The sequence below is a fragment of the Strix aluco genome, chromosome 5, assembly GCF_031877795.1.
Source record: "Strix aluco isolate bStrAlu1 chromosome 5, bStrAlu1.hap1, whole genome shotgun sequence".
In the NCBI taxonomy this organism is placed as follows: Eukaryota; Metazoa; Chordata; class Aves; order Strigiformes; family Strigidae; genus Strix; species Strix aluco.
The window spans coordinates 39454936-39581042 of record NC_133935.1 but is presented as its reverse complement, the minus strand read 5'-3'; the positions used below and the strand labels follow the sequence as shown (position 1 = coordinate 39581042).

The following is a 126107-nucleotide window of genomic DNA, read 5'->3' as shown; positions in this document are numbered from 1 at the left end:
AATCTGTCCGTGGGCTGGGACACAGCAGCTTGCGGCTGGCAGGGGCTGAGCCACCGCCGAATGGGCGCGGTGCGGTGGGTGCTGGAGCAGGCGAGGCGCCGCAGCCGGAGGTGGGAAGCTCCACCTGTGGGTTGTTAGTATTATTTAAAAAAAAAAAAAAAAAAAGCCCGAACCCTAAACCGCAGTTTTTCCTACCAACCTGTGAGGGAACCCCGCAGTGCAGGGCCGGTTCTCTGCCCGGCGGCAGCGCGGCGCGCTGGGCTGCGCCGTGGGTGTCCCGCCTGGGGAGCCCCCGGCGCCTGAGGCGCTGCCCCCGGCCTGGTTACAGGTGGAGCACGGTTTCGCTTGCCTGTGCTCGAAGGCCTTTTCTTTCAGCTTAGCCCAAAGCAAAATGGAAGAAGCAAGATCTTCACAGTTGGTGGGAGATGTGGCCCATGTTACCTCGATTTTGCTACTTATAAATTGATGTGGGATAGCTCTGTTCAACACCTCAGACTGATTTGGTATTAAGCCACCTTAGGCAGTTTGGCCTCTTTGTCTTTTTTCTGGTTGTTTCTTACCCTGTTAATACTTTCGATTTCCGAGTCAGGGCTCGTGTTTGTATCATACAGAGTTGTCTTTAAACAGGCCTTTAATGCTCTAAAAAAGTACAACCACTTTTTAAAAAAAAAACCAAAACCCACAGAACTGTTGGTGTTAGTAGTGCTGTGAATGTTTATGCAGCTTCATGGTAAACTAGATAGGGCAACCAATCTCACTGGAAAAAGTACTGCTCCAATAGCTAGGCTAGTAGAAAGAGGGTTGACATCAACTAGCAAAAGGAAAGGTTGTGATAGCAAAACTGTCATTCGATATGCAAGTGTTCATGAAGAAGTAACTTATACTGCAATTACCCTTTTTTTTTTTTTTTTTTTTTAAATCCAGTCTGCATTTTACAGAGTTTCATCTGACATTAAACTCTTAGATCTACAGAATCAGGTCAATAATTAGGCCAACATGTAAGATTTGTCAGTTATAGGACAGTTCCAAATCAATTGTGTTTAACCATGAAATGCACATTTAAGACAATAATTTTAAAAGTGCTGAAAAAAGCAGGATTATCACAAGTGCATAAGAAGGTTTCCATCAAAATCTGCTAGCCACTCCTTACACTGATTCTGCAGGCTGGTAAATTGCCTTTACAGCTTCAGAACATAAAAGAAGTTTTTTTAAAAAATAAGTGTTGGGACAGGACACATTGACTTTAACTTGGACCTAACTAAAGCTACGATTTTATGTCACTGTTGTTGGTTTGGGTTTTTTTTCTGCACAGCTCACTCACCCATACCTTTGTGTTACCTCCCATGATTTAGTTATCACAAAGTAAAACGTAGCCTTAAAAAAAGTTTGTAATGATAAGACTTAAATGTCCCACATTCTACCACGTTGCAGGAACAGTGAGTTTAAATTCACTTGCCCTCTTCACCACTATTGAAGTCTTCCAGCTGTTTCTCAACTGTTTTTCCAACTATCACCTTTCTCCTAGGGTTTATCAGCTGTGAATGACACCTCTCAGCAGGGAGACAGCCAAGCTACATTTAGATCCTATCCCTCCTGGAAGCAGGTTTAGTATCAAACTTTGTGTGATCTTAAGTTATTCCATGTTCTCCTTTCCTTTTCTTTTCTCTTGAATGAGAGAAACTACCCCCTGTGCTGCTATAATTGTGTATTATGGTATCTCAGTATTTCTGGTACCTTATGTTCTCAGGTTCAGATGTGTTCTGGAAGCTCCTTAAAATCCAGTGGACAGAAGCACATGTTATTTTATTTGCAAGCTGAGCTAAATGACAGTTCCCAGTCGTACTGAATCTTTTTCCTTTTGCCTTCTTCACGGCTGCTACACTTTCAGCAGCTCAGTATCCTTTACTCATTTTGGGGTGCTAGCAATAAACTGGAATCTGTATGTGCTCACAAAATTCCTGAATTATAAAGTGCCAGGTGATGGGCATAAAGCAAAGGAACAACTGTAATTACTGAGAGAAAGAGGGCGGCATCTCTTTCTACAAATTGCTGGAAGAGTTTCTCAAATTGTAGGGCTTACAAAGTTAATCTGTTCCTTGCCGTTTCTCCTTACCTGAGAGTGTTTTGAAGACTCCCAAATGCTTGTAGGAAGTGAAGTATTCCCTTGCCACAGACATATAATTAACTATAATGACTGTAGTTATAAAGCTGGCAGGCAATAGTTTTTATGCTGATTATTTTTTCTTATTAGCATGCATAGATTTTATTTTTAGAATGATTTTAAGATTACTGTAACTCCTAATAGTTTAATACAATTATGAGTTGGCATTGTCTTTTTAAGGTTGTGAATAACTGTTCTGCAATATACAAACAAACTCTACTGTATTAAGTTGTTGTGCACTGTGATGACAATGATAAATGGTGCATCAGAAAATATCTTCCAAGCATCATGCCTTGGTAGGCTGCTTTTTCAGCAGCTGTGAAGTTTTTTTCTCAGGGAGTGAGATAAGGTAGTATATGTCCAAACAGAAATCATATATACAGGGGAACACTTTAAGATTGTAACTCAAGGTTTGTGCAGGCTGCATGGTCACTGTAGGAAAGGACCCAGTAAAAGTACATGTAGAATTCAAGGACACATAGACAAACATGGTACTCTTTGTGCATGTATGTGGCAACACACACATCAATTCCACTGATCACATATGGTTTCATAATAATTGAGGTAACACAATGCATGTGCGCAAGGGGTAAGTGTAATATACTAGCCCACCTAAAATTCTGTCATATCTAAAATGAGGATTTTTATCTTAATGTTAATCCCACTTTAAAATAAAACTGAGAACCCCAACTTTAATTACTTGGGATCATACTGAGAGCAGCTGTGTTAGCAGCAGAGCTTCCCAGACCTCCCGAGAGGCCTTTGCTCTTGGGCTGTTGGCAGATGGGGGACACAAGCAGGTGGTGGTGCGCCGTGGGCACTAGAGGGGAGTGTGAGATATGCTTTGCCAGCATGGTGTTGGTTATTCATCCACCTACACGCAGGAGAAGAATGTAATCTCAGGGCACAAAGATTTAATTATAGGCTGTCTTGGAGTTGTAGAACCATTATACCTTATGCCCCCGGCATCTTTCCAACCTCTGATCCTACCTTTTTTTCTGCTACATCAAGATGATTATGAAAATAAGTATTAAGATTGTAAAGTAACTTGTGGAGTACTGTTGGATATTTTTGCTTTTGTTGAAATTTTCATATCAAAATCCCATTAAATTCTGTTTGCCAATAGCAGCAAGAAAATGGAAAAGAAAAGGATATCACATAGGTACATATAGATTTGAAATGCAAGGATATTTGGAATACATATGACATTAATTTTAGTCTAAGAAACATCGCAGGGTCCTGAGGGAATTGGCAGGTGTAGTTGCTAAGCTGTTCTTCATCATATTTAAAAAGTCATGGCAGTCAGGTGAAGTCCCCAGTGACTGGAGAAAAGGGAACATCACACCCAGACCCTGGGAACTATTGACCAGTCAGTCTCACTTCTGTGACCAGTAAGATCATGGAGCAGATCCTCCAGGAAGTTATGTCGAAGCATATGGATGGAAGATGAGGAGGTAATTAGAGACAGCCAACATGGCTTTACCAAGGGCAAATCATGCCTGACTAATCTAGTGGCCTCTATGATGGAGTGACTGCATCAGTGGTCAAGGGAAGAGTAACTGATGTCATCTACCAGAATTTCTATAAGGCATTTAATACGGTCCCCCATAACATTCTTGCCTCTAAATTGGAGTGATATGGATTTGATGGATGGACTATTGGATGGATAAGGAATTGGCTGTATGGCTGCATCCAAAGAGTTACAGTCAATGACTCAGTGTCCAAAGGGAAGCCAGTAATGAGTGATGTCCCTCAAGGCTCTGTTTTGGGACCAGTACTTTTTAATATCTTCATTAATGACATAGTGGGATTGAATAGACCTTCAGCAAGTTTGCTGATGACACCAAGCTGTGTGGTGCGGTTGACATGCTGGAGGGAAGGGATGCCATCCAGAGGGACCTGGACAGGCTCGAGGAGTGGGCCTATGCAAACCTCTTGAAGTTCAGCAGGGCCAAGTGCAAGGTCCTGCACGTGGGTCAAGGCAGTCCCCAGTACCGATATAGACTGGGGCTGAATGAACGGAGAGCCACCCTGTGGAGGACTAGGGAATACTTGTAGATTAAAAGTTGGACATGAGGCAGCAGTGTGTTCTCGCAGCCCAGAAAGCCAACCGTATCCTGGGCTCCATCAAAAGTAATGTGGCCAGCCGGTTGATGGAGGTGATTCTCCCCCTGTACTCCGCTCTCATGAGACCCCACCAGGAGTACTGCATTCAGCTGTGGGGTCCCCAGCATAAGAAAGAGATGGACCTGTTAGAGCTGGTCCAGAGAAGGGCCACGAAGATGATCAGAGGGCTGTTGTAGCTGATAGATATTTGAGATTTTCCCTTGTTCAGCGTATAGATTGTATTTGTACCGAAGGATAAATAAGAGAATTTAAAGTGCCTGAAGGGAAACGTGTAAAGGGAAAGTGTATGATTTAAAACCAGCACTTTAAACCAAATAACCATCTGTATTAGAAGCTGAGAGTGACAATTACTCTGCCAAAGAATTTGTTTTAAAGTCATTAGAATTTGTATAAGAGTGAGTGTGTTATCCAAGGGGTTTTTCTGTTGGTTCCTTTTAGTTAGATGCTTTTGTATAGAAGATACATATCTTTCTAATGACTACAGGTATTAAATTCCTTAATGTTTCTGCCTAAGTACCCAAACAGCACAGTAAATTACTGACATAGTAATGTGCAGTTGAAGCACATGCTGAGCTGCGTGTAAACCTCTCTTAGTGTTATGTCAGATTGTAATCAGTGTCAGATTGTAACTCATACTCCCTATAACGTACGTGCATTATTTGAATCTGAGAATGTTTGCAGCCACTGATTGATTATCTTCTGGTAATGGGACTGGTTTGACTATGGAATTTTCTGGGATTTTATGGAATTTTCTGGATACCCACATGCAATTCCAAATTTGAAGAACATCTTTCTCTTTCTTTTTTTTTTTTTTTTTTTGTAATGTTTTAATGGATGATCAATACCAGTAATGTTTGTTGTGTCGCCAGTAACATGGGTATGTTGGTAAATATATTTTTATTTCAGTGTGCTTGTATCTAGCCTTTCTAAAACTAAGCAGTTCTTTTCTAAATAGATATGTGGTATGATGTCTCTTTGCCATTGTATACAATACCTGAGAAACTGTCACCTTGCAAAATTCAATGTGTTGGAATCGTGCTACTTCAACAAATTGTTTGGTAGTGTGTGTTTAAAATCAAGAACTATTCATGTGTCTCACCAGCTTCATGAGTGTTAGAATAAGTTTGGAAGAATTTAGTACAATGTAGCAAAGTTAGAACAAATATATTAATGCTTCAGCAGGTGTCCTGTAGAATGGTGTTTATACAATATCTTCCATTTCGTACTGCTTAACAACAGCATCATCTAGTGTAATGTGGATATTAACTGCAAGACTGAATTGATGAAATTGATGAACAGTGAACTGTTGTATGGAGATACTGAGCTTCATGAAGTATCAGGTTAGGTATGTATCACAAGGCAACACTTCACCTAAAGAATCTGACAAGGAGAATGAGCTAGGGAATGGAATAAACAGGACAAAGAGAAACTAAAATAAACAATTAGAAAAATGACCTCTTGATATCGGAGCTTACTTAATTTTAGAAAAAAACGTAGCTTTTATTGAAGTCTAAACTGTGAAACTAAATTCTGGCTTAGCTGACAAATTTGTGAATAAAAGGTGGCAGTAGATCTGTTTGCTGGGTGTTAACAAGGAATTTGCTATTTGCACATAGAAGAATTCATATTAGTAGGTATTTTATAAGTTCAAGTGGTTTGTTTTAAACCAAACTACATTAAAACTGTATGGGTGAGGTTTTCAACCATTAAACTGGATCTACAGAAAATATAAGGCATGGTAAAGCTTTAACATATCATGCTTGACTCAGCTTTTCAAAAGGAAAATTACTACTTGCATTAGGTTTAAACAGAAAATGCACAGAAGCACCTGTTTTTACCACCTCCAATTACACTGATTAGTATATTTCAGGAACCCAGAAAACTGTTAGAAACACTCAGAAAAATACACAGATTTTCCTTTGTACATAGATAGACAAACATGATATGAGACAGAAACGTGAACTGAAGACTGTTTAATAATCCCGAGTATATCAATGAGGTTGGGTAGTTGATACACCATTGAAGACCAAAGACAAGAATGTTTTTTTTTCTGTACTTGAGGGAACAAAACAGAAAGGGATGCATAGATGTTACTATGAGGCTTTGGGGAACTAGTGGGATTGAATGAAAAATTGCAAGATGTGCATATCATACCAAAAATAATCAGATACATTTATGTGGTGCTTTTTATTCAGATTGTGAAGTATTTTTCTAGTTCTATTAGTTGTTCTACAGGTAGGATGTTGCTTGCATTCACATTTCTGTAGAAGCATACACAGTGGCAAAGGCTATTAGAAGACTGCTGTTGAAAATATGCACTCCAAATAAGCTAATTTTATGAAGGATTATAGCAAAATCAGAAACAGAATTAAAATCTGACTCCTAATTCTGATTTCAGGGCTCCAAGGAATTACTAGTGTGCCTCCAGGGAATACTTACCCTCCTAAAATTATGTAGAAATAAAATTCAGAGTTATCAGAGTTGTTTTTTAAGGAATGCCACTTGCTAAAATTACCTGTAAATGAGCATAACACAGTCCCACTTGGATAATGACATTTTCTGTTCAATAATCCTGATATTATCCCAGATTGGGCCAAGGTTTTGTGTCAAGCTTTGTTCAGACCCCATTTCTTATTGTACTTTATGTTAAGTTTAAGAAAGAAGTAGTCACTTCTGTCATCTTAGCTGGTTAAATTCACACCAGTAGTATTGTATTTGAGTATGTCTGTAGCTTTTGTTTTCCACTAGCTATTTGTCGGGGATTTTTTTGGTGGTATCAGAGTCATATGGAAGAACAAGGGAATGGCTGTTTCTGTGCTTCTTGCATTGCCTTGGATATGGTGGTTTATAGCAAGAGGTATATAGGTATTTAGGCAGTACCTGGATTCACAGTGTGGTTTAGGTCTGAGACAGAACTCAAGGTTTTTTTTAAATACCTCTTGCTTATGTTGATAAATTCTATGTTGATAAATTCTAAATTTGGTTTAAGTGTCTTCTAGCTCAGGCTGAAGCTTAATGGGCAGCCCAGTATCAGCAAGGTTTGTCAAGGATTGTGCATTGACAGTATGTCTAAATATGCTAGTTTAAGACTAGCTCATTTCAGGTGCTTCTAAAATCAAGTTGCTGTGTTAATTTTGAATTATCTTGCATCCCTGTACCATATTTATACTTAGTTGTAGTACCAAAGCAGACATAAATTAATCTAGTGGTTAGCTGTGTCAAAAGGGGCATCATCACTCCTTCTTTTCATGTTGGCATTAGAGGACATCTGACCTAGGAGTAAAGTGGTTTAGAAAGCTAGACTAACATGAATAGTAGTGTGGTGGTTGCTTATTTATTGTTGCTTTAGTGTTCTGCCAGTTTAGTGCATTGAATTGATTCTTCTCAGGATCAGATCAATGGTAGCTGGCACACATCAAGTGGTTGGAGCTCGCTGCTGAGTGCGGGTCTGCTCCTTCTGGTAGTATTTAGTCAATACATTGTCTTAGAAAAGTTGTCAAACTATACCTGTAGACAATTAATTTTCCTAGTTTCAGTGGCATACAGCTGCTACCTCATGCTCAACCAGTAACAACAACCATCATGATTCATATGCTAATTTACTTTTTCTGCTGCTGATGGGGGGAGGAAATAGAAATTACCTTACTTTCTGTCTTTCATAAGCTTGCTTGTCTGCACTTACTAAAGGACGACTAGGGGAAAACACACATAAATGTATGAAATATGAATGAATGGTGAAGGTACCGCAGAAAAACTTAAGCAAGTGCTTGAAATCAATGACTAGAACTGCCAGGTACAAAGTATGAGGAATGATAACAAATGTTATTACAGAAACAAGTGAGGAAAAACCAATATGCCACTGTGGTTGGAAAACAAGGAACCTAATGGTGGCTGAAGACCTGCAGCTGCAAGTGGAGGAAGGGAGTATGTAGCTGTTAAAAAATCACAAGTGGAGGTGAGTGGGCCAGTTGATCTTCTGGGTCCTCCACTATGACTTCCAGTTGAACAAGTCTGTCTATAGTGGCAAAGGAGAGGGAATGTGGTATCCAGAGAGATGGAGAAGGAAGCAGAGGAGCGCACTCTGTGGAGCACGGACGGTCTTCAACTGCACAGCCTGGTGCACATACCATGTTTTATCTGTGGCATTAGTTTCTTCTGCTAAGTGCTTGCTGAAGGCCAGGGTCTGACCCATCAGAGACTTCGGGTGCTGAGCACAGAGCTGTGCTATATGCATTTGTTTAGCAAAGTCATAATGCTAGTCTCCCAGCTCCACACCACTCACGTGTCCTCTAAAAAGGATCCTTGACTCTATATCTCATGACTGGTCCAGACATGACTTGGGCACTGAATTAGAAATGTCATTGCTCTCTCCTCTGCTGCCCCTTTGTGGCATGTATCTAAGGCCTGAACCATCAGTTTATTTTACCAGGGATTAACTAGATTTTTGTTAGTACACTAAAAAGAATTAGGAGAACTTGATTCCACTCTTCCCTTAGTTTAGTTTCCAGAGGGACATGAGTAAGGCAAGGTGTTTCTGACTAGCAGTGGCAGATACTTCAGATTCAGGGTTGTTACGGAGAAGAGTGGGTCACATGAGAGAGAAAACCTTACAGATTACATTTTTGCCACTTCATAGGCAACCCTAAATGCTGATTGATCTGCATTCATCATTGCTATACCAGAGCAGGGTAGGGACTTCTTTGTCTGGAGATGGAAAGCCTGCATCTGTAGGTGGGGGTTTTTTGGGTTGTTTTTTTTTCTGTTGCAGCACTGGCTGCTTGGGCAGGAAGAGCTTTCCAGCATGACAGTTGTCAAACCCACAACATGACAGAGTACCACAGATGCTTCCTGCTGATGCCATTTAGATTTTCTCTTCAATATTCCACACAGAAAGATAAAGGCATTACTAGTAGTTTCAGACTCTTAGAAGTTTTATTACTAAATACACTGTTCTGTTTGCGTGCCTGCATCACTTATAAAAGCTGCTACCATAAATGAGACAGCTAGATACTGGTCTGATTCAAAGAGTAAGTGCTGTAGTTACATTTTGTCAAATGCTGCTTATGAAATGATAAAAATCTAACCAATGGGCCCAATTCCACTGATGAGGCATGCAAGTATAGCGGGTCATTTCGGGGGTAGAAAGTCCAAACTGCAACTTCCCCACTCCACACCTTTTTTAAATTTCCCTTTCTTTTCCTGCAGGAAGGCTGTATACACACCTAGCTGGATGTGTGTCAGCTTGCTTTAAGACTTCTTGCAGGGGGCCTGATGTTATGAAATTTTATGCTGATCTCAGCATAATGACTGGTTTTGTTACAGAGAGGGATGACACAGTTCCCATAGGATTCTCGTAGAAAAACTGGCTGCCCATGGCCTGGATGAGTGAACGGTCTGCTGGATCAATCACTGGCTGGATGGACGGTCCCAGAGAGGGGTGGTCAATAGAGATAAATCCAGCTGGTGGCCGGTCACAAGTGGTGTTCCTCAGGGCTCGGTGTTGCGACCATTTCTGTTCAACATCTTTATTGATGATCTTGATAAGGTCATAGAGTGTATTATCAGTAAATTTGCAGAAGACACCAAGTTAAGCAGGAATGTCGATCTGCATGAGGGTAGGGAGGCTCTACAGAGAGACTTGGATAGATTGGATCGATGGGACAATGTCAACAGGATGAGTTTCAACAAGGCCAAGTGCCAGGTCCTGCACTTGGGCCACAACAACCCCATGCATGGCTACAGGCTTGGGGAGGTGTGGCTGGAGAGCTGTCTGGAAGAGAAGGATCTGGGGGTTCTAATTGACAAGCAGCTGAACATGAGCCAGCAGTGTGCCCAGATGGCCAAGAAAGCCAACGGCATCCTGGCTTGTATTAGAAATAGTGTGACCAGCAGAAGTAGGGAGGTGATAGTCCCCCTGTACTCTGCACTGGTGAGGCCACACCTGGAGTATTGTGTCCAGTTTAGGGCACCTCAATACGAGAGAGATATCGAGGTGCTGGAGCGAGTGCAGAGGAGGGCAATGAAGCTGGTGAAGGGCCTGGAGAACAAATCCTATGAGGAGTGATTGAAGGAGCTGGGACTGTTTAGTTTGAGGAAGAGAAGGCTGAGGGGAGACCTCATCACTCTCCACAACTACCTGAAAGGACATTGTAGAGAGGTTGGTGCTGGTCTTTTGTCACAGGTAATTAGCAATAGAACAAGGGGGAATGGCTTTAAACTGCAACAGGGGAGGTTCAGACTGGACATTAGGAAAAAATTTTTCACAGAAAGAGTGGTCAGAGAGTGGAATAGGCTGCCCAGGGAGGTGGTGGAGTCACCATCCCTGGATGTGTTTAAGGGTCATTTAGATGAGATGCTGGGGGATATGGTGTAGGGGAGAACTTTGTAGAGTAGGGCTGATGGTTGGACTCAATGATCCCAAGGGTCTTTTCCAATCTGAATGATTCTGTGATTCTATGAATGGCTGAACAACCCTTGTACAGTGGAGAGAAGCAGACTGTGGCATCTGCTTAATATCACAAAATGGAGCAGAGAATAATGCTTCTAGTTTTCTTGTAAAAACAAGTTTGCGAGAACCCTGCTCAGGTTCCCCATAGCATTCTGTTATATCACAACACATTACATGTTTTTATCATTTTGCACACTAATCGCAAGGCTGTTGCATATGGACACACTACACCCAGAATCTCCATCACAGTCCAGTTGGGATTCTGCAGGGTGTTTTACAGTGGCAGCATACAGCTACTATAGAGACTGGTCCCAGCTGTGGGGAGGGTCAATAGGGCCTCATAGCAGACAAGATGTGCAGCACATGGGCATCGCTGTAATCCCTGAGCACTACAGAAAAGGAAACAGAAGTCAAAGCACCTTCCCTTTCAAAGTTAGAAGGGATATCTGGGCACTGCAGCTTTTGCAGATGGAGGAATTGCACGGGAAGCATGCTCTGATGGCTTCTGACCGTTCAGAACTAACCCAGGTCGTTTTCCTTCAGCATGCTGTGAGGCTGCCACCTAACAAGCATCTCCACCCACACAATGTCTCCCGTGGAGACAAAATATTAAATTCATGCTAAAATGATCACAAGGCAGCCTGTTAGAGATGATCGCACAGAATTTACTCTGTGCACCGCTTGCATTTTTTTGCACTAATTCTTACTTAGAAATTCTTTGCTGGCTACTTTCACTCTAGGTTAAGAGAATTTATCCTTAACTTGCAGATAGACATATTTTACTGTGACACACCACTTAATTATGTTAGCCACATTTAAATTCGGTATTTTAAATAAAAAGCACTAGATTAAATTTCTTACATCAGTTTATTTTGAACATTTGGTATTCTAGTCTTGTTACACTCCCTCCAACCTATCATCACTTATGTGAAATCGTAAAATGATCCATAGTGGTTGTCAAATTTTGGTATTCAGATTCACAGCACAGATCATAGTAGGTTCTTCTCCAAACTAAAACAAGAAGTAAAGATGACTGAAATGCTCAAGTAAAAGTATGAACTGATGGACATGGTTTGTAACACTCCTAACATTAGTGCCTCAAGCTGGAGGAGCCTCCTTTTAGATACACACTTTTCAACTTTTTGCTCCTCTCTCTCCTGTTATCCTGCTTTGCTTCCCTTGCCTCCTCACTGCTCATGCTTTTCTTTCTACTCTTCCCTTTCAACTCCCATTTAATTTCCTTCATCCACAGTATTTTCCCTGTTGCTTCCTCCACCTCTAATTACTGGGGCACTAGGAGCCACAGAGGGGAGCACCTTTCTGCTTGAGTTTCACTGTCCAGAGAGCAGCCCATGCAGCTGATAGTATCCAACAAGAATCAGCTTGCAGCAGCAGTTTACCCAGAAGTGGTTCCGGTGTGGTTCACCACGCTGTCACAGAAGCTGTTGAAATGGCACAACTGAGGGGACACTACAGGAAGAGAGGAGTGAAGCAGAGGAGGTAACCTGAGCCAGCATCATGGACTACAATCCTGCTGTGTGAAAGGCTCGGCTCCAACCCCATCGCAGCCCCCTGCAATCGGGCAGAGCAGTTTGCTCGGAACAGGTACAATCTTCAGCAAAAGTTGCTGAACAGACAAGGCTGACTGTATAGATATTTAACAGGCCACAACTTGTCCATGCTTTCCAGTGAGATAGCAAAAGAGATCCTTAGCACCAGGAGAGACTCCTTGACGAGTGTCAAAGCTGGTTCAAAAGACTGGAGATTGTAGAGTAGCAGCAGCAGCAAGCCTTAACAGCAAAATATCACTTCCCCCTCAAATTCCATTATTTGAAATGGCTAAGCCCTTTTATTTCATAACATTACTCTTCCCCCTCTAAAGCAAACTTCTTGAGCTGTATAATTTTATTAGAGTGGTTAGTGGTTAAATGTATTTCTCCATGGAGTTTCCTTAAAGACCTGATTTCTAGGTTACAGTACAACCATCAAGCCTTGTGAAGTGCTAAGGCTTGGACAACAGGCCCAAGCCAGAGTTGACCTATAGATGAATCCTGTATATTTTATAGCTGATAACCATTGTGCTAATAGGTATTGTACTAGGTTATAACAAACCACCTAGTCTGATGTAAAAGGTGGAAGTGTTGAAGCCTGAGCAACAGGCCCTGAACCAAAACTGTTAATTCAGTATGTAATCCCTAATGAAATATGCATGCAGGATGTAGCTATGATGAATGTATCTTTCCCTTCCTTTGTATATGAATAGAGTAACAGAGTCATGGAGGCAGGTGCCTGTCCTCGAGGCCTGATGTGAGACCTTGCGCATAATCCGATCAGATAAGCAGAGAAATTCCCTTAGTTTCTTCCTTGAGCCCTGGCCAGGCTCTGGGGGGAACCTAATGTGAAATTTAAACCAGATATTTCCGCTCAAAACAAAGGTGCCAGCTATTCTGGCCTGCCGATTTTTAGCATATAAGGCTGGACCGGCTCACAGCGACTTTGGAAGCCTCACCTACGGGTGGACGCACCGCGTAGGATTTCCCACTTGCCGGGACAGGCTCTCCAAATCCTCGCTGTAACCGGGGCTCCCCAGCGACTGCGGATCTGGCTGATGGTAACGTATGCAAGTGGTGATGTATCTTTCTTAACCACTATTCTCTCTCTCTCTCAAGTAGTAATGATTTGATGCATTACCCTGTATTTTCCTATTTGTTTAAGTGCACTGTTCTGTCTTTTCTTACTGTATGTTTTCTGTATTATTCTGTTATATTATTTAGTTATTTCTAGTAGAATACGCCTGCTCTTTTCACTCTGGTGTCTGAGTTTAATTGATATCCCTGATCAGCAAAACACCTTGCAAGACTGAAACAAGGCAAAAAAGCCACAGGAGCAGTTGTCTTGTATTTGGCAATATCCCAAATGCAGTCAGTTTGGAAATAACTATCTATGGCTTAACTGTTGAACTTGGATTGATTCTAAGTGCAACATTTCAGGCTGGGTTTATGATAGCATGCGGGAATAGGTTTCAGCATTTCAGTCTTTTTGTCAATGATTGTCAGAGATCAAGCATGACTTTGGAAAACAAACACTGAGGGGTCTATTGGTTGTGCTGATTGCTTTCAGGGACAGTAATGAAGAAAGCTGATGTAAAGTAGTATTCTCAAGTGGTATTTTATCAGCTTACACTCCTCATCCAGTGATCAAAAAACCTGTAGCACTTCTTCATTCAAACATATAAAATGCTGATCATGTTCACTGGTATCAAGCTGACACATGATCATTTAGTTGATATTCAGACTTGGACAGTTTGTGGCCCTTCTGAAAAAGAATCAGTTAAATTTAAAGCTGTAACAATTGTATTCAAGTATTGACATGCCTGCAGAAGGGCTGGGGATCCCTGCTATCCCAGGCTCTTTAAAAATGGCAGTTCAGAATACTTTAACCTCTTGCTGGAGGATTTAGTTCATCTTTTATTGAAACATTAATACCTTCGAAATGAAACATGCTGCAGTATACTACAGAAGAAAATTCAAATGATTTCTGCACCTTTAAGATAGAGAGCCAGAATGCAGCATATTAAGATTTAGTGGTATAAGCACTCCCCCCCATCTTCTAAACCTACTTATTTTAAATGTTTTAGTTTCAAAAGCAATGTGTTTTTTATTAAAAAAAAAAAAAAGAGGCTATGACAACTGTTTTTCAGAAACCCAGCTATTTTTTCAGTAGTTACAACGTCAAATTTCTATTTGAATCATCTCCCATTACTTTAACATTTGGTCAGCCAGCCAGCTAGTTTTACTATACAGTGTACATGTGGAATATTTGACAGAAGCTTTTTCCTATTACATCTTTTTTAAGAACAGAATGGCAGTTTTGTAATGTCAGGCTTTCTATATTAGCATTTAAAGTTTTATATACAATTATCTGAGAACCAGTAAAAAGAGATTAAAAATCTGATATAACACTAAGTTCTCCAAGAGTTACAGAAATATTCTGTTACACTAGGCAAAAGGGGGAGCATTTGTATGTAACAGCAGAACTGATGTTGTATTTAATTTCACTGATACTTTGCCCAGTTAGATAAAAGCCTGTAACACCACCACTCTATGAACTAAGGAGAAAAGTCAGCTTCTCAATTCCATTTAAATTATAGACTGAAAAAATATTTTTCAGTGCTTTTTATTCTTGATCAGTTAGAGCAAAATAGAGATTTTGTTAACTTTATATGCCTTCAAGAGAATTTTCTTTTTCAGAAACTGATCTTAAACACATAAAACCAGGAAAAAAACTCCACAGTAGCTTTGAGAAAAAGGAGCAAGTTCTTGCAAGAGTCCTGAGTAAAGAGCAGGGCAGTGAAACCACACAAATCTGCAAATAAGTCAGCTTTTCATTTTTCTTCTAAATAGCCACAATTTTTATTCTTTATACACCTGAAAGATTTGTAAGACCCAAATAACAGAATGATAAATCCTCTTATTCCTTGAGGAGTGGCTGCTTTCTACAGGTCTGAAGCAAAGTTTTCTGCAGATCATGTTAAAATCTGTGGGCTTTCCTAAGAATTACACACTGTTACTCTGAAGTGGCTAAGCATGTCTGGCTTGCAGTATAAAACACAAATATTAGAAGGCATAAGCAAAGTTTAACAGATACCCATTGAAGACAGTTTAAAAATAGGATCACAGGATAATTCAGGTTGGAAGGGGACTCAGGAAGTCATCTAATGCAAACTCTTGCTCAAAGCAGAGCTTCATGAAGTTTCGTTCAGATTAGTTCATGAAGCATCATTCCTTTAGTGCCTGCAAAGACAAAAAGGCTGTGAATTTTCCTCACTAAAGTTATTTTCTGCTGAATAGTCTCCCATCTCCACAAAAGAATAACTGAATAAGCTGTTATTTTGAACATTTGAATACTGATTTATCCCAGTATCCCTCTTCACAGCTTAGAATATCTTCCCAGACAGCTGTTTGCAGAACTGCATTGCACTGTGATGGGATAAGCTCAGGAAGAAGCGGAAGGGGCAGGGATTAGAAGCGACACAAAATCTGTGCAGTTCAGCACTGAGCAGTAACAACTAAACTCTGTGTTATTTCTCCTGCAGGTTTCTCTCCTAACAGGAGATGAGGAAAGCTCAAATCTGGTTTAAGATTCACTGACCTTTACTAAGATTCACTGGGAGTTAAAAAAAAAAAGTCAACGTATCAAGTCTCCTACAAAGAGCTTTTCATTCATGACCAGTAACTTAATTGCTGACCATCTCTGAAATTTAAAATTATCACCACTGAAGACTTCAAGATTAGATGCTAGTTTAAGCTCAGCTCACTAGTGAACAACTCTAAGAACTGTAAAAACACTTAAAGTAATGTTATTTGCACCAAGCTTCATGTTACTTACATTAGCCACAGGACAAACTTTTAATTCTTTTTATTCCATTTTCAATTTGTAAATTGATATGAGAAAGCTGCTAGAAGAAAGAAGAGAAAAATGCATGCTTTTGTTTACTAAAAGATTCTTCTGCAGAGGAAGGGGAACTACAAGTTTTCTTTAATGCACACATGCTATCCCCTTGCTTCTGAACCTAATGGCCCCATCTTTCCAAAAAAGATCAAAGCCACTGGCGGTATTTTAGACAACCTGGGTCCCTCTCTTATAAGAATTCTTCTGGGATACCTAAGAGGCCAGCAAGCATAGGATATCATCTTGCATGCAGTAACTTAAAGCCTGAAAGTTGTAGCATTTTAGATAAAAAACAAGCAACGTGGAGTTGCTTATGCTTAATCATATAATTTTGGGAGTACTTTTTAAATGGTGGCATCTTTCAGTGCTGTCATTTAAAGCAACTCATAGGAAAGCTCTTTTGACAAGATGTATGGAAAGAACTAGCTTTGAAAAAAAACGTATTTTTAAAGTTAAGAGTAACAGCTTTTTTTCCCCCATGAGGAAAACAACACTATGAGTTTCATCTCAGTTTTGAGGCCCGACAGATCTATCACCAAAATTGCTTAGTTGGTTACTTAGCACATCAGGATTCCAGAAGGCCAATCACGTCTTTACAAAACATAGCTAAAGTTGATGCCATTTTAAGACATTAATTTTATACTTTCCTAGTCAGTCATCATTCAAAAAGGTTTACTGTAGCAGAAGTGATCCAAGCACTGCTATCACAGTAAGCATTAAAGCAGGCAAATATCAGCAAGACCATTGATCAGGTCAGTTTAAGAAAAGAGAAAGACAAACGTCATTTCCTTTCATGCTTTGGCTCAGATTTCATCACTCCAGTGATTGACTTCTTTGTTAAATTCAATCTATGTGCACAAATAATATCCATGAGGCTAGTGGGAAACCCTATAGAATTACAGCTCCTGCTCAAGAATTTCAGTATCACAGAATGGCCAAGCTTAGCAGGGACCTCTGTAGATCATCTAGTCCAATGCCCTGGTCAAAGCAGGGTCAGCTACAGCAGGTTGCTCAGGGCTGGGTCTAGTTGGGTTTTGAGTGTCTCCAAGGATGGAGACTTCATAACCTCTCTGGGCAACCTGGTCCAGCATTTCATAGAATCACAGAATCATTCATGTTGGAAAAGACCCTTGGGATCATCGAGTCCAACCATCAGCCCTACTCTACAAAGTTCTCCCCTACACCATATCCCCCAGCATCTCATCTAAACGACCCTTAAACACATCCAGGGATGGTGACTCCACCACCTCCCTGGGCAGCCTATTCCACTCTCTGACCACTCTTTCTGTGAAAAATTTTTTCCTAATGTCCAGTCTGAACCTCCCCTGTTGCAGTTTAAAGCCATTCCCTCTTGTTCTGTCACTAATCACCTGTGAGAAGAGACCAGCACCAACCTCTCTACAGTGTCCTTTCAGGTAGTTGTGGAGAGTGATAAGGTCTCCCCTTAGCCTTCTCTTCCTCAAACTAAACAGTCCCAGCTCCTTCAATCGCTCCTCATAGGATTTGTTCTCCAGGCCCTTCACCAGCTTCATTGCCCTCCTCTGCACTCGCTCCAGCACCTCGATATCTCTCTCGTATTGAGGTGCCCTAAACTGGACACAATACTCCAGGTGTGGCCTCACCAGTGCAGAGTACAGGGGGACTATCACCTCCCTACTTCTGCTGGTCACACTATTTCTAATACCAGCCAGGATGCCGTTGGCTTTCTTGGCCACCTGGGCACACTGCTGGCTCATGTTCAGCTGCTTGTCAATTAGAACCCCCAGATCCTTCTCTTCCAGACAGCTCTCCAGCCACACCTCCCCAAGCCTGTAGCCATGCATGGGGTTGTTGTGGCCCAAGTGCAGGACCTGGCACTTGGCCTTGTTGAAACTCATCCCGTTAACATTGTCCCATCGATCCAATCTATCCAAGTCTCTCTGTAGAGCCTCCCTACCCTCATGCAGATCGACATTCCTGCTTAACTTGGTGTCTTCTGCAAATTTACTGATAATACACTCTATGTCCTTATCAAGATCATCAATAAAGATGTTGAACAGATCTCACACCAGCACAGTAGAAAAAGTGTTCTCTTGTGTTCAGGCAGAATTTCACATGCTGTAACTTGTGCCTGTTGCCTCTTGTCCTGTCAAGTGAGCACCACTGAGAAGAGTCTGGCTCCCTCCTTTGATTGCACCCATCACACATGCACAATTGTGGCAAATTAGATGCCTATACAGCTGAAGAACTTAATGCTTGGTTTTGGGATTGGTTGGTGGGGAGGAAGAAAGGCTGTTAAGCGTTTGCTACCTGTGGCCAAGGGACCTGTGCAGCACAGCACAATCTCTGCCTGCTCATGTTAATTGCATTGTGGATCAATCACTCCTCCACGTACAGGGATCTGCAGGTCAGGATCACTATGCTTGTTCAAGTAAGTAGATGTTTTATTATATAGCTACTTTACTTTGCCTTCCCACATATTTTCCCTATTAAGTTTGTCATAGGCCTTTTATGCATATTTTCAAAGCCCTGCCCTGAGGACTTTTTACTAGAAGTGGGTCTTCAGGATATGCCTGACAGAAGTCTACTGTAAAGCGTAATGCTTTTGAAGTTTCCTGCCCAAGGTTTAAATTTAAGTGTTATCCTAATTCTCAGCACCTGTACATCTGCAAGCATGACCAAAGTCCTGCTAGGTGTAGAGCTGGAACCCTGTCTATATACCAAGGTGCTTTCATATAAGCAGGCACAGAGGTACAAAGAAACATCAAGGGCTCAGCTAGGTAAGGGGTTTTTATGAACTACCAGGGAGAAACATTTGGTCTTTATTCTCTACTGCTCCTTCTTATGTTAATTCAATGTTCATTTTTAGTCTAAAACCTAATTCTTCAGGCCTTCACACCAATTAAAAAGGTAGAAGGAGCATGTTAAGGACCCTTCACTGGAAACACCAACAGACACATTGCACAGCAGTTTTCCAGTGTGTTTACTGATAGTGGGTGAGATCCTGAAGTAAGAGGCAGAATGAAGATCATAAGACAGGGTAGAAGGATGATAAAGTAGACAAATCCACAACTGCACCTCTTACTCCATCTATCCTTCACCGATTCCCTACAATAATTCTTGTCAGACTGGAAAGGAGAAGAGGAGAAAGGGAAAAGCTACCAAGTTTTAGGTCATGTCCATACTACTGCTAAATTTATTAGAACAGAGCCTAGTTGATTTGCTAAAAGGAAAAAGCTACAACTGACTCATCTTTTTGGAAATTAAAATATGACAGAAAGTACTTTTTATTTATTTAAAACCACAAGTTTAATAAGAGTGCTTTTTAGATGATGGTCCTCAATGAATTAGACTGTTACACTGATCAGAATATTAATGACCAATACATGGCAAGTGAGTAAAGACATACCCTTCCTATCTTTAACAGTAGCATTGTCAGAAAGCAAATCCTATTGCTTCTTACCAAAATATCAATTCCAAGGGCTCCTTATTTCATGTAATCTATGTCTGACCCATGTATCCTTTGACAGGTCCTATGACAAGGATCTGAATGGTCTAAGTTGATAGTTTTGCAGGCTCTCTCCTAAAATCCATAGCATAAACCCCTCTGCAGTGGCTGCCAGCACACTATTCAAAATAAGCTCTGTATTTTCCCCCAAACATCAGTCAAATAGTGGCTTACCTTCAGGAGATCTTGAGACTAGCTTAGATCATAACTGAAGATGCTTTTGTACCTACAGCCATCGGAGCAACCAACTTGTGGAAGAGGGGAAATGTCAAGTTAAATCCTGTATTTGTAAAACTGAAATTGTCAAAGATAATAAATGTATCTTCCAAGGTTTATTTGTAGACTGGTTTTGATTTTTTTATTGTAGTACCATAAATCAGAGGTTTTGGGAGGCTATTAACACAAAGTTTAGAAGCATTTGAGCTGTATGGTCTGATTCTCTACAGGAAACTCTGAAAGCTTTTACATAGGAAAAGCTGGTATTCACTTTGTGCTCTAGCAATTGTCATAGAGCAGTGCCAAGATTGTGCCTTTGCTAAGGAGAAAGCCATAGGAAGTTTTAGGAAGTTTTCTGTATGATCATACTTACGGTCTTCCAGCATGCTTCATCTTCATGCCCTGTTAAGAGAGGCAGCCTAGGAAAGCAGATGAAGATGTTCAGAATACTGTTAGATACTGCTAGCTTTGCAATGAGTCAAAGGGATACAGAATGCATACTTGCATTTCAGTAACTGCTGCTTCATTGTTGGATCAACACTTATCACTACACCATAATTTGAGATGCCATGTGATGTTCTGGTATTCAAGAATGTACACTTCCATCAACCAAAAGCTGTTAATTCCCACAAATCCCCTTGCCAGTCATTTTTCCAGGCTTGAATTCCCACCATCTTCCAGAAGAAGCAAACCAAGGAACTCTTTTCAGCCTTACCAATTTTTAGAAAACTAGATGTCAGGTGCACATTAACAGTAATAAAGTGTTACAGAGGAATTCACTAAATCTTGAAGATCAGAAATGGCTGAAGCTACTGCCCATCTTCTGCAATGCTGGCATCCTTATCTATCTTTTAAAAGAATACACCCAGAACACTAACAAGATGTGAAGTAGTCCAAGTTGTATGTGAACACAGAACAAAGTCCTCTGCCTGCTCCATACAAGGCAGGAGAAAGCTGCTTGCTTCCTTGCGGCTGTTCATGTTTTGGACATAAACTATGTCAATCTCTTCTCCTTTTATATATAATCTCCTGTTAATGCTGCTGAGTTACTATGAAAGCATAAGAGTCACGTCCAATTTGTTTCCCCTATTGAGGGATATTCCCTTGCTTTGTCAGATTTGCAGTGTAAGCACCAACTCTAGCTTAATGCTTTGCAACTAGAATAGTGCTGCCACTATCTAGCGATCTACCTGTTTCATGCTGTCTTCTTTCAGGTCTTTAAGCCCGTTCCATAGTTTTCTAAGCAAATCCTCATCCTAGACCTCACTTTGAATGAAAAGGACAAGTGGTACCTGTAGGAGGCTTTTGGTTTAGACACTGTGTAAGCCATATCTCCTTGTTGGATGCTGCTGTCTCTTGAAGAAGGTGGTTAGATAGTTCTGTACACAGTCCAGGGAAGAAAATAAACAGGAACAGCTTTAAGGCTCTTGGTTCTGGCCCAGAATTTCTCATGACATGGCCCTGAATAAGCAGGCCAGTTCAGCCTGGAGATAAGTTGGAGCTAGACCCTCCATGCTGGCCAGGCTCATCCAAACAAAGTTAAGGTATTTCAGTGAGGACTTGAAATCTGTAAGATCAGAAGATATGCACTGCTTGGAGAGAAGATGGAGGTAGAAAAAAAGCAGGAGCTCTTTAGAACCAAGTATTTGCATCAGAAAAGCAGTACAGACATTAAGACATTCTAATTTATGCAAGGCTTAATATGATCTGAATTCTTCTAGGGCTCCACAGAGGCTGGCACTATCGGCAGTAGAAACTGAACTTACCAGGCCTTTGGAATCACTTCCCAATACAGTCAGTCATACAGAAGTTATACTTCCATGAATGTTACATTTGCTTGCTTACTTTGTAACACATAGGAAAACTTCCTGTTATTCTAAGAAAGTCTCTGGGAGTGTTAGTTCATATATTTTGGCTGCTTACACTTGCTACAGACCCCTGCATTTACACATCAGTTTGGCATTAAGGCATCTGTTTCCATTATTCGCTGCAGACTACTCCATTGATGCAGCATTTTCCTCTTCCTGTTAAGATCACTACAGAAAAAGAATGAGTGCTCTTATATGACAATTTTCATTCCTCCCTCACAGCCAAGATTAGTTGTCCTAACATTTGTCTTATACACAAGTACAGTAGACATCCTACCCGGGATACTGAATTTTAAGCCACTTCAAACAGTAGTCAGTCTAGAACTGCATTTATGTTAAAGGTTACTATTGCTTGCTTGATCATACCACCATGTACACCATGGCCTCTTGAAAGGGAATAAGCTTAAAATTGTAGGAAGAGCGATTTTATAGAATTGGCATGCATTTCAGGTTTAAATCAGTACTGCACTAACATTCAAGAATTTCAGTCCTCATACAGACTGAGATGAACAGCACTTTTATTTATTTCGGTTACAAGACAGACAAGTAAACCTTACAACCAGAAAGGCAATGAAGGCCTCATGAGCTTAGTGATAACCATTTCATAATCTAGGCAACATGTTATGACTTCTTGAGATCACAAAGAAAGCATACCCCCTTCTTAAACAACTTTTGCTTATTTCTGTAAGGAAATTTCCTGTAAGAACAGCACATGGATGTTAACAGAATCAAGAGGGACCACCGATGTACAAAGCCTACATTCACCCTCCCACCCCCCTCAAAAGGCTTAAGTGTAGACTTTATTCCAAAAAAGGTAACACGCAATCATGATCACAGCTAGGAGAGAGGGAAAAAGTAAAGTCTGGTTTCAAATGAAGCCAAATTATCATGCATTAATGAAATTAAATGAAGATACTTTCTCACATGGCCATGTACTTTATGGGTAAAAAAACTTCTCCTCATTTTAAGCCAATGCTTATCTGACTTTTGTGGTAGGGAGAAAAAAGCTTACATAAAAACTAATCCCTCTAGGTAAGAGCTATGAGGTAAGGGAAGTGCTAGAAACATGGGAGAAATTACTATACAAAGTGTCAAGTGCAAACCCCCCTTGCCTAGAATTCAGTGTATTTACTTAAGTACAATAGAAGAGACTGAATTCAGGAGTGGTTGACAGTGGGATACAGTGCTACAGATTGAACACTAGCCACTAAAGGACAAACCCAAGCGTGTATGTATCCCACCACACGGGAAAGATACACTTGAGTTTCCAAACGGCTCATTTCTGCAGTTTGCTCTAGTATTATCTCCTCCCTCACTACTAACTTAACTCCTGCACTCCTTTGAAAGTACCCCTCTAAAAATCTCCAAAATTCTGGATTATTTGGCAAAAAAATTAACTTGCTATTTCAAAGAACACAGAGCTGGAAAAAGAAAGGAAAAAAAGGAGTTTACAACTCATCTCCTCAGTTGATTTTCTAAGCGTGAGGAAGAACAAGATCAAGTACTGTTCCATTGTCCTTCACTGTTTAAACAATACAGTTGAGGCAGACCGTAACTTCTTCAGTCAATCGTTAGCAGGTCAGTTTTGATGCATAAGATGTTAATCAACTGAAAAATGTATTTTCACCCATGCTATATGTCAGTTCTCAGTTTCCCCTCACTTAAGTGGTCAGGGATACATTTATTATGCAGTACTCACAGTAAGTCTTGGAATTTCAGGCAGACCTGTTCATTCCCAAGAAGTATCCTTTTGGCTCAGGGAAGACTTTTGAGTACCTGAGCTTACATTCATTCTGGAGGCAGCCACCGTGATTCCATTTACCCAAAGTACTATTTTTAGTGGGGCTGTTACCATCTTGAAACTGTAGTTTAAAGTTAAGCAGTAATACAAAAGAGTACTTTTCAGTGTTTCCAGTGAAGGAGCTGAGAAAAAAAAAATCTGTAAGAAACCATTGCTGCAATTTTATTTTAACAAAAGGGCAGATTTATTCATGTTTACAAACAAGTTTCAAAAACAAAAAGGAGAACATGTATGCTACCCACTAACAACCTTTCAAAATGCCAACAGCCCTCATGCTGCATGAAGGATTCTATAGATTAGAAAAAAATCACAGTTCCACTCACAGTTCACCAAGACAGCACTAAACTAACATGTTTAGACAAAAACAAAGGACTAAGATTCTGATGTATTTTGATTTAATCCATTTTGCCCGAGATAACAGAAATATTTCAAGCAAGTTCCATCACATATTGATGTCCTGCATTAAACAATCCTACTAAGTTCTGAACAAAAGTTATTCAGTAAGTTTCTCAAAATTTTTAAAAATTAAACAGTTGTTTCAAAACCATTAAGTAGTAAATGTATTTAAGAAACTAATTAGGACAGAGGCCATAACTTCATTAGAACACCACTGCTCATGTTTTTACAAAGCATTAGTGTTATCTATTTGGCTATTAGTATTAGCAATTTATCTACAATATTTAACAAGGTAAATTGCAGGCAAAATTTAGTACAGTTTCAATAGAAACACCCTTTTCCTGAAAATACAGCAGTATTTGAAGGACTAGTTTTTTTGTTGGTTTTTTTTTTTTCTTTGCATCATTTATAAGGAAGCTTCCCATCTATGAACAGGAACAAAAAAAGTATCTACAAACCTTGTAAACAGATCTGTATCATTTATAAACATAAATAATCCAAATTATTAACAGCCAACAGCAGAAATTAAAGTATCAATTCAATGATCCAGGGCTTCCTTGCCCTTCCCAGCCTTCCCCTCAGAAAAGGATCATGATAAACTAAAGCTCTGCTAACACACTGTTCAGGACCATTCTTAAGTACAACAGATGATCCACAGGTCACTTATGCTGAGTTACTGTTTATCTGTCAGAGTTCATTATTACTCCCACCCCCAGAAAAGCACCCTCCAGTCTGGCAGAAAGCTTTTTTTAAAAAAATAAATCTACATTCGTACAAGTGTGTCTTCTGTTGAAGTCCAAGACAAGAATATCATCTTGTCTATCATAATGCGTGAAGAGACCCAGTTTCAATTTCTTTACAATGCAGCTAGTGTGTTAACATTCAGCTTACAATCAGAGTGATGTTTCCAAACTATGTAGCGGGCTCCCTGGGGATGAAGAGGTAGCAGACTTGTTCATGTCTGTTGTAAGGTGAATTCCACTGTCAACCGCATTGTTATTTTTATTGGGAGAGGGTGGGGGAGTAGAGTTGCGTTTTGTTGGAGCATCATCTTCAGCATCAGTATCGTCAATAAGGGGAATATGAGGCTCGGAGTCTTCTATTCTAAACTCAGGATGCGTCATAAAATTGTGAATTGAACTTCGTGTCTCAGGTTTCTCTAGCCCCTCATACAAGGAGCTACGAAATGCATTCACCACTCGGATCTGTAAACAAAGAAAAAAAATGTTGTTAAAATGCTGCGGATTTACTGATAATGGCATGGTTCTTATGAGTTTGAATCCACAAACAGCTAGACATGAGTGAATCGAATTTGTATGTGATGCAGTGGAACTTGCAATAAACTGTAAAAAATGAAGAGCATTTCAGTAGAGCACTGCCAGTCTACACAGTAAGGAATAAAAATTGTAAGAGTACTGCAAAAAGCTGAAGGGCCTAAAAATTCAGATATGGCACTAGAATTGTTCAATTATTTGACATGGGCTAAGCATTTTTCAGAAGTGAGGCCAACAGTTATTTACTTGTTCACAAATTAAATAAATCTCAATGAGGGTTTTATTGAATACGGGGCGGGGGGGGTGGCAGAGGGTGAAGGAGGGGAGAGGCTGAAAATAAGTTAGAGGATAAAAGGGTTACTAATTCTCATGCTAGGAATTAGGATGTCAACTGACTATGAGAAAGCCAAGCAAGTGTAAGCCAATGTCACAATGACCGGACATTTACGAAGAGTCATGCAAAAAAGGATACCACTGTAACAGCTGTAAATATTCGAGTATATACCCATTTACCAGACTAGAGAAAGTTCCTTACTGAATAGTGCTTTGAAAACTTAAGATCAGAACTAGAAAGTTCAATACTGTATTGTACATCTAAGTAGCCACAACAGGTTGTAACTTTGAAGAGACTATTCAAGTAGCACAAAGTATGAGAAAAGCAGGTGATCAGCCTTTGCTTGAGTCTTCAATTTACATTGAATTCATGGACAAAATTCCCAGGATGAGTAATATTTCATTGTTTAACTAACATTTTTCAAATCAGAAAGCTAAGTTTACACAATTAATAAACAAACATTTCAGAGTGAAACTAGACAGAATAAAGTACAGCTTCTTTTTGCAAACTGTGCATGTCTAGGTTGACTTGAATTCAAGCTTTTCAAACTGTAATTTGAATGATCAAATCACCTGTGCGCACCCCCTTTCTCCTCCCACACCCACATTTTCCTGACCAACTACAGGAATTCAGGATTTGTTCTCAAACTGATAAAACAAATAAGGTTAGGCAGAAGTCAGTGATGCCTTCGTCCAACACTTTCGTCAAGATGCAGCTTCCCCTTTCTGTTAGCTTCCTATTCAGTTCTCAACATCTCTACTCTAGTCTCCAGCAAAGCGCAGCTTCAGTCCCAAAGCTCCTCTGTTGTACAGTAAGCAGCAGAGCAACTCTACAGTAAGCACGAACCTACTGTTACAGATAACAAGTCCAATTTAAAGATATTTATTTAGCACATCCAAGATTACTTGTTTCAAGCTGAGAAATACCTCACGACTATAGTGCTTCCATGGAGTTCCTTGATAGTAAAAATGAAGTGACTTTCAGGTGAAGGAACGAAGCTGGAAGGTCAAGCAGATCAAGAGCACAGACTTCAAAACAGCTAAAATACACCAAACCACCTCACTGTAAAGACAGAGAAGGGCTCCCCAAAAGCAATGCATTATGAAATTTGTTACCACAGAATCAATGCAAATGACAAAGTCTTACGTCCTGACTGTTCTTTGACCTCTAGAAACAGCACTGTTCTCCCACCCCTACCCCCTCAAAGCGCTTGCACAAATAATTTTACTCAAAAGCTATCATGTCCCTATTTTTATCCTTACAGGTACCTGGCTGAGCCCCATTAACCATGGCGGGGGGCACACACACAAGAGGGAGGACATAACTACCAATAAAGGGAGGACAGGGAACAGCATAAATGTACTTGAGAAGTAAAAGATTACAACAGCAACTAGAACTTTACTGTTCATCACATGATAAAAAATGAGCATGCTGTTAGGGAGCTGGCATGTTGCATGAGCTTTAAACAAGTCCAGCAGTCTGCATAAACTGTCTCGGCACTTATCAAGAAAATCAGCAGTGACAATGCCAAGCTAAAAGTTTGCTATGCCTTTATCTGGCATGTTGCATCCCACAGTGCCACTGATATATGTGGTAAAATTAAATATGACTGCCTCATGGGACTGGTTTTCCATTGCTTACAGATAGTAAGTTTGAACAAGAAGTAATGGAAAACAACTTTTGACTTAACAGGACAGCTGTAATTATCATAGGAATATAAGCATACCCACAATAAAGGCTTGATTCCCATGCAGAATGCATACTAAACAAGTGGTGTAGACACTCCTATGAACCCAGGACACTTAGAGTCCTGGCAGAAAACAGACTATCAGCATTTTAAGTTATACTTAAAAAGGGAAAATCTAGTGTTTTGAAGGCTTATTTTCAACTACTCAAGATAATTAGATGAGAAGTAACTAAATAAAATGCATAATTGAAGAACAAAGACTATTTGTGTAATTTATACTGTCATCATATTAGTACCAGAATAACAATGAATGGAGTAAGCCCTCCAAATCCTCCTAGCCAGATGGCTGCTTAAGAGTTGCAAACTCACTTCATAGGAACAGCTGAACTATTTTCCAAACAGCTCCAAAAGAGAGACACAGTGAAATAACACATCTGCTTGCCATTAAATCATATTAGTTATCAAAAGTTGTTCTCCTGAAGGGTGTAGAAGAAGACTGTACTACTTAGGGAGGATCAAAAACTAGTTCTCTGCTACTGTAGCTCTGTATCTGCATTGGTCATTTGATGCAATGAGATGCTGTAATGCCCATTAGATTCTGCTCAAATGGCAGCATGGCATGAAGTTGCTCTCTAGAGAATTCTGAATGTCTAATTAATACTCTTGAGTGTAGTTAGGGATACAGGTTACCAATTAGCATTTTAACTAGGAGATGCAATCCTGTGTATCGTTACTGTTAAGTCTACTTTTCATTTCATGTTCTTGAGGCATGCGAATTTGTGAGCTGAGCTGCTCAATACTAATGCAAGGTAGGGAAATATCTGTCTCACCAATGGAGAACAAGTACAGAGGTAAATACTTGTGCAAGCTCACACAGGAATTCTGCCCAAGCCAAAAAAAAAAAAAAAAAATCAGAAGAGAACATTTCATTTAAGACAGCTCCTGAAATTAAGGGTCTTCATCCATCTGGTAATCTGAAAGTTTAAAAAGCAAGGGGGAAAAAGAAGCCCTCTCAGAGTTATTAAAAAAAAAAAAACCCAATTATTTAACCAGGCTCTAGGAAGTTAGAGAAGTTAAACATATATTATATAATTAAGATGGAAAACTCTTTCAACAATAGGTATTGGCTATCAGTATTCAAGTACAACTGTTATGCATCTTCAGGCTCCAGAGTTTAAGCCTACATACACGAGCAATTAAATCTCTAGCCTCTACAGAGAGGAAGGCTGAAACTGAAATGCCACTTAGAGCACAATATAGAGGGCAGAATTAAGGTGAGACAAACTTTACTTTCACTGATGGCTTATGAACTGCTGCCAGAAGAACCTAGAGAGGAAAAAAACCCCTTCAGTTTTGAATGAGTTTCACCATTCAATGCTTAAACCTTCTTTTCCTTTTTATGTTAGCTAATTAAAAGTTTCTTCTGACTTGTACACGTTTAGAAGCCTTGTTTCACCACTTGAATCCTGATGTTGAGAAAGTTGTGTTATTCAGTAAAAATTGTCCCACAAAAGCAGAGATTCAGAAGTTCTTTACAGGCTACAAAGAAAATGCATTTAGTGCTTCATGTTCTAACTACATTGATATTTTTAACACACCATTTGCTTTCCCATCAGCTTGTTTACCTTCAGTATCATTTGGGCTGCAGTGCAAGGCATCTATTTTTGTTGACCTGGGTCCATGATTATACAGTTAATTCACTTATTCAAGGTAAGTCACCCTAAGAGGCATATACTCGAAAATTTACAACAGTTTTCCCGTTTTATCTTAAACATCCCTCTGTACACAAATGGATGAAGGCACAGGATGTGCAGGCTCACAGCTTTCACATTAAAGTCTTTTGTTGAAACTGTTCCACCTGTTCTCAGCCCTCTAAGAAAAAAAAGTCTTGAGGACTCCACTTTGTGGAAGAGCTCTATAAAAGCCTGAACGATGATTTTAAGTACTAAGGAGAAAATGAGAAACGTTAGGTACGTGAATTAGGAAATGTTAATTTCATGCACTTTAGGAACACACACTCACACCCCACAGTAGTAGAAGCAGTAGTAGAGGAAAACACTACATGTGTAGGGGTAGAAATATTTGTTACATCATGGTGCTGGCTGGCGATGGAGGGTTGCCGCCTTAGAGCCCCCTGAATGGTACTTCCACTCTGGAAAGCATTCACTACATCCATCTGCAAGGAATCAGAGATTGTGACAGCTTGCTCAGCAAGAGAGAGAGAGAACAAGAGAAAGGACCATCCCATCTATAACACACAAAAAGTAAAGAAAAAAGGCACTTTTTTTAATAGAGTAGATACACAGGCAAGAGTTGTATTGAAGAAAATGGAGGACCCTGAGGGATTACACATCCATCCATACCCCCTTTTGACAGTCTCAGTCACACCAGTTAGAACTGCCGCCTTAAAGGACTGGAGATGGAGAGATTTCCCTCATAACACCCACTGCATCCTACCTTTTTCAAGACCATACCTGAGTTTGTATCCTGTTTAGGCCCCTAAACCACAAGATCTGACCACGACGTAATTCTCTCTCAGCGTGATCGATCTCCTCTACATCTTCTGCTAGTTCTTCTTCAGGAATCTCTTCCTTTTGTGTTCCATGACCAGCTTCTTTAAGGAATTTCAGACGGCTGGTTGGAATTGTTGAAATCAACTAACAGTGAATGAAAAATATGAAATCAGTATTACTCTTTTTAAAAAAAAAAAAAAACACAAATGCAATACCAGACTTCAGGCTTAACATAATATCCTGCATACAACTAGCAAAGTTGAAAAAACAAATTATGTAAATGGGATAAGTACATCAATGTAGAGTGATCACTCCAGCTGAATAGCTGCAAAGCTGTGAATATCCTTATCACCTCAACTGAGGTGTGAAATTAAACTTAGACTACAAACCTAGAAAACAAGACATCCTTGCTAGGGACAAAATAATTCCACTTTAACATTACTTGACTATGCCAGGAACGAGCAGTGCTGCAGCTACAAGAGCCATTAATTCTGTAGATTGTGCTTGTATCTAGAGCTTTCAGCCCTCCACCAGTTTGATGAGTGTAATGTGTTACCTCAAGTGAGAACTACATCATTTAAAGTAGCCATAGCTAATTCAGAAATACAGAATAGACATGCATTTTTTTGTGACCTGGAAGGTATCAATCCATTTGCAAGGTGAGTGTTATTTCCAAAACCCTCAATCCCAAACTGTTATTTTGCTACTTGGTATACACTAGTTCACCTAACAAACTAAACAAAAGAGCTACACATGGCTGTTGCAGCTTTCCTTTTCATCTCCACCTTCAGGGCTACTCTGGTGAACTATGTAGTTAAGGGGAGTCATCTTTTGGTATGTCCCACCTAGCAGATCCAGAGCAGTTCCAAGACTGCTTTCCTTGCTCATGACAAACCTAGAAGACCATTTCAGCAGCTGCAGAGGAAAAAGACTGCTCCAAAAGCAAGATAAACAACCTTCATGCTGAAATTGCTACTGTGAATGCTCCCAGATCACACTTCAATTTCTACTATTCTCAGTAAGTCAAAACCTCTTTGACTTTAATGAGATGCTAGAGCAGCATGAACTGCAGCAGGGAAGGTTTGCCCTTGCAAGACACTTTGGGTCAAAGGTATTTCAAGCCATCTCAATTCTCTTCTAGGCTACTTTTAAACCTCAGAGTGTCTCTATTTGATTTTCTTAAATAATTAATTTTGAGAAGCTTATTAAAAAGCTTACAGTCACTTTTAGAATATGCGTTTATGTATGTCTTTACAACTAAAATTCACCCTACCAATTTTATACTGAAACCTGAAGTGTCCTTTACAAAATGAAAGGAAAGAAACTGTAATGGAAAACTCTTCATGTGGTATGAAAAGTTTAGACAACTATGTCATTAAATAATGGAAAACTCCATAGGCTCTAAAGTTTCATGTAAATAAGCTTGCTGCTTACAAGCACTGTTGTGCATGCAATAATAATGAAACCTAAGGGGGGGCGGGGGGGTAAAAATCAAAATGCAATAGCTTAGTAGGTAGGAGAACTTTCCAATTATTTCATAATTATGCAAATAACTATTAAAGAGAAAGCTGTTTTGAGTTTTGCTGCATTTCTTGCTACACCAGGAAGCTTTTAAACCAAGAAAATACTAGCAAGTTTAACAATTCTGATTTTTCAAGGAAACTGTTCAACACTAAGTTCAGTATCTTTCAACATTAACATGTTCATTGCATCTGTATTCTCACAGAACTTCTAGTACTTACCTGGCTAAAGATATGATTTCATATTTACAAGGTAACTACAGCTGCTTCTAGTTAAAAGTTACTAAACATAAAATAGCCATAGTATCTAGTTATGAAATGTAACTAGTTGACCAAGTCAGAGTAAGGAATATCCAACTAAGGACTTCCTAGCTATTGAACTAGTCAATTTTAATCAGTATTTACTGTTAATATCCATATATTCATATAGTTCACTTGAAAGATCTGAATGCTAAAGATAGCGTATTTCTATCTTCCATGTAAAGTATTCTAATGAAAGTAGATATTTGGCATTTTGAAAAAGCTAGTTTACCTGGCCCCAGAGTAGTGTTCCCATGCCCAGGAAAATGGACCACAGCCACTGTTCAATTGAGAGTTCTGAGCAACTGAAAGGCTTCCCACCAAACTGCACAATAATTATCTGTGAAGAGCAACATCATTAAACAACATGTATCAGTGGCCTGTTACTAGAAAATTCCCTAAAGCTTCAAGATCACTACAGACAACTCTGTATTGGAACATAGGATTTCCTGTCTTAGTAAACATACACTTCCACTGTCTCAGCAGTTTGAGCAAGTTTCCAAAGCTAAGCCATCTTCTTACACTTGTTAATATTTCAAGAACTACCCATTTATTCTTTAAACGTCACACTCACAAAAACCTGTTGACTACATTTTGCTTGCAGTTCTTCCCCTTCATTTCATAATTGCAACATGTATGCAATGCTATAACTTTAGTGATTATTCATCATATGAACACCCATCTCAGAACCAAGTTGATTGATAACCTTCTATTAATACAAGCTGTAGATCCACAATACATGAAACCTTTCAGAAATAGTTCAACAGAATATTACTATGTATCCCATCAGTGTTAAATGTCAGACTTCAAATCATCACAGTGTGATATCTATGTGGTATGTCTTAGGGGGAGGGTGCAGAGCTCAAAAGCTAAATTAAATGAGCTCCTACTGACTTACCTATTACAATAAGCTGTACAGGCCCTAATGAGCAAGGTATCCCTCTGCATAGGAATTATATGCATGAAAGTCTGCCCTGGAGAATCAACAATTCAAGTAGCAGGGCAGGTGTGAAAAGGAGACAGTATTGACCATTAAGTAGGACACCTGACAGCTGAAAACCCTAAGAGTATCTTCTTTTATCAACACAGAATAAAACACTGAGATGACAACTCGGGAGTTACTTATCTGGGAAAACATTCAGTCTGCCAAGTTTATAAAGGGAACACAGTTGCAGTCAGGAGTAATTTCTACATATTTGTCTTTGTTGCACAACAGTCAGCCTGCTGCATATGCAACCCAGAAAAATTAAGAGTAGCTTCTGAAGAAGTGTCATCTAAAAAAACCTAAACCTGGGAAAATAAGTGAACTAACTTTATGTGAAGCAGAGGTGCATACATTTGCATTGCCTGAACCGCTATGAATTTGGTTGACTTCAATGGAATCCCAAGTCTAAGGAGAAGCTTAAGGCACAGGTTATATCTTAAGTCTGAAATAAGTCAAAATGAGAAAGACTTCTGAGAAAAAGTAGTATACTGATTTATTGGATATTTCTTCTGATGAATTAAAAGGCCATTTAGAAGGTGAAACTATTTCTTATAAACTATTTGCTTTAGATTCAATTTTGACTTGGTGTTTCTCAACACCAGTGTGTAACCTAATCAGTTTCAGATAATTTCATTTCATTTGTTAGGAAATACTGAGTTAACTAATTAGCTTTTACAGATCTGCCTACATGCACCAACAGAACGTCCCTAGACATCAATGTTCTTCACATAAAATAGCAGCATCTATATACAGATAACAGATTTCTGCATCAGGAAGATAAAAACTTATACTTAAGTTTCTAAAGCTTGTTCATGTCCTAATCTCATTAAGAAGATATCAGAAGTTTTAACTTTATTGTTTAAGTAGGTTCTTGTTCAGATGCACAGGCAGATACTAAGAGGAAGAGTTCTAGGGGGGGGGGGGGGGGGGGGGGTGTGCAGAGAAACATACAACTTCATATTTTGTCAAGAGACTAGAACACTAAGATCAAATTGAAGAACTACAAAATTCGAAAGGTAAATACAAGTACTTCTATATTCCAATTTTACCAATTTCAAAGAGGTCTTACCTGAAAACCCTGTCAAGCAGAGCTTCCAAGTGATTTATAGCGTGTTTGATACTGAAGGTTTTTCACATTCCAGAAGTGAAATGCCTGGCACTAGTTGATTGGTATTTCCAATGTAAGCAAGTACATCAGTGTATTAAGTGCACTTTCCCCTCACCCTCCAAGAATTTATTTACTTACCTGCACAACAAATGTCCCCAGAACAATAGAACAGAAGATAGCGTTGTTAAAGATTCCTTCAAAAACATTTCTTTCACCATGAATTTTTCGGGCATTAATTTCATTAAAAAGCTGCATCATCACAAACGTATTAAATACAATAGTATAATGCTCTGAGGGAGGAGCATGAAGAGGTGCATTTCTTCCACTATCGATATCAAAAATTCTCTCACCTGTGTACAAAAGGCATTTATCAGCAGCTTAATTGGCATCTTTACACACACACACTAAAGAACCACCCCACTAATTTTAAGATCACATCTCTGTACAACTTCTAGAATAACTCTGTAAAGCCTAAGTATTCTTACCAGCAAAGAGGAGTGTGAAGACCACTACAAGTTGGTAGAATGCATGACCCAAAATGTTCTTCATCATTGTACGAGAAATCAAAGGTTTGTTTCTACCATAAGGCTTTCGCAACAGAAGAGCTTCAGTGGGTGGTTCTGTTGCCAGGGCAAGAGAAGCTAATGTGTCCATTATGAGATTTACCCACAGCATCTGCACAGCTTTAAGCGGAGAATCCTATAAAGATAGATATATAAACCCTCCAATATAAGTGAACAAATTGTGGCTATTAAAGGCATATATTATACAACATGGGCGTGTTCTGAAGAGCATTATGTTCTTTGGACTAGTATTTAACTGGAAGTTTGAACTGAAGAGTTAATCACTCATGACATTTTTCAACCTTTATTAGCTGAAACAATCCACCACCAGTACGTACTTGTGTTATGCATGCTCCTGTAAAAGCAACAATTACTGCTACTACATTGACAGTAAGCTGGAACTGAAGAAATTTGGAGATGCTGTCATACACGTTTCGTCCCCACATAACTGCTTTAACAATACTTGTGAAGTTGTCATCTGTAAGGATAATATCAGAAGCTTCTTTAGCTACATCTGTTCCAGCAATACCCTGGAAGAAAAGAAAAACACTATAACAAGATGCAGTGTCTTATGTAATTAAAGCTATTATTATATCCTTGGTGCATTCGCTTTGATGCACCATGTCTGAAGGACTATTTTATTGTAAGCACCTAACGTTCTTCTGAATCAAGTTCTGCTTGCAAGTTCTACTCAAGCATGGGGAAAAGTAAACAAACAAACAAGGTAATGGTGCCTTTATTTTAAAGACCTTAATAAAAATCCTCAAGTTGATGATAAAGACACTAAGTTCTCCCAAAGAAATGTTACTGAACCCTGTACAAGTTAAAGGCCACCAGATGGTGCAGTACTACAGTTTAGACTATGTCCTAATGAGTTTGCTATATTGATTCCAGCAGTAGGGCAATGCATGCCTTCATAACACATTAGAATAATACACATTACCAAAACCCTTTTGCAGAAGAGCACTGGCATTAAACAGTAGAATATGCAGTGTCATTGTATATAAATAACATTCTTAAGTGTTAAGCACCTGTAGTCTCCTACAGTATCCAAACAGTTAAGCTGAGTTCTATGTTAACACCTGCTTCAAGGATATTTATTTTCCTTTTGGCATTTCAAAAAACACTAACTCAACAGCAAATTTAATGATCCTTATTCTCCATACCTTATTTTGTCAGGGAACTGAGTCACCTGCACAGCTATGCGTACACCTTATATAGTAGATGGTATATTTTAAGTGCTATTTAGATCAGCAGTTACAGAAATTCGTTTCTTGCACAGATGAACATAGAGAGCAACTGCAGGAAACATTTAAGTTCTGGAAGATGAAAATAAATCTGCCCCTGACAGTGCCAACTACAGCAGCTATACAACAATAGCAGAAAACAGATACTCGTTAAAATCAGACTGTTACAGTCTGGATAACATTCCATGTGTAGCTGTCAAATTTCTAAGTTATGCTTTTGAAAAATGTTCCTTAAGAATGACACGAAAGCTCTCCCTCTTCCCATTTTTTCCTTCAAGATTAGCATCTGAGCCAATGCATCTGCATGTAGTGTAGGAGTGTGGTCCTTTTTTTTTTTCTTCAAATGCTTCATAATGAGTTTTTAAAGACTAAAGTGACCTACTAGCACCAAACTGTACCTTTTCAACTTAAGACCAAGGAGGAATCTTGAGGCAAGAGGAAGCTTGAGGAATCTAGCTTACAGTGTTTCAAAAGAGACAGAAGAAAGCCGAAGCCTACATACTTAAGGCACAAGCGTTTCTAGTATTAGCACTTAACACCAAGACTTGGTTTGGCTACCATTTGAAAGGGTAGTTGAGAATGTAAATTGAAAAAGCCAAGTAATCTAAGGAACCATCTAGACAAATGCAGATCCTAGATTGTCATAAAACACTGTTACTTCAGTTGTACTAGAGAGGTCTCTTAGTATAGCCTCCAAAGCCATTTTAAACATCAACTGGCAGTCTCTCTCATTATAGTCTCCCTGTTCCTATGCATCATTTCATGGAAAACAGATTCCATGTCATGTATAAACTTTACGCAATCAACATAGTTTGCTATTTATCACCTAAAGTCATTTTGCCTTATGTTGAAGAGATCTCACTTCAGAGCTCTTCAGTATCAGTAATTCTGTTCCTACATTTTGCAACAAGCCTTTGTGTAAAAAGGTTTTGATTTGCAAGTGACTAGGGACCTGCATTTAAATTTTATTCAATAGCAAATGCCACAAGGACATTTTCCATCAAATAAAAGCATGGTTAAGTTGGAAGATTGAGGAAGGAGGAAAAAGTAATTGGTATTAAGTGTAAGAGATGTTGACTCCATTAGCTTAGTTGTATATTAGGCTCATGAAACAAGCAAGGTTGTTTAATCTTCTTTTAAATAATTTTATAAGTTATTTTATCAGAATAGGTCTCAAAATACTGAAGATTAAAAAAATAATAAAAAAAGTCATACCATAGCAAATCCAACATCTGCCTTCTTCAGAGCTGGACCATCATTGGTACCATCACCAGTTACTGCTACAACTTGCCTCTGCTCAAAGATAGTGCTGTCAATTATACCTAAAATAGAATGACATCTCAGTGTTACAGTTCAAAATTGACAACACAGCAGATTTAACCTGAAAGAAACCCAGTTTTTGTCTTCCTCAGAGTCAACAGATAGTTCTAGTTAGCTCCATTTCTCAAGCAGAAAACAAAACAAAAAAATCAGCTGGCAAATGAAGACACCATCATAGGCATTTCCTACTGCTCAGTCCTAGATTTTTTCAGAAGCAGAAAAAAAAAAATCTAGCTTTACTTCGAAGGTCAGATAGTTTTTACTTACCTTTTACTAGAGTGTGTTTGTCAGTGGGAGAAGATCTTGCAAGAACACGAAGCTTTGGCCAAATTTTATCTATTCGCTCTTGCTCTATCTGCAAAAAGAGCATTGGTTGTATTTTACAGTTAGACTTACAATATCTTCTGATCTACTTTACATAGTCAGTATGCTTACCTCTCCTTTTTCATTGCGTATTCTCCTGTTAAAGTCTTTGCCCTCCAAACACAGGAAGTCTTCACCAGGATTCAGAATACCACATTTTAATGCAATAGCACGAGCAGTGTTAATGTTATCACCAGTGACCATGCGTACAGTTATGCCTGCACGTTGACACTTTTTTATTGCATCAGGTACCTGTAAGCAAAAAAACCCCACAGGCTCAGAGACTGTACATTAGCTGAATAAATCCAGACATGTGAGTGAAATGAATGTTTTTGGCTCAATCCAAGATAACTCTTATTTTATAAATCAAGACTGTTGTTATCGAACACTTAAAAAAAAAAGTTAAGTGGATTGCCACAATTCTTTTCCTGAAAAACACACAAATGGCAATTCTGGCAAAGGGCTTTTTTGCTATGTCATGTCCCCTCCCACCCACCTTAATTTTTCAGATACTGCAGTATTCAGAAATACCACAGAAACCCTCATGACATACTAGACTGTAGTATTCAAAGGTACTGAGTACTAGCTCTTCATTTATGATTATGCAAAATAAATTACAGCTCCACTACTTCACCCATGACTTTCAACGTGAAGTGATGATAGTGCAGATGAGACTGGAGTTCCACTTACACTGGCATAAAAGTTTTCACTATTGAAAAATACTGCCCTCCTTAGACCTCAACCACAAAGCCACACTTACCTCAGTTCTCAGGTGACAAACCCTCCTCTCCATCATTCCCCATGAGAAGCTGGCAACAAGCACAACGGCTAATATTATCCTAAACAATACTCCTAATATTCCAAGTGGTAAAAAAATGACAAGTTGTTCTATCTACTGAGACTCTGCACAGGAAGCACCTTAAGTCATTAATTTGTATAGAGCTTCAGTAACACAGTATAAATGACATTAAGAAGTTTTAATCTGCTTTTATAGCTCCATTAACTTTCCCCCCAAGAAATTACATTTCTGTTTATCAACTACACTTAAGTCATACAATAGCAATTCAGTTTCTTGTACTCTTTGCATCACAAACAACATGAATCAAGCTCTGTAGTAACCGAATCACTGCAGTTTAGTCAGTGACCCTACCTCAGGTCTCACAGGATCTTCAATCCCAACAACAGCAATGCATGTCAGACCAGTAACAATATCATTTTCATTGTCCCATTCCGGCTCAGGTTCCCCTGCTGGGAAGTCTCTGAATGCCAGGCAGATGGTTCTGAGCCCTTCAGAAGCCATTGGCTCAATTACAGTTTTCACGATATCATCGCGGTCCCTAGGTCTAAATACCTTTGGTTCTCCATTAGCACTCAGTATTTTGAAGCACCTGAAAAGGAAGGTTTAAAGAGTTATCAAATCCTAACCAGAAATTCAGCCCATTCAGTGGCTTATGAGTCACCTCCAGTAAGTTTCCACAAGCTTTGTTTTCACTAGACACGCACACACAAAGCAAGCCAGTAGCAGCACCTCTTAAGGAAATCTTCTCCATATGAACTTAATCTCTTCCCAACTGCAAAACACACTAGCTGTAGAAAGTAACAGCCAGTCATCCTATGATGAAAATAAAGCCCAATGAATTCAAGACACAAACATTAGTTATCTCCCAGATGTATCCATTTCTCCATTGTATGTACACAGACTGGTGTCTGCACTGGTTGAATCAGTCAATCCAGTTTTAAGTTCAACAGAATAATCCTACCTTGTTAACAGTTATACAAGTCTCAGAAGTATGCTTCCAGAACATGCATGTGGTGTCGTTAACAGCTGTAAGCACTAAACTTACAGCACTAAAAGCAAACTCCGGTACTGCTAAAGATTAGTAAAGTTTGTGTCCCCCCAGTCTAAGTGCAGAGAATTCAGAGAGCATTTGGCATAGAGTTCTTAATATGAAGTATTAAAAACAAATATTTAAATCTGATTTAAATGTTTGTATAAGAGACTAGATTCAACACTATGTACACCCTAGCATTTCAACACATGCTCTTTTAGTTACGTTTCTTCATGCCAAAGATGCCTCTGCTTTCAAAGACAGCGTACATACTTTACCAATACTGATACCATGAATAACACTACCGAATTTTTTGAAGAAGGAATTTAGTCTTGTTCCTCTGCATCTTTAGAAAAATTTTGCCATAAAGCAATGCCATAAGCATTTGTTTCACAAATCAGTATTAATGTGGCACTGAAAAAAATATAAGAATTTATGACTTTAAAATATCGAGTTCAGACCTGGCAGATCTGCTAAAATGACTACTGTTACATTTAAGTGTTTAGTCCAAGGGTTTAGGGAATTCCTAGGTACAATACACAGAAAACAGTTTCCACTTCAGCCAGCAACTGAAAATGAAGCAGTCCCTTAAAGCTTCATAATATTCATCAAAAATGAAATTTAAGGTTTATCTGAATTGCCTGATTTTGGTTATCTGTTCAAATGTCAGCAACCACTAAGGATACCTTGCGTTACCTGCAGTCACAGGTTTGTGATAAATTCACAGCATTCCAAGATGACTAAATGGAAGCCAATAAGCTTTACATAAAAGATTTCATTGAAACCCACTTCAGATATTTCACCTGATGGTAAATAAAGAAGAATAAAACTACTCTGCTTGAAAGAGTTTACTGCATTTCTTCCACACCTACTAGTGACTCTTTTGTATCTTATAAATATTCCTGTTTAAGCTTTCAGTGCTCAAGAATAGTCATACATGTTATAATAAAGAATGAGCAGCACAACTGACAAATCAGGTTACAAGCTCCGAGATTAATTTCTGGCACTGCATAGGTAGTGGGTAAAGAAAATGGCTTATGATGCTAAGTTCTTCCTAGTCAGTGCATACTCTGAAGTAGTTTTGGAATTACAACTATAACCAACAGTATCCAAATCAGTCTAGCTTTTCTTCTTTGCCAAATGGACTTATTGTTTATTTTCTCGTCTCAGTTATCAAGCCAGGTGGACCACACGAGCCTGGGCAGAATGAGTTCTAGCAACTTCTACAGTTCGATTGCTCAATAAGGTGTAAAATACTTCTGAAGGTAGATGTAGTGCAAATATAGGCATACTGATGAGACTTGTCTTAAAATCTAGCTATGAAAAAATTCACATTTAAGTTCTATATCAAAAGGAACATGAGTCCTTTAAAGATTGACCTTTTGTTGTCAGCACGAAGTTGAGCAGAAGGAAGATTTCATCTTTTTTCTTTAGTGCACTAGTACTTTCCTAGATAATGATGGGGGAGGGGGCTAGGAGCAAGCAAAAAGGTAAATCGAACTGATGAATATAATCTGTGTGCTACTCAGACTAGAAATCGTCTGATGTTAGAACCAAAACCAGACTGGCTACAACTGCTGTTCCTGGAGAACATGATGCATACATGCTTGACTCCTCTCCTCACCCCACCTAGTTAGGAGTTACCACAGCCGCCTTCACACCTAACAGTTTGTCCCAGTGGTGACTAATCTCTTGCTAATAGTCTAATCTCATTCTAATAAATCCTCTATAGATGTGCAGATGGATAAGGAAGCAATTTGCTTTGTCACATTAAAAACCCTCCACTGGCCAAGTTCAACCTCATGTTAAAATGATCAACCTGGACACCAACTTGCACAGTCTTTTGAAGCTAAATGTAACCACTTTTCAAAGGCACAAGTCCTTCCTGGAATTTAGGCATATCAGCTGTTGGGACTTTACTGGAAGATGGGTGAGCATTTTGCCCAACCACACTTAAACATAAAATTGTTTAACTAGAGAATAGATCAATTCATAGATGCTTTCCTGTATCAGAGCAGAGTTCGCAAGTTAAAATTAAATCACAGCCAGCTCTTTTGGAGGGGACGGGGCTGCGGTGTAAGAATTAAAGTAACTGAAATGCTAATTGCTCATCTTACTGTAGAAAGTCAAGTAGTTGAGGGAGACAAGCTGGGAAGCTGGCTGCAATCACAAGGGTACAGGACTGCTCCACTTGTCTGTGAATAGGACGACAGAAATATTTCACAGACTATGGTACAATGTTGCTTAGCACTTCAGTCTCCTTGCCTATCACAACATTTAGCCAAATTTAAGTGCTGAATTACAATAGTAGTTGTTCTTACTTTTTAAGAACTATCTCAGAGGCACCTTTACTGAATATCCGGAAACTGCCATCAGAGTTTTTTAACACAGTACTCATAGATTTTCTAACAGAATTGAAGGTGTACACTTTGTACAAATCCTCTTCTGGTATCTCATTTCTTACGTCCTGATAATCACGTTTTAAATCCAAGAGCAATCCCAGCAAGGCACATTCAGTTTTATTTCCAACATGACGTGGTAGGCCACCTTCTTTTTCAGGAGGCTGCAAGAAGAAAAAGAACCTTTGCTAATTAGGAGGTTAACTTACAAACCACTGAAGTACAACATCTAGAAAACAAGGAAGCTAAGGCCAAGCTTAGCTCTAGATGGGGGAGTTTCACTTTTGCAATGATTACTTAATAAATTCCTGTGAGTCATGAGTCGAAGTCATACTGCTGGCTTCTGTAAGTAACACCTTCTGTACCTGTTTAGCATCCTTCAGTCCCTTTCTCAGACTCAAAAATCACCCATTAAGTTTGTATCGAATCCTAACATGATCTTTCTAAAAGGCATTTTCCATTGCTTGAAATATCCACCTGATCTGAGTGTAGTCCCTGAATAATTATTTTGCATTTTAAAAGTACAGGTAAGTTTAAACTGATTTTAGCAAGCTAAATGGCATTATTTCTGCTAAATTAAAGTATTTTCTCCTGTAATAACTCTTCCTCAATGACTTAAGACTACGATCACATCACCTCTTAGCCTTCTGCTGAAGAAACTAAGTCTTTAAGCTTCTTAAGTCTCACTACAAGTTCCAGGCCATGGCCTATTTAACTGGAAAGAGTTCAGAAACAAGTTTCCAGCCCATTAATACCAGAACAAGTTTCCTATCTCAGCCATGTGGAATATGCACATACTAGTGCTATAAGTAAAGGAGTATCTCTCAAGGTATTTCTGAGCTTATACAGTTGTAACATTGCAGTGTAGTTTGTAGCAAAAAAGGCAGAAGCCCTTACTCAGCATGACATGCCTCAAGCAGCTAGAGCTAAACTATATTAATCATAACTCAGTGATCCATTTTCATCATTCAGCGTGGCAAGATCTTGGATTTGGCTGTACTGAATACTCACACTTTCAAAATGTTCACTTTAATATGCGGTTTAAGATGTCCAGTTCTAGGCTCCCCAGTACAAGAGACATGGACATCCAGGAGCAAGTTCAGCCATGGGCCACAAAGATGATAAAGGGACTGGAACACCTGACATACAAGGAGAGGCTGAGAGAGCTGGGACTGTTCAGCCTAGAGAAAAGAAGGCTCTGGGGGAGAAACTTATCAGTATGTATTAAATGCCTGACTGGGGCAGGTGGGTGGAGCAACAGTAAAGGACTGCCAAGCCAGACTTCTTAGTGGTGCCTAGTGAGAAGACAACAGGCAATGGGTACAAACTGAAATCCCATTTGAACATAAGGGAAATGCCTTTTTACTCTAAGGGTGGTCAAATACTTGACCTGGTTGCCCCGAGGTTGCAGAGTTTCCATCCTTTGAGATTCCTAAAACCTGACTGGACATAGCCCTGCACAATGTGCTCTGGCTGACCCTGTTTTGAGCAGGGATGTTGGACCAGAGGATCTCATGAGGTCCCTTTCAGCCCTCTGTTTCCGTAAAACAGACTAACTTTTGACTGCATTGGATGCAATTTGATTAAAATTGTAACAGTAAGGGACCTGGTCAGTTTACATGCAGCTACTTTTTTCCTTTTTATAAAAGGATCTTCAGAAAATAGACTGTGAAACTCCTCATAAGTCATTACTAGTATTTCAGTCTTGTTTCAGAGAAATCAGTGCTGGTGATCTTGATATGCTACCTCAAGTACTGCTATTGAGGAAATTCTTTCAGAGGTACCATTTTTATTGGCTGAAAAGTAGCTTTTGGACTGCGGTTTTACTGCTGTTCCTGTACAACATAGCATTCATAGTGGAGGCTTCTACTAAATCCTGAAGTGCTAATTTATTTATTTTTTAACGCTAAACCCCGAATATTGTTTACTGCCTTAAAGAATATAAGTTATGCAACATGTTGGAATAACTACAGCAAGGAAGCTATGTTTGGAGTTGCATAAAACGATGCACACAAAAGTGCCAAATATTCCAGTATTTAAAATGTGTAAAAGCCCATTATTCTTTTTATTTTGAAAGCCTCAAATGAGGCATGAGCAAAGATGTTAAAATTCTGAAGCCTACAAACTCATACAACAGTGTTTGGAATAAAAAAAAAGTCAAAATCCTCATGTGTACTTGTGTTTTCTCATTACATTCTAGCTAATGTTATGCTACTCTTACGTGTTTACTTGAAGTAGCACTCAAATCGAGCCAAGATCTCTTCAAGTAAGGTAAACAGTCCCGCTTATAAAAACAAATTTAGACACAACTGTGAACTTAAGGGAAGTTATCTTCCTGAGATTGTATCTTTGAATTATCAGCTCAAACCTAAATTATCAGTTCTAACTGAAATAAGCTGGTTTTGAAATTTAGTCTCAAATGAATGGTTGAGCAGTCTACAGCAGGTACAAAATACCTTATGCTGCATTTTTCCACAAACTTACACTTAACTGCCCCCCATGTGGCCACCAGACTACTTGCATCTTTTGAGGATGTTGTTTAGTTACCTTGATTAGAATGAAGAAATCCACTTACCAGTATTTTGGAAGTATAAGCACAATTAACAGAAATTCCTGTCACAAGGTAAGCCATAGTTTTCTCTGGAATAGCTTCTGGTTCTGGAATTTTTTTATAATGTTTTTCATTGATGTAGGCTTGGACCACTGTCATTCTGTTCATGGTCAATGTTCCTGTTTTATCTGAGCAAATAGCTGTGGCATTGCCCATTGTTTCACATGCATCCAGATGTCTCACCAAGTTATTATCTTTCATCATTTTCTAAGGAAATAAAAGCAGTCAACAGCTATCCATGACCATTAATTCACATTTCAGAAATTCTCATTTAGGGTGTCCAGTCTCACACAGCAGTATCAGATGACACTTCAGATGACACTAAGTTATCTGTCATCTTACAGAGGAAGAATTTGTAGCTGCCACATTCTATAGGGATTCCTTTAAGTCTATTACATCACAGTAAACTTCATTTTGAACAAGGTTCATAAATACAGTCTTGATCTCCTGTATCTGCATGTCACACTGACTACTGATACTATTCAGACTGTTAACAAGCAAATAGTTTATGATGCTACTTAGAAATAGAGGAGAGGTACAGACTGAGCTTTACCAGATACAACATTTTAAAAGTATTTTTGCTTACAAGAAAGATCAAGCTATGTTACAGACTTATCCGAACATCAGAAGATATATATTTCAAAGGTTCTAGAGCCAGACTTAAACATTAAATACTAACTGGGAACCTAATGTTTCAGCTAAGATAGTGAGGACTACACAAGTTTCATAGGTCAAATATTGCTTTAAATTCTTTACTTAACAGCTTTGGATAGTATTTTAACCTCAAAGAGGCCGAGTAACTTGAAATGATAGAATACTAAGGCCACTACTAGTTAGTGCTGTAAATTAGTAAGTTTTAGAACACAGCCTAAACAGCCATTGTCTTTACAGTTAGATTTTCAGATCAATAGCCAGTCTCAGCATGCTGAAGCAATAAGAAAATTAAGAGAACAAAGAGCATGAGTTAAAAAACATGCAGTATAATTAAGAGAAAACTATGTTCTACAATATTCAAGTCCTCAAGGAAAATCAATCTGGAAACTTTTGCAGTAGTTGCTTAACGCAGTTAGGTAGAAGTTCGGGTTTATAGAAGAATTTGTTATTTACAAACTCCAACACATCTATTTATTATAAGCAAATGCTACAATGTTATGAACTAAACCAACTCATCTTTAGTTGGTGACAACTGGTTGTCACTACTCACTGTTCATGTTAGCATGTACTCAGAAATTAAGAAAAATACTGCTGTAGATTTCTTATGCAGTTCAGGGAAACAAGAAAAGCTTCTTCCCAGTCTGTTATGTACATGTAATGCAGCATATCTCAGCTGAGATTTTACAGCTGATGAATACACCCACCCACCTTTAAAATCTGTTCCCCATCTATCTACTTACCTTAACAGAGTAAGCCAGAGATATAGTCACTGCAAGTGGAAGACCTTCTGGTACTGCCACCACCAAAACTGTAACTCCAATAATGAAGAACTTCACAAAATACTGAATATAAATTGGTGTACATTCAGCAAGCCAAGGTCTCTTCTGAACCCAGAAGGTATCAATTACAAAATATAACACAAGGATAATGACTGTGATTGCAGACATCAACAAACCTTGTTAAAAAGAGAATAAACAGTTTTCAGAAATTATCTCCAATATTTGGCAAAAAAGACTGTGGATAAGTGCAAATACTTCTGCCTTTATAGAAGTTAGTTTATAACTATGATATTGAACAGGCAAGTCAAGAAACATTGAGGTAGTTTTCAAAGGTGTTCCAACTTTCGATGCAAGTATTTCCTCATGCATTTCACCTAAAAACTTCTAAAAATATTTTTCCTTCCCATTTAATTGAAAATTATAGATCTGATTATGAACAGGAGACCAATATGTAAAAGTCATTTAACTAAGCAGAATAAGAACTGAAATAATTCAGCAGGCCTTCAATGATTGTGCTGCTGACTGACTCAGTACAGAAAGCTGCTGACAGTCTGCACCCTGCTTCCTGCTGAAGGTGGGACTAAATATGGCAGCTAAGCAGAGTGTTCAATGAACTGGGAGTAACTGGGAAGACGAATCAGAACTGCTGTTAGCAAGTTGAGTGGCACACTTAAAGACACCACATGAAAACCGTGAAGGAAAATGCACCTGACTGGAAAAAAGGAACAGAAGTCACTGGAGTGTCAGCTCTTTTTAGAAACCTGCTTCAGTGTGTGCACCATCCCAAAAGAGCGGGGCAGACAAGTACATGCATGCAGTAGATGAGCATTAAGGGTGTGTGGGGAATTACAATGGATCAAAAGGTCCATAAAGGAAAAGAAGAGCTCTTACTTATGAAAGATGTGAAAAAAAATAGTTTGACAAGAAGAATATTTTACACTAAACATACTGTGGAACCTTTATTCAACATTTGTTAGTACAAGTTTCTCTGAAAAATGAACACTGCCATACATAACTATGGAGTGATAAAGCTAAAAGTTTAATTGCTTTGTCCTCATACCATAACTGCTTGTCCTCACACCACAGATGCTGACATCAGCCCTTTTTGAGCTGTGGGCTGGGCTATAAGGCTTCTAGAAGTTCCTCTAGTTTAAAATCTTTCAACAGTTCTACACGGACCAAAACAAATCCTGAAATATTTAAATTAAACCTCAACATACTATATAATATAGCCTAAAATCTACACTGAACTTCATTGTTGCTTTAGTCTACTTCTCAGAAGCAACAGTTTATCAAATGTTTTGACAAGACAGCTGAATATTAGCTGACAGAAGAGTAACAGAAGCTAAAGGATAGTAGAAAGTCAATAAAAATGTTACATATCAGCAAGGCACATGCCAAGTGGAAATTCTTAAGCCTCTGAAAGTACCAGAGATAACCTGGTCGACCCTACCATGTTTTCCAGACTTCACTCAATTTATAGTTCTCTAGGTACATCACTAAATGCTATATCTTATCTGAAATTATCTTTCATAACAGTTGTCCAAAGTTACGAAGTTGGAATTTTCGCTCTCAGAAGCTGACACTAAAGCCTGAATCTATTTAAATCAAGGAAAAAGAAAAGTCATCCACATGACACAGTCTGAGAAGCCATCAGCATACTCAGGCACAATGGCATACTTGCAAACATTGGAATTTTGCACTTAAAATAATCAAACCAGTCAAGGCTAGCTACTTAAGATAACCCCTCACAAACTGTGCATGTTTCAACTTTATTAAAACATGTGACATCAATGTAAGGAGGGTACCAATACATCATACCTGCTTTGCCAATCTGAACCGCAAGCTTTGTAAGTTTGCCTTGAAGAACAGACTTTTCTTTCTTTGGCAAATTTGCTCTCTTCTTGTCTTTTTCATCTCCATCCCCACCATCCTCACTCTTCAGTGGTTGCATTTCCATGGCTGCACCATCCTGAGCTTTAGCTAGAAGTTAAAAATCAAATAAAGTTTAGCCATTGGGGAGTCCCCAGAAATCAGTGATACTTAAAAAGCTTAACAACACCAGGCTCCATTAAACACCTGTGTAGTACCTTCTATCCAGAGATGCTGTGCTACACATGAATGCTTAAACAAGTGCACTGAGCGTAGGTGCCCAGGTGCTGGCAGCAGGGGAGCCGCAGCCTGTGAATAAGATCATGGTGAGGCAGGCTGTGCCCCTGCAGCCCATGGAGGACCACAGTGGAGCAGAGATCCACCTGCAGCCCGTGGAAGACCCCATGCCACAGCAGGCAGATGGGCAGCCTGTAAAGGGCCCATGCTGAAGCAGGCTCCTGGCAGCAGCTGGGGCCCATGGGAGACCCACGCTTGTGCATCCTGTTCCTAAAGGACTGTACCCTGTGGGAAGGGCCCACACTGGAAAAGTTCATGAAGGACTGTATCCCTAGGGAGAGACCCCACAATGCAGCAGGAGAAGAACATGAGAATGACAAAGCAGAGACAGGCATTATGAACTGACCAAAAAAACTATTCCCCATACCCCTGCGCTCCTCAGGGGCGGGAGGTAGAAGTCAGGAGTGAAGTTGAGCCTGGAAGAAAGGGCGGGGGGGGAAGATGTTTTCAGTTGTTTTAGTTTCTCACCATCCTACTCTATTTTTAATTGGCAATAAATTAATCTTCCCCAAGCTGAGTCTGTTTTGCCTGTGAAGATAATTAGTAAGTGATCTCCCATATTTTTCTCAACCCACAAGCTTTTCATCCTATTTTCTGCCCTGTCTCCCTGCTGAGGAGTGGGGAGTGAGAGAGCAGCTGGGTGGGCATCTGACAGCCAGTCAAGGTTAACTCACCTCACCAAGAGAGCTTGAAAATGATTGGTAAAGTTTACTTTTGTAGTATCTAGCTATGTTGAGACTACCAAGTTCATTTAAGCATTTGGTTGGGGCAGATTCACTTATGCCATCTTTAGCATAAGCACTTTGGATCTAAGTATTCAATATGTATTTTCATAGGAAAGTATGTATTCATTACATATGCTCTCAGAAAATAGGGATTTGCAAAAAAGGTTTGGAGAACCTGCATTTACCTTTGTTACGGTTTTCAACAGCTCCGTCTTGTTTTTTACCTGTCGAAGAGGGGAACACATTGTGTTTTAAATTGGCTGTGCAGACTTCATTTCAGTGTTTATGTTTATATATAATGCATACCTTAACATATGCTGAAACAAGCAACTGCATTTTTAAAAAAAGTGTAGAACAAACTGGAGACAGAGAGCTGACATAACTGAAGCTTTACAAGCATGTCAACTCTCAAACAGCTCACATCAGTTTTTTGAACTTCACTTTTCACATATAAGACTGCTGCAGTGTTATGCTACCATAGTTAAGTTTGCACAAATTACAGATACAGACATTTACTACACTTGTGAGAAAGCTTTTAAAAGGCTTGCCTAAACATTTTTCTAGGAAAGAAATTTGTGACATTAAAGTGATTCTGAATTTCTGAAAGGACTGAAACATTACAGGTAACTAGAAGACCAACACATCATGTGTAGCTTATTGGGAGTGGGGGGGCCACACTACCTCTTTTTGTTTGGGTTTTCAGGTACAAACTTTTCTATTAAGTAGAAAAAGCAAGAGTTTTAGTTACTATTTGTAATAACCTGAAATGAAAGCACAAAAGCGAGGACCTTAAAACAAACCCCAGAATTTAGCAGTATCACTTGTAATTAATTAAGTCTTCAGCCTTAATTTATGTAGGCTGAAACGTATGAGAATACTCAGGTACAAGAAAATCAAATTATCAAGCAGTGTGTCTGGCATGACATTTAATACCTTCACTACATTATTACTGTAGACATAGTCTGATTTCTATACATAAGATTTCCCCCTGTGCATCCTCAGAACAGCTGAGGAGAAAAAAAAAAAAGCACGTTCACCTTCTCCAGAAGATGCCACTTCAGACTTCTTAAGAAATCATCACTGTCTTAGTTTCGCATTTGTTCTTTCCTAGTTTCTCTTTCCCTCTTACAAGAGCAAATTCCTACACTTGAGTTACTTCTAGCTCCTTGTACATACATTTGCTTTCACTCTGAACCAAGCCATACACATCCAACTAAAAATAGCCACTTTAATCTCCTTAACATTCACAGAGAAGCTAATTTAGTTTAACCTGAGTTTTACCAAGGAGAATCTTATCAGGCACCTAACTCAAGGGAAAGAGGAAATTGTCTATCTTGGGAGACAAAAAAACCCAAAAAAACCCACAAAAAAACCCCCCACAAGCGTTCAGGCCCTAGGACACACCAAAACACTACCTTTCAAAAAGACTTCTGCTTTTACAATAGGAAGCACTGGCAGAATATTAATAAAAACTATAATCGTCTCCATATCTCCTGTAGCTGCTATTGCTTCCTCCTCCTTCCACTGTAAGGGAAAGAGCAAAGGATGGAAACTGTTTCACACTAATCCCTGGAAATGTTGCAGGTCCACTTTTACTCTTCACTACCATGCTTGAGCTTGAAAGTAATTTTGAACTTTCAGTTCTTGCAACAATTCTTGAAACTTACTTCTGAAAAAACTTACTATAAATTTCAAGAAGGGTCAGAATTGTAAAGTATTTGAGGATGAGGACAAGACAAAAAGCACAATTCAATCCTAACTCCTGCACAGAGCACACATTTCAACAATTGCCTCTAGTTTGAAGGTCACTGAGATTCTAAGCACATTTCTGTATGGCTTTCCATTACTATTTCATATTCCTCTGATGAAAAAGTATATTTTTCTGTCAAGAATCTTCACTCAGTCCCACCCTGTGGACCTCACAACTGTTTCTAGAAAAATTTTTGCTGTGGTGAAGCTCAGGACTGAACAAGTCTTGTGAAAGCTAATATCAAAACATTACTGGTCAACATTTCTAAGCTTTGACTCTCAGGATAAAGGCTATGGCTTAGATAAGTGACCTTATAAAGCCAGCTACTGAGCAAGTCCTTCAGAATAAGGAAGACAGCCCATTTCACACTTCACAGAAGGGCTTCAAAATGCTCTGGTTTACAAGCCCCTCATCCCTCTAAAAATAAAGTTTACAGAAAAGTGCCACTAGGGATTTGCCTTGTGTATATCTCTGAGCATTCAAAGTTTCAGCTCCGGAAGAAAAGGAGTGGCAGAAGCAGCTGTCTGCTCATCTTTATCTAAATCAGTCTTATATATGCTTAAGATATCCACAAACTCAGCAGTATCAATCATACAAGCTTTTCTTCTTCAAGTGTCATAGAAGAACTCCCTATACAGGACATTTTCTAGCTGTCAAAAGCAGAGCTTGATACTTACTACGTTGAGTTATTGGTAATAACCTGTTTGTCATAAACAAATATTTGCTATTAGACATGAATGTACTTTGAAGTTACACGGGATAGCAGTTTAACAGTTTATACATGGTATGGCTGGTTAGGAATTGTAAACCTTCTAACCTCTTAATTGATCAATGACATCTGAAGTTTAATTAAAAATCCATGTGACAAGAATTATTAGTAGTGGCATACTCTCAGATAACTGGACCTGAGGGTTTTACCCTGTGAAACTTAGTGAAAGTATGAGGTTTTAAAAAAGATTTCTGGCTTCGGATGACTAGAACATGTTTTTATCCAGTAACATTCAGGAGTTCACCCCTCCCTCCCCAAGGATTTAAGATTATTATGCCTACTTTTCTTGTCCTTCTTCTCTTTTTCCTTCTCCTTCTCCTCTTCATCTCCTCCAGCCCCAAGTAAGGTAAAGATAATTCCAGTTTGAGAGTTCACACCTACAGCAGTAACTACCATTCTTCCAGAGCCTTCCATCACATGTGTACCTGAAAGATTGAATCAGGTTTTCCACTGAGACTTGAGCAGTTATATGGCACAGCACAAAGGAAATGAGTTCTCAAACTTCACATTGATGAAACCCTAAGATACCACTGTGGTCCTCTAGAGCTTTAATTGCCGAAACTGTCTGGAAAATAAACCCATAAGCAACTACACAAAATGTTTGTCAGTTTTAAGAGTCTGCTCACTCTGAGAAAGTTTTGTACTAGTTGCAATGTTTTTGGATAATTGTAGAAGTCAGACTAGATGACGTCTACTCTGCCAGATTTTAACCTCAAAATAACCAGTTTATCCCCAGAAACAAACTACTTTCTTCAGGAATTGTCAAATGTTACACACCTGACAGCAGCATAGGATCTCTGTCCAGAGATTTCTTAACATGATCAGATTCTCCAGTCAGTGAGCTTTCATCAATTTTGAGGTCATTTCCTTGAATGAGTACACCATCAGCCGGTAAAAGATCACCTACAAGAGATCACTGGGTATGTTGACTGCAGTTCCTTTTTTAAAAATAAAAGAAAGTTCAACTTTAAAAATAGGTTTACCATATTTCACTTGTGCAATATCTCCAACAATTATGTCAGCTACTGGTATTTGGATGACTTGGCCACCTCTGATGACTGTGAATTTCTGTTCTTGTTCAATACGGCTCTGCAATCCCCGAAACTGTTTCTCTTTACTCCAGTCATTGAAAGCTGTTACTAATACCACACAAACTACAGATAGGAGGATTGCTGCTCCTTCAATCCAACCTGCTTCAGATTCCTCCTCCTCTTCACCAATATTTACTGATCCACATACTGTAGAAAACAGGTTTTAGATTTAAGAAATTCACGCAGATAGTTATTTCAACAACAAAAAGGTTTTGCCAAACAGAAAAAGCTAATAGCTGCTAAACATTTTCCATGCTAGCCTTCTCTGCAATTTTACATTTATTTTCAGTAAGGGTAACACACAAAGAAGCTAATGAACCTGAAAGTTAGAGCAGCTCAAGGAAGTTAAACCACCTAGAATTTACATCCCTGCTTATCTGAACATAAGAGAAGTTGATATATCAAGTTACCTGTCCCTATTATCTTGTTAAATGATGGCATAAGAATGCCAGACTAGACAATTAGTTAACCACCTTTTACTTTCTCAACATTTCCCACTTTACCTTTATCTTAACAAGACAGACATCATTGCAAAAATTCAGATCAATGGAGGTCAGACCCCTTCATCTTCCCTTTAGAAGTATAAATATAGCTTCATTTCTTAAATTAGAAAGTTACCAGTGCCATATTGCAAATCAAGGAAAATTTAGTGCATGACTGCAAATTATAAATTGCTTAAATATTGAGGAAAAGCTAGAAAAACACTCGCACAGAAACATGACTGATCTTGGACAAGTCCTTGTTCCTGCTGCTTGCATTTTACCTTTGGCATTTTTGTGGTCAGAATGATAGTAGATCATAACCAGGGGAATCTCATGTTGCCCTTTTTAAGGCAAGCTAGAGTTTTAGTAGTGTTCTTTCAAAAAGGAGTAAGTTGCTTTTCCACTGACTTACTCTCATCAGATTTACAGTATACACATGTTGGACCAGGAAAGTCAGTAGTATAATACAGGTTCATACCTACTTTTAAAAAAGTTTACTTACGTGATTCATTTCCTCCTGGAGGCTGGTAAAAAGAAAGGCCCAAGGATACTACAGCTGCAATTTCTAATATAATTAGTGTAACGTCCTGTAGTGCTTCCCATACTAACTGAAGAAATGTTTTTGGCTTTTTAGGAGGTATAAAGTTCTTCCCAAAAACTGCTTCTCTCCTTTCTATATCAGCTGGATTTCCACTTAAACCTATTTAATAATAAGACAAAGTTAGTGACACTTATTTGTATTTTCACCCTCACATTAGAAGTGATAGAGGTTTCCCATTCATGGAGTCAAGTCCCACACCATATTTCAGTAACAATACTGAAAAGCCATATCTCAAATATAATTACATAAGTATTATCCTTAAATCAAGAGTCACTATAGAAAACCAGCTATATTTTATAATTCACACTTTGCCAATATAAAGTAAGCTGATGGTCTACCTACTTGCACTTAATATGACATAGCAACAGAGTAATAGTAGCAGACATACCTTTGTACCAAGTAAACAAGTTTGCAAGACAAGATCATTAGTAGAGTTACTACTATCGAGACTGTGTAGCACCATGCAGCTTTAGCAAGACCACAGCCTGTGAAGCCAGCTCTGGTTCCCACTGTAGGGATTCTGTATTCAGAGATAACATCCTAGGATCCTACAATTAATGTAACATTTATAATGAAATATTTAATATAATTAATATAAAATATCATAAATATCATATTTGTGTATTATTTATGATATAAAATACTATTAAAAGCTGGTGCATCATGTGGTGAGGGGCAGCCACTGAATGATGCTGCTTCCACATGGACAGCAATTGTTTGCTCTTCCAAAGCTTCATTTTCTATTTCCTCCCACAGAGAGCCCATATTTAACACTCTGCAGCTTTGTACCCATCTTTTTATATGGCATATTTCTTTCAGAGTCCTCTTCTCTGTCTCAACTCTTGTACCATCTTTAAGGGACACTAGCAAGCAAGAGTGAGGGGCCTTCACTAAAAGGCACTGCCTGCTTCGAGTTAGCCCAAGTCCTTAAAAATCAAGGAATACCAAGTATATTCAGTGCAAGGTCACACGCTCAAGGTATTCCGTAAGTACACCTCCTGTTTACTCCTTCAACAGCTTCCAGGTGCCTAACCTGCCATTCAGAATTTGAGACACAGGCTCATTTTTCAAAGCAAAATGGCCAAACACCCAGCCATGTTCAGAGCAAAGGTCTGGATAATTCAGCCATATTGTCCCCCAAGGTTATGATCAGCACCTGCTTAAAGAAAACAATTTTCCCAGTAGCAGATTTTTTCAGTAGTTAACCCAATTGTTAAAGACCCAATTGATAAAGACGTTGCAAACACGCTAGGTAATTGATAAGAACTGCGACTGGCTTTCATAATAAGTGGGATATTTAACACCTCTAACAGACGAAATTTCCTAGAACCATCACATGATATTTCAAGACACTTTGCAACGACTACTTAACTGCAAAGCTCAGTTTTAAATGCTAATAACTGCTATGTAATCACTTAACTGAAAAGCATAATATTATGTGCAGATCTTTTCAAAAGTGAAATAAATTAAACATACTCTTAGTGTATATAATAAATTAGATGTATTTCAGCACTCTTAGATTCACCCTGAATTCATGGCTTTGGAGGTTTAATACAAAGAAGCAATTTTATTAGCTAGCCATAACACTGCGCTTCTTGAAGTTCAAGCTTTGAGATGCCTACTTTCACTCTCAGAGAGCACTGCAAGACCATTTTGAAAATCAAGTTATATGAGAGGATCTCAGGAAACTCAGGACAGCTTGGCCATTCCAAAAGGCTGGACCATATTGCTATTTTGCAACAGATACCATTTCTCTCTTCCTTTTAGCATGGCAGTTTGGAAGATTATTTACTTTCCTCCTCCCTTCACAGGGTACCAGGATGCAGAACATCAGAAGTATACAGCAAAGGTCTTCAAAGAACAAAAAGTGTTTTCCAACAAGGCTGTATAAAGTCAAGCTACTATCAGAATCACTTAGTGAAGATTAGTAAATATGTCTAGCAAAGACAAAAAGCATTTATATTTTTAGTATTCACCATAATACACCATGCACCACTACTGAACTTGCTACATTCACCACACAGCTGGTAATTTCATAGTTCACAATCTACAGTCCTGAGGTTGAAACTACTGCCATTGTTTTGTTCATTATGTATCTTAACTAGGGTAATTTACGTTATTTGGGGCTAAGTTTGAAAATATTAGCCAAGGGACTAGTTAAAGCTTCATATACAAATTTTATTAGAAATCTAGAAGTTACTAGACAATCAAAATTATGTAGACCTGTGAAAATATCAATGGTGGTCCATCTGTCCAGAATATAGGAAAGACTTTTGCTGCTACAGATATGCCAAACATTAATTTATTCACATTTGTATACATTTGTACACATGTAAAGGACATAATAAACATTAAATGCTAAGAGTAAAGGCTGCCAGTGTCTTTTTTTAGTAATACTGGTAAAGGAGAGTTCCCATTTCTCACTTCAAATCAGGTAGGTCTGATCCACCTTTTGCCTGAAAACAGACATTGCCTTACATTGTCAACAACTTCAAAGCAAGAAGTAATACAAGCTGAACTCATCCACAGCGTAGGATTTCGGAACTACCCGTACTTCTGCTGTGAAGCCACTAGTAATTACGTAAGTCAGCATTTCATATCATAAAGAAACCTTCCGAATAGGAAGAAGTGTCATAGAGCCTTGCAGGTGTATACATGAGATTTTAGAGAGTTAGAACTAGTGTAACACACAGCAGTTTTCTGCTTAGATCTTGCCTAACTTTTCTCCATTAGAAATGTCTCTATTTCTATACTTACAACTTGAATTTGACAAAAGAGACTTAGTTCTACTTTTACAAGAGCTTTCCAGCGCTACATCTAAGAAATTTATAGCAGCATACCTGACAGAGAAGCTGTTTCTCTAAAGGTTCATGTAATGATTTTGAGACAAAATGACACCTTTGTAGAGGACACAGCTCAGAAAAGGTTAAGTAAGATGAGTTAAGAGCAAATTATCACGTTTGACTGTTGAGGCCTTGCTGTGTTTAGGAGCTACTCCCACACTTCAAAAAAAGATGGTGCTCTTTTACCAGGTTAGTGATCATATTTAACTGATTGCAGGACAGTACATCAAAATGTCAAATCCTTTTGAAAAGGAAAGGTCTTGATCACACAGTCCTCAGTACAGCAGAATCAATCTGCAGGAAAAGGCATCTAACCCTTTCTAGTTTACGCTGACACTCATCATTCCCATGTGTTAACCTGCTTGTTATGTTATGGAACATAAAGTGAATCCTGCAGTATACCAGGTATTTGATGCTTAGTGCATCCTGGTCATCTACAATTGTATGCACACCTAGCTTGCAGTAATAATGGGCCTTAAACATTGCAGATTACTGTAAAACACGATTCAACTCTCAGTTCCGTTCCTGATTGTAGAAAACTAAAACCCTTTTCACTGAGAAAGGAAATTGCCTTTCAACACTACTCAACAGGTCAGCAAGGTAATGAGAGGCTGCTGCTCCAACCTAAGAGGTGTTACTGCTTGTACACAGCAGTGCTTCACACACATGCACTAAACTTTACAACTCCATTGATGCCAAGGAACTTTAGAAGTTTGCACTCCTCATGTTTTACAAATTCCTTCTTCAGCCTAAAACTGCTCTACTCCCATTCACTGGCCAGTCAGGCATGAGAGCTACTGGCTACTTTCAGTTTGGTAAGAGGAACTCAGTTCATGTACTGAAATAACTTCATGAGTCTGGCTTCAAAGCAGATCAAGCCAAAACATGCTAAATGCAGTTGTGCCCAGAAATACCTTATGGCATTAGTAGGCTGTTCTTGATCCAAGGAGACAAACCTTTCCATAGCATTTCTGAAGAACAGAAAGCAATAGCTAGCCAGGATTAAGATAGCAGGTACTTTACTGCCACCAACACAACACATTAGTTAAAAGCTGCAACACCACAATTTGCCAAAACAAAGATTTTGGTAGTTCTCAATCACTACCAACAGCAGGACTTCACATTAAGTTTGAGTTAAGACAAAAATATGTAAAAACATTTGTACATGATACTACAGTTTAGGTATTTTAAGAGATATGACTTGCCTCTTTCTTTCACAAATTAAAGCATAGCTTTCATTTACATTGGAAGGGAGTAGTAAGAGCAGGCCGGATCTTAAGGAAAACTTCTGGAAAGCTCTCAGGAAAAAGACTTGATACATTTATTTACTTCTTCACATTTGTACAGCCTAATTCTAGAGAGCAAAAGCATCAGGTAGCCACACTTCGCAGAATGCCATCAAGACCAACATGGCAAAGACTTCTTTAAAGATGCTTATTTCTAAAGAATAAGATTGTGTGATCACTTTACAAACCTTCTACTAATAGTAACAGTACCTCTTAGTGCCGAAAGCTGTATTGACAGCTATTTTGCACAGATCACATGAAATCTCCAGAAATACTATAGATTTAAAAACTAGATCCTGCTATTAAGAATTCAATGTAATACAAATAGAAAACAGATGTCACCAGTTTTAAAAATTGATGCATCACCACTAATCCCTCATCTCACATGCAGTTTAGATCAACTGAAAAAAATCTTGATAACTTACTACCATTGAATACTCTGCCTTAGAGGAGTAAGTAATATTTTATTATGGTAACAAATACTTTTATAAACTTTGTTATATTACAAAAAGAAGTGGTTTTATTGACTAAGGTTTTTCCTAAATGGAGTTTCCTCAATAATAGTCTTAAAATTGACTTACCTTCATTTGGTGAAGTTTTCAATTTTGTACAGATACCATGTACATCTCCATAGCATTCCTGTATTTTATGCAGTGCATCTGTAGCTCGAAGTTCCATAAGAGAACGGAGCTCTGCAAGAGTAACTCCAAAATCTCCATGATTAGCTTCTTTTACAGCATTTTTTACGCCACTATATGCAACCGAGTTGTTTGCCATATCACCCATGATGCATGCAGTCTTTAGTGTAGACAGTTTCCAGTAAGGAACAAGATTTCAGCTTAAAATATTTCCAAAAGGAAAATAAATCCTTTGGGTATGAAGACAGTCAGAAGAGCAGACACATCACCCAAGTAAGAGACCCCATCTGGAGAGATATCTTTGAGGTTGTCCCATGGCGCGTTCTGTTTCCCAAGCCAAATAGCATGTACAGTCTAGGGAAAGAATAAATATACATTCAGTTACATAACAGCTATACTGAAATACACTGTAAGACAACCCTACTCTTTGTATTGAGGTTACAGAACAAATTTCTGCTTAAGGTCAATTGCCTCAAACTTCCTGTAATATTTTTAGTTCGCATTCAGCTGGCAAGAGTGATGAGGCATAAAATGGATGTTTCCCATCCCAAAATAACCTTGCATTATTATACTTTCTTAAATCGTTAACTTCTTAGAACAGCTGCTCCCTTTAAGTCTTGCATTTTGCTTGGTATACCCATATGGTTCATCATCAAGAGGAAACCTTTAAAAACACCTGGAAGTAAATCTGTTTCCAAGGAAATGGAGTTTGGAGCATCCACCACTGATGTCACATGGGGTAAGAACATGCCCAAGTTAAAAATCAACTTTTCACTAAAGCTTTCACCTCAGAGCTGGGGATGAGCAAGCTTTTGTGTGTTCCCATGAATACATTTGCGCAAACCTCAAGGAAAACAGTTTCAAGACTAAGTTAGCCCACGCATTAAGTACTTTTGTAGTGTAAGTAGGAGTATATCTCAGGCAGAGCTAGGTCTTAATGCATTTTCATGTCCAAAGTGTTTTAGGCCCCCTCCAGCCCATTTCATCACAACTCAAGACTCCCACAGTATCTGCATTTAATTCTTTGCAAGAGGGAAAAACTGCACAATACCACCTTCCTGCAGAAGGGATAGGGAGACAAAGAGCAGCTCTTCCGCCTGATTATCATAGCACTGTAGCTGAGAAATTGACATCTACCCACAGGATTCTTAACTTGCACAGGCACTCTATATATAATTCCTGCTCGGCTGACACATCTTGCTTGTACACATTTATCTACACAACAGTATAGTGAACATACAAACACTTCATGCCTTTATAAAGATCTGCTGTGTGCCGAAGACAGAAGTCTGATCATGTAAGTCAGCTTTATCACCATAACAGGGCATGCTGAGCACAACAGACTATTCCACCATGAGACGTTATGGCTGCCAGGCTCAGATGAACAATAACTTGGATGCTATCAGGTCAACAAGAACCTCAGGTGTCATATGCCTAGCAAAGCCAAACGGTTACCACTGACTGCATTGCTTTATGAAAGCAAAGAGTCAAAGAGCAAAGAAAAGATTTCTGGCTATTGCCCTGCCAGGTTAGAGGTCTGTTCAGTTAAACCACTGTGTCTGTGTTGAGGTCCAGGTAAAAGCACCTAATTACCAGAAATTTAAGGTCTTGGTCCAGAAGAGTCTCAGGTCTCTGCTCTGGAAGCAATCACCTTCAGCCATAATCAATCTACCACTTTAAGCACCATGCCACAGTACTGCATTGGTACTGAAGACAACCACTTGATGCTGAAAGACCCTGAAATAACGCTACCACAAGTGACAATTCCATTCCCAGCACAACTGCCACCACTCTTCCTATCACTAGGAGATTCTGAGAAAAGCACCGTCTATGGCTGTTTTCCGGAGAGCGACAAAAAACATAAAGCAATCAATACTCATATGTTTAAAACATCAACATCCTATAACAGCAACAAGGTGACTAATTTAAAATTTTAAATCTTCACTGTTTTCTATGGTACTTGCAAAATATTATGATGACAGTTGTAAAGTCCATGACGATGGGGTTAACCTGCATGCTCAGATGCAGTTTTGATTAACACACATTCTTCAGCTGACAATAACATGTTCTGCTAGAGTATCCTGTAAGTGAAGAAATTCATGCAAATCATGTACGAAAGAGCACTCTTTAAAGCCACACCACATCTTTATCTAACGCCCAAACACTGTTGGCCAACTAATAGCCTAGGAGGATTTATCAATTGGCATCTGATCGTAAACTATGACAGTATAACAAGAAGCAGAGCAGGCAAATGAGTTTGTATAGCTATGGAAAAGATGTTGCAGCTGCTAATTAGGCAAAAATAGACCAAGCAGAATGCCCCACAACTACTTACATCAAACTTGATTCAATTTTAATTAAGAAAAGCTCTGTTCAAGCCTTGAGCAGAAGCCCTGCACTTGAGGCCCAAATACACCCAAATCCAAGTACAGACATGAGGTTAGGAAAAGCTACAGTTCTAGTCACTGCTCACGTAGCATTAAAAAGCTTTGAGACTGAGTACTGGGCCAGGGCAAGATTGGCTTTCACGTGCAAGTAATCTTAAAAGCAGTAATATTGCTTAATCATAGCTCATACTGTGCTTTGCACTCTGGTTCTATCATCTCTATGCATCTTGATCCATTTTTGTTAAGACGTAATAGTGCAGTGATTAGCTATTACTAACAGTTCATACTGAAAGAGGTTCTCAGATGTTCTGAAACACCTCAGAGGTGTCCTAGCATACCAAGGGACCCTCAGGGTTCACAAACAAGTTCAGTAAGCTTACATTAACACTATAAAAGCTGTGCGGTTCTGCAGATCAGCTCCAGTAGTGTTACAGACTATTCCGCACACCCATGTTAGGAAATAGCTGTGGAAAATTGAGAGGAACAGCATGAATACTCTTCAAATTCTGAATACTGAGCAAGAACAGTTTTGCTCCAAATCATAAAAACTTGGTTAAACATTAGTAATTGTTACACAAATCAGACCAGAAAGAATCTGCTCTAGAAGCCCATTTTCAGAACACAGGTACAGAATGCACTGACCTTAACATAGTTTCTTTGTCGATTCCTACAGAAAAAAATATTGCTACAAGTTTCTTTAAGAAATATCCTTAAAACAGTTTTGATGTCAAAAGTTGCAACATTCTATCGCTTCCTGTTACAGCAAGTTCCAACAGTCTACTTTTGTAACAAAGTGGTGATGCATAATGCAACTATAAACAGTGAAATTCAAGTATCATAAAAGAAAGCATAATTTTAAGCTACATAGATGGTTATCTCTTCAACTAGTGGAATATTTTATTTGTTTTGACCAGTGTTCCAGTTCTCAACTCAATTCTTGCAGCAACCATTTGACATACATTGAGTACCATGAGTTCTGATGGACTATTGTTAAAAGCAACTTGCCTCAAACTTCCAATCTGCTCAAATTTTAAATTCAAGAAGCAATCATCAAACTAAAAGTCACTTATACACCATTGCTGAAGTTCCAGCTTATTTAAAGTTTAATTCAGTTGAAGTTATGTTAGTGTCCAGCTTAAACAAGCTGCACACAAATTGATTAAGAGAAGTCTGTCTTTCATTAGGCACGTCAACTTTTGGATAGTCCTATATTTACTTATCACTGATAGTAGGGAACAATGTTAAAGCTATTGTCTGCCTCACTCAAGTGACTAAAAATCCTGTACTGCAGAGGCATCTTACAGTAGCAGCACATACTCTCATAGGCAGGATTCACATACTTGTGCAAATCTCTCTGAAAAGACCCTGCTGCTCTATGACTAATAGCTTCACTGACATATCCTGTCATCGCGGCTGCCTACAAGTACCGCATCTTAAATTCCTTAGCCAAATCAATTAATATTTATTGCTAAGTAAGTGTGCTTTGTTACCAAAGACAATAATCCAAAACCATAACCCATGAAACAAAAGTTAGATAATTTTACCAGCGCTAGAAGTTTGACAACCTCACAAGCCTCTGTACTTGGACTGGAAAAAGGACAAGCTCTAAACAGAAGCCTACACGTAGAGATGTTTATCAAAGCATGAAGAGGCTATAGATTACAAATCTATTTAGTGCCACCAGAACATACTGTGTTGGCCAAGCTAGAAGCTGTAACATGTTTCTTGAAACGTTCTTGTAACAACACTTTAAATATAAACCCATGTTAAACCCCTCCCCAAAGGCCAGCTACTATTGAGGCAGCCCTGAACATTAACTATGCTTCAAAAAGGACTGCAGAAATAATCCTTCATAGGTGAAAGTATTTACTAATTAGTAATTTAGTATTCAGTAATTCCTTCTTTTTGGAAGAAAGCTATAATCTGTGTTCTACATTTATTAAAATTAAGTCTGCCTTGAAGTGATAGTTTGCAGTGGCCACGCACTGACAATCAAATGCGAACAGCAGAGTTTAAGAGTGGCGGGCATAATTACTATTGCCCAGATGCACAGAACCTAGCATACCTTTGACCCCTATCCAAGCCTTTCCTATTATTGAATTTGCATTTAATACTTGCTTCACCAACCTACAGGAACACATTTTAATCTTGATTAAGAAAATTAAATCTTAAAACACCTAAGCATACTCATATCTCAAGAGTCAAAGCTCCAGCAATTATATATCCCATGTCATTCAATTTAATTTATACATCTGCTTGAACACTATGCATTCAGATAATAAGCATTAGCTGGTACTAGCATTTGACCTTCAACAACAAACTAAAGCTGGTTGCTGTAATATAGGAAAAGGCTTGCAAAGTGATTATCTCAGGAAAGCCTTTGTTTAATCTAATTAGTTCAATGAACACCAGACAGATCTACATACCAAGAGGCTGCGGTGGTAAAAACTGTCCCCACGTTTCAGTTGTCATGCCATTTTAATCTGTTTCAAAAAACAACTTTTAAGATACAGAAAAATATAATATGCCTTTGCATACTTTAGTTTGAAACCCACAGCACTGGGCACGTTCCACAGCTTCAAGCCATTACATGATTTTTTCCTTAGGAGAAAAAAAAAAAAAGAAAAAGTTGTCCATAATATTATAATGGAAAGCAATTGTAACAGAGAAAGTGACCTGAAAGTCACACTGAAAAAGCCTGAGGTGGTCTGCTCTGGAGGGTCAGACTTTAAGAGACAGACCCTCATACCTACTTGAAAGGCTACAGAAACTCACCAGCTGCTTCACAAGAAATATGAATGAATGCTAATAAAACAAAGTTCATACAGAACAACATGCATTTACAGGTCACTATCCCATATGTTAAAATGTGCCTAAGTGAACAACTCTAGGAGTTAAACCATTTCAGTGACATGCTGCTGTTTCAGTGCAAGCATCTCAGAGAGCCTGGCTTATGAAGAGACAATTACAAGTAGATTGAACAGCTAAGAGGGAGAGGGCACAATCGTGGAAGACACTCCACAACAGAAGGTTTTTAATACATCACCTTCAGCCTTAAAATGTGCCCAACAGTGTTGTAATGCCAAGTTTCCCCTATTACAACTCCTGTGTTATAAACAGTAAATTCAAAGGTTACAAGTTTTGCTGAGTTTTCAAACAGAAATCTGACTTCATTGTGAAGTTTAATCTCTTGCGAGGCAGATGCACTTGCCTAACTGAAATGAAAACTGGCTGCTGTTCCTAGGCTCTTGCAGTGGATGTAAACACTAGTATTTATCACACAATCTAAAAGATTGCTGCTGCCTACTGTGATTGATGCTTCTGTACTAGCAGTTTCATCCAGTGGTAGTTTCTTTGCTTTAAGATCCCAAATTATTTCTTATTGAAATGATGGCTAACAAATTAGGACTTCAGTAGTCTGAAGTCAATTTGGTAGTATAAATTAGTAATGTTCACGCAAAAGACTCCTGTATCATTTTCCTCCTATTTTGGTAGCAGCAAGGGAAAATTATAACAGTCTTGAACATGAGTTATTACAGCATGAAGACCATGACCTTCTCTTATGAAGCAGCTTGCTCCACAGACTCTGACAGGAGCCTGGCAAGCAAGCAGACATTGTTTTATGCCATCAATCAACCATGCAGGCCTGTACTCCCCTGCCTTTTCCAAACCATGGCCTTTCCACACTCACGAAGCAAGTCAACTCTGACTGAAGTGACAGCTGGATTAAGAAACAAGATTGGAAAGTGCTGTATAGAATAGTCTGAGTAGAAAAACTGTTTTATCCAAAGCTTAAACTAATCATTAGCTTTCTGTATTTAAGGTATTTTAACTTGAATGTGAGAGCTGAATAAATACAAAAGACTAATACAACAAGTAGCTCTTCAGAAAAACCTCTGAACACTTTCAAGGAACATCAGACTTTGAGACATACTGGAAAGCCCTAGAGAATAAAACCAATGTGATCATCATTACAGAAAGTGTCAAGGGTCCCGTGTATTTAAAATACTCTGCTTTCATACTCTTTCATATTACAATGTTGAGTTGTCCCTAAAAAGCCAAACACTTCAAGACAAACCCATGCAGAAGAGTTGAGTTTTTAACTACTTAAAACACTTTTCTGGAAGCAGGAGTTACCCATTCCAGATATTCATTAACAGAGCAATGTCTTGAAGGGTTTCCTAAACCCACAGCTCTGATCAACACTCAGCTCAAAACAGCTTTTCCCTTCTCCACTCGCAGGCCCTGAAGCTTCCTTCTCAATACTTCCTTTTACTAGGCTCATCTACTTTTTGCTCTGTGATGACATTGTAAACTAAAACAAAAAGGCTAAAATTGACAGGACTGCTTACGATACCAGGTAATTCCAAGTTAAAGCTATAATCCTAGAGAAAAAAAGTTTTAACCTCTAGACATTACTCTGTCCCATTCAGCATTGTTTATAGCATGTTCAAGTACTTAAGACGCATTTACTATGTGTGTCAGCTTCCTCAGATAACTTGAGATTAGTGGAGCTGCCAAACTTTGGACCAAGGCGCTGATGGCTGAAGGCAAATCTGGGATATCATGAAGCTCCATCTACTGGTGTTTAAAATGCAAGAAAAAATGTTTGCCCAGTGCCCATCAATGTTTTCCTTTACTTCAGATTGAGTCCTAAATAAAATCACTGAGGATTCAAAGTCTCTCAATCCTGTACAGTTCAGGTTAAAAATGTTTATTTGGGATAATTATGCTGCAAAGTAAGTTCTATTAACAGGTCTGTCATATTAATAACTTTATATATAAATCCTAACAGTAGACATATTTTTTTAATGCAGTTAAGTCATGCACCAACAAATACTCACAAGTTCAGGAAAAACTTACCACACTTTTCTTATCAATACTTATCAAAACTATATTGACAAAAATTACAAACTTTTCCAAAAAGAGATGGTAGCATGGCATCCTACTTAAAATTATGCACGACTACAATAGAATTTACTTGCATTCCCAAATTACAAAATGCATTGCAGTCACAAAACCTGACAGGTATGTGTTAAATGAGGCATATAACATCATTATATGCAGAAAAGTTTCAAGTAAAGGGAAAGTGAGATGTACCAAATTTCACCCAATAGAGCTGGAATCAGATTCCTGGATTTCAGTCACTTGTTGCATTTAAAGCTTAGTGCCTGCCTGTGAGCAATGCATCCAGCTGGTCAGTTCTGACAATAATTATGACTCAGAGCCAAACAGCAGCTGACTTCTTTATAACAGTTATTCCTACAGGTATATTACTTGTCTTGAGAAATCTTTTTACCTTTTTTCATAAAGCCTCTAATTTTTGCTGCTTCTCCTTAACCCTGCCTCCAATCGATTTTGAGCTAAACACACATGTCAGATGTTACCTCTATTTTTACTTCCATCTTTCAATTCCCATAATACCACTGCATACCACTGAAATTGCTTTACTCAGTTTGAGCAATGGTTTTCTTGCCTTCCCATGTCATTAGACAGTAAGTAGCATTAGTGGAATTTTTTTTTGTTCTGAAGCTCCAAGTCAAACTTCAGGAGTTCTTAACACCAGAAACCTTGTTTCAGAACACATTGCACCCATTTAAGCAAAAACACATTTAAATTAAATTGCATATAACACTTCAGCTAAAGCTGTAGACATTTACCATCTCATCTTGATTTGAACACTCCCCTTTTTTTCTCCCAGAAAGTATTCTTTCATATTAATATCCATTTAAGCAGAGCAGTATGCAGAGGTATGAGTCTTCAGGCATGGGCAAAAGTCCATCTTTACCTGATTCTTTCAGTATTCAGGAAACCTAGAGAGAAATTTAAAATTAAGTCTTAAAAGTACTAGGAAATATTTATGCCTAATGAGATTAAACCTAATTACTTCCATAAAGTCACTCTGCATATGACTGACTTCCTCCTATTAGGGCAGTAAAATTAACTTAGTAGGGTAAGCTTAAAGGGTTTTTTGCTACCTTGGACTAGTTACTGCTATGTGGAAACAGTACTATGAAATATTCTATAAGCTCATCAAACTGTAAACACATAATATATAAATAGTAACACTTATGTGACAAATCATCTATTTATGATCCTCAGAAACACACCCATCAAGTGATGGCTTGGAACATAAAAAAATAAAAATTTCAGCTCTGGTCACCTATCTCAATGAGCACACATTATGATGCTAAGTTGGATACCTATTTTGTCCTCTCATGACCAAAGTTTAAGCAGCTTCCCTCTTGTCCTGTAACATGCCAGTTTAAGAGACTTCATCTTCAGATTTTTCAAAGGCCTTCTGAAAACACAAGAACAGTTTATCCTTATCCTCAAACCCTTAAAAAGCCTTACTTCTTGAAAAATTTGTGATTTGAAAGCTATGCTAGCTTCCCCTGCATGTCATATTAATCCCTGCCTGCCAGAAATATACCAAGTGGTTGAAGAGTCATTCTGAGAAAACCCCATTCAAAAACTGCAATTACATTTGCCATCTTGTATTCCTAAGGAGCCAAAGTTTTTTTTAATTCAAATATCATAACTAGTTTACACTTGAGTAGCTCTTTCAGAACTATTGCACAAGTTTGTGGCAAGAGGAGGTTCAGGGTTTCTTTTGTTGTTTTGTTTGGTTTTTAACCTTGGTATTTGAATTTGAGAATCCACTCTGTGGCTTTGCAAGAAACACAGGTGTGGAATCTCTTGCAAACATCTTCATTATGATTATACTGACCATCCCTTTAGCTCTTTTTGATGAATTTTGAGAGTTTAACTCACTATTCCATTCTAGTGGGCCTCCTCTTTCTGGTACAATATAAAAAGCACCTTCAGTAAGTTGAGCCTCATGGTATTATCTGATGCGTTTTACCATTTAGTGAGGCTACATACTGCTTTTCCTTCAGGCACATCTCCAGTTTCAAAACTAGTCCTTCCTCATGATTATACTTTTTGATCTTTCTGAAGTTTGACACCCACTTAAAGGCTAAATTCTCATGCTGTCTGCACTGTCCTGCTCTTTTAGCTACTCCTTTTAAAGGACCTTCTCATTTATGCAGGGCTGGTTGCTGGTCTTGGGTTTTTTGCATACATTTAAGCATTACTGCAATATAGTTATTGGTACCTGTCCATAGGATGATGTTTAATTAAATGCTGTGTGATCAGTGTGAGTTATACGACAACCCCTGCTCCACCATTCAATATAATAAATTCCTGTTTGCTTCTTTAACTTAGACAGGGAGTGTATGAGCACTGTTACTAGACAGGATGCATAAAGCTGAGATTCTCATCATAGCACTTTGTACATCTGACAATGCAAGCAAGTCTGTCACATCCTCTGATGACCAAAGGTATGGCTGTCCTGCAGTGTTGAGGCGTCAGACTTCCACTCACAGAGGTCCTGAAGCAGCTCTCATTATTTGAGACTAAAACACTGCAACTTACACCTGTCACCCTTATCCTTTTTCATTGGGAAAAGCCACCTACATTAATCGGCAACTGCATTAACGAAGTAAGAGACTATGTGAAAGCCTGCTGTTGCAACAGTCACACAGGCAACCCAGGGCTCAGAACGGTAACCTCTTGTGTGCCTTTTTATTCTTCTTTCACAGCACCTCAGCCACTAAGAGACAGCAGTTAGTTTTGGGTCCTGCTCTAAGTCCATCTCTCATGGGACACACAGCACTCCAACCAGTTTTAGCATCCCTTCCTTTACTAATCCTTTTTCCACTGCTCTTGCCTTCTCCCTGCATTTCCATGATCTTTAAGAACAGCCAATTTTTTTTTGACAGCAGTGCGATCTGCCCCTCCAGATCCAAGGAGACAGAAAGTACCACACATATTCCCAAGCCTCCACCCTCCCACTAGCTGTGCAAGCCTTCACCCTCCCACTAGCTGTGATCATAGCCATGCATTTCCCTTCTTTACAGTCTAAGAGTGGGCTACTCACAGCAGCCTGGTGCAGAAAGCAGTCATCCAAAAAGCATTTCCCCCTACACCAGCCACAAAATAGAGCCAAAAGATTTAAATATAAGGGTTTCTACTGGCTGAACAAGTTACCACAGATTCCTCAGAATTTTTTCCACAAGATGCCAGAATAGCTGATTTATTTGTAGAAGTCATAAAGGCAGTGTGGATATGTCAACTTAAGGAACACACGTTCAGCTAATGCTGGGAGCATCTTCATCATGGAACTATGTTGCTGCCACTTTTAAGATAACACTAATCTCCATTCAAGAAAGGTTCATTTTCTCTCTGTTATTTCAGGTAAAGTGACATGCCACTAAACAAATGACATAATACATCACTTTACTGCCAAGGCCAGACACCATTTGAACTGAATAGCAAATTCACTAGACCATCAAACAGCAGCTCAAGCAGACTTAGTAAACATAATTCATTTCTCAGTTTTGGTAGGCTATTTAATAATTTCTGTACAACTGGCTATGTGCCATTAACGACTGCAGCTTCATTTCTAATGTCTTCAGGTTTGAAGATCTGTACCATGCATAACTCTAGGTTTCTGAGAGCACAAGGACATCAGTTGCATGATTAAATCATGAAAAAAGTGACTGGGAAAAAGAATGCAAATGGAGCCATGCTCTATGATAATATTTAAAAGTCCTATTCCACTCAGTAAAGGAAATCCCTCCCAGAGTTTCCCATAAACCAAAGCTCTTAACTCTTCACTAGTATCAGTGGATCCTAATGCAATTTGTATAAAGTTGTGCTTCCAGTATAAGCAGCAAGCATTCAAACTAGGCAGTGAACTAGGTACCTATTTAGCTCTGGCACAGTGCTTATTCCTTTCAGTAGGGAAAGGCCATGCCTTGAAAAAACTTCATAGCAACCAGCTGGACCTATTCAGTACTGAGAATCAGATATTTGTTTCCCTCACTCCCCTGCCCAATTGAAGCACAAAGCTATCATAAATAACATGTTAAACCAGCAGACACTCAGGTGCCTAGAGCATAACTACCACTGGCATACATAGTGAGGTGTCAGTCTCCTGCTAAGGCAGCTCTGAATTCTCAGCAGTAATTCCTAGTGGCTAGTTCAATAAGGGTAATTAATGTTCCCCCTTCCAAAAGACATTATCTGAATTGGGGGGCTACTGCCATCAGTTCAGCTGCAGCTGACCCTTAGGGCCAAGAGTCTACGCATACATGAAGACTACAGATCGTCATTCTGCCTCAGCTAAATCAGACCTATTATGTTCCTTCTACATAAAGCTACTTCCTGTAAACAAAATAAGCTGTTTGATTTATTCTACAGTGGCACATAGTAACAATCTGCAACTTCTACAATCAGGTCATTTTTAGCAATAGCACAGTATCTCTGAAGAAAGGGAATTGGGAAGGGTGGTATCAGCTCCTCCACTCAAGTGACAAACTTCAAGCAACCTGCTAAACTGTTGAATTTGTGCACGTTAGACTAATTCTAACTGGCCACTGGTGAAGGCAAAAACTCTTTTAAGAACCAAGATTTGTATGTCCAGCTCATTGTTTCCAATGAACTTCCTCAAAGGGCCACTGTAACTACTTGTCTGACTGTAGCACACCTCAGCTCAGCATGAGTTTCTTTCCCCATACAGCCAAGTAGGGTCTCACAGACCAGTCCTGTTAAGTCAGGAGCTAATCACATTTTTAATCTAACCCCTGCAGCTCACAAGTTTCCCTTACTGCAGCAAATGGTAAAGCAGAGTAGAGAAGCAGAGAGCTTCCTCTAGCTTGAGGTTAACGAGACTCTGGGAAACAACTGTTTCCCCATAGGAGGGAAATGACTGAAAAGAGCATCAGAGTATCATGAAACAGGAGTGACACAGCACCACGAAACAAAAGATAACACAAATTACCAAAACTCCCACAGTTAGGGACCCAGTCTTTCTAAGGTATTTTGGAAGACGCACAGAGGTTTCCCCCTCTGCCTCCTTGTGTTCCACAGATTCCTAAGCAGCCTCCTGTATCCCTGTCTTCCTCTCAGGATACCAGGTTTCTCAGCACCTTCAATAGACTCTTTAGCTTGAAGGACACAGCAGTCTGTCTCCATTCTAATGAAGAAAAGAAAGCAGACTTCTAGGAAGCAGCTGTGCTAGGACAGTTCTCCAAAAACCTGTTTACTATTTCAGTCCCATTAAGAATTACTTGCTTCAATTAGTTTCTCAAGAGAAGTACATGAAGAAGCCATCTGAAAACCTTTATAATTAAGGATGACTTTAGTAGCATTTCCAAAAAAAACACCTGAGGTAGACAAAACTTAGAAAAAACTGGTACAAGTATGAAGTCTGCTAGTAAGAAGTAGCAGACTCGTTTTTCACACTTTCAGACTTCATAAGGTCTCTCTAGGCAGGCTACCAAACACTGGTTAGGAATAAGTTAAACTTCTTACTGGGTCCTACACATTGAAAAACAACCATACACCTCACTTCAAAGTTATGTTATGAATTTGGCTCATTTAAATTACGTGCATATTCAAGTCCGTACGCTGTGTCAAGCAGGTTGACAGCCAAGTTCTACCATGGTCTCTAATCTCTTCTTACTTTGATTCTACTTCCAATATTTTACAACATGTTTTCTGTTTCCTCCTTTTCTGGAAGAAAAGGATGCTTGAAAATAAACACAAATTTATACCAACAGAATCCTGAATATCCTTCATATGTTTAACATTCACAGGCATTGGCAGCGCAGCTTATAAAAAGTGCTTCCAGTTCACCTTCAGAACAAACATGCATTTACACGGAACATTTATGTGCAGTTTCGTATTTCACACTTGTAGACTTGATATGAAAAGGTAGCAGTTTTCTCTAGACTGTTAACAGCAAGTTGATTCTTGGTGTGCTACACTCCTGCTACAGGAGTCAGATTTTTGCAGATGTATCTACTGAAAGATTGAAATCTTTCCCTCTAACCAAACCAGCATGAAATCAGGGTTGGTTTGTTGGTTTTTTTATGGGGTTTTTTTCTTCTTTTTTTGGGGGGGAGGGTGGGGGTGGGTGGAATATTTTACTTTGTTGGTATTCGAACAGTTTAGAGCAGTTACGTAATTAAAGGAACTCAGCAACGTGACCAAACAGTATACGATCAGAATACAGAATCAAACTAAGTGTGAAGGAACAAACAATTTTAGGCAGTTACACAGCTGTCTGTCAAAACTACAATCTAGGTTGAGGCACAATGGTTTATGCACGTAATTAAGACTAAACAGCTTTTGAGATAGCTTTCTTCCTTAAAACTCAAAAAGTAGGTACTTACTAAAACATTACCTTGTTGTTAAACAATTATTATTAAAATAAGTCATTAGCTGTCAAAGTATTTTTCACAGAGCAAATATTTTCAAGTATTTGAACAACTGCCTCACAGCAAAATTACTCAAACAAAGCCTAAACCAAGTTATTTTAAGCTACTTTATAATAAGCTATTTTAAGATTAGGAATCTCTGACTCCTGAACTTGGAGGTTTCTAAAATACACTAGGCTTTCCTAGAAAATGGAAGCATTTCCCTGTGCACTGAGAATCCTCAGCTGTTCTTGCTTGACAAGACTAGGGTTCAAGGCAGGCATTACTAAGCTAAATTTTACGGCCTATATTATGCAGGTCTGCAAGTTTTAGTTTACTTGTCAACTAACATGAACACTATTAAAATACATTCGACATTAAAACAAAACTAATTGAGTATGGCAATAAAAGTCTAAATTCTGATCATAAGTGGGGGATATCCAAGTCATAGGGCTAAACTTCAAGACCTTAATCCACAATAGGATACCCAAAGGAAAAACTGAAAGCGCAGGATAGGGGGTACACACTCACTGTGAGAGGAATTTCTAACCTTTAGGTTAGCCTGGGCAACTGCCTGTTTTTATACAGCCAACCAGTCCCTTCTCAGTACAGCAATGCCTAAAGACATCTGCAGACAGCCACAGGTATACCCAAAGATTAATCTAACAGGAGGAACCACAGAGTGTTCGGTTGGAACAAACTCCTAAATAGGGTTTGCACAGTAGTCTTACCATTCGAAAATATTTAACAGTCATGAACTATACAAGCAAATGTCTCAACAAAAGACTCTGCTTTCCAGGAAGCGCACCTTGTGGGCATGAAAAGTCAGAAAATATCCTCAGGACATAAGAAACCAGAAGCCAGGCTCTCCATGTCACAAGACTCAGGGGTTCTTTTTCCAATATCCTGAACTAGCTAATGCTAAAGAGGCAGTTTGGCCTGTTATTCTACTTATTCAGCCAGTTACTGACCAGTATAGCAGGGTAGTTATTCTCTCAGTCCTACAAAACTGTTAAACCATCCCTAAGTTCCAGAAAGTAAAAATAACTAAAATAGTAGTATAATAGAGTAATATTATTAGAAAACAAGAAAACAGAATTAACTGCATTGACATGTAAAGTTATCTGTTGACTTCCATGAGCAATTGTTTTGATTATTGACATAACACCTATCTATACCAAGACCTTCTTCAAGGCCTGAACTTCTTCCATTCTGGCTGAGAATTTTTATGTCCAATATCTCTTCACATAGGAAGAAACCAGTAGTCTCAGAATAAACAAATAAATGTACAGACCACTGTAATTTATGGAAGGATATAAGTTCTCTTTCCTCATGGGAGGCTTCCAGATATCATACCTCTTTATGCACATATGGCAGACAGTACCTATAAAAATAGGGCTCAGATGTATGACTAGAAGTACAAGTATTTGGTATCTTAATTTAGATAGCCCCATCCAATCATTGATACACAAAAACAGACCAGACTACAATTACAAAGGTATATACAACACCAGTGTTTACCATTATAGAACGAGATAGCATCTGAGACACCTGATTAGCTTTCAGTAACTATTTGTTGACCCATTTCTTCAGGAAAATCCCTCTTTCATTCATTAAGCTATTCTTAACTCAGAATTTCACACAGCTATATTTGTAAGAGGCACTACTCAACTATTTAGGCTCATGAAAGCTATTTTTCCAGAGCCAGCAGAGGGAGTACAGACATCATTTTATTTATCAGCTGTGGAAGAGATACTCACCTTGTAAGAAAGCAGTAAAAGAGCTGTGCCTGCAAACCTAATGCGGTTAGCTTAAAGCATGCCAAGAACTTCCTCAGGCTTTCAGAGACATGTATGTCAATGTCCAGCAGAGCTGGTGTTTTGTTTCTGATCCCCAACCAGCAGTCACATCTCAAAGTCACATATCTGACAAAAATGGCAGGATCAACTCTAACAAGCACTAACAAGCACCATAAGCCTGATGCTTCACATGTCAAAACCACTCCATTTTATAGCTACAGTTCAAGCTAGTCAACAGTTTTTATGCCTATGGATTGTGCCATTTCAGTTCCAGAAAAGCTAAACCCTTTTGGTTGTTCATTTCTTAAAAAAGCAGCTTCACTGACAAGAAGAGTTGAGAAACTCGAGAGTTCAAGACAACCCACTAGGAAAGGAGCCAGAAAGGTATGGTTGGACCAGAAGGTAACAAACAGCTATCCTTTCTGCTGGCATTTGCAGAGGCATGCACCTCCACTGGCACATCTGGTTTTACACATCCTCTGAGGCAAGAGATCTGCTGCTTTATATTAGTATTTCCATTATCAGCCTGCTTTGGAGTTGGCAATTACAACTGAACAATCGGCTGAGGAAACAATTTGAACGAGGAACAGGTTTTAAGCAGGCAGATTGATAGCTTTTTACCATCTCGTGGAGGTGAACACTAAGCTGTAGACCAACATACCTTCCTGGCAAAAACTCCACAGACACTCCTTCCTTGTTTAGACTGCAAAATTTTGACAGGATTTTTTTTCTCTCTTTTTTTTTTTTAAATAAAGTCAGTCTTTCCCAACTTGTTAGTAAGAGGCTAAGCAGAGACAAAATTCTTGCCAATCATAAGCATTTATCAAATTATTTTATTGGGTGGCTATTTCTAAGTTTCACTATTTAAAAGTTTGTATATTAAAAGCTCACACAAATGCTATGAGCTCCTTAGTCTCAAAATTTCCTCTGGAAGAGCAGCAAAACACCCTCTTCTTCCCACCAAAGAAAAATTTCTATCATCTTAAACTTCAGATGAACTTTAAAAAGCTTTGACAGCTTGCATCATTAGATTTTGATTACTACCTACCCAAGAAGAAGAATGTGCCTGTAGCTGTGGAATTTAGCCTTTGCTTGTTTGAAGTTTTGAAAATAGAAGAACCACCCTTCAGCAAGTTAGATGTCTGCTTCTGCTCCTCACTTCCTATAGAATAACAGTGTTCACCTCTCAGCTTCATTTTCACATAATAGATTCACTAAATGTGTCAAAGTGGGCCAAACTGGTTCCCATCTTACAGAGCTTATGGTTGCATATTGTATAGCTGACTAAATTTTCTCCCCCAGCATGGGACAAGACCACCTCACAGTTTTGCTCTTGAAATTGAGGGCTCCAGCAGTGTTCCCTCTATTTGTGTGCTGTGCCTGGTCGGTTCCCAGGACTCTGGCCAGGCTGCTCTGTATGCTTTATGTAGGGCAACCACAGCAGGAAAAGCCCTGCCTCTTTTCATCACAAACATGGTGATGCCCAAATATCAGGGTGAGTCCCAATCACTCTGATCATCCTGCTCTTTCCCAAGTTACTGCTGTCTCTTGTGACAACGGTGAAGCTTCTGCAGATACATAAGAAGCCGATCCAGAAAGGAAAAAATGCTGTTTTTCAGGCAGGCTGGTTATCTAACCAGACTGACCACACAGATAATCCACTACCATTGCCAACTCAAAACAGGCTACAGAACTACACTGAACCTGCTTGAGTCAAGCAAATGTAAAACCACACTTGAAGGAAAGATGCACTTTTCAAAAGATGTGACTGAATTTATGACTACAAAGATCATAAACAGGTGGCATAAGCAAGGCGAATGCCAAAAATTCACATAGTAATTTATTGCTTGAGTACAATACCACAACTCTAATCCATCCTGCAACTGCACCCTCATTAAGCTCACAAATAATTGTAATACCTTTTACATTTGAGACACTGATATTAGGCTTGTAATCAGCAAGTTAAAACATTTATATGGAATAGGTAGAGTAGGGGGAAGCACTGAAAAGCCCCTTGAAACTTGAGTATGCTTGGAGCACTTTTCCTCTTGGATAAGTTTCTACTGCAAATTCCACAGAATTTTACAAAGTACTACAGCTACTTTTAAGGATCTACAGAGGTTTGTTGTTATCTCAGTTTTTAACCTGAAAAGCTGAAGACCTTACATTTAGTACACAGATGAACAACTACTGATTCTAGTTTTAATCACTCCCTAAGATTTAGTACTTCAATAATTAGTAACAGACAGCATGCAGCAGATACAAGAACTTTTTTAGAAGCCAAGGCTGAAGTTGTGCACTTCCCCATCCCCTTCTCTCACTACCTGGAGGTCCTATCTGAAGTTCTGAAGCCTGTTTGCATTCCACAGGTTAAAACTTTACATTCCTCCCATCACATACAAGATTCACCTAACCAAATGGCACCACCTATATCTAAGGTAGGCACTTCAGGCTTTTTTTTTTTTTTTAATAGTCAATGGATAAATTATAACTTGTCTGACAAAAGACTGAATTTAACCACCTAGGACATGATCTAACATTCACATGAATCTCATCTTAGATGCGCTTGTGTGTCTTCAACAACAGAAGAGGCCTGGAATGACTGTTTTCAGGGTTTTTTTAGGATATATTAATATAAGTGGTCAGGATTGTTTTGCTTAAGTCAAACACAGTTGGCTGGGCTGAACTCACATATCAAGCAGCTGCACTACCATGTCAGAGCAGGCACATGCAAGAGGAAGGATGTGGTTTCACAGTTAGTTTAGGAATATCTGAGCCCATGCTACTGCCAGAAGGTACACTCCTGCACCAGCACCAATGCTCATCTGAACTCAAGGTCAGGGGACAGCCCCAGATGAGAGCTCAAGGTCAGGGGACAGCCCCAGATGAGAACTGATGACAAAAACGACAGCAGGAACTTCCTCCTGAAGGTCATACGGATGACAGGGACTGCTCCCTTCCAGCACAGCACAGGCCTCACCAGCTCAAGTCAATCATGGAAGCTCTTCTCCTCACCCCCATGTTCATCCTGGGAAAAAGAAGAGCATGGCTGCACCTCCTCTGTGAGGCCCCACTGAAGACTATCACAAGGGTCCCTTCTTAGCCTTCTCCCTTCCAGGTCAAGCAAAGCCACCTCATTCAACCTCTCCACACACACCACAGAATGGCTCCTAACTGGCTTAGTGACCCTCTGACAGCCTCTCTCTGTCAGGAGAGCTGCAAAACACGACCAGATTTCGCATGTAGCCTCAGGACCATGATGGAGGGCAATAACCCACTGGCTACGCTCTTGTTAATGCAGCCCAGTGCAAGCTAGTCCTCGCCAGCACAGGAGAACCCTGCTGCTGACTCAAGCTTCCCTGTCCGGTGGGGTGACCGACACCTTTCCTACAGACCTCCTCCTCCAGCCCCACCGCAGGCAGCCAAGGCAGCCCCAACTTTCTTGTTCATCCACACCCTCAGGGATCTAGACCACCCGGCAGCCCTACCATCGCAATCTAGCACCGGACACACGTCAGCATTTCCAGCTACTTCCAACTGTCAGAGAAGAGGAAAGCCCTTCAGCAGTGTTTTTACTTTGCCAGTTCAGTAACGCTCAGGAGGGGCCTTTGGCAACTCCCATCAGGAGCTTGAAAGAGGCCTGTTTTATGATCACTCACTCGAAGTAACATGTATTTACTTTGTCCAGTTCAAAGCATTTTGCCCATGGTTATATATATAGCTTTATTCTGTACATTAATTTCTCTAGCTTTAGATTTGACAATAAAATGAGAACAAAAAGCTTCAAGCCTATGAAAATCCAGCATTTCAGTTTTGGAGTGAGTAGTCCACTCATCAAAAATGTTACTACAGTACCTTCCCAGAAAATATAAAGTACTCCCCCTCAAGCATCCACCTCTTCTATTTTTCCATCTGGTAAACTGATTTCCTGTGCTTTGAGGTAGCTTAAGATCACACCACAGTTTTAGGGTGTCAGACTTTGCATAACCAAGACAAACTTTTCTGAACGATTTTGGTAACATGGTTTGTGGTGCTGCTGCCCAGTGCCCAGCAACATCAGGATCAACAGGAAAAAAGGAGAGCCACATATGAATTGTTTACTCACAAGCAGACAATATCCTTACTATGTACCACTGCTTTATATGCTGGTATTTCATTTTTGGAAGTGCGTGTTTGTAGTAAAGCTCTTTCAAAAGGTTCCTGTAACCTAGTACGCACCATGAGCGGCCATCTCCATCTGAAGAATAGCTCCCCTAACAGAAACCAACCAACCAACATACACACACACCCCCAAAAGGTAAGAGACTGTGTTTTCTCAAATCCTAGATAATTTAGTGCTTTATTACCAAATCTCTTTCAACTCACTTTAGAAATACAGCTCCAGTTTAGAAACAAATGACTAGATCTGCAGTTACCATGGCCAGATCTACCTATTGCCAAAACATACATCTGAAATCAGACTTTGTGGAGATCTTAAGATATTTTACTATGCAAAGCAAACTCATTGCAGAATGTGAAAATCACTGTTAACTACATGGATTTCAGAGCTGAAGTAGGTGAACACAAGCTGAAATTGAGTTGTTAGCAAAGCAGAAGTAAAGCAGTTGTGCTAGCAGTGGTAGAGCACATTCCTTACCCTCCCCAGCTGTCAGTCTCAACTATGTATATTTGAAAGCCATCTGGCAGAGATCCTACCAACCAGTTTAAATCATTTCATGTTTCATACAACCTCAGAGTGTGGCTGCTAGACACTGCTCTAAATTTAAGTAATGATTTGCATTGTATTCCATAGGCTTCATGAAGCTTTGCACCAGCTTCATTACCAAGTGAAGGAAAATTGGCAGGCCCAAGCAACGTAAAGCAATTTAAAGTGCAGTATCAACAGTGATAGCAGTAGCACCTAGATGGAAGTGAAAAAACTCCTGCTCAATATGCATATTAAGATCCTGCTTTAGTCTCTACTGTGCCAAAATAGCCAGGAGAGGTTCAAAAATACCACCCTTTCTCAGATAACGCAAGGGCTAACCATTACTGTCATCTTTTCGACCCATTTGTTGTTACTATCTCCTCAGTCTTATCTAAGTAAAAACCTCAGAAAGCAGGTCTGGGGACACAATACAACAAGCACTTTTTCATTTCCTCCACTGCAGTATCAGAAACCATGTAGGCATATAGCTAATGTGTTTTACTTCGTGCAAAGATCTTTATGGATAGATCCAAATAATGTCTTCTGGAAAGCTACATTAGTGGAAGGCTGGCACTCAAACTACTCTCAGAATAATAACTTCAGTTCTTCTACATGAAAAGGTTAACACTCTCTAGGGAATGGTTTCACATGACAAATGTTCAAGGAGGAACGTTCCCACACCACCAATCTGAAGACTCATGCTGCTTCCCTTGTGTGAGCTTTGCCTCTCACCTTGGAGAGCCCAGTCTGTGCCCCAGATTGTGTAACACAAATCATCTACTGGTGCAGTGAGTAGATACAAAGAAGCAGAGATGGCACAAAGGAGGGGGGAGTTATTGAGCAGCCCAGGACAGCGTGGAAATTAAAGTAGGTACCAGGCCACCTCAGCCACCCCATCAAACTTTCCACTCACAGCGACAAGCCAAATAGGCAAGTACAAATGAGCTGTCTCACTGTCCTTGCAGTCTCTTGGATTATGCTGATCAACACAGCAGCTTCAGAAGGCCATGATAAAAGTGTACCATAACTTCAGAATATTAAAAAAGGAATCAAACATCTCATATTAACAGGAGTGACTAACAAGCCTTTTGATCAAGACTTAAAAGACTTCCATCTCTTGAAGCACCTACCATACAAAACCAAGTATTTCCCAAGCTTTTGGAGAGTCACAGTGGTCATCCTCTTAACTTTTTATAATATTCTACAAGTATTCCTAAAAAATGTTTGCAGTTGGTACAAGACTTCTTTACTGCTAGAGGCTAAGTTCCTTACTTCAACGAAGAGCACAGCACTATGGCTATTTCTTTCTACGGTGGAAAAACTCCATCAAACACAGCTAATGTCTCTTCTTCCTCGTTTCCCCATATGGAGCTTTCAGTTGGTTTTGATTTGTTTTAAATCCAGATATATTCTGGTCTGATTCACAGATGAAGTTTATTCTATCATAAAGCAATCTATTTATTTTACTTTTAAAAAAAAAACAAAACAAAATTGTTAGCACATAAGACCCAAGACGTCTTGATTTCATTAGAAATGCAGTAGTTCAGGAAGCCAAATTATACACCGCAAGCAACACATCCTTGTATTTGCAGAGACACAGAAGCAATCCTGAAAGAGTCACATGGACAAGGCTCCAGTCACTTGTCAAGTAAGTGCAAAAAACGTTGCGTGATCTCTCTGTAAGGGCACATCTGTAACACTCCAGAGAAAAGAGCACTTGATTTTTCTTCCACTGGTGCGTGTATTGTAAAGGTGATTAAAATCATCTTGAACTCAAAATCTTAAAATGAATACCAAAGTTTGAGTCTCAATGAAGACATAAGACAAGCAGAAAAAGAGCACACCACTGCGAACATTGCGTTGAGTCCCAGGAAGTTAGACAGCTGCTTAAAGCAAGAGTGGCTGAATCATCCTTTCTGCCTTGAGATGGGGTTTGTCGCTATCAACTACACAGAGTACGATACATCCCGGACCTCCTCTTCGTAGACCAGACACAGTACACCAAGTGGTCAGAATCCAATAGTGTTGTATTCCCTGCTGCCACCTTATCTTTCTGTGAATATAAGGGCACAAGTAAGGGTAGCAGATTACAAGTGATAGGCTCCGCAGAAGTGTGTTTTAAGAACATGGTGTTTCCTGTGCTCACTGGGAATTAAGGCAGCATCCAGCTCATAAGCAATATTAAAAAAAAACTGAGACATGCAGACCACTGAAGTTCACCGTAAGTAGGAGGCCATGCAGGAACTTACCTAGCTTTCTTCTCCAAAGCAGTATCAAAAAATAGCCAGCAACAAGTCAACATTACCCATAGTGCTGAGACCAGACATGTTTTAAATGGCAAAACCAGCCAGACTTAGCGGCCAGCACTAAAGCTTATCAACTCTGTCATCCTCAAAATGCATCCAATGCACCCCCTAACTGCACAGTACAGCTGCAAACAACAGTAAGGGGAGGGTATACCCTCTTCCTCAGTCCATTCCCCTCCAAGGGCAAGACAGATGTTATTTGCCCATCTTGCAACAGCATGTTACATCTTATCTCTCAGTGGACAAAAAGAATTGGGATTTATTTTCAGAGCTATTTCTGGTTTTTTGTTTTTTTTTTTTTTTTTAAAAAACGCCTCCTACATTTTCTTTGCATTTCTTCTCCCACCAGACCTTTGAAATACCAACTGAGAAAGCCTCATGCCTACTTTGCAATTCACCAAAATTAAACTAATAACACCTCCTGCTGTCATCTGTCAGTTAGAATAAGATTTTTAAGTGGCAGCAGAAATCACTTTCATAATGTTTACTGGAATATGAATAGCCTGAACAGGCAGATTCCTCAAATTTACTGCTCACATCAAGTGAAACCTGTCATGAAAACTAGAAATTCATTTTAATAAACAGTATCTGAAAGCCTGACAATTTAGAAATAAAAGAAACTGGACGATACCATGTACTTGTGTTAAAATTACATTCAGTGTGAAAGGGTGCAACTCTTCCAAGGTGAGTTAGTCTAATATTTCGCCTGTTGATTTCATTATACATGATACCTCCCAGAAATCCTCCTTCTATACTATGTATTGTCATCGCCTCCATCTTCTGTATGCAATCGTCCTGTTTCAGACATGTTGAACACATTTTTACTTTTTACATACCAATACGTTTGGGGGACTTCACAAACAAAAAAATCCTTCCTTCCATATTTTTTATTACTCTGCTGTACAATTAGTGAACATGGTCTTTTCAACTATTTGAAGCCAAACCTAAGGGAAAACTAACATTAGCGGCAGTTATTTAAAAGTGAAGAAATCTAAATCTAAAGACAAGCCATTTTGAGTTAGATTAGTAATTCCTAATGCTTCTGAGAAATACCCATCCTCTACATAAATCAGAGGTTCACTTTTCTTTTTCAAACAGGCAACAGTCCACTACCTTCCTTGTTCTTCAATCAATTAACTTTGTAAGGAGAAATAAAAATGATGCCTTAAGAGAAAATTCAACAGGTTTGAATAAAAAAAAAATAAACCTACTTGAGACTGTTGCACACACTATAGCAAGCCCGTAGGCAGAGCTAATCTTAGGTTTTTAGACACAATACTGCAACCCCTAGATTTTATCTAATTTTTAATTAAAATACTCTACAGAGAAAGATTATTATCTCCCGAACAGCAGCTTTTAACAAGTTTTATTATTCATTTTATGACAAGTTGAGAACACTAAAGAGTACAAATTTAAGAATATTATTGCAATTTTATTGATCCTTTTGAAGGAAAGTAAGCATGCATTTCAATTTAAAAAATCTGCTATAGATTCTAGTAGTCTTCCTTACTTCTCAAAAGATATTTACATTTAAATGCCCTGGGCTAATCATGGCTGTTCATTATTCTGCATTAGATTAAATTTTGCTAACTGACACCTGACTTCAGCTCTGAGCAAAATGCGCATCCTTGTTGCACTAGTGTTATTTTCCCTTCAAAAACAGAAGAGAACATATATTAAAATAAACAGTTCAAACACTGAAAGACATCACTGAGGTCACATTTCAGTGGTAAAGAATGCTCAGTGCCATTAATATTTAGTCTACCTTAATGGAAGAAATTTGAGTTAGAAGATACTTTAGGTTATCTTGTCCACCCTTATGTCAAGGGAGACTTGCTTGCTATGGCATGTTATTGATTGCTCTGCCAAGACCATTTTGAACTTGTCAGTTATTATTGAGTTTCCAGCTCTAAAATCTTAAATGTTGGCAAAGTTAATTCTTCCAAAGCATCCATTCTTGAGATGGCTTCAGCAGATCAAACCTACATTTCTTCCTCCTTAATATCTTCATCTTATGACTGTCTCCAGTTTATCATATTCTTCTTTTCCGAATAAACTCAGTGGAGGGGAAAAAAAAAAAAAGGTAATTACTAGACCTTCATGACTGAGCTGCAGGACATTTACAAGCCTCTCAGCTTCCTGTTAAGCTTCCACAGCATGGTTTGGAGGTTCTCAATTTTAACAGCTGACAGAAGTTCTCTATATTGTGGTCCATGAAAGAGTCACTTTCTAAATGAGATTCTAATGTTAGAATGCAGAGCATTTTAATTAGTAGGATCACTCAGAGATTATTAGCTGATTGTATATTACACAAGTGGGGATCCTTTGCTTATATCATTATCTATATGTAATGCAACTTTGTAAGAAACCAATATACAGTTTACCCAATGCTAATGTGACACCAGCCTGTTTTCTGCTTTAAGTTCCCAAACACGTCTGCTTAATATGCAATAGTGAGTCACTGTATGTGTGCATACAGAGTACTGCCACAATTCCCTTCCAAATTAGTCTTGACTTGTATCATTTCAGTTACCCCCATTGTAAGCAGCATTTTTCTTTGAATGAATTTAAGTAGTAATGTTGCAATTCAGCACCAAGATAGCAACATTGATTGGGAAAACCCGCAAGAGCCTGTACGCAAGACAGGATCCCCATTTTCTCCAGATAACCAACCTAGGTGGGTTACCATAATGAACAGAAAGAGCAGCAATACACCGAATGACCCCAAGGATGCTGTTCCAGACCAAAAATTTCACATTGAAGTGTATGAGTTTTTTTTCCCCTCGCTGAATTCAGTGACCACTTTTTCCACTGACACTGAGAGAGTTTCCATTCATTATGCCATAAGTATTAAAGTCCTAGTACATTGGAAGCTATTCCTGCCAAAAGAGCCAATAGTTTAAAGATACACAAGTTTACTTCTGTTGGAATTCACAATTTGTGGTGTTTGGAACAAATCCTTGAAAAGCTCCAACAAACAGGAGGAAAAAAAAAGGCACTGGTTATAGCTACAGCTACCACCTTCTGAATACACTGTATGATGAACCAAAGGAGTTGGCAAGTTATCTAGCCAAGATCTTTTCAAGCACCTAAAAACCCTGTTTCAACTGAAATACATTAGGACCCTCAAGTGCTTTAAAAGATGCAGCAGCTTTCCGACAGGTAGTGGTTTTCCAAAGGCACACTCTACTTCCAACAACCTTGACTTGCTGGGGGCAATCGCTAATGGTGCAAAGACATGTTTCACAGGTACATTTGGCTTGGGACTTCACTTTCAAGGAGGGACATGTTAAGGGACATGATCTGAATATTTACCTAGCCAGTCACCCCTCAAACGCTGCTAAGCCAGACACCAATGTAAACACATTCTCAGAACGGTTTAAGACAAGGCATAAGGTATTATCACCAGTTCCTTTTGAACAGACCTTGAGAAGAAAACCTCAGCACCTAAAGTTACAAATTTAAGAATGCTGTTTGCAATAGGTATTTAAAGATTTCTGTAATGGGGACCTTAAAATAACAGGAAAGAGCCCCCGAGATTTTGTTACTGTGCATCTTTCCTTCCCACCTCTCCCTTCTCATACAGTTTAAAAAGTGAAACGTAAAAAAGCATTTAAATATTAGTAAGGATTTATGTCGAGTGTGGAACATGCACAGCACTGCAGAGACTCCGATTACAGCGGTGCAAATAGGTTGCCCCTCAGGCTGAAAAACCTGGGACAGACTCACCCACAGCTCCCGATTTCCAAAGCCTTCTCCGGGCTCAGGCTGACACCCCCACCCCACCCCCCCCCCCCCGCCCTGGCAACCCCCACTCGCACCGCTGGGCAAGAACCGCTCCCGCAGACCACACGGCCACCTCCACCCGTCAGCCTGCCGTGAGACCTTCCTCCCGAAACCCTCAGTCCTTCCGACCTCAGCCTTCTCCCACAGCCCGAGGGGCTCGGCGGGGAGCCCGGGCAGGCGGCGCCGCGGCCACCCGCCCTCCCGCTCCGCCGTGAGCGGCGAGCGCTCCCTCCCGCGCCCGGTAGCGGCCAGCCAGCCCCCGGTGGAGGCTCCGGCCCGCTCCCTAACTCACGTGGTGCCACATCCAAAGGTTACCCGCACCGCCGGGACGAGGATGACACCGCCGCCGCCGTTAGAGGCGCTTCCCGCCGCGCTCCCGGCTCCCGAAGGGGCGCCGCATCCCTTCCCCGCCCGCGCCGGTCGATGAGCAGCCCGGCCAGGCATCGATAAATCAAACCAGCCCGCCCGCTCCGACGGAGAGCGGCGTACGACCCAGCCGCGGCCAAAAACACCGCCCCGGGGGGGCGAGGCGGACGGGCTGGCGAGGGAGGGAGGCGGCGGCGGGGGAGGCTGCGCGGTTGCGGGTGCCGGGTTCCCGGCCCCCGCCGGGCGGCGGAGAGGCACCCGGGATGTCGGTGTCGTGCAGCCGCAGCGGGCTAATCCCGGCTACTTAACCCGGCGGGCGGCGGGGGCCGAGCACCACCTTAATCCGCGGCGTGTGCGCGCCCGCCCGCCCGCCGGGGGCTGCGGCGTGCCGGCCCGGCCCGGCCCCGGGGTCCGCGGCGCTGTGGCGGCGACGCGCCCGGCGGCTGCGCTCCGGCGGAGGCTCAGCCCCGCATCCGCTGCCCTCAAGGTCACGCCGCGCCCCGGCTGCACGGCGGCGGCCAGGTGTGCGCTCCGGTTACCTGCGGGGAAAACCGGCGAAAGCCCGGGAGAGCGGCACCCAGCCCCACCGGCGGCCCCGCTGCCGCGGCCGCCCCGCTGCACCAGCCGCGTCGCCCGCCGCCACCCCGGGCGAGCCCGGCCACGGCCCGCGGCGGGAGCGGAGCAACGCTGCACCTGCCGCCGCGCCGCTGCCCGCCCCGGCCAGCCGGGAGGAGATCCGCCCCCAGCCGCCACCGCCGCGCTTACCTCGGCGCCGCGGGGCCGACCCCGCCGCCGCCGCCCAGCCGCCAGCCGGGGGCCGGGACGAGGCGCCCGTGAACCTGCCGCCGCCCGCTCGCCGAGCGCACAAGGTCCCCGCGCTCCCCGCCCTGCCCACGGCCGCCCGGCCCCGCCGCGCCGCCCCCGCCCTGCGGCCGCGGGGGGAGGGAGGAGGGCGGGAGAGGGGGCGGGGGGGGGAAGTGGCGACCGAATTGGGGAGGGAGGGAAGGAGGGAGGGAGGGGGCACCGGCGCGGGGAGAGCCGGGGGAGGAGGAGGAAGCGGGGGGGGGGAGAGGGGGGGGGGGGGCGCGGACCGCCCGCCCCGCCCCCGTCGCCTCACCGGCAGGAACCAGCGATTCGCCCTCCTCGCGGGGCTCCCGCCGCCGCTCCCCGGGGCCCGCCCGCCTCCTTCCCCCCGCACGCACCGGGCAGCGCCGAGCGCGCCGCCGAGCCCCAGCGCCGCAGAGCAACCGCTACAGGAGCCGGGCGCCACCGGGCGGGGCGGAGCGCAGCGATCCGCCCGCCTCCCTCCTCCTCCGCCCGCCCGCCGCGGTCACTCACTCGTTTGCTCCCGCCACCCCCTCCCCGCCCGGCGCCGCAGCCGCCGGTCCCCGCCGCCCCCCCGCCCCTCACCGCCTGCGGAGCGCCGGTCACGTGACGGGGCCCCTCGCGCGGCTGGGGAAGGGGGGTCCCGACGTGCGGCGTCTTCAATGGGGGAGGAGGAGGAGGGGCTCCGATAGGCTCGGCGCCTGCGGGGGCGGGGCCCGGCGCCTCTCCCCGCCCCCCTCCGCCGCCACTGGCGGGCGGGAAGCTGACGCGCTTGTTTCCATGACGTTGGTGGGCGGGGCTGCGGCGTTTGATGGAGCCCGGCGGGCTCCGGGGGTCGGTGACTTTGCCACGAGCGGCTCCCGCGGGGCGGGGCGGGGCGGGGCGCGGCGGGGCGGCGTGTCCCCCCCTCCTCGCCCGCGGGTCGCAGGCCGCCGCCAGCGCGGCCGGGGACTGCCCGGGGCGGGGATCCCCCGGCGGCGGGAGAGGCCGCGGTCCCGCGAGGGAGGGGCGGGCGGGATCCGCTCCGCAGGGCCGGGACGCGTGGGTTGTCCCGGTGGGCGGGGGCCGCGCGCGGGGCCGGGGCCGTCCCGGGGGCGGTGGCGACGCCGCGAGGGGAGGCGGGACCGCGCGGGGCCGCCCCAACGGTCCGCCGGGGCGCCCGGGGCGCGGTCTTCCCCTGCCCCAGGGCGCGCGGGGACGCCGTGCCCTGCCCTGCCCTGCCCTGCCGTGCGGTGCTCGCCGGGGCCCGCGTTGGCATCGCCTCACGGCTTCCCCCCCACCTCCCCCGCCCGGGGGCAGCCGGGCGGTGCTGAGCGCCGGGTCGATGGCTGTGGGAGCCGCGGGGGCCTCACCGGCGCGTTCGCGGCTCCTCAGTGGGGAGAGCGGCGGAGCCTGGGCGAGGCTGTGCCGCGGCGGCAGGGGTAAATCGGGCGCGCCGAGGCGCGCCGAGGCGCGCCGCGGCGGGAGGTGTCGGGTCCCCCGCCTCGCGGGGCCGCAGATGTCTGGAGCGACAGGAGCGACTCGCTGCCGGTGGTGGGGACCGGGGAGCCCCGGGTCCAGCCTCCCATCAGGTGTGCCCGCCCCTCGGGGAGCCCTGCCAGCTCCCGCAGGAGGACGGGGATGGTGTGTGTGCCGCAGGAGTTCAGCACCTCCGTGTCTCCAGCCGAAGGCTCTTCGGATGGAGAAAGAAACATAAATGGGATTATGAACGTCTGAGCCCAAGCGAGTTGTCCGGGGAGACGCTGGAATGAGTAACAGGGCTGGGAATGAAACTAAATAAAAAGACCCTGATTTCAGTTCTCCTCTTCCAACGCGGTTGGTCACACCCCCACCCCCCCACCCCCCCCCCCACCCCACCCCCCCCGTGAAAAATAGCCATCCATAAACCATACGTAATTCTGTAACCCATTTCTGTGTTTTTTTGAGTCTTGTTTTGACATCCTACCCACCCTTCTGTTGGGCATCTCGCTGGAATGACTGCCCAGCTGTGCCACAGGCTGTCAGGTTCTTTGAGCCTGCCATAAATTCCCCACTTCTTTGTTACCATTCAAATCCCACTGCTGCCGGAGACAGTGCTGCAAAAGAAATGGAATGGAGCAGCTCATGTATCACTACTGTTGCAGAGCCGAGATGGTGCAGAGCCTAGAGGGTTAAAGCAACAGGATGAAGTCAGCACAAAACAGCCCACAAGGACTGGCAAATAAATAAATCATCCTAACTACGTTATTATCATGGCTTTCCTGCGCTTCATTGTCTCTTTTCTTTCTTACCTGAATGCTTGTTACATTTTTCTCCTTGTTCCGGAGAGGCAATCAAAAGATACTGTGAGCAGTAAATGGCTCCTGCCCATTTTGGATATTGCTAAAAATACTACTTTACCTCTCCATATCTAGAGGTCAATTCAAAAATCAAAATACTGAGGTAAGCAATACTGCAGACTGTTCTGTTGCAGAAATTTCTTGCATTTCTTCCCAGAAGGAGAATATAAAGCTATCTGAACGTGTATAAAACAAATTCTCTTGCATTCTGCCTGCAGTTCAGCACCCTCCTCTGCACTGACCGCTGTAGCTCAGCGAGGCTTCCCCAGGCTCTTGGAAATTGCATTTTTCGATACAGCTTTATAAGACTGGCAGATGTGTTCTGCACAGTTCTGTCATATCTCCTAGCTCTCAGGCAGACAAAATTAGCTTTGGTACAGCTAAGAAGGAGATGATGTGTTTAACACATTGCAGTTTGGGTACATGTCTGTACCTGCTTCCTTTTGTCTTGAGGGAAGGTAGATAGGTTGTGCTTCAGTTCTTTGTCTATGAAATGGGAATAATATCCTCTTTTCTTCGCAGGAAGGAAGCAAAGGTGGGAGGGGTACATATCAATATTATTTTTTTGAGATACTGTTAAAGTAGAGTTCTCTAAGTGGATACATTTTTCAAGGCACAAAATGGTTATTGTTGCATGTTCCCCTTGCACTGACATATAAGGGTAGTATAAAAACATGCAACACATTGACTGAAAGTAAGAAGAAATTTCTTCTAGCTCTACAGAATCTTCTTCCTGAGGATTCAAAATGTTTTCCAAATTATTCCTTGAGCTACAACACTCTTCATGATTTTTGTGAGAAAACAGGCACTCCTCCTGCTTCTAAAGGTTAGGACATGTAACTGACTAACAGATAACATTCCATGTAATGTAGGTCACCAATCGTATAAAGCAAGCAAAACCAAGATTCACAAAGGAATATTTCTGGAGATCTTTCATTTCGCTTTTGAGGAAACATTACCATTTCAGGAAAATTCAGCATGGTTTGCAGACAGTTTGGAAAGGCCAGACTTCACAAATCAGTGACAATAGCTCAACTCATTCTGTGACCAATACTCTAATGACAGAAGTATCATATGTTTTAAGAGGCAGAAAATGTGTCACAGAGAATTTAAGTGGGTTGCCTGAATCTGATCTACTTACTAAGAGACTTTTAACATAAAGAGTATGAATTGGAGTATTTGGATCATTACAATATTTGGTCAAAAGTGAATAAGATGGCCAAGGTCTGAGTGACCACCATTCCGTATGAACTAGGCACCTTTTGGCAAAATCACATGATGGGCTTGACCTGAGAAAAGAAAGTAGAAAACAGACTTTTCATACTTTGTGCATAGATCTAAACTTTATTTCATTTTGAAACTGGTTTCTTGACTATCCTGCTAGTGCTCATCCTGTTCAAACTCAGTCAATGAATTAAATTTGATGAAACTGCAGAGCATCGAGAAAACGTGAGCAGTTGGGAGAATATTTGTGTGTGAGCACAGAGAGATGAGCATTAAAAGATTCCATGGGGCTTGCAGAGCCAAATATTTTCCATACCAGCTACACTTCTCCCAGACGGCTTTCTCAGCCCAGTACTACTGCTTGACTGCTCTCCACAGACCAGCCTGGAGAAGATTCCTGTTCCTGGTGCTCCTGGCTGGGGCCCTGCCCCGATTCCTGCTGGGCAGTGGAGGCAGCGTCTTGTGATGGTTCCACTATCCTGAATCCTAACAGATCAGTCTGTTGCCTAAAAGACCAGACAGCCATCTAGATAAGCAAACAGTTGACCTCTCCCTCATCTTGTAGGTGTCACAACGACCAGATTACTCTATTATCCGCCCATGCAGTTTAGCAATGGCCTTGTGAAACAAAACAGTATCACACAATACATCCTGAAATTGTCCATCCCTCCCTTAGGAAAGAGGCCTATCTGTAAACATTTGCATTTTTATCAGCTCAAATTCTCTTGACTGTTCAGGAGCTCAGGATTTCTGCATAATGTGTTTCCTGTTGTGAATGCATATAATAATTTAAAATTCTTGAATTCTTTTTGCTCTATTCCATTTCCCTCACAACATTTTTTTTTTTGTTGGGGTTGTTTGTTTTTTTTTTTTTTTCCTTTTAATTTTATGTTCCTTTACTGCAATGCTGCAGGATCAGGAGGGTGAAAGATAAAAAAGAAAGAAAGGAATGTGAGAAGCAACAGTTATACTACAAATCACTTTTTCATGTATGTTAGATTAGAAATATATCAGAAAAAATACACCAGACTTCATTTGTTAACTGTTTCTTCTTTACACGATACTTTTCAGATGCCACCACAGCACAGCAGTATTACAGCTCCAGACCAGATGAAAGAGTGGAAAGATATTTCATGAACAAAGGTGCAGCATCTACATGCAAAGAAAAAAAATAACAAAGCATAAAATCCTGGAATTGATGGAGAATCTGACTTTGAAAGGACTTTGATCAGGCATGAGAAAGGAGAAGAAAAAGAGAGAACAGGGTAGGATAATCATACTTTACACTGCTATAAAGAGCAGGAAAAAACATGTTTGGAAAGCTTTTCATTATAACACATGAAAAAGTAAAAACAAGTATGGATGTGATGAGACAGTATGACCATGCCTGCCTCTTAGAAAGTGAGAAATGGATGTGTGCTATTACTCCGAAAATAATATACTAGTAGAGCTCAAAAATACATACAGTGAGCACCCAGCTACCTCCACTGCAGTGGCTTTTCCTATGTAACTCTTCCCCAACTGGGAGCTGATACTTTCTCCCTCATGGCTAGACCCTTACCGCTTCATTGTTGAATTCCTAAAGGATGGCCAAAGTCTCAAGCGAGGCTGTCCTGAAAGCAATTTGGTCCGGGTCACTAGGAGGGTTTGCTAAAAATAACACTGCTCTTTCCCGTCTCCCTGAAGCTGCTATCAGCCATCATCTCTCCGTGCCTGGCCTTGGTATGGATATGTATTGGTCAAGCAGCTTACCTACCACCCCAAGACTCAAAATGTGGGAGTATCCATTATAATTACCAAGGTACAACTGTGCTTTTGGGGGGTTCATGGTATGTACAATTATGCATTGAAATAAAAAGTGTTAGTTATTTGATTTATGCTACCGTGGGCACTTTTAGATATGTTGCTTTTTAAAGTATCTCTGCTGAACTTGCCTGATGAAGTGATCTATCTTATCTTGGAGAACCACTCATCAGCTGATGTTAGTTTGCGAAGTTTCATTGATTTCACTGTTTTTGTGAGCCTGTTCCAATTCATGCTGAATGAATACCTCATTCAGAAATTGTAACGATCCGCTCTTCTGTGATCAAGTGACAAGGATTTTGTTTATTTTTCCTCTCCTCCCCAAGATAAGAAGCAACACAGGTAACCAAACTATCTCTCTCTGAGGCTAACATCAACATCACCGATCAGTCTGAGTCACACTTCTGACTCACAAAAATTGGTTTTAGGAAGAGTAAATGTACCCCTCCTCTCTCTCATCAGTGCTGGGTAGTTGTCTTGAGAAGAACAATAAATTGTCTCTCAGCAATGCTACTTCAAAGTCCTTTGGATAAGAAAATAGATAATTCAGTTAAGTTTTATGTTCCTTCAGAAAACATTAGCATTTCTGCCCTTTGGCTGTTGTTCAAGATGGTTTTGAAACATTTAAGAGTCATTAGAGCTATTAGCTCCCATTCTGCATTTCCTTCACGGAGGAGTATCAGAAAAAATGCACTACCTTATTCCCACTACCTTAACCAAGAATTAATCATTCAAATAATAAACAATGACTGGAACATACTTGAATAAATTATTTGTTTCCTTTGTTGTTCAGATACAGATCTAAATTATCTTGGCTGTTTTAACATACTAAGAAAAATACCCCATCTCCCTAAAATTGTGTTTAAAAAATGACCTATTTCACATGCATAATTTAAAACTCTGGGCTCAGCCTTGCAAGCCTTATTCAGCAACAATCATTTCCAGATTACAAATAAGAGATCTGAAGATTATCAAGATCAAAATCTGTGTATCTATGAAAAGGTGTGGATATAAAATATGTAGTATCAAAGCCTTAAAAAAATTGCTATTCATAGTAGCATAAATTATAGTAAAAGTATTGAATAAAATGTTTATACTTGTGTTTATATAAAATCAAGTATGCTTAGAGTGCTTAAGTGTAGATTATGGGCAGTCAAAAGAGGAAAGTCTTGACTAGGGCATTGTCTCTATCATTAGGTAGTAATACAACTATAAATATTACGGGGAGTAGGAACAAACTTAAAAATAATTTAGAGTGTTTCTTGTTAGCTCATAAAAACAAGGAAAATTAATTGAGTTGTTGTGACATCAACTACATTTCTATTATGTATTACTAGAAATGATCAATAGGATTTTCCTCTGCCTAAATTCCCTTTAGTCAATTGGATAACATGGCAGCCGTGTATTGAACCACCAGAGTTCAAATATATCATGTTACGGGCACATCTAGTACTAGGACTGCTGTAGGTTGTTTTCAGGCTACAACATGTTATATAGCAGTAAAGACAGTTTGGTTTAGGACAGAAGTGGATTAAAAGATATAAAAATATTTTGTATATGACAGCAGTCCAAACACTGACAGTTTTGTTACCTTCAGTTCTGACTGGATTCAGTGAGAGCTACACATGCTTAATAATTGCTAAAACTGACACCTATGTTACTAAAAATACCTTGAATTACTAAATGGGATTTTAAAATGAATCCCCATAAAAGTCTTTTAGATCTATTAAATTTTATATTTACAGTAAATCTTAAATTTGTTTTTGTGTTTCACTCAGCTTGATGTTGAAAACAACCAGGTCACTTTCACTGTTCCAGCCAGTCCTCAGTACCTTTCATGTTCAAGCCCCCAAGCCCCAGCAGTGGCCTTTGAACTGCACGCCATACACTGAGAAAGGCCCACCGGGATACCAGAAAGGGCCCACAGCTGTTCTGTGGGACTAGAGTTAGGAGTATGAGATGTCCTTGCCAGCAAATGTAATGGTTTTTGAAAATATTAAGGGCTGGTGATAATCAACTGGTCCAAATCATCTGAGAACCACTGTTCTAGTGCATTTGTACGGTTTTTGGCTGTATACATTGAAATCAATTAATGTATCAGTCTCTACAGGAATACTTGCTCTACAGGTCACTGCAGAAGGACTTGTAATGGGACTGGAGTGTGGGAGGTTTAAATCAAACTCAGCTACAATCACCTCTCCCCATCACCTGCTCTGGGCTGAAAATACTAGGTGGGAGACTTCTGTTTTATAATGAAGATGACCCAAGTGTTCATAGTTCTCTGCTGTACATAGGGAAAATGCAGGGGTGAACCAATCAAGTATTCAGTCATGTCACAGTGCAGTTTCAGAAACAGCCGAGGTAGGCATCTGGGATCTTCTAGAGATCTTTCTTTAGGAATTGCCCAGCCCTGCGCCAAAGTGCTAAGCCACCCTCTTCCACCTGCTTTGTTCCTTTGCATAACCCTCTTTGCCTCTTTTCCTTTTATGTACTCTCTCCTTCACTTTTCCTTCAGTTTAGTTTCTGAAGTCCTTTAGTTACTTTCCCAAGTAACACCTTTCCCACACTTCCTGCCAACCAAACCAAATCAAAACAAACCCCAAGACCATCCCATGGAACTAAAGCCTCAGATGATGAATTTGCACTTTGTGCTGTTGGTGTGTGGTATTCCTCCCCTTGCCAGTAGGATGGGATTAATTTGTCCTCATATGGGCGTCTAAAAGGGACTCATCTAGACCTGTACTAGTAACTCTAGGCTCCTTTTATAGTCAATAGTGAGAAGCTGCAGCCTTCAGAAGGCAATGTATGTCATTCTAAGTTTAATGTTTAGGATAATTCTGTAGTTGTCTCTGTTTCTTCTTTAATTATGGAGGTAAACAAGGGTGAGTAGTTTAAATTTAAACGTCTTAACTCTTAGAAAGTTAAGCGTGGGTATGTGAAATGAACTTCTCTTTCAGACTGCATGATCTTCTGGACTCTCTTAATCTACCAGCAGTTACTTTTAAGTGGCCACTGAACAGAAGAATGTATGCCAAAATACACTAGCAGAACCAGGTTTTAAGACAATCCATTGCTAGTGATTTTTAATGAATGCAACTTTTTTAATAAGTGCAACTTTTGCTAACAACTTTTAGTAATGAAAGCACGGAAACTTGAATTGAGGTGAATAATCCTTACAGAGTAAACGACATGATCTTAAGTAATGACATGAGTGAAGCATGTCTGAGTCCAGTGGAGCTATCTGTCAGGAAAGGGATATTAGCATGCAGAAGGCTTGAAGGACATGGCTCCTGGCTTGAATTCCCCTGAACTGGTTGGTCATGGTCCTGATAGCCTCAGTTTCAACTAAACTCCCCTGAGATTGTCTACTTTGTTGCTAGGTCAGCCAGCCATGGGAAGAAAATGAGTGTGGGTCCCGTACTGGAGTTTCTTAAGAATAAGATTTGAGATGTAGTGTCAAATTGCCAGCACTATCACAGTCTATTTTGAAAATGATACTGAGACTTGAGTGACACTGAGACTAAAGCTTTGACCTTTCTAATCACTATATGTTTGTCTGCCTCCCACCTTTTTATGGTTCTGTGGAAGTCCATGATGCTCTGCCGAATTGCAAGAAAATGTTAGCACTCGGAAAAGTGTCAAGAACTCCCCTCAAAAATATAGTGTTGGTGTGTATAAATAAATATAAAAATATACATATACATAGAGAGAATCTGCTTTAGAAGGCAACTGTAATCTAAAAATATGTCCAGCTAAAACTCTAAACCAGTATTACATTTAGCCAAAATAATAAAAATTTTAAAATTATAAACCAACAGTAAAATGTCCATAAATTCTGTTGTCATTAGAAAATCCAGCTTGTTACCTAAACCAAAATTGTTCCTTTCCTTATTACTGATATTTTCCTCGTGCATATCCCAATCCATTTTAATTTTGCTGAAAAGACAAGCAAAAATATCCATTTTAGAAAAAAGTTAGGAGGTCTGATTGTTTGACATGGGAACAATACAAAATTTTGTTCTTTTTTTAAAAAGGAACAAAAACTCTTATGGTAAACAACGGATGTTAGCCAAGAGAAATGAAACCAGAAAGAGTTAATTAAGACCTCTAAAGCCAGAAAACAGGTACTGATACTTTTTTCCCCCGATCTTTTCCTCTTTCCTAAATTAGATAAAAAAACTACATGAAACATTAAATTGGCAGACAAGGAAATCTAAGATAAAGTACCTCTCTTAAACCCATAATGCCAGGAAATTCAGAGATGAAGCTACAACATTACTCTTATCCTATACTGCAGTACTTTTAGTGTGTGGGGTTTCTCATTGTTGACACAATATTGAGATAGGTAAAAACACAGATAATTTTTTGCCTTCCATCAAAATTTTTTTGGTTTGAGGTTGAGGAGTAGGGTTTTTTGATAGCTTACTACAACATTTCTATTTTCTCCTTCAGTGTGTTCCACACTTTGGAATATATTCTTATTTTATTTTTGGTTTTATGGTTGACAAAAGTAAATAAAATTATGAGAGAGAAAACTATGAATATAATATATATCTCATAGGTGCATTAGATGAGGGGGTTTTAATGTTCTGTTGCAAGCTTCAAACAGAAACATGTATGTAGATTAAATTAAACTTGTGCATGCCTTTGCAGGTTTAGGACATAAACTGCCTAAAGGAATTAATGAAAATTTATTGCTTGCGTTGTATCAGGGAGTTTCTGTATCTCTGTCTCAGTACAGCCATTGTTTCTCATCTGCAATATTAAAAAACATTTGCCAGAACTCCAGTCTGTTCCTTTGAAAATTTAAACATGAGTACTTATTTTCCATTGTTATGATAATAAGGATTTTTTTTTTCTTTAATATATTTCAACTTTATTGCACTCCTGAAATACATCAAAGAAGTATCTGATCTGAAGCCTCACAGTGTGTGTCATTTTCAACAGGGTTACAAGGATCACCAAGTATTTTTAAAATAGAAATTGCTGGGCTGGTCCAATTTATTTTGCTGTTCAACTTTTCCCAGTTTTTACCTGTGGCCCACTGTGTGGAAAGGATGAACGACTTTGCTTAGTGTTCACCTCTTTCAAGAAGTGGTAGGAGGGAGGGCGGAAGTAAGAAAATTAATCAATGAAGTCCTGGCTCCACACACCCCTACTCAGCTACCACTTTGTGTATCTTGACCTATCATAGTAGAAAGACATTTATTAATTCTTCAGAGTAAGGAGAAATCAGAGGGGTAATGGATCTCAAGCATGAGCCTCTGAGTCATTGTATCTTAGACATTCATTCACAGACTTGTGCAATCTAGTTAACTCCTATTTTTCTTGGCTGTCTTTAGAGGTACTCTATCAGTCTACAGGAATTAAAAAGTAGCTGAGCACAAAAATACAAATAATTAATCATATAAAATGCATTCACCCGTATTCCAATTCCTTTAATCTGTATTTTGAACCACCAGTGAAATAAGAGGTGTAATAAAAATGTATCTAAATTATGTTTCAAATATTTTTTTTTTAGTTTTTAAGACAGATAATTGCATTTTTATACCGTAAGCTATATAAACACCAATGGCATGGTCTGTTTCTACTTGGCTTTAGTCACACGAGTTATTTTTGTTTTATTTTGTTTTTAACCATGACTCATGAGGTTTCTCTACGCTCCTTATACAATACTTCTTCCTTCCCGATAATGCCTATTTGTTTTCTATTTTTGGCTTGCTTTTCCATTGTTATCTCTAAATTATGTACATTTAGCTGATGACTGGAGGATCTGTTTAATTAATACAACCATTACAGAATAGTTATTGTACTTTGTTGTATATTAAATGTCTTTGGAGAAATATTTTTTACTATTTGGTGCTTTCATTTTATTCTTCTACAGCATTCCTATACTATTATACACTCTATGCACTAATTATGATTTCTCTGATTACAAAGCCAGAAATAAGTTTAAAATATAGTCAGGTTTCCCGGAAGAAGGAGAAGTTTTGCGTTATCGAAGTCAAATGCCAGGAAGAGTAAAAGGTGATATTTGTGTAAACTGTGGAAGACATATCAAAGGTTCATGAGAATTCAGATGGGCTAAAATAGTGTTGTTGTGCATTGATAAGACAATATAATAACTTCTTATTGTGGTTAAAAAGGGAACAGGCTTCTAACGAACTATCAATGCAACAGTTTTTAGAAAAACTAATTCACTAAATGCCAGATAGTACCAGTTCAGTAGGTAAAAAAATAAAGCAGTATTTACCCAGAATGACCATGGCAGAGTCAAGCTTCTAACAGTCTGAAGAGCAGCTGGGGAAAGGTATCCACATTTTATTCTTGTCTTCCCTGGTATTTGCTTTCTTCCATAGTTAATATTTATCCTAACAATGGGTTTAATATTGCTTTGAGAAACAGATGATATAGTGAAAGAAAATATGTATCAACACGGTATAAGTTGTTTGTTCTCTAAATTTTAAAATTCTGATTTCCTTAATAAAGTTTACAATCCTTATTTTTAAAGATAAAATCTAATCTACAAAGAGATATTTCTTATCCTTTGGTACACTTTAAGTTTCACATATTGTTCACTCATTAAATTTATTTTACAAGATAATAACAGGGATATATTTTTATGAATATAGTTTGATATAATTGCTACTCCCTATTTAATAATAGTATTACCTTGCAATTAAAAAATTTGCTTTACCCAGACAAAAGTTTTCCTTGATATATCCTTTTCTTTTTGTCCACTGAATTGCTGCTAATTCTGAGGTGAAACTGTCTGTCGTTTCATCACACTTTTTTATCATGTTATTTAATGCATGCTTAAGTGTTCTCCTGAACTCTGGATGTTTGATGTCAGGCTTTCAAGGTTCAAAACGTTTGATTTGTTGGGTGATGTCCTTTGGAAATGGAAAACATGGAAGAAAAAATAGAGTTGTCTCTGAAAACTTGTATGGGATATAAATTGTCTTTCATAGCCAGTATAAACCTATGAGGACTGTGCCTCTGCAGGATAACGATGAGACACTTTAAAGGAGAAGAATTCAAGTTTCTATTTTTGATGAATGATTGTCTTCCTTTAATTGTACCCAGCTTATTTTATAAGTTATGTGGTCTTTTACCAATAAGTTATGTAGTCTCTCACTGCTAAATTATGTAGTTGTTCAAGAGTTCTGTGTGTAGTACAGCGTCTACTCATGAAATCTGTAATCAGGCACCACTTGTATAATGGTCTGAATTGCTATGGTGCAACTGAGTTTTTACATCAGCATTACAGTCTATCTGACAGAGTCTGCTGCATATTTTGGATATGTTTTTCAGAGACAGTCTCTCCTGGTTTGTTGTCATTGGAGCTGCTTTATCCATGAAACACTCTCATGTAACAATTCGAAAATACTTTGAGTGTATTCCCCTTAGAAGACGGGACTCGCACACAGTGTAATGACAACATCCATCAGCTCTTCTTCAGAAAAATACCCTGTAGTGTAGGAAACATGGCATTGAAGTGCCTTCAGGAAATTCTTTACTCAAAATTGTCCGCCAGATTGTTTACGCTATGGGGAAACTGGTGGTAGGGAAAAATAAGGCCAGAATTAACAAAGCATAAAGCCCAAAATCTTAGAAATGTAAATTTCGTGTCTATCTATCTGAGACAAATGAGGGGTACAAACCACATTCTGCTTCAGCCTTACCTCTTCTGAAAATGTCCACTGCTAAAGGTTAGAAGGAAAACTCACCTATATGCCTATTTGGCCATACCATTAGGTTTATTTATAAATTCATCACTCTTTTACTTGTACCTATTGTTATCTGTAGTTCTTCAGTAGCTGACAAACAGTAACCAATACACATACGTGACAGCAGGGTTTACCCACTCCAGCTTGAAATCCTGACTAATGGCTAAGCCAGGTTCTTAACTAAGTTTTTCTGCCTTTTGTTCAGTTTTTATATCAAATACTGCATATTACATCCAGATTTTGATAATGTAAGGTATCATTTCAGCCAAATGGCCTCTATGAGTAAGGCAGAAACATTTTTTGTTTTCTAGGGCAATTAATTAGACAGCCACACTGTCACTCCCACACTTAAATTAACCTCCATATGTTCAGTTATAGGAAAAAAAAAAAAAAAATGAAAGAAGAAGCTGACGGAAAAACTCATAGCCACATCTCTGCAACGTTTTTTTAGACACCTAAATTTCTGTCAACATGTTGGGAATTCATAACCTCATTATTACATGCTTAACTACTCAGCACACTTCATAATTTCTGCAGAAACAATGGCCCTGTCACTTTTCATCATATATTTAAAATAGAGGAAAAAAAAAAAAAAAAAAAAGATGTCTCACTCATGAGACTTTAGTACTTTTATTACATGCAGTTTAGGACGGTTACTATTTACCTGTGAAATACTACTTCTGATTTAAATAGCACTTGCCAAGTTACTTGTTTTGTGATATATTGTCTTTGGTTCATTTAATTTCTTGTTTCATTTCCTTTCTAATTTGAAAAAAAAAAAAAATCCATACTTTTCTGGTCATTTTTCTGAATTGCCAATGTTCTAACAGGTCTTGTTGAAAACCCTTTTAGATCACTTTTTAAATTAAGTGTCTTGTGTGATGGGTGGTCTCAGGTAAAAAAAAAGAAATATGGAAAGCACATCTTAACTAGCGAAACACTTTAACACAGGAGATATTAAGAACTTGTAGCTAGTGAAATGGAGAAATATAACACCTTATGTATCTCTGGCCTGATACAGTTGTTTTCTCTATGTAACGTTCCTGCGTTTTAAGGCTTTAAAAATGTTCCCAGCCAAAAGTATCCAACCCTGTCCCAGCATTTCAGCTGCACAAGAGACAGTCTGACTGATCAGTACATGTGAGGGAACAGGCTTTACTATTGCCTTGGGTGCGACTGAGATGGAGTTGATTTTCCCCACAGCAGCCCTCATAGAGCTGTGCTTTGTATTGGTAGCTAGAAAGGTGCTGATAACACACCAGTGTTTTGGCTACTGCTGAGCAGTGCTCACACAGTGTCAAAGCTGTCTCTCCAACATTCCCCCCTCACCAGTAGGCTGGGGGTGGGCAAGACCTTGGGAGGTGACATAGCCAGGACAGCTCATCCAAACTGACCAAGAGGATATTCCATACCATATGATGTCTGCTCAGCAATAAAAGCTAAGAGAAAGGAGGAGGAGGAGGAACATTCATTATTACGATGTTTGTCTTCTGGAGCAACTGCTATGTGTGCTGAAGCCCTGCTTCCCAGGAAGTGGCTGGACATCACCTGCTGATTTGAAGTAGAGGATAAATCTTTTGTTTTCCTTTGCTGCTGCTCACAGCCTTTGCTTTTGCTTTATCTTTACCCATGGGTTTTTTTTTTCCATCTTATTTTCTTCCCCTCAATCCTGCTGAGGAGGGGAGTGATGAGCAGCTTGGTAGGCAGCTGGCATTCAGCTGAGGTCAAACCACCACAACCATACAGGCACAAATCTTTCAGGCAGGGCTGCACAGCTAGCAAGAGACAGATTCATCCCCTCTTTTAGGCTGGTGTGCACCAGTGTTTAGGATATTTACTGAATAGTTTTGGCCATGATAGGAGTTTTCTTCTCCCAGCTTTTAGAAAGGAGTATGACAAATGAATTCTAACACTCTGCTGAGGCTGTTGAACGATACTAGTGCTATCATTCTTTCCTCTGCAGTAGTTTTAGGAAGTTGTCAACCTGCAGGATTTTATAGTCTCAGTAAACAAACCAGATTAAGGAGGAAAGGGTTCAAGCCATTATGTAAAGATCTGTTTCATACGTCATATTAGTTCTGTGACCTTCCTGTCTTTAAGGCTTCACTTTTAATTTCTGCATTTTCTTGGTTCTCTGGATCTCATTGCTTACTTGGGTCAATGTTTTCTTCCATTCACTGTCTACTTACTCATTTTTTAAATTCCAACTGGGTTATTCTCCATGTATAGCTTTAGGACAGAGAAGATGCTTAGTTATAACCATGCCTGTGCTTTTTTTTTTTTTTTCTTTTTTTTTTTTTTTTTTTTTCTTTTCATTTGAGGAGATTGGAGAAGGATGTTGGAGCTTAATCAGTTGTATTCAGAAGTAAAAGGTCTCCCTCCCTCCCTCCCTCCCTCCCTCCCTTTATTCTTCTTATTTTCCTGCCTTTCTCCCTTTTCTCCTATCCTTCCTCCCTTCCTCTCTTCTTTTCTTTCTTCTTTCCTTCCCTGTCCACAGAACCACTAAGGAATTCAGTGAGATTTCTGAATTGATTGTAACTATATAACTAGACATTAAAAGAATTGTTCTTCTGTGTAAGGGCAAATAAAACAGCAGTATAGTGAGAAAATTTCCATGGAAACAATAGTTCAGTGACAATGAAAAATATTTCTCACCACAATGTGGTAAAAATAACTTCACAAGTTTATAAAATTGGACAATTTTTTACTGATAGCATGACAGGCAAAACCATTGTATTTTTCATCTGGAGGATAATATGGCTCATTCCAAGCTCTGCATCCCTAATTCTTGAATAGGATAACTTTGCATTTGCCAACCTGCTTTTTTAAGCCTATTCTAATGTTAGGTATTCTCATTCATCTAGATACAGGGATTACAAAGCAAAGTGGACTACATTGTGTGCTCGGTTGCTTGTCATTTCCCAAATTCTTCTGCACTGTTGCTATCTCATAGCAATGCTAAGATAAATTCCCTGGAAAAAGAGCAAGCAGTCTGGATCTGCACATTCTTCACTACAGCAAGAACTATGTATTCTTTTACCTTTTCTACAATTTTTAAAGAAAGAAAGGTTGATTGGCAGTTCCTCTACAAGGTACAATAGAGCAGTTAAATTGGATAAGCAGTCCTTCTTTGTGAAAACTGTCACTGTACCATATATGCTGCTGCTTTTATCATTTGGCTTATGAAATTCCCTTTGGGATCTCAGTTTTATGTTAGTATATCCAACTGTCATGTATGTCCTTGGGACTTTTTTCTGCATTTGGTTTTCAAGTGCAAATATATAAGCACATATCTGTGATGATTTGTGTATTTAGCTATACCTAGTTGATTGATGCTGGTAAATATAAGGTATACACAAGTCGGCTGCAGACTGCAACTCTGTTTTGTCTGTAATGGTTGTATGGTCATACTTTGTTTACCCACTGTGTTTCACTGTTTTAGTGAGCTAAAATTTCAGTAGAATTATCTGTATAGGTTGGTTTGTTTAGCTAACTGAAACATCGTAGTCATAGAGGAAGGAGTTAGTTTCTATGAAATGAAGTAGAACTGTACCGATCACTTGATCAACAGAGTTGTCCAGCAGGGTTTTGTGGTCATCTGATGGGTCTTGTCAGACAGACTAGAAGGTTTAGAACAGAAGGAGCTAAAGTAAATATGGATACTTTTTCATTTTTGACAACCTACTTAAGGACAGATTGTCTGCAAGAACAGTTTGAAGGAAGAAGAAATATTCCTGTCTTCTTGCTGACTGCTGGGCCCTCGGGGCTTTCAAGATGAATGGGCTTAAAAGTCCTGTATTTAGACCTGCTACTTATAAAGCAATCTCTGACTGTCTTTGTTTTCTCCTTTGAGTAAATGAAACTATGCTTGAAAAGGTCATGCAGAAGTGCAGTTGCTCATAATTATCATGTGTTTTTTCTGAGAAAAGGTATGGCTAGTTTATGGTGGTAGTTGGAACTGCATCTTACTTAGACATAGCCAGATTGTGGGTTTGGCTCTGAGGAGAAATGTTAGATAGTTGCTCTATGTTCTTAAATTGAAAATAGCACTTGGATTCTCTCCAGATGGTGGAGGTATCAAAATGGGAGTCAGTAACTGAATCTCCTCAGTTATGTGAGAGTGTCCACAACTGGGTGCTTTATTAGGTGTTACAGTGGTGAATGATACAGGTTACGTTCTTGTGGTGTTTTCTCTGCCAAGGACTTGCTCCTCTAAGTCTGTTTGTGAACCACTCCGAAGAAGAAGTATATCAGTAGCTTTAGTGCCTTGAGAAATAACAAAAAGTTAGAGAAACTATCACAATTCAAATATGTAAACATTTAAACATGAACAAAGTCTTTAGGGGGTCAGGGTCAATACACCAAGACTCCATAGCCTCCTCCAGTCATATGATGGTAAAGCAAATCTAATACTCTTTTGAACATGAAATTCTGAAAAAAAAAAAAATAGTTTGAGAGGTAAGATGGGACCTGCAATGATAAAATAATGACAGCTTTGTCACATCAGTGATCAAAAAGAATTTTAATGACCAATGTATTTTTCTTTAATGTTTTGTCCGTCTATGTGATAAGATTTATTTTTAGATCAGTGCAACTTAAAGTTGAATATCTGTGACATATTTATTTATTGGTGGGAAAGAAAAAGCCTAAAATTTGGATTCTGAAGAAGAAAGTTGAGACAGAACTCTCAAATGAAGGTTTGACTGAAAGAACAGATTGGAGGGGGAGGACATACTCCTTATTTACAACTTTGAGGCAGAATGAACACAATAGCTGAAATCACTGAATAGGGCCAGTATAGAAGTGCAAAGAAAATGAAACCTGTCTTAAATGGAATTTCTAGGTTAGGTAAGGACAACACGAAGCCTTGTTGACCATCCTGCACAGGGCTTTGTGGCTGACAAAATGGATAGGGCCAGGACCCATCCATCTTGACTGTCAAAACTGCCTTTAGTCTACTAGTGACCTTTTCTGGAAGACCAAATTGCTTTTAAAACTAGTCCTAATATGCAGGTTTTATTACGTAAACATGTTCTAATTTGGCATCTAATTTGCCACAGTTTTGTGGCAATCTCATTAGTGATCATGCTTAAAAATACTTGCTTTGAGTAGACAGTCTTCTCTGCACAGTGGATTTAGTACCCTCAGCTTCAGCATTTGCAGTCAGAACTCCCTTTAAGTGGATTTTGGAATGTCAGATTGAACATACCCTCCTGCCTGTGATCCAGAGCAGTCAGCCATGTGAAAGGTTTTCAGCCTCTCTTTGTGCTCTTGGCTCCACTGGCAGTGCAGGTCTTGCACAGTCGATTTAAGCTGACTGTCAATAAGCAGTTTTCTTTGCTACCTGTTAAAGATACTGGTAACAGTTTATGCAGATTATGTAGACTGTAAATTGAAAACCTTTAACTTAAGAAGCTGTTACACTGCATTATGTGACATATTAAATAGTATGTAGCGTGACAGACTTGAAATGGGCTTGTAGTAATGAGCATCTTATGCAATAATTATTTTAACTAGGTCCTTTTCTTTGCATTACCTGAGCCTAGATCCAGAAAAGCATATATCTGTATGTGTCTTCACTAATAGTTCATCTGACCCTGATATTGACCTCCAGCCAAGACCTAGTAGCCATTTACATTGCATATACCTAAGCTTTACTCTAGCAGAGCCTAGTTTCGTCCTGGAAGATCCGAACGTCCTCCCCAGAGGTTAACCTTGTTCCTGTGGAGTTTGGAAACTGAATGCATGCTATTTATAGGCTGCAAATGTGGGTAATTAATTCTAGAATATGGAACATTGAACTTGGCATCGCCTGACACCTGTGTTATGATGGGTGTCTTTCTACCAATAGAGTTCCCCAAGTGGACATAGGTCTGACCTGAGGGTGCTCAGAGACACTGAGAAACGCACAGGACTGAAAGAGTCACTGAAATGCACAAATTAGGCATCAGCTTCCAAAGTGTGGATATTCAACTAACCCACTGTGTGTATTTAGAGAGTGCCAGCTGAAGAAAACCTACCCTAAACCTCAACTGTGATGCTGGAAGAACCCTCTTTAACTGCTAACCTGATGGTTAAAACTCTCACCTGTTAGATGGGGCACGAGTCTCATTTCCTTCTGTAGGAGATTTCAACCCGCCACTTCCTGGTGAAAATCTGAAGATCATCCAGTAGCATATTCTGGGTTGGGCTCTTGCGGCCTCTTCTGATGAAAGATGAGAAAGAAAAGTCATTGTGTGGAAACACAGTGTTCATCTAGGTGAGGCCACATCCAGCATGCCAGCAGCTCTAGTGGGTGCTTGAACATCCGTTGTGACCGTCCTCCCAGGCTGATAGGGAGGGCTCCTTCTGCTTGGGCTGCTTCAGTTCTTCAACTCATCCATTCTTCTCACAAAGGATGTGAGGCTTTTCTTGTGTTATGTTTCCCAGAAATGGAACTGGCTTTCTTCTGTTCTTTCAATGAGGAGTGGAAACATTTTTTTTAAAGTATTCTAGTACATAACTACCATTTGGGATAGGTTGGCTGTTTTCTTGTGGTTTATATAAATAGGTTGTCAGTGTTTCATTCAAAACTAAAATAAATCTGAGCGAAGACACAGACTAAAGGAAAGGACTGCAGGCTCTGTTAACTCTTCTCCCACTTGGCAGCAGATGTTGCTTGAGGAAGATGGGTCAAACGTTTCTAGAGACCTAACTGTTGTTGACACAGGAAATTGCTGCAAACCTGTCCCAGTACTGCTAAGAGTTCGTTTGCTCCTCAGGTGCTGCAGCATTTAGGGCCTTGAGGTAAACAAAGCTGCCAACGTTTTCAACATTGTTATCTATTTAGAGCAGACCTAATCAACACTGCTTAAAATGTTAGAGGCCGTCTGTGTTCTCTTTATGCTATGGATCCCAACTTTACTGATAGTAGGGGAGATGAATCAGTCAAGATTTTAGGTGTTACCATGGTTTAAAGGTTTATCATTAATTTTTTTACTGAAGTCTTCTCCCAGAGTGTAGAGTGTCTACTCTGGTTCCACTGGGATGGCCATGCTCTGCAAGCTGCCTTTGCAGCCTGGAGGTGTAGTAACACATTTTAGCTACTCTCTAACAGCTGGGATGGTGGTGAGAAGTACAGGATGTTCTGCAGGAATGCAAGAGGTGTCATGTGGTGGGCCCTGAAGAAAACCTTCTAGTAATCTTGGTCCAGGCAGGAGGCTGTTATTTGAGAAGAAATGCCATCAATTGCCATCAATGATGTAATGCAAGTCTTCTGTTATATCAGAACAAAAATTGGTTAGATATGAATTTATTTTTTTCAGTTAAAAGATAGTAAATGAACTACATCAACATAGTCCTTTGGACTTCAGTTGTATCAGACCACACTTCTACAATATTAAACCAGAGATGACTTAAAACTTTTTATTTGTGTTCAGTGGGTCAAATTCTTAGCTTCTGTGACATAAATCAGATTCTGATCTTGTAAATGCTCACATATGGTGCTTTGCACTGTAAATCACATATGTTTTTCAATATACATTGTACTGCAAAATAGAAAACATCTTTCTGAAAGTCAGAGATTAGGATAAAAGGTTGATATAAAGCACAGCTGTAAAACTTCACAGTGCCTTTTATTGTGCCTTACATGACATAAAAATATATTTGAACATAGGGTGATAAGGACAGAGAGCTTGATGAAGGCCCTTGGCTATTTTAGTGACACCTTGACTGTCTGCTTTGTTATGTTTGCTTTAGTTTTGTCTTGCTTTTACTGAATATTTAATGCTTTTTAAATGTTCATATACTTATCAATGTTATTTTAAACTTTTGTTTCCTTTATGTTATTTGTATGTATTTCAAACAATACTTTGTCATAGAATTATCAGAATGTAAACTTTAAAGGCTTGATTGGACTTCATTATTTTTTGTTAACTGTGATTCTTGGGGAGACTGTCAACTAATTTAAACCGGCATTTTTCTTTCAAGTTTTAGGATAACATTCCTAAAAATGGAGATTTAGTCTACACAGAAATTATTTGTCACTGACCTTTTGTATTGCTACTTTGCCAAGTTCAAAATACTGTGGATTTTTCTTTTTTTTCCCTCAAGCTTAATTTGTTGCTAAATTCCCACCACTGTATATGGTGTCATTGTTTCACTTATTCTATGTGTTTTTGTGTTCTGACTAGATTTAGTGGAATGACTGAAAACAGAAAAGTTGTAAGCATGCTTTGTGGGATACTAAAGCAGTATTTAATTTCTGGCAACATATTGTAGGTATTAGCTGTGTTGTAAAAATACTTAATATGGGTAGGAGGAAGGAAAAAGAGAAAGAGGCAAATCTTGCTCTCCCTTACATGGTTGTAGAAGACAGACAAGGGTCTGGAAGGAGCAAATAACATCTCTTTTATAGCTTATGTAAAGGTTTTGGTAAGACCACAGGGTAGCTGCTGTCAATTTGCCCATCCTGAAATAGACTTGTTGGAAAACAATGGAGAAGAAGTGGGGAAAAAGGTCATTAGCTGGTCTGGATGAATAAATATTGTACATGTCAAAAATGTGCACCAGTTGACTTCCTACCTTACTGACACATCAGCATATCTCAGGAAGATGCTGGGAGTAGTAGAATGCTTCCACAAGAAACCCTCAAGCACCCCAGAAGCTTGAATAACTAGTTTGTTCTTCCATGCTTTGTAAAAAAAAAAAAAAAAAAAAAAAAAAAGAAAGAAATTAAACATGGTTCCAAGCATGAAGATCTTCCAAAGGTCAGCTTTAGATAACAGAGAACATGATAAATGCTTAGGAAGAGGAAGACATAAAGAAGAACTGGGTACGTTAGTAAAGGTGCAGTGAGGTAGTGGGTTTTAAATAGGGCTTGAAAGCAAAGAAAGATGCTTGGCTGACAATGAGTGGGAGGCTTCCAAACACAGGAAGAAACATTAAAGAATGTAAAAGTTGAAAGTGGCAGAAGGATAAAAGAAATGAAGAAAGAAGCCAAAGCTGAGTGTAGGGACACAAAGGGTCACTTGAAGCTTTCCAGTTCTATTAGATTATTTACTTTTTCCCCTGTCAGAATCTCCACCTCTTCAGTTATCTGAAGCCACTAAGGAGTGGCTTTTTCTTTTCCCTCTCCTCTCCTCTCCTCTCCTCTCCTCTCCTCTCCTCTCCTCTCCTCTCCTCTCCTCTCCTCTCCTCTCCTCTCCTCTCCTCTCCTCTCCTCTCCTCTCCTCTCCTCTCCTCTCCTCTCCTCTCCTCTCCTCTCCTCTCCTCTCCTCTCCTCTCCTCTCCTCTCCTCTCCTCTCCTCTCCTCTCCTCTCCTCTCCTCTCCTCTCCTCTCCTCTCCTCTCCTCTCCTCTCCTCTCCTCTCCTCTAATATTCCCTTAATTATTCCATTAATTAATATTCCCTTAATTAATTCCCATTAATTTCAACATATTTGTGTTTAAAGTCACTGGGCAGTACCAATCCTACTCCCTTTTTCCCCTATTCTGATAGTGGAAGAGAACTTAAAAACTCTTTTTTCCATCTGTTTGTGAAGCCAAAATGAACAAGATTGAGATCTGAGACTTGCTACTCAGCACCTGAATAGCAACTCCTTTTTAGCTTGAAAAAAAATACATTGATCTGAGACTTGGCTTGGCAGGTTTTACATTTTCATTAAATATTGATACTTAAACATCATCTTTGTTTACACTGCATGTAGCTTCCTCTAGGTTTTAAACAAGGTGAGGTTTCTGCAGGTAGTGTCGAAGTCAGGAGTTCATAACAACTTTACTTATTGATGTGTGATAAGAGTATCTGTGTATTGAACAACATAGATATACTCGGGTATTGTGAATGATGCTTAAAAGCTGTGGTTTTTATGATATCAGGTTTCTGACTCCAGTCATCTTAAGGCATGCTTTCAATTAAATCAGTCATAGTTTAATAAATAATCTGCATAAATGTCATGTTAGGTTTGGTTGATGCACTAGGGTGTGAACAGTAAACTTGAAGGACATCAACATTTGAAATTGATTTAATCTGCCATCTTGTCCTGATTATTTGCATTGTATTTGCTTTCTAGTGAAACATATTCTGGTGATTTAAATGAAAGAAATTGCTTGTGTTTTATTTTCCTGTTTTCAAAAAATTGTTATCTTTTATTTTGTATTTGTCTCACGGTTTAGGGAGAGGCAGAAGGAAGGTTGAGAAGAAGCACTTTAAGGTAAAATTTTGAGATATTGTTAAGATAAAGAAGGCCCTGTTTGTGTGTTTAGCTTCCCAAATCAGGGTCAGATCCTTCCTTGAGGTCATTACAACAGGGTAAGTCAGCTGCTGTTGGCTATTGCTGCCTTGTGGATAGATGTGCTGAGATTGCACAATCTCACAAGCAATAAGTCACTTGTAACATGACTGGAAGCAGATTTCACTCAGGGTATGGCAGAAAGGGGAAGGACTGACTCCATCTTACTTCCCCATGTCTTTTCTAATAAAATCACAAGAGAGAGTACCAAATCAGCACTTTTTCACTTGTCAGTGATATCACTACCCTGAGAGTTCATGGGAATAGAAAGTTCATGATATCTGCAGTGTCAGCGATTCAAGAGGCGGTGGATTGGGCATGGTGCTAAAGTTTGCATGTTGCTACATCAGTCTAGATTTAAGTGACCCTGACTGCCACACAGAGCAGGTGAGAGTATGGAGCTGTACCATGAACACCTGCTACAAGGGTAATGTAAGATGACACCAAAAAGCCTATTAGAAGGCATAGGCATAGGGTAACTCCATCTTACATCTTCCCATAGCCACCCACTCAGAGCTTCTTTTGTTTCCACCCCTTGCATACAGTAATTTTGACTTACCCTAGTGTCATCTGGAGCACCAGAGACACCTATGTTACATTAATGTCATATCACATATAACCACCTCTTATCTGTGAAAGATCCTGGCAGATATCATACGGTTGTTAAAAGGAAGCTGGCTGAATCTGATGCATTCTTGAGTTACTGAGAAACATACAGATTAGACAGCCACAGCCTCCCTGTCATCCTCCTTTCAGATGGCACTAGGGTTGCTGAGGCCATCATCTGCTTTCTGCACTTTGCTGGACTGGATCCACTGGTCTTCCCCTTTATGCTGGTGTTGGCAACCCTCAAAACAAATATAAAATAAACTAACTCAAGAGAGCAAAAAACAAGTGTGTCCAAGAATGAGAGCTCTGAACCACAGCTACACATTAAGCAAGCCTGATGGACTATTAGAATAATTTCTCAAAGGAGACAGTGGATTCTCTTTTCAACCCTTAGAGACTGATTTTCTCTTTCATAGAGATACTGTAGTTCAATCAGAAGTTAAGGGCTTCATGCAGAAATTAGTTGGATTAAAATTGATGACCTAGATTATCACTGTGAATATATTTGTTTTGCAAACAAAGTCCATGCAATAATCTGCTTATATGTGGCTGCAAAAAATAGGTAGGCATCAACATAATTTAAAGAAAAGAAATCTAAGCATAGATACAAACTGGAAAAACACCCCTGAGGTCAGTAGAACTATTCTGATGTAAACTGGCATAGGTTCACAGTGAATCACAAACAAGTCATAAATACTGTTTCGAAAGGAAGGAAAGCATATGGAATATTAATATCTTAAACAACGAATAAAGGTGAGTTACTATCACCAGTTCATTTTGTTTATCATAGTAATGACTGGCTATGAAGGGAGGCAATTATTTCATAATTTTCCATGAGTAAGTTTTTCCATTGTATCTTTTATGCCCACACAGAACAATTGAAGATGCAATGAGGAGTTGTAAAATGGTTTCTGAAATTGTATGCCACTGGCAGACTCAGGTCAGAGGTAAATGGGTGTACCTGCCACTGCGTGGGGCTGAGCTGTGCCGGCTGCCATGCCAGGGGGTGTGATGGCATACCCTGCTATCAGGGGGTTCCTCCTGCCCCAAGTTCCAGATTGGGCCTTAAGAGCCATCACTGGCACCAAATCTGTTAATTGGTGCTAACAGGAGCCTGATGTTTGTATGCCAATAGTGTCAGCCAGCAGATCTGAGAAAAGTAAGTGAAAGGAAGAGGATGGGCTGATCAAAGCCCAGATCTTCTATGCCAGGAAAAATGAGCAATAAATGAATTAAACTTCACAAGAGGCACAGAAATTTGGGCATCCAAAGAGGGAATTGATTGCTGAGTCAGTCTTTCCACAGGACCATAGAGCTAATGCTCTGAAGACCACCACCATCCCTTCCACTCATTGGTATGTGTCTGAGAGGGAGAGGGAAAGACAGAGTGAGAGTTGCAGTATCATGCATGGAATTGACAGATCTAGCTTGTCTGTCATCCATTTGTTCCTGGTTTGTTTGCGTGTTAGCCTTTGGCTCTGGGTTCACTAATTAGGTCGTCTTTTTTCTTTTTTTTTTTTTTTTCTTTTTTTTTTTTTTAAATTTTGTTTAACACTTCTGGGAGATATCTTGCATCTGTTTCTTAAGTTAAATGTTTTGTGGTGAGCTAATCCTCTCTGACTGCATGGAACATGAAGACTCAGCAGCTCAGCTTTTCTTCTCATGCTTTCCTGAAATGTCAGACAGCAGCATTCATATCTGTGCAATGACAGGGCAGGAATCAGCCTGAAAAGAGAGTTTCAGTATTGATGCAGTTCTAGTTTCTTTTCAGCTGAGTGGAAAAAAACTGACTATTTTTTGGTCAGTTTTGATAATGAATTAAACCATTTTTCTGTATGTACATGTGAATTGTGCCACCCTGACAGCAGCAAGGTATGGAAATTAATGTAGAAATCCAGCTTGACCACCACGTTTCAACAATACAAAACTGGTTAATTAAGTTGAGTTCACACTGCTTCATATTGCTAAATAAAGATATATTTCATAAAAACAAATACATCAGATAATTATTCAAAAATTGTAGCCAAGACACATTTTCTTGTATTATCTTATTAATTGTTTGCATATTTCCCTGCTCTCAGAAGCCATGTATTGTGATGACAATGGGAATTTTGATTACTGTGTGCATTGCTGAAGAGATCATATAATTTTGTTTAGACTTGAGAGAAAAGAGTAGTCAGAAAGAAGTTCCAGAGTCAAGAGATTATGAAAAATATATTTGTAGTAATTACATTTGATTGGCATAAACTCTGTCTAATTGAACTATACTTGGGGTGAACACTACCCTTTTCTAGCATGATTTACATGTCATAATAAAAGCTATGAAGAAGGAAATGAGACTTGATCTAATAAAGAATTGTGGGTTTAAGTGCTCTTAATGTTCAGTATGACTTTGTCTACAACAGTATGAAATAAGTCATATTTAAGCTAGTATAATTTCTTAATTGTAATGAGAATTGTGATCTCTACCATCAGACATAAAGTCCATGTGTTATGGCCTCTCCAGGACAGAACAGAGGAGGAGAGAGGGAGATGAGTATGTATGTGTGAGAAACATGATGACAATAAGATCACACTATGTGCTCATAAACAAAATATCAAGTTACTAAGAATCCAAGAGCTTTAATGGCTTATTTAGTTGTGAATGCTAGTGCTAGAGAGAATGGAGAAAACATGAATTGACTGAGCATTCATTTTGCAGATGTGTGAACTCTTTTCTGCAAAATGCTGTTTGATCAGTTTTGACCACACCTTTCCTGTCTTCTAGAAAAAGCTAAAAATACAAATGAGGACTTGTGGTTAGAAACTGACAACACTTATTCGGTTGCATGGTTACAGGCTGTAAGCATATAATATCTGTTAGGGTAAATGGATTTATGTTATTGTCAGCTCTGAGTGTTTTATGAGGTTGTTTCTAGGTACAGTCCCAGAAGCTGTTGTGTAGATCAACAGAGACTTAAACAACAATTAATGTTTTGATGAACAACTTCTGAATTCAGTTAAAAAGGAAAAGAAACAAGTGAAACAATAACAAGTAAAGTTCTGTATGCTGAAAATGAGAATGTTTACATCTTACTGTACTTTCATTGGGGGTTTAATGGGATTTGGCTCTGCATCTTTATGGGGAAAAGGGGATGAAGGATGATTTACAATACCAATGGCAGAACATAAACTGTGCAGAGCTGTCTCTGAATATTGTAAGTATCTTGGAGACTGTTTACAGGGAAGAGTTACCATGTCTTTAGAGCATACCTACACTTCACGCTAATCTGATTTAGATGTACTTATCATGCAGTATGCATGATACAGCTGCTTCCACTTAGAAGCATTGCACAACCTGAAAATAAAGTACCTTCAAAAAAATGGGCACAAAGGCAATATCAAAAGTAGAAATTTGGCTCTTGAAATACAGTGTAGATTTAGGTCTCTGCACTAAAGCATGTAATTTTAAAAACAGAATAAAATAAAATAAAAAAATATAGAAATAGACCTGAATGACCTGAACAGGGTCCTCAAATTCTTGATGAACCTAAGTTTTCTGGCAAAAGTCCCTTGCAGGCAGTTTGGTGGTTAAGAAAATATCCTGTGAGGGGGAAGGGGCTACTCAGCTTCAGCCACTGGGTATATTGCAGGAGTGAAAAGTAATGTAAAATTCAGAAAGTTTCCTGGAAACAGATGATATAGTAATCCTTCAAACAATGTGCTGTTGATTTAGAAACAAATGAGGCAGGAGCTGAAATGGAAGTGAGGCAACAGGACAAAATGTCACAAACACTGTTGTGGAAATCTTAATAGTATTCACAGATTGTTCTTGCCCTCATTGCAGTCACTGATAACTTTGTTGGTTGCTCTGTCTAGCAGGAGTTTCCTTCTACTCTGGCTTTGATTTATGGGGATTTAGGCTGCACAAAGTCTGACTAGATCCCTAAAATTTGTTTGCTAGCAGGGAAAATGCTGACTTATTACTCAGTTGTCATGACATCTTCAACCATACAGCTACCAGACTTAGGATGAAGGCATCTATTCAACCTGTCTGTAAAGAGACAGTAAGAACATGGCATTCCTCTAGAACTATTCTCTCATTCTTACTACAGACAATGACAGTAAATGGAGCATAAGACCTCTCTTGGACAGTCCAAAAAGGGCTTTCTTTGCATCAGGACATTATACTGTACAAACTGGTGTAATACTCATTGACTGAAATGGAAATAATCTGGTTTATACAGGAGGTGTTGTTTGAAAAGGAAAATCTTCTTGTAGAAGTCTGTACTGTGGCTAAAACTCTTGGGGAAAAAATGCAAGCAGGCCAAGGGAAAAAAAAACAAACACAATGTTTTAAGATTATTACATTAATTTTACAAATTGTCAATATACATACTGCTAAATGAGTTGTAAAAGATGGTCTAATGACAAAATGATATATTACATGATGGAATTAAAACCACATGTTTGCTACTTTAAGAACACTTGATATTTCATCATCATCTATACATTTATCAGCATTGTGACTGAGATGGCATGTAAGTACTCCTGAAAGTATTCTCCTGCAGTCCTTCAGAAGCCATTAAAGCAAATAATCAACAAAAGTCTAGAGATCAAAGATAGGCTGCCAAATAGCTGGGCATGGATTTTCAAACCCATAGGTATAGTAATACCAGATAAAAATCTTAATGTGTCCCTGCAGTTTTAATCCATGGAAAACATCAGGTCTGGCAATGTTTATATTGTAATTGCAATATTTTTGCTGGAAAAATCTATGCCTTTAATAGGCATTACACATTAATGTACAGTAAAAGTATATATTTTGTTTTTTTAAAAAAGTGGCAAAGAGGTTTTGTTTTGTTTTTTAATTTTTTTTAAAGGCAATCCAGCTATTACTGATACTCAGCAGAAAATGGATGTAGTTCAGGAAAGCTTGTTTATTGAATCTAGAATTGGTATATATAAGCATACTGGCTTCATGTCTGTAGAACCTGCAGTATTAAAGACAATAAAAACATTTTGGCAGACAAGGGTTATCTGAAAGGGAGGTTACAGACTGCAGAATGCTGGTAAAATAAGCTCACACTGTTTATGTCCACACCATATGGCCTATGTATAAACACAGTAGTTCAATACTTGTCTCATTCTTACCCAACATTCTCTTCCTCTTATTCTCATCTTCACTTCCTTGTTTATTCTTTCTGCTAACATCAGCAGCATTGTCTATGGACTAGACAGGCATGAGCACTAGAGTTTCGTATAAAGTTGTAATTCCCATTACTGGCTTTTTTTTTTTTTTTCCCCCCAGTAATCAGCATCTTGAACTATTCAGAAGTGTCTACAACCCTTAAACATGTGAACATAAATTCCTCAACCCAATTAGCTGAGTTCATTGGAACTATGCTAAAAGGGAATCAGACCACTCACGCCTAAAGAATGAGTCCAGAGGAACAAAGAAATATTGTGATAGGTTATCACTGGACTGGGTTGACAGTGAGTGATTAGATGTTAAATGGTCAACAGGGAAGGTTAACAAAGCCATTCAGCAACTGAAACTGTAACCACAGGGGGAACTGGTTCGACCAACTCATGTTTATTTTAATTGTTGCTAGCTTGGCTGATGGTACCTGTTGCCAGCCAGTGGAATAATGAACTCCTGTTGCTGCTGCAGTTACTGTCGTCTTCTTTTTCCATGCCTAAGAACAGTTGATTATATTTACTAGCTCCACCCTGTCTTATATCAGCTAGTTAAGATATATAAGCAGAAAATGTTTCCTATTACCTTTGTGTAATCCCATGGACCTCTACTAATGCTGATGAGAGAGGCAATACTGAAGTAGCAGAATCACAGAACCATCAAGGCTGGAAAAGACCTTGTAGATCATCCAGTCCAACCATTAGCCTCACACTGACCGTTCTCAACTACACCATATCCCTAAGAGCTATGTTGACCCTACTCTTAAACACCTCCAGGGATGGGGACTCCACCACCTTCCTGGGCAGCCCATTCCAACACCTAACAACCCATTCTATAAAGAAATGCTTCCTAATATCTAGCCTAAACCTTCCCTGGCGCAACTTGAGGCCATTACCTCTTGTCCTATTGCTTGTTACTTCATTAAAGAGACTCATCCCCAGCTCTCTGCAACCTCCTTTCAGGTAGTTGTAGAGGGCGATGAGGTCTCCCCTCAGCCTTCTCTTCTCCACACTAAACAACCCCAGTTCCCTCAGCTGCTCCTCGTACGACATGTGCTCCAGACCCTTCACCAGCTTCGTTGCCCTTCTTTGGACACGCTCGAGTAATTCAATGTCCTTTTTGTAGTGAGGGGCCCAAAACTGAACACAGTCATCGAGGTGCGCCCTCACCAGTGCCGAGTACAGGGGTAAGATCACTTCCCTGTCCCTGCTGGCCACGCTATTTCTGATACAAGCCAGGATACCATTGGCCTTCTTGGCCACCTGGGCACACTGCTGGCTCATGTTCAGCCGGCTGTCAATCAACACGCCCAGGTCCCTCTCTGACTGGCAGCTCTCCAGCCACTCCTCCCCAAGCCTGTAGCGCTGCTGGGGGTTGTTGTGGCCAAAGTGCAGCACCCGGCATTTGGCCTTATTGAAACTCCTACAGTTGGCCTGAGCCCATCGCTCCAGCCTGTCCAGATCTCTCTGCAGAGCCTCCCTACCCTCGAGCAGATCAACCCTCCCACCCAACTTGGTGTCATCTGCAAACTGACTGAGGGTGCACTTGATCTCGTCTAGATCATCAATAAAGATGTTAAACAGGAGTGGCCCCAAAACCGATCCCTGGATGACTCCACTCGTGACTGGCCACCAACTGGATTTAACTCCGTTCACCACAACTCTTTGGGCCCAGCCATCCAGCCAGTTTTTTGCCCAGCAAAGCATGTGCCCATCCAAGCCACAAGCAGCCAGTTTTGCCAGGAGAATGCTGTGGGAAACGGTGTCAAAGGCCTTACTAAAGTCAAGGTAGACAACATCCACATCCTTTCCCTCATCCAATAAGCAGGTTGCCCTGTCGTAGAAGGAGATCAGGTTTGTCAAGCAGGACCTGCCTTTCATAAACCCATGCTGACTGGGCCTGATCATCTGGTTGTCCCACATGTGTTGTATGATGGGACTCAGGATGAGCTGCTCCATCAGCTTCCCAGGCACCGAAGTCAAGCTGACAGGCCTGTAATTTCCCAGATCATCCTTCCGACCCTTCTTATATATGGGTGTCACATTGCCCAATTTCCAATCTGTCGGGACCTCCCCGGTCAGCCAGGACTGCTGGTAAATGATGGAAAGCATCTTGGCGAGCACCCCAGCCAGCTCCTTCAGCACTCTCGGGTGTATCCCGTCTGGTCCCATAGACTTGTGTGTGTCTATGTGATGCAGCAGGTCACTGACTATCTCCTCCTGGAATGTGGGGGGGTCGTTCTCCCAGTCTCTGTCCTCTGGCTGAGGAGGCTGGATTCCCTCAATACAACTAGTCTTGTTATTAAAGACTGAGGCAAAGAAGGCATTAAGCACCTCAGCCTTTTCCTCATCACTCATTGCCATGTTTCCTCCTGTGTCTAGCAGGGGATGGAGACTCTCCCTAGTCTTTATTTTGCTGTTGACATTCTTATAGAAACATTTCTTGTTATCCTTGATTGCTGAAGCCAGAGTAATTTCTAGCTGGGCTTTAGACCTCCTGATTTCTGCCCTGCATAGCCTCACAGCATCTTTGTAATCATTGTGAGTGGCTAGCCCCTTCTTCCAAAGGCTGTAAAGTCTCTTTTTCTCCCTGAGTTACAGCCAAAGCTCCCTGTTCAGCCAGGGTGGTCTTCTCTGTCGCCGTCTTGTCTTACAGCACCTGGGGACCGCCTGCTCCTGTGCCATTAAGGCTTCCTTCTTAAAGAGTGCCCAGCCTTTCTGGACCCCTATATCCTTCAGGACCATCTCCCAAGGGATCCTGTCAAGCAGATGGAAACATGTGCCTTTAAACCTATACATGCATACTTGTTTTCATATTTGCTTATACACTCTGACATAAATGAGAAGACATATCAGGCTAACAGATGAAAACATATGTAGCAACATCAAACCATTAAGGACTGAGCATGAGCTAGCAGTGTGCCCTGGTTACAAGGAAGGCCAGCAGCATCCTGGGTTGTGCTTACAGGAACACAGGCAGTAGATTGATGGAACTGATTATTCGTCTTTACTCATGAGACCACATCTAGATATTGCATCCAGTTTTAGGACTCCCAATACAGGAAAGACATCACTGAATTGAGCAAGCTCAGCAGAGGGCTACAAATTTTGTTGGGGTTGGAGCACCTGCCATGTGAGGAGACACTAAAGAAACAAGACTGGTTCAGTCTGAACAGAATAAGATTTCAGGGAGACCTAATAGCTGCCCTCCACCCCCACAATGCCTAGTACCTACAAGGTAGTAAGGAAACAGAGCCAGGCTCTTCATGGTGGTGCATAGTGGGTGCACAAGGAACAGTGGGGTTAAATTAAAGCAAGAGGGGCTTCTACCTGATAAATATTTTTTATTTTTACCATGAGGACAGTCAAACAGTGGATGGTCTGAATTAAATTTTTCACTGTGTGGACAGTCAAGCAGTGGTTGCTTACAGAGGTTGTGCAGTCTCTGTCCTTAGATGTTTCCAGGACCTTACTGGAGAAGGCTCTGAGCAACCTAGTCTCATCTCAAAGCTGAATCTGCTTTGAGTGAGAATTTGGACTATAGACTTCTTGAGATCCCTTCCAACTGGAATTATTCTTTGATTTTGTCATTCTGTGTTTCTACATGGATGAACATATTTACTGTATTGAACCTTAAATTCAGCCCTATTTAAGCAAAGAAAATTGGGAAACTATTCTGTTATTAATAGTTCTACAGCTGTGATTGTGAAGCTAAGATGTCAAGATATGAAATTCAATAAAAATGCATTTCAATTAAATTTAATTTTAGAAAACCTCTTCCTTACAAACCCAATCTCAATTTCTCGAGAATTTCTTAAGAGTACAGCAAATGTGATATAGCAGACTCGCTGCGTGTATATAGAAGACTTTATGTCAGATCAGACTTATTACATACAGAGAACTTTACATGTTACATGCAATGTGCTGAATTTCCTGATATTTGTTGTTGTTTGGGAACCATATAAAACTACAGAACCAAAGGCTGATATCCTGTAGAATGGCTTTGTCTTGTTTAGTTTTTCTCCTTGTGGAATGAAAAAATGCTCACATACCATGATTTGCCTCACTCCAGGTGCATTAAATGATGTTCTAGACGTATATCTTTAATATTTTATAAACATTTCATGTTTCTTATATTTTAAAATAGAACTGTGTCAATAAACAATTGGATAATATAAATAAGGGTGACAAAATAGAGGGAAAACAGCAAAGTTACTGTTCTTTTTATCAGACATGAACATTTGAGGATTTTTTTAAAAAAAGTTCTCTGGATTTGCTCTGGATTTCCCTGTTCATAACAGCAGAATTAGACCCATTTGTAGATGTAATATTTGAATAAAGCAATATGTAGTGAAAAGTGCTACTCTGGAATAAAAAAATACACAGAAGATGTTCAATTTTGCTTAATTTTCATTTGCTCAAAGTAAATTTCTCTTCTATGTCAAGGAGGGAAACTGATTCAAATACCATAAAACAAGCGAAAAGATAAAACTCTTTTTCCTAACAGTAGTGAATGAGTTGGATCAGATGAGAGAAAATGTGGTTCTATCCAGGCAGCATTTTGCACTCTGAAATGATAGGGTGATGGAATCTAGTGTTTTCCAAGGACAAACACAAGCTTTAGTACTGCCCATAATTTAGCTAATGATTTCAGAAGAGCAGTAGTGTGTTTAACAGTGCTATAATTCATAGCAGTTATTGAAGTAAAGGTGGCAGAAGAGTCTCCTGATCAAAACACATCTCTGGAAGTGTTTAGCCCCATTTCAGAATTTGCTATGTTATCTAATGCAGGTTAACAAGCACTTTTTTACTTTCTGGTATCCTGACATACCTGGGTATCCTAGGTCCATCTGGACTGTGCAGGACCTGGATGTGCAATGAGGATGGTAGATGCAGTTTGCACACTTCCTTCATGGCTCCCAGCTTCCAGAGGTACCTGAGAACCATTCTGACTGTCATATGTGGCCACTTCAATCACAGGTCACTCTGGCGACAGAATATGTAAGGTGTACAAGCATTCTGGATGCACCCATTTTTTCAGAAAATAATCTAGGCCTACTAACTTGTGCTTATAGCTTTTTTCTCAAAGGAAATTTCTCTCTGATCAAACACCTATATTTATGTGTTACTTGCACTACTAAACAGGTAACGTTAAGTGCTCAAGGTTGCACAACAAATCTGTGACATAGGGAGTTAGCTCAGATCTCTTGGGCCCCAGTCTATTTTGAGTTTAGCTGTGAAGATATTGGACTCACAGGTTGTGAATTCTCTTATTCTATAATATAAACACTTGTGTCCCACTGAAAACAACCATCTTTAACTAAATGTGTCATTTTAATAGAAAAGACTTCCATTCTTTTTTTTAAAAAAAAAATATATAGACTGACTCTGCAATAGAAATTTCCCTGCTCATCAAACCACATTTTATTTTAGAGAAAGGTTAATGTGTTGTGTTAATTACTCATGTACTCTCATTTGTGATAGCCCTATCATCAAAACACTGCTTGTAATTTATTCTATATCTGGGTGAGAATCATATTTGTTTATGGTTAGCATTACAATAGTATGTGCAGTCCAAACTGAGTTGGTGTCTCATTCTATGAAGGTATAAACACATAGAAAAGATTGTTCTGCCTGTGAAGAGTTTTCATGATTAACTAGATGTCTGGTTATCAGAGAAAAATGATTTCTATATTTCAACTAAGACAGGGCTTTAAATTTATTAGCTGACATTCTTTAGATGTGGCTCTACATAGAGGACTTTGGATTCATACATACTAACCTCTGTTTAGTTTCAAAACTCACTGAAAAAACCCTCTCTTCACCTCACACCCTCTGAAAGCTGTGTGCAAGAGAATGCAACAAAACAGAAGTGCAATTGTTTCTTGTTTATTAACTGAGTCCTCTCCTATGATGTGAACTACCTGTCTCTTCACTGGAGCCCCAGTAATACTCAAAGCATGCTCAGGAGCTCTAAATTAACTAGGAGGGGATCTACTTAGTCTTGTAATTTACCCATTGTAGTATGGAGTTGTTAATGTCCTCTTTCAGCTGTCCTCATGTCAGGGGCTGATTATCTGACAAATATTCCTGTCCTTTTACTTTCTTCAGTACTGACAGCACGTTGAACGTTTTTATTCCACCTTGAATCTGTAGATCCTCCTCCTCCCAAATGGTTGGCCTGCTGAGATTAAGTAAACCCTAGTTGTTTTTTCTTCTTCTCATTATAGCTGATCCATAACACCGTCTTTTCTGTTGTCCTATACATTGACACAGAGTGAGTTTTCTTCTATTTACCTCATCAGGTATTTGCTCCTATTCTTTTAAAACCTATTACAGAAGCACAGAGCTCAGAATGATCTAATTACCATATCAGAAGGCCCATGCTGAGCTGCATGCTACTCTACTGAGATGACTACTGCCGACCAAGGAAGGTGCCCTTCTGGACCTGCTTCTTGTGAACAGGGAAGAGCTTGTGGGGGAAGTAAAGGCTGGAGGCCGTCTAGGGTGCAGTGATCATGAGATGATTGAGTTATTGATCCTTCGAGAAACAAAGAGAGGGGTTAGTAAAAGTGCCACCTTAGACTTCCGGAGGGCAAACTTTGACCTGTTCAAAAGACTGATTAACAAAATCCCTTGGGAGGCTGCCCTGAAGGATATGGGAGTCCAGGAAGGCTGGACATACTTCAAGAAAGAAGTCTTAAAAAGCACAGGAGCAGGCTGTTCCCGCTTGCTGAGAAACAAGCAGGTGGAGAAAGAGCCCGGCCTGGCTAAACAGGGACTTTGGCTGGATCTCAAGAACAAAAGAAGAATCAATGACCTTTGGAAGAGGGGGCGGGTCTCTCATGAAGACTATAAAGATGTAGTGAAGTTATGCAGGGAGAACATTAGGAGAGTCAAAGTGCAGCTAGAGCTCAACCTGGCTACAGCTGTTAAAGACAATAAAAAATGCTTCTATAAATTCATTAACAACAAAAGGAGGATTAGGGAAAATCTCCCTCCTTTATTGGATGCAGAGGGAAACATGGTAACAAAGGATGAGGAAAAGGCTGAGGTGCTCAACGCCGACTTTGCCTCAGTCTTTAGCAGTGGAACTGGCTGTTCCCCAGACAGATGGGGAAGGGAAGCAGAGTAAGGTCATCACAATTAAAGAGTAAGTGGTCAGAGACCTGCTACACCACTTGGTTGCACACAAGTCTGTGGGACCAGATGTGTTACATCCAAGGGTGCTGAAAGAGTTGGCAGATGTGCTCGCCAAGCCACTTTCCATGATTTACCTGAAGTCATGGCTAACTGGGGAGGTCCCATTGGACTGGAGGGTGGCAAATGTGACACCCATCTACAAGAGAGTCAGAAAGGAAGATCCAGGAAACTATAGACCTGTCAGTCTGACCTTGGTGCCAGGGAAGGTCATGGAGCAGGTCATCCTGAGTGCCATTAAAAGTCATATAATGGACAACCAGGGGATCAGGCCTAGTCAGCATGGGTTTATGAAAGGCAGGTCCTGCCTGAAAAACCTGATTCTCTTCTATGACAAAATGACCCTACTATTGGACGAGGGAAAAGCTGTGGACATTATTTACTTGGATTTTTGAAAAGCATTCAACACAGTTCCCCATAGAATTCTCATAGAAAAACTGGGTGCTCATGGCCTGGATGAGCGAACGGTCTGCTGGGTCAAGCACTGGCTGGATGGATGGTCCCAGAGAATGGTGGTCAATGGAGATAAATCCAGCTGGCAGCCAGTCACAAGTGGTGTTCCTCAGGGCTGGGTGTTGGACCATTTCTGTTCAACAACTTTATTGATGATCTTGATAAGGACATAGAGTGTATCATCAGTAAGTTCACAGATGACACCAAGTTAAGCGGGAGTGTTGATCTGCATGAGGGTAGGGAGGCACTACAGAGAGACTTGGATAGATTGGATCTGTGGGCCAACGTTAACAGGATGAGCTTCAACAAGGCCAAGTGCCAGGTCCTGCACTTGGGCCACAACAACCCCATGCATGGCTACAGGCTTGGGGAGGTGTGGCTGGAGAGCTGTCTGGAAGAGAAGGATCAGGGGGTTCTAATTGACAAGCAGCTGAACATGAGCCAGCAGTGTGCCCAGGTGGCCAAGAAAGCCAACGGCATCCTGGCTTGTATTAGAAATAGTGTGACCAGCAGAAGTAGGGAGGTGATAGTCCCCCTGTACTCTGCACTGGTGAGGCCACACCTTGAGCATTGTGTCCAGTTTTGGGCACCTCAATATGAGAGAGATATCGAGGTGGTCTCAAGATACCAAGGTGATCGAGATATCAAGAGGAAGGCAATGAAGCTGGTGAAGGGCCTGGAGAACAAATCCTATGAGGAGCGATTGAAGGAGCTGGGACTGTTTAGTCTGAAGAAGAGAAAGCTGAGGGGAGACCTCATCACTCTCTACAGCTACCTGAGAGGACATTGTAGAGAGGTTGGTGCTGGTCTCTTCTCACAGGTGATTAGTGACAGAACAAGAGGGAATGGCTTTAAACTGCAACAGGGGAGGTTCAGACTGGACATTAGGAAAAAATTTTTCACAGGAAGAGTGGTCAGACAGTGGAATAGGCTGCCCAGGGAGGGGGTGGAGTCACCATCCCTGGATGTGTTTAAGGGTCGTTTAGATGAGATGTTGGGGGATATGGTGTAGGGGAGAACTTTGTAGAGTAGGGCTGATGGTTGGACTCAATGATCCCAAGGGTCTTTTCCAACCTGAATGATTCTGTGATTCTGTGATTCTGTGATCTAAGATAGGTAGTAAGTTAATGCTGGCTTAAATATAAGTTTTTACAGTGCAGTAGAGGTGCTCTGCTAATATACGTCATGTCATTCAACACCCCAAATACCTGATGTGATCTTTCTTTTCTTTCCCAATTTGAAAAATGGCTGCAACCCAAACTGAATAGAACTGTAACACAATTACATTTGTTACAACACTTCATGGCTTCTGTCTTAGAAATGAATAAAGTAATTACAGAGAACTATGCAAAAGAATTTCACCATGTCATTTTAAAGATACTTTCAGTGCAAAATAAGTTCAAAGTTACAACTTTATGTACGAACTGGTTCATTAGATTAACCACTCATGTAACCAACTGTTTGGACAAAATAAAACTTAATAAAATGATTTAGAGGCTTTTTTTGTGTATATGCACTTTTTCACAACAGGAGAGTTATTGTCTTGACTTTGTTACGGAAAACTTCCCTTGAAATTCAAATTAAAGATGACGTTTAACAGAATCATATTGTGTTTAAAGACCACTGAAAGTAGGAGAAATTATTAGAATGATCCTGGAGATCACTTTGATATCCAGGGTGGAGACAGGCTTTGTTTATGTGGAATTATACACATTGAAGATGAACTCTCGATGTGACAGTGTAGCTAAAAACACTGGTGTAGCTCTTAACTGTAGAAACAGAACACATGAGCATGGAGGCTCTATCACCTTTGTACTTGTGAAAGCAACGTCTACTGGAATAGCGTGTCCATTTCACATGTCCAGAGCTCAAGAGAAATATTGAAAACTGAGAATGGGTGAAAGGAACTGTTATTGGGAATAAGAACTGTGATATCAAAGCAGTTTCAGCAGACATATTATCTGCATTTGAAGTAAACCACATCCAGTCTTGAATTAAGCAACATGTGGGTTTTTTTCAGATTAAGGTAGTTAGGTATCAGAATCATTTACCAAGGTGGATTTTTCATCAGAAATATTTGATTATAACATAGATTTTTGGGGGATTTGTTTGGTTTGGGTGGGTTTTTTTGAAACACATACAGTAGTTCAAACAGGAACAATTTGGGAAAAGTCCTTTAGCCTAATGGAGATGAGAAATATCAGTCATTACACTTAGCTGACATGCTATTGCTAGTCTGCATACCTTCTAATTATACTAAGGAGAAATGTGGGGGCAGAAAGGGATGCTAATCCTATTCCTAATTCTATCTCAGCTCACAGGGGTGATGAAACTGAAGAATAAGTGAGAAGAGACATCAGACACTAATTATTATTATTATAAAAGCAATGGCAAGTGTAAATATTTTATCATAAATCTGAGTGACATTGGATGTTTTTTCTTAGAAGTGTAACTCCTGAAAACCAATGACTGGGATTTTCAACTTTTTTTAAAACAGAAAAAAAATCTTCCTAATCGTCTCCTTTCAAAGAGAAACTTGAAAACAAGGCACAGTTTCACCCTGAAGGCTCAGAAAGTGACAGATAAAAGCATGCAAATATATAATTAAAAAATAAAACATTATGATTTTCGGAGAGAGAAGCAATTCATAAATTTTACATGTTTGAGGTTGGCAGTACTGTCACTAATGCACTTGAGTAATACACTGATCCATGTACTCTAGGCACTATGTCCTGTGCTTCACCTTTGGAGAAAGTGGAAAAGAGCAGATGTGACCCAGTTCAGATCACATGAGAAGGACATTGCTGTGACTCAACGAAGTAGTGTTTAATCCTGAAATCAGTTAAGATTCCTGTTTTCTTTTTAATGACCGTGAAAGATATTCAATTGTCAACTAAAGAAAAAGACAAACGTTTTCTGGGAACTACAGGCCAGTCAGTCTCACCTTTGTGCCCAGCTAGATCATGGAGCGTATCCTCCTGGAAACTGTTAGGGCACATGGAAAATAAGGAAGCGATTGGTGACAGCCAGCATGGCTTCACTAAGGGCAAATTGTGCCTGATGAATTTGGTGGCCTCCTATGATAGGGTTACAGTATTGATGCATAAGGGAAGAACAACTGACATCATCTACCTGGACTTGTGCAAAACATTTGATACTGTCCTGCAAGACATCCTTGTCTCTAAATTGGAAAGACATGGATTTGACAGATGGACCACTCGGTGGATAAGGAATTGGCTGGATGGTCACACTCAAAGAGTTGTGGTCAATGGCTCAATGTCCAAGAGGAGAGCAGTGACGAGTGGTGTTCCTTAGGGGTCAGTATTGGAATCAGTGCTGTTTAACACCTTTGTTGGTGACATGGACAGCGAGATTGAGTGCACCCTCAGCAAGTTTGCCAACAACACCAAGCTGTGTGGTGCAGTTGACACGCTGGAGGGAAGGGATGTGCCATCCAGAGGGACCTGGACAGGCTTGAGAGGTGGGCCTGTAGAAACATCATGAAGTTCAGCAAGGCCAAGTGCAAGGTCCTGCACATGGGTTGAGGCAATTCCAAGAACAAACATAGGCTAGGTGAAGAGTGGATTGAGAGCAGCCCTGCAGAGAAGGACTTGAGGGTATTAGTGGATGGAAAACTGACTATGAGCCAACAACGTGCACTTGCAGCCCAGAAAGCCACCCATATCCTGGGTTACATCAAGAGAAGTGTGGCTAGGAGGTCGAGGGAGGTGATTCTCCCCCTCTACTCTGCTCTGGTGAAAAACCCATCTGGAGTACTTTGTTCAGCTCTGGGGCCCCCAACATAAGAAAGACGTGGATCTGCTTAAGGAGGACCAGAGGAGGGCCACAAAGATGATCAGGGGGCTGGAGCACCTCCCTTGTGAGGACTGGCTGAGAGAGTTGGGGTTGTTCAGCCTGGAGAAGAGAAGGCTCCAGGAAGACCTTATAGAGGCCTTCCAGTACTTAAAGGGGGCCTACAGGAAAGATGGGGAGGGACTTTTTATCAGGGACTGTAGTGATAGAACAAGAGGTAATGGCTTTAAACTGAAAGAGGGTAGATTTAGATTAGATATAAGGAAGAAATTCTTTCCTGTGAGGGTGGTGAGA

General features: G+C 40.1%; 1 protein-coding gene across 8 annotated transcripts; it reads right to left on the bottom strand.

Moving 5' to 3' along the window:
- Window positions 1-22258: 22258 nt before the first annotated feature.
- Window positions 22259-85889, bottom strand: ATP2B1 (ATPase plasma membrane Ca2+ transporting 1). Of its 8 annotated transcripts, none has more exons than XM_074827083.1 (22): window positions 85804-85889; window positions 57739-58149; window positions 52930-53127; window positions 51838-52092; window positions 51632-51757; window positions 51136-51279; window positions 48521-48559; window positions 47263-47424; window positions 45403-45617; window positions 43973-44215; window positions 41320-41561; window positions 38320-38557; window positions 37242-37421; window positions 37074-37161; window positions 36702-36808; window positions 34578-34769; window positions 34162-34375; window positions 33815-34026; window positions 31816-31923; window positions 29725-29907; window positions 29340-29426; window positions 22259-25160 (listed from the first exon to the last, which is right to left on the bottom strand). In XM_074827083.1, the coding sequence occupies exons 2-22, from the start codon at window positions 57941-57943 to the stop codon at window positions 24849-24851; spliced, it is 3750 nt and encodes a 1249-aa protein (XP_074683184.1). In that variant the 5' UTR covers window positions 57944-58149; window positions 85804-85889; the 3' UTR covers window positions 22259-24848. The 8 variants fall into 8 exon arrangements, with proteins under 8 accessions (XP_074683184.1, XP_074683186.1, XP_074683188.1 ...); XM_074827085.1 differs by lacking the exon at window positions 85804-85889 and adding an exon at window positions 85596-85645; XM_074827087.1 differs by lacking the exon at window positions 85804-85889 and adding an exon at window positions 85511-85525.
- Window positions 85890-126107: the final 40218 nt, after the last annotated feature.

Coding starts and splice junctions, on each gene's coding strand:
- ATP2B1 (XM_074827083.1), bottom strand. CDS start 57,943: ATGGGTGATATGGCAAACAACTCGGTTGCATATAGTGGCGTAAAAAAT. Junction 51,280..51,631: donor AGATCCTATGCTGCTGTCAG/GTGTGTAACATT, acceptor TCAATCTTTCAG/GTACACATGTGATGGAAGGC. Junction 29,908..31,815: donor GAACACTACTCTGGGGCCAG/GTAAACTAGCTT, acceptor ATTCACTGTTAG/TTGATTTCAACAATTCCAAC.